Genomic DNA, 142,793 nt, shown 5'->3' on the forward strand with positions numbered 1-142,793 from the left:
AGAAGTGTTTTTATTTAGGAAAGAGGTACACATGCGTAAGCACCACATCAGTCTCGCTGCGAGCCAGTGAATCCAGACTGTTAAACAAGCGATAATATGCAGTCTGCTCTTCTTACCCTACTGGGGTGTTTGTGTTCTTTTTTACCTGCAGTCATGAATGCGCATGCACTCAGCACCTTCATTCTTTATAAATGTAACATGTGTATCCTTCAATCAAAGTAGTTGGAGTACAGCACCCGTCCTGTCAAGTTCTTTCTGTGTCCTCATCTTAAAGTGTAGTGCTGGATTACTTTGCAAGTAAAAAATTACATTGCAGTTATGTCTGAAAAGCTCACCACTTCTCACAGCCAGCAGCAAAACAACTTTATGTGAATTTGCATGTACTTGAGCCAAACAGTGACATTACAAAAAAAAACTGTCATAGCAAGGTACCGTTTGCCAGCCTACAGCACTAGTAAGTTACCATAGTTTAAAAAAGGAAGTTACTTTTATAGCAGGATAAACTTAAAAAACAGCAGTTGGTAACAATGGGTCTGACAGCGTTGCAAGACACTCACGTTCCACTCTTAGAGGCGAAGCTTAACATCTTAGCCACACATCAGTGACACAAGCAGCAACATCGCACTTAAGGCTTTCGCCTCACCGCACTTAAACAAAGCCCCCTCCTCTGAATAAAGCATGCAAGTTAAGTGCACTTACCGGGAATGCGCTTGGACATCTCGAGTGACACTTTAGGCTACGCCGCGATTTACGGGAAAGCAAAGTGCACCCGTAGTAAAAACAAAGTGGCAACACAAGATGAGCAGAACTGCTAAAGACGTCTATGAAAAAGAAACAGGACTCATAATTGACTGCTTAATGTGATAACGCAAATAAAACGATGTTCAACAGTTTTTAACGATGAAAAAAAAATATAAATAGAAGAAAAGTCAAGACCAGCCAAGGCTACCAAGAATTTTGACAACAAACATGATGGCTGCGGGCAGCGATGCTGCATCCGATCTCACATCCTTTTTGTTTTGTTCCTGCGCTTGTAGCTATAACCAAAGAATGTATTCTAAAAACAGTGTTATAGCATGTAAGATTAACTTGTACTTTTTATGCGCTACACATATCATGCCTTTGGAGTTGCTCCTGGCGAGGCTACGCACTCAGCCCTCAAAGTGTGTCCTGTGAACGCACTCCGGCATGAGTGCGCACTTTGGCGAGTGCACTTACGTTACGCCGTTTAGCTGGGCTAGAGTGCACTTTTAGCAAGTGACACTCTTCGTAAGTGCACTTGCTTTATTGTCTTTGTTCTTAAAGTCTGCGCAGCGCTGGGTCTGGTCTTCAGCAAATGCCGAGGTCGGGTCGTTGAAGCCCGTAAACATAGCTAAAAAAACGTTGGTTGCTTCAGGATAATCACTCGAACTGTCGAAGCGAGTCTTGAATGGGCTGGGGTTGGTTTCAGTGTCACATCAACACATTCACCAAAAGTCAAGCACAGCACACGTGGACATAGGAGCAGCAACGGAAACTGACTATCCGATTTCTTGACGTAAAGTGAATTATTTTTACTGACCTGCAGATCATAGTGATGGATGATTGGTCCACCGTGTGTGGGTGCACACAGTGTTTCTTGTAGCAACTCGAAGTATTGAAGCGATAGCGTTAAAGGCCCCATTGTCCAGAAAATCCGTTGTCGGCGTTGTGAGTGAAAAATCACGAGCATGACTCTGGCAGGTGGTGCCCAGAAAGCAACCGAGGAGGCAGGTAGGTCACCTATGGGTCACGTGACTTTGCAGTGTCAACACCTAGCCACCGGATAGTCAGAAAATTGCTCGCCGTGGCAGGTGGCAGTAAAATTAATGATTGGTCGCTCGGGAAGAGCAACCTGGGCCGCACAAGGGCCACCGCTGGGAGCACCTGCCATCTCAGGGCAGTGACTCCTCGCTTAACCGCTGCACCACTGCGCCAGTAGGGGCATGAGGACTCCCAGGTCTCTATGAATGTAAAGAAGAGAATGACCATCTGTATATACGGGAATAATATCCCACCACGCTATCCTGCCCTACCCTGCAGGCAGAACATAAGTGTTTGCTCCAAAATTCAGTTCTGCAGTTCTACCTCCTTTTGATGAGTGAACAGACCCCCAGAGAACAAAGCTAGATAAGCGCTCGTAGCGCACTTATAGGTTGTTGAATGAATGATGGGACAATTGATGCATTCTTTAGATTTAATAAATTAGAACATAATTTACAACTAGATCAAATTCACAAATATCGAAAAAACAATTCATAAATAAAATCGTAACTGCCGCCGCCTCTTCCCGCGGAGGATCAGGAGACGCCGAACCTCCGCAGGACGCCCATAAATACCAGGTTCAGCAGCCTGCATAGGCAAGAAAACAGTGAATGAGGGTGGTGAATCAACCAGGGAGACACAGATAACAGTCGCTAAGAAATCGTGTTAAAGCAGCTAATTGGTCGCAAGTAACCTCTGAGGCTCGCGCAGTGTTATACAAACAGGAGACGCTTTGGTATAGTTCCAGTCAGAGCAAGGCATCCTCAGATGCCGGCTGCTCCTTCAGTAACACTCTACCGTAATGCAACAACGGAAGTGAATCCACAATTCGCAGCCTTGGAGGCAGCACTCTGTGGCGACATGGAACGATAGTCATTGCCGGTATGCGAGCACCGTTGCTCCTTTGCACACTCGTCGTTACTTTATACGGCATTCCCCCCGGCAGTTAAAGAGCTCGCCTGAGATGGGGCGATGCTTGCAGCTGTTTTGGACGTCGTTCAGAAAAACGAGCCACAAAAAGAGGACGCCCCGCAGATAATTGTTTCGTGCCTTTCCTAAATTTCCTTTCCGGTGTAGCCCTGTCGCTGCCGGCTCTCAGCATATGTTAAAGGGACACTGGAGACAACTCCACAAAGCCAATTTTTTTGCTCTTTCTGGCTATGTTGGTCTCTGTCCGACAGCGAAAAAGAAACATTGATTGCCGAGCAAATTTCACCTCAAATCTTTCTTCCCACCCGATTCAAACTCGTGACATAAACACCGAAAATGGCTCTGTTATCACCACTTGGGAGTGAATACCAGCATTGCTTAGCCTCAGAGATCCAAGCAGGGCTGGGGTGGCGAAAAAACAGATGGGGTTGGCGAAACCCCAGTTTCATTTTTATATAAGCTCAGCTTTCTTGGACGTTACTTTTAATTTTGAGACAAATGTGGAATATTGTAAGATACTGTCACGAACATACTGATGGGCATATGGTGTAACCTTACAATGCGTAGTAAAATTCACATCGAGTAGTTTAAGATTGCCATAGAAAAGCACTTGGGTGCATTTTTGACAGTAAACCACAGAAGGCTACAAGCGCCCAGAGTAGTCATGTGGATATTGTGCCGTCTTACGATACGCCACAAAAATTGCATTGATAAACAACATGCCGTTGAAAAAAATGCGTTTATCCAGAACTTTTGGCTACGACTTTTCGAGCCAATAAAATGTCCGTTCTCACTGAATGGAGCCGCCTTTCATTAGAGTTAGTTCATTTGTCGATACTGGTAGACATCAATTAGTCTTCAGTATTTTTAATGCTGAGAGCAGCAACTGGCGCCAAGAGAGGGGTCGCAGTCCCGGCGCCTGTTGCTAGATACACTCATGTAGAACCAACTCGGCCAACAAAATAATTTGTCCTGTTTTTAACGTTACTTGCCTGCTTCCCACGACTGGCGCATGAAACGGGCGCTGATTTCTATTCTAAAGATGGAAATGGGTTTTCACGCAAAACAAAAGACTGCCGCTGTTTGATTGATTGCTCCAGTGAGCCAGAAGTGACAGTTTCAAAAGACTAGTGTCGCTTTTTACACGGTTGTTGTACGGATCAGTGCCTGAGAGGTCATAAAGGAACCTGCCACAGGTGACCGGCAAGCTTATCCTGGATACTTGGTTTATTGGTCTCGTAGCAACTCAGGCTATGAGAGACACTGTAGTGAAGGCCTCCGGAAATTTCGACCACCTGGGGTTCTTTAACGTGCACTGACATCGCACAGCACACGGGCCTCTAGAATTACGCCTTCATCGAAATTCAGCCGCCGCGGCCGGGATCGAACCCGCATCTTTAGGGTCAGCAGCCGAGTGCCGTAACCACTGAGCCACTGCGGCGGGGCTTATCCTGGATATGTCGCGGTATCCACTGCATAACACAGCGCACTCTGAATAAAGCGCAACAGCAAACATCGAGAGATATATTCCGCCACAAGGCGAGGCCTACAATCGCGCGTCCCCTATTCCCTCCCCTATGCAGAGTAGCATGTGAGTACGTCGGCTAAAATCTGTTTTTCATTAAAGAGCTCTCTCTCTCTCTCTCCCAAGAGATTAAAAAAAAATCTAAGGGCCAGGTGACGCCTTGACCATGTTTCTTTGCAGCTTTCACTTCGTTATGTGCTTCATCTGCCTATACACATGCACCTGAGACAGAGAGAGAGAGACTTTAATGAATAAAGGACAGGCATATATCTGGATGACTGTCCGGGTGAACTCAACATAAGGCTCAACGCTAACCGGCTGCTTCTCTTTTAGTCTGGTAAGGTTTTTCTTCAAAAAGCCATGAAAGATACGGCAGTACGGTCTGCGCAGGCGGATTGTTCAAGTATTTATTTTCACTTAACCAAATTTTTCATTAATCTTTTAAGGGCACAGTGCTATATGGCAGAATCAAAGAGATTGAAGATGGCAGTCGAACCGAGCTTTTAGATTTTCTTGATCGGCACTGTGGTTTGAAATATCTAACATGGAATTGTGCGCACAAAACGAGCTCATACCGCAACCAAATCACGAGATTGCACTTCACACCGGAGAAACACACTTAAAAGCCCTCTTCCCTTACTCCTCTTTGGCACTAGCGTTCTTTGGGCGTCGAGCAGACCGAAGCCTTCCGCTCTGCTACACCGGGGACCACCACATTCAGGGACCGTCATACTCTTAGCTCTCTGTTCTACATGCCCTGTGCATGCCTACTTTCCCTTGATCTCATTTAGGGTATCATTAACTCGTGTTCGCTCCCTAACCCACTGCACTTTATTTGCTACCTGATGCCACCCCTATCATTTTACTTTCCATAACTGGCTGTGATGTCATCAGCTGCGCTGTCCACAGCTTTATATCAAGGATTTTTGTAAGCCTCCAGGTTTCCGCAACATAGATGCGCACTGGCAAAATACAGTAGTTGCCTAGGTTCTTGAGGGATACTCTCAAGCTGAAATTCATGACCTGTGAGTACCTTCCAAATGCATCACAGCCATTGTTTACAGCGAAAGTAGTACAAGCTTTGAACAAGGCATTTAGTAGAAGCGATTTAAGGGGTTCAAAGGCAGTCATGCAATGCTTTGCGCGTTACTCATTAGATGAACACCAGTGTCATGTACCTCAGAACGCGACTGAGGTATGCACTGACACAGGGCGCCAATTATGCGCCATTCCTTTGCTCAAAACCAACGCAGTCCAAACCTTCCCTTCGTTTAGCCTAAATTTGCAGATGGGCATCACCGCCACCTCACAGCGCGACTGAGCTGCCCACAGACTCAGTGCCCACGGACTCAGTGCCCAATGATGCGCCTTTCCAAAAAGCCAACGGAAGGTTTAGACTGCGAATGACACAATACTGGGAACTCGACGATTTCCTTCGTGCAAGTGGGCCCTGTAGTCCGTGATGTGTGCTGGGAACGCGATCGAAGCGAAGGCCACAAGCTAGAGAAGGCCAAGTATGCACAGAGCGTATAGACGCCAACACTAAGATGGCCAACCGGGCTGTCGCGTGTGAAACGTCACAATGAGCCTGTCCCTCCAGACCTCTCGGCCGCAAATGCCAATCAGCTTTCACTGATTAATGTGCTAAGCAGGTAAGCTTAGATGTAATTATCTTTTTCTCTCCAATTTCAGTCTCAATCGGGATCTGCCGTCACTACCTGGTCCACAGTTGCACCGTCTGTATACCTGCGCCTAAAGTTTCTACACTGGTCCAGTTGCCACCGTGCTATGCGTTTTAATTAGTTGTCAGTGGATCCCGAATTCTTTGAATGTAAGAAGAGCTCGCTCTCCTCCGTCATTGTTCAACCAGGCGTGCCTGCACGGACAGAGCAGCTGGGTATCATCAACGCTAACGCGAGTTCCTCGTGCAGTGTTTTGCCCGTGACGTTGCGGAACACCGCAATCAGGAGGAGTGCTCAGGCACTTGTGAGACTAGACTATACTTACGGGGCCGGCTGGCAGGGGCAGCTGTAGCACCAGGGCCGGACGCCCTCAGACCTACACGGCTCTCATGAGGACGACGGCGATGGCAGCCTGGACAAAAACACACATACATAAAAAATGGGAAAGCAGACAGATTAAAGCGGGTGTGCACATGAATTTTGTGATTTTTAAAAACTGCTGATTGGTGGGGTGAAATTTATGAACAAGGAAAAGCAAGTGCTGATCAGTAATTAATGAGTTTCGTGCATCTCCAACAGCACTAATTGAGTTATCCCATACGCTCTCACAATGACAACTGCACAATTACAATAAAGTTTAGAGCTGAGCCTTGACTGCTCAAATGGTTCTGCTGCAAGTGCCAATTATTAAGCTAATGGAAACTGCTGTCAGTGCCACCAGCAACTTGTAAGGAACAAATAACACAAAGGAACAAAGGAAGTAAGGAACAGATAGTTTGGCGTATACACGACAGATGGACGTACAGTTGCGAGTAAAAGAAATTACCATAATGAAGTCACCAGAGCGGCGAATGTCACCACGTGGTTGGTGCGGCCCAGCGCCGTGCTTTACGAAAGCACATGGCACTTCTTATAGGCGTGTGCGTAACAGCAGCGCCAAGCGTTGCTACCTGACGCTCCGGTGGAACGCCACTAGCACCGATGTTTTTTTACGCGCGACTGTACACTCTCATTAACGGGTCACCTTTCAAATCCATAGTAAGTAATATGCACGACTCTTGTTCGTCACTAGTTCATCTATCCATGAAAATTTTATTTGCATTCAGAATTATGGAAAATTTAATTTAGAACACACATAGATGGCAGCGGATTTATGATACTAGATCGCTGCCCAGCACTGGACACTTGGTCTGAAGAGGTACTCAGTTAGGGAAAAAATACGCATCTGGCACCACCACGCAACACAAACATTACAGTCCTTTCAGGGTCCTCGGCAGTCTCTTCGCTTGTGCCGCACTCCAAAATCTTTACATTGTGCTGTGGATTCTCAGTGCTTCGACTAAGGCAAACGGATTATAGCGGCTAACCAGCTCATCCTAACAAGACTGAAGAACCACACCGATAACCACGCCGAAGTCATCGCGCTGTGTATACCTGGATTGCAGTATGGGCACCACTACAGCCCTGTAAAGATAAAACCTCCCTTCAGAGAGCCCGACATGGCGAGAGACGGGTGCACATGTGCTACCGGCGTCTCTGCGAAAGGTCCGAACATTTGTGGGCAAAACTTATCCCCTGCTACAGGCAAGTCGCTTTACTGTTTTCAATGCGAAAGCATTGTACGGCTCAGTTCAAGGTCATTTCTCCGCAAACGTGTTCGCAGAAAACGGCACCATGTGGCCCCACGAGTCAACGTGCCAAGTCACGTGACAGAGATCTAATATGACATTCATGCCAACTCACGCGACAATGATGGTATGGAAAGTCATATCATGTCATGTGAAAAAGGTGTAATATAACGCCATGCAAAGTCACGTGACAGCATGCAATGTGACGTCATATGAGGTCACGTGACAACATTGTGATATGAAGTCACACCAAGTCACTTGACAACGATGCAGTATGACATCGTACCAAGTCACGGGACAATGATGTAATGTGCTGTCATACCAAGTCACGAGACAGAAGGTTTGGTTTGGTTTATTGGGGTTTAACGACCCAAAGCAATTCAGGCTATGAGAGATGCCGTAGTGAAGGGCTCCAGAAATTTCGACCGCCTGGGGTTCTTTAACGCACACTAACATCACACAGCACACGGGGCTCTAGAATTTCGCCTTCATTGTAATTTGGCTGCCGTGGCCGGGATCGAACCCGCGTCTTTCGGGTCACCAGCCGAGCGCCGAACCACTGAGCCACCGCGACGGGGCAACACGAGACAGATGATTGCAAAAAGCTCAGGCCACGTGACAAGTAAGCTTCATGCCGGTTTTAAGAACATACCCCAATCCCCACTCCCTAATCCATGAAGGTGTACAAGAAATCCCAGCAATGACATCACTGGCTGAGCAACTGTCCATCATAGAGGGTGGTGCCATAGCATTTGAACTTTGCATATAGCTTAGATGTTTTAGTCAAGTTGGAGGCTAGCTTGCGACAGGGGTTAGGGCCGATGACATATGCACCTTCAGCTGCATGCTTTAAGGCGCGGTTGAGGTGTACACCGAGATCTCGAGATGTGAGAGCTCCTGAGCCCTTTTCTTTCTTCAAAAACTATTTTTCATATTGAAATTGTGAGGCAACCTGATCATGGGCATCCGGAGGGGGGGGCAAGGGGGGGCGGTTGCACCCCCCTGGAAAATCACTCACTCGAACCGTGAGTGATGGCCGCACACCAGGGGCGGTGGTGCGCTCAGTCAAAAGGGTAAAAGCAGCCCCGCATGGTCACATCTGCGAAATGCCGCGTCCGGGCGTGCGTCGTTCCGCCGTTTTCAAACCACGCCATCGTTAGCTCTACTGAAGGGCGACCTGTTCCAGACATACAGCGGCACCGGCGAGCATGTGTTTCGAGTCGCCTTGAGATGGGTGTCTGTTTCTTTGATCTCTAGAGAGATAGCGACACGGAGGCAGACAGTGCACGGGGCATCTTGTTTTCGCCTATGTCGTTACGCCGGTCACCGATGAATTCTTAAGGAGGGAAGGACAAATCAGCCGTGTCCACCCCCGCTTTGTCGGGCTGCTCAGGGGCAAGCGGGCGATGAGTTAGCGCCGCCGCCGCTCGCTGTCTCCTCCGATCCACGTGTAGCGCAGTTCGGTAGAAGCGCCGCTTTCAGAATCTCCGGCAAAGGGGATTAGCTGCTTTTGTTCACGGCGACGCAGTCTCCCGAGGCGCCCCCACACCAGCGTTCTTTGCGTCTTCTGTGAAAACCAGCGCCTTTGGTCAACGCAGCCCGATGGCACCTGCCTGGCTCGCCTGTCATCTCTGGCTGGGCCTCAAATCACAACAGCGCCCATGTACTGTGCGTGTCAGTGCATGGTAAAGAGACCCAGGTGGTCGACATTACCCGGAACTCTGTACTACTCCATCCCTCATAGCCTGAGTCGTTTTGGGGCTCTGAACCCCATAAAAACACAAAAACAAATTTTCCGACCGGAGTGGCGAGTGTCCCTTCCCCTCGGAAGTTGCGCGGCGTTCCTTTCACCCCCAAAGTGCGCATTCGGGGATACTGCGGCAAGTAAGCCCTCGCACGTGTGCGCGCCTCTGTGTTTGTGCTTGGGTGTTTTTAGTGGCCGGTTGTCAGCGAAGCTGAGAACAACCAAGACAGCGGACGAGAAAACGACGAGCGGCGAGCAGTGTGTGTGGGGTTGCTCGACTGTGCGGATGCGCAAGCAAGATGGAGCGAGGTGTATGAAGCTGCGAGCGTGCATTTATCTTGTAAATAAGTTTTCGTTGTATATATAGTCATCTTTTGTTTTCAACGTACGTGTTCAACAGTTTTTCCAATCAATGTGTATGATGAGTGTGCACCGAGAGCGTGTAATGAAGCACAGAAGTGAATTTATCACACGTGTAATTACGCAATTCGCCCAGAAAAATCCGAGGCGCCTACAGTTGCTGTTCAAGGAAGACTGACTGAGTGACTGTAATTGCGTGTTTGCGAACATATTGTGCTGTGTGCTGGTCATCAATCCGGGTGAGTCGAGAACCCGTATGCAGGAAGACTGAGCACTCTTCTCCACGAAGTGATATAGCATCTTTTTGCATTTTTTATTAATTTTAGTTGTTTCTTCGTTGATAAACTCCAATGTACCTCTCCTAGCCGCGCTTTAATTTGCTGTTTGTAATTTTTCTTTCATGTGTGCATTTTGTTTAATTTTTATTTATATATAAATAAATAAATTTACTCCGCAAATAGCGCCTTTTTGCTACGAACATACCCCCCCCCCCCCCCCCCCCCGGGGCACCAACGGGGCCCCCCCCTGCAAAAAATTCTGCGGACGCCCTTGAACCTGATATGACGAAGGGGTGTTGCATGTCGCAACTGTAATGTCGAAGTGGAGTAGTACACCATAACTGGAAAGGACGAAGTGTATTTTGTAATCGGAAATGTTGAAACGTCGTATATCGTAACCCAAAATGTCAAAATGGTGTAGTTCGTCGTAACCGGAAATAACGAACCAGCGTAATATGTCGTAACCGAAAATGACGAAGTTGCCACACTCCACATTATAAGACAAAAAAAAATTGCGATCAAGGACACCCTTTGCCATTCCTCCACATAAGCAGACGTAAGTGCCATCACAATTTTTTACCAAACTTACTCTCTACAAACAAATGTTCACTTTAACCGCTTTATGGGTGAAACATAGCACTACTCTGCGGTTGCTATTTTAGAGCAGCATGAACTAATCAATCAGCTGAAACTCCTGCGCTTCCTGTAACGCCACAGCACCGTAAACCAAGCTTTGACGTCAGTGCAAGGCACCAAGCTGATGGGACAGAATGCTGATTACCGACAGCTATGGTCTCTGTCTCCCTCTGCAGCCTCTTTTTCCCATCTGACGCGGCGAACGCCTGTCTTAGGTAGCAATCCTGCGTGACCGCGCGTGACTTGTAGACGCACCCTTACCCTACGCCCCACACAACTCCGTAACTCCAAATCCACATCCACCGACTGTACTGCACCTGGCTATTCCAACATGCTCGCAAAAAGGCACCCCTTCACAGAATTACAAAATCATTTCTACATTTCCCCTCAGGCCAGCTGTCTCAGGGGTAAACGCCCTGTATTATTTTTTCATTTCAATGCGTTACGGGTGAAGTCCCTCTTTGAAATCCGGGGTGGTCGTAGCCATCAGCAGCTCGCCGTCAGTCCTGACAGCAAGATAACTTTCCCTATTCATGCAAGACATGCTATACGCGTGTCATTACGTCCTGAAAAAGCTTATGAGGAACTGCATGGTCGCCCGTTCCAAGCATGAGGCATGAAAATATAACTGTGTGTTGCCTAACAAAGCTGCTCGAAATGGAATACCATCTGTCTACTTCTGAACTAGAGCTTGTGGGACCTGCATGACGACAGGCTTAGCCTACTCAGCACGCGCCCTGACCGAAGGCACAGGAATACAGGGTTTGGAGAAGCCGCCTAGAGGAAAATCCAGCAAGTGCACCAGAGCCAATCTGCAGAGTAAAAATTTAATGTCGTTCTCATCGAATGACACTGGCTCCTATTGTCATCAATCGGCTGCTACACGGGAACATTTAATGTCCTTAGGTTCGAATGCCATTCGCAATCGAATCTGTTTGGGGACTCGCATTCGATCTCGAACTGAATGCCTACTCTGGAAACCAGATATGCAGCAGAAACAAGTGAAGCGAAAAAATAATGAGTGCACTGCCAAAGTTAGAAATTGTATTTATTTAGTTCTGCTAAAAAAATGTTAATTTTGGTGTGAACCTGTTCACTCTAGAGCAGGGGTTCTCAAACTGGGTTCCGCGGAACACAGGGGTTCCGCGGGCGGCAATTTCCTCGCTGGCGTCCCAGAACCCTCCTCGCAGCGCCGCCCGTCCTCCTCCTCTTTTTCTCCCTTCTCCTCTTTTTTTCTTTCACGGCTGTTGCGCTCTTCGGTCTATATTCCTCCGGCGAGTCTGCCTCCGCGCACCGCCGCCGCGAATCTGCGCGTATTCTGGACCGCGGCCTGGTCAGCGAGCCTCTCAATGTGCTGACGCATGAACACGTAGGTGGAGGTGGAAACGTTTATTGCCAATGATGTAAATCGTAGGGGCGCCTGGTTTGCCGCAAAACTTTGCATGATGACGAGAATTGGTCTGGGTATCGGGCATGCAGCAGTATTGGGTATTGAGCAGTCCGGGTTTGTAGTTGTTGCCAATGTGCAGCCTGCGCTATGGTGAGGGACAAAGCGGGGGGTGCGTATATCCCTTCGTTTGTCTCGGTAATACGAGAGAATGTCACGGAAGGAGACCAGGTAGTGCGCGGGCCGCGGGCGAACGGACCGTCGTGTGAATCGGCCTTTTAAGTACGTGCGCAGTCGCTTTCTTTGCGCGAGGAACGTGCCGGCCACACAAATGGCTCGAAGGGCAACGCGAAAATCGCGAGCCGGCCGCCCTAGAAGCTCGCCAGGAGCAGAACAGCTGTGAAAGAAAATACGAGCAGAATCGCTTTATTAAGGCGAAAGCCTTTAATGCCTCATACTGCCGTGAGAAGGGAATGATAGCAAGTGTGTTCGAGTTCCGGCGAAGAAAAAAAAAACTTTTGAGACTGGGAATCGAACCAGGGCGTTTGGCACTTCAAGGGCAGTCGCTGCCATTCCACCACGAACACGGTTTGAGCAAGAATAAAGGCAGATCTAGTGAACGCGCGGGTTTCGTGAGTGAAATAAAACAAATGAAAAAATTGCGAGTATGAAAAGAAACAAAAATATAAGAAATTAGATCATAAAACACGAAAACTATTACAGAAAAGGCACATCTAGTGAACGCACGGGTTTCGTGAGTTAAATAAAACAAATTAAAAAATGCAAATATGAAAAGAAACAAAATAATAAAGAAATTAAACCATAAAACATGAAAAATATTAAAGAGCACAGACCGCGTGGTCCAGAAGACGCGCAGATTCGCGGCGGCGGTGCGCGGAGGCAGACTCGCCGGAGGAATAAGAGCGCAACAGGCGTGAAAGAAAAAAAAAGAGGAGAAGGGAGAAAAGGAGGACCGGAGGGAGAAGGGCGGCACTGCGAGGAGGTTTCTGGGACGCCAGCGAGGAAATTGCCCCGCGGGCTGTCTTCTTGTGTTCCGCGAGAACCCTCACTGGCCCTGAACCGGCAACTGATATGAGACTGGCTCTGAGTGCTGCTGAGCCACGCTTTGACTTGCTCTCAAAAGGGAAGCAGTACCACCCATCACATTTGTATTTGTATTAATCGGTGCAATAAACATTTAACTTCTGCAACTCTCTCTTTGCAAAAATGCACTCGACAACATTGCTGGTAAGTGAAAGCGGGGTTGGGGGGGGGGGGGGGGGTTCCCTGGAACTTATTGAAGGCTTTTGGGGTTCCTCCAAGCAAAAAAGTTTGAGAACCCCTGCTCTAGAGGCTCTTGTGGTTAGCTATTACTCTCGGTCCCAGCAGCAGCCAACGCAAGCGGCGAGCGTGAAGCAGGGCCTTTCCCGTGAGCGTCGATCATTTTGGGTTGTGCGTTTCTTGCCGGTTGGCGTTCCATGCTCGTTTAGCTCGGAAGTACTTAAAGATGTAGCTGAGCACTGAGCAGTGCACCTTTTGGAAGACATTTCCACGCTCCGCGCTCCTGCGCGCGCCGCCGTATTCATCGAATGTGTGGCTGACTTTGTACTTGGCTTGGCTTCTGATGCCTAGAGTGCTGCAGAACGGCCAGAAATGATATTTTAAACTTATAATACTGCACAGAAATGTTCTCACCCGCTCTTGAAACACTACACAACTATTTCAAACATCTTCATATGCGCTGACTTCTTTCAATTGCACTATTTTTTTTTTTACTGATCACCACTGCCATCATTTTCGAATGACATTACATTAGCACCGAAAGAGACCGAATGATATTCGACGATTCGAATGCCATTCGGTTCGAATGACATCTGCTAGTCTGACAGGGGTATATTCTATAGAAGACTGCTTAGAAGCAAACTCACCCCACCGGGTCCAGGGCTCGGCTGACGGCTGCCACCGGCTGCGTGCATTTCTGTGCAGGCGCTTCTCGGTGTTTAAGCACCAATTCACCTAGGCCGCCGGGGTGAATATAGTCACCAGCAGTTCTTCCTCCGATGGCACTGGAGCTGCGTGGCGCCGAGGTGACTAAGCGCTTGGCGCCCGAATGACATTAAATCTGGACGGCTTAAAAACAAACTCACCCTGCTGGGTGCGGGGGTCGGCTGATGGTCGCCACCGGCTGCGTGCATTTCCGCGCAAGCGGTTCTTGGTGCTTAAGCACCTCTTCGCCTTGATCACGGGGGTGGTGGTAGTCACCAGCGCTTCTTCCCCCGATGGCACCGGAGCTGCGTGGCACCGAGGTGACTAAGCGCTTGGCGGCCGAATGACATTCGACGGTTCGAATGCCATTAAATCTGGTCGGCTTAAAAGCAAACTCACCCTACTGGGTGCGGGGCTCGGCTGACGGCTGCCACCGGCTGCGTGCATTTCTGCGCAGGCGCTTCTCGGTGCTTAGGCACCTCTTCAGCTCCTAGATCGTTCTGCATCCCGAGCTGGAGTTTCGAACCACTGTGATGGAACTGAGCAGTGGACCGGACTGGACGGCCCGGGTGCCTCATGAAGGAATGGTTCTAAAGAAAAGATGGCGTCCGTTATAGGAGGCTATGGTCTCGTGCAGCTCGAGCAGCAGACGATGATGATGATGATGTCCTCAGGCTTAATGGCACATACCCACGGCGGCGGATTGGCCAGGGTCTCGAGCCATTCTTTTTTCTTCTACTTCCAGTTCGTGTTGCGCGTGCTCAAGAGAACATGTCGCAAATATTTCGGAGGCTCTGAGCTCGCGATTAAATCCAGTGTGGGCATGCATTTCACGTCTACACACGCGGAACCTGGGTGTCCGTGACGTCTGTGGGGTTCTGCCTGGCCGCGATGGAAAAAGGCGAAAAAGTTAGAATGTGATTCATGCCAGGCTTAGAAAAGAATGAAGACGGAGATGAGCAAAGAAAAAGTTTGAGAGAATGCAAGGGTTTCAGTGGGAACTTTTTTTTTTAATGCGATGTTGATTGCCTCAGGGCATAAAACTGCACGTAATGATAGATGAGGATGCCTAAATGAGAAAAGGTTCGCTGATATCTAATGAAATTGAGCAGTGAACGATTCCGGTAAGGAAGAGGCGAAAGCAGAGGAAAGACGGGACGCTTGCAATTGCTTACCGTTATGATGAGCTCCGTGGTTTCTTGTGTTAGCACATAATAATTGGTAGAATAGTGGTAGTGGTAGAATAATTTGAGCACGCGGAGTGTCTGTGACTCTGTAGACGCGTCTAGAGAGCAACACAGGGGTAATGAATCCGTCAAAATTATGGCAGAAGAAAAAGAGCTCGAACTTCCGCAAAGCCAGCACTAACTATTCGACCAAATAAATAAGGGTGAGTTGGGAAAGCCGAGTTATAGCACCAGTCACATCAGCTCGGTCCTAGTTTGTCTTCTGGGTTCGTTCCGTATTTGGTTCTTTTACCCTTGGGCACAGCAACAGGAATACGCTCTTCACCATCCACTTTCCTTTAGACATGATACGGTTGCCATCCTAGAATCTTTCAATATTACATCTTCTGGCTACTCATGTTCAAAATTCATCTGTAATAAAAATATCCTGAACAGTGCACATATAGCTGTCGTCCCCACCCCAATTTCTCTCACCCGAACCGCTGCATGATAGTGTGAGTTCAGTTATCACCACCCCTTGTCAGTGGACCGCAGCGGTGGCATAGTGGTTAAGCATCCGGTGTGGGGTGTGCACAGGGGCGCGAGTTGCGGGGTCGACTTATACGTGGCAATGTACCACACAGGTACATTGCACATTTTGACCACTGTATAGTTTTTAAGACACGTTCACAAAACCTCCACATAATTTGTGCACGCCCTTTCTGAAGCATCAATTTTAGGGGGGGGGGGGGGGGGGGAGTGTGCAAATCACGCAAATAAATACGGTATATGGTGTGCAACACCCTATTTTCTATTGCGTAGCGAATCTTAATGCAGCAATGCATAAAATATAACATTTATCTTTGTTGCCCGTGCATTTACTTTAGCATTTGCTCATGCAGCTGTGCTCTGAGGCTGCCAGAAGAGAGAAAAACACAAAAGAAATACACACACACATTCATATTCAGTAGCTCATGCTACATGAATTCAGATTTATTTTTCTTTCTATTCAATTTATTACTTACATTCCCCTAACTGCATGTCTTCTCCAAGGCTACTTTCCTGCGGAAAAAAAAAAAGTAGAGACCTTCAATAAATAATGGCAAAAATCATCAGACGATTAAAAGTGTTTAAATGCATGCAATCAAGTAAAATTTTAGTGTCTGAGGATGTTCTAAATTTGACATTTAAAAGAACCTACACTACATGCGGTAACGACATTAAAAAAATTCACTGAGTTGAGCTAGCTGATATGAAAAAAAAAAAGACGCCAATAGTATGTGAGACAAAACTGGGGCATACAACCACAGTGCTCCGCCCACAAGCCTTTGAGCTGTTACTTAAAAATTTTTACAGCTATGTTGTATTCAAGACAATTGCAGCGTTTTTATGCTGCACACTTATGCACCCAAATACACATTTCCTGGTTGAACCAAATGATAAACTGAATAAAACTTGCATCTGAAAAAACAAAAGAGAAGAAGTACAAGCACTGCTCGAAATACAGCACCCAAGAACTGCTGTAAAATACTAAGTACGAGTCCAGAACTGGGAAAAACCAACTGGTCATTTCTAACAAATAGCTGGAAGTTTTATTCCATGAAATAAGATGCAATTCTAAAAGAAAAAGAAGGATATAAACCAGCCTAGCATTGCAGTTGACTCATTCCACGCCAAACGTCCCAAATATTGCGTTCTGCCATCTCAGATTTGATTAAAAAAATTCATGGAAACTTCTTGCAGCATGTGTAATCTAAACCTAAAATATTTTTTCCCAAAAATTTTATTTGTGAGGCGAGCTCAGTTCGAACGTTTCAAAAAGGCGTGAAACCAGGCACTGCTCAATAATTGATAAAAAAAAAACAAATTTTAGAAAACTCTCCCCAAATTTTTTAATTGCATTTGCACAGATCCTCGCTTTCAATATGACTCAGATCTTGTATTTCTGTATGGCATGAATATTTTCTAGAATTTAAGTAATGTAACAATTATACTATTTTGAGATTTAAAAATAATAGCAGCTTCCTCTTGGAAATTATGAAGTAACAATCTTGCTTCTCTAGAAGTTTATTACCTGTAAAAAATGTTGCAGCTGATGAAATTCAATACGTCGAAGTAAAATAACATACTGAAGTTACAAAAAGTGCATTTTGAATAATAAACACCTGTTTATTTCATCACGAGGTGGTCCAAGTAAAAATATAAACAATGATGGGTTGAGTTGAAAATAGTATTGCCTTTCATATCTGAAGTTTTAAGCAAGCTGATTTTTATCTGACGTGAGAAAAAAATTTTGAAAATGAGCTCTTGCACCGTAAGTTGCGTCGTCTCTTTGTGCTTCTTCATCACAGAGCACAGCACCGTCAACATTGTGGCCAGACGAAATGTACAGTTCTAGTTCCTAAGTGAGCTTTCCATTGCAGGCAGGCATCAGAACATTGTGAAGTCGAACAGATATTCTTGTGAAAAGATTTTCTTAGCACTGCCAAGGCAGTTCATGCACCAGTGAGATTGTTGTTCAGAGTGTTCATGCTGCACTCAGTCATTGCTGTCAGAACCATGACAGACGTGTAGAGGGCGCGAGAAAGAGGTGAAGCAGTGCTCTAGTGCCGTAGTATGTTCGGTCACTCAAGAGCAAGGCATACCTGGGCGAGCAGGCCGTGCTCCCCGCCAGAGTGTCTCACGTTACTCCATAAAGTGGTGAGGACTTCACTCCATCACATGCGCTCCAAGGCACGAACTCTTTGCGAACTCACTCGGACATAAACAACTGGTGCTGCAGTTGCTGTGCTGGCTGGTCGTTAATTCCTTGTGGTCCATGTGGGACAGCACACTGAATATCGTTATTTTTCTGCTCTTGGCTGCCTGGCGCCAAAGCGGGGTTCGAACTTCAAAAGTGAAAACGACCTCGCTTATTACGTACCACCTGCTGAATGTCATCAGATATCTGCTTTAGCTCCAGCCCCAAAGATACACGACTGCGAGTGAATGCAAACTATAGAGGTAATTTGGCCATAAATGTCGTGTCATGCCAGGTGCCGTGCTCTGCGGTGAAGAAGCGTTACGAGACGATGCAACTTATGGAGCAAGAGCTCGACTTCAAAAATTTTTTTCTCCCTTTAAAGGAAAATCATCTCCATTAAAATATCAGAAATGAAAGGCAATACAGTTTAACCTCGTTACAATGAAATGGCTCATAAAGAAGTAATGAATATAATGATGGCATGACGGCTCCCCTTGGAAGAAGCTTGGTCAACACGACCCATAAGAAAACTACAGTTATAACGAAGTAACCGCCGGGTCGCTTCAAATTCATTATAACGAAGTTCAACTGTAATCTGTTCTACTAAGCCTGTCACCATCGTGTTTTTACTTCCACCACCTCATAATGAAATAAATGGGTGTTTATGGTTCAAAATCGACTTTTCTGCAGCTTCAGTATTTTATTTTACTTCGATGTATTCAGTTCCACAAGCTGTAACATTTTTTATAGCTAACAGACATCTAGGGAAGCAAGATGGCTATTTCCTTATTTCCGAGAAGAAGTTTTTTTTTGTCAAAGAGAATAAATTCTACATTTTATTTAAATTCTAAGAAATATTTATACAGTACAAATAAATAACCTGAATCATATCGAAAGCCAGAATCTGTGCAAACGTCTCAAAAAAATTTGGGAAGCGTTCTCTAAAAATTTGGATTTTTTAATAAATTATTGAAGGGTGCCAGGTTTCAAGTCTTTTCGAAACGTTCAAACTGAGCTCATTTCACGAATAAATTTTTTTCAGCAAAAATATTTTAGGCTTAGATTACACATGTCGCGACAAGTTTCCATCAATTTTTTTTAACAAATCGGAGATGGTCCAGCGCAACATCTGGAACATTTGGCATGGAACAACCCAGTTACGTTTTCACAGCACTGCTCTTTACTATGCTTTGTTCGCCTTCCTGCTGGTGCCGTGCTTAGGACAGACGATGTTTGTTGAAGTGCACTAACAGGACATGCACCACACAGAGAATGTCAGCAAGAACAAAAGTGAATTCTGCCAAAATATTACACTCATGAACTGATTTTAACTCGTGTTTGTTGCCTTCAGACTGCCCACAGCATTTTTGTGACAGTTTACATCAGCATGTGCCAGACATAACACTTTCAAATCATTTTACATTAATTTCATTTCATGGGTCCTTGACCCCACCTTCAATAGACGAAAATACCTTGTGCCACTGCGCTCTTTGGCCGCAGATGCCCTTGAGCCATAAAAAATCACAACCATCATGCTTTCATTTCATGAATCATCACTGCCTTCAACCCTTCGCCATTTGTGATAAATAATGATACAGTGTTTGCTATTAGCAATTAAGTTGTGCAGTGCCAATTGCATTGTTTAGAAATTTGTACAACTCACTTTTCGTATACAAATAGCATGCCAATATATGAAGGAGGTTCTTTTTTAGTTATTCAATAACAGAAATGATTAACCCCAGCACTATGCAGAATAAACAATACAGTTATTCCGGCACAAGGTTCCAATTCTTACAAAATCGCATGAAATGCAACAGCAGCTTGACTGCGACAGCTTCCATACGATTTTTTACAAAATTTTCAAGTAATTATATCAATGTCAGTGAAATGCCTCTTTTGAGCATGTCTATTTGCAAACATGCTTACTAATACAGAAGTAGACATGTTCATAAAGAAAGCCTTTTGAAATATTAACCGGTTCCCATGCTTTTTCGAAGCACTGATGAGCAATCCTAATAACTTGAACAGCAAATGCATTTGCTTCCAAATGGAAATAGACAAAACTCCAAAAAGTGGGCATGTCGTAAAGAAAGTTTTCAAAATCAACAAGGCTATCCACGTGTTAAAGGGACCAACAAATAACTTTTAAGGACCCCAATTTTTTTGCCACAACAAAAAAACAAGTTGTCCAAAGTGCCCGATCCTGCTAAAGCTGCATTAAAAATGCCATAAAATAATTTCACAAACTTTTCAATCAGCGCATCCAGATGCTGGAAACAATGATCAGTGAGCACGGTGACAGTACTGGCAAAAGCGACAAAATGAGAACAAATGCACCTTCAGTTCAAACAGCACAACCGCTTACGGAGCAAAGCATTTGTTACCTTTGAACATACCTTCAGGATTGTCGCATCACTTCTACACTGATACATACACATGCCTGAACACACTTTTGTGCATGCATTCATCCACATAAACTGATGCATGCTTCCATGTTACAAAGGCTGACACTGTTCTGAAATTCCACTCATAGCATGGAAGCAACACTGCTTTTACACATCCACTGCCTTTACACTGGAAGATGCACTTTTGAAAGCATAACACTAATGAAACTTAATTCACTTTTTGAAAGAAAAAAACGTGATGTGAAAATGTGATGTAGCAGCTAGTTTATCAGCACCAATATATCAAAGTGGTGGCACACATAAATGACACCAAAGTTTCACAGCAGAATGTTGCTTTATCTAGTGTTATGCCTTACAATGCCTCATTAAAGGGCATCTGCATCATTTTTTTAGAATTCCACAATATTCATGGATTCAAATCTACATAGGCTGTAGGTAAAGCCTGCCATTTTTTTTTTTCTGCACTATCATTTAAAATGGCAACATAATCAACAATTAAATCTCAACCTTGTCCTCAGAGTATCAGAGAGCAGAGAAGCTCAGTGATAACGTCACGGACGGGGAGATTTTAAATTTCCACTGCCCTCACGCACAGCTCGCCGTCCATTGTTAAATGCTGCCAAACAACGCTCTGCAGGCACTTCCTTCGATAGCACTGGTTTTTTAAGAAGTAAGCCTTACTTTCCCCAGGGAGCAAGAACACGTCTGTGTGTGCCAAGGGGAGGGGGGGGGCATGTAATGTGTGTGTGTGTGTGTGTGTGTGTGTGTGTGTGTGTGTGTGTGTGTGTGTGTGTGTGTGTGTGTGTGTGTGTGTGTGTGTGTGTGTGTGTGTGTGTGTGTGTGTGTGTGTGTGTGTGTGTGTGTGTGTGTGTGTGTGTGTGTGTGTGTGTGTGTGTGTGTGTGTGTGTGTGTGTGTGTGTGTGTGTGTGTGTGTGTGTGTGTGTGTGTGTGTGTGTGTGTGTGTGTGTGTGTGTGTGTGTGTGTGTGTGTGTGTGTGTGTGTGTGTGTGTGTGTGTGTGTGTGTGTGTGTGTGTGTGTGTGTGTGTGTGTGTGTGTGTGTGTGTGTGTGTGTGTGTGTGTGTGTGTGTGTGTGTGTGTGTGTGTGTGTGTGTGTGTGTGTGTGTGTGTGTGTGTGTGTGTGTGTGTGTGTGTGTGTGTGTGTGTGTGTGTGTGTGTGTGTGTGTGTGTGTGTGTGTGTGTGTGTGTGTGTGTGTGTGTGTGTGTGTGTGTGTGTGTGTGTGTGTGTGTGTGTGTGTGTGTGTGTGTGTGTGTGTGTGTGTGTGTGTGTGTGTGTGTGTGTGTGTGTGTGTGTGTGTGTGTGTGTGTGTGTGTGTGTGTGTGTGTGTGTGTGTGTGTGTGTGTGTGTGTGTGTGTGTGTGTGTGTGTGTGTGTGTGTGTGTGTGTGTGTGTGTGTGTGACAACACTCAATGGTACCCATAAAAGATGGCATCCTCATACGAGTCCCACCGGTGGCAGCCCCTGCCATACCAGGGCAGTGGCACACTGCACCAAAGCACCACGAATGGTATGAGGACTCCCAGAGATCTATGAACATTAAATAGAGAAAGACCAATTCTGCATATAGGACAGGCACTAACCCATTAGCTATCGCATCATATTCTTAAGGCGGATCAGCATATAGTACAGGCACTAACCCATTAGCTATCGCATCATATTCTTAAGGCGGATCATCGCCCAGATCAGAAGGGGTGCAGCGGCGTCACGGCGGCCACACAGAGCCATGCAGAGGTAGAACTATTAGCTATGCGGCATTGGGTTACATCGTGCAGTGCAAAGACTGCGTTCACAAAGTGAGCAGGCGTCCACCTTCTCACAAGTAGGCAGTCTTAAGTGTCTCTGCAGACTTTTCTTCTTTCAAAGCAAGTGTTTCTGGGTTGTTTGGTTTATGGTTTATGAGGGTTTGATGTCCCAAAGCAACTCAGGCTATGAGGTACGCCACATTGAGGGGCTCTGGAAATTTCAACCACCTGGGGTTATTTAACATGCACTGACATCGCAGAGTACATGGACCTCTAGAATTTCACCTCCATCGAAACTCGACAACCGCGGCCAAGATCGAACCCGCGTCTTTCGAGTCAGCAGCTGAGCGCCATAACCACTGAACCACCATACCAGGACTGCAGATAAGGACATCATGACCCCAACCCGGCACTGTGCACTGTGGAGAAGCCTGAACGCCGCAGCGGTTTTAATTGATGATTACGTCAACATTTCTAACACTAGCCCAAAAAGACTGCACGCTTTACCTTCAAGTTCCAAACACTCGACGCCTTCGAGGCCGTCGAATTCTAAAGCCCCCTCAGTTGCCCTTTGCACCAGTAATATCATGTCTGATAATATCACTACAGGGAAAGATCGTTCATTTCAGTTATAGCCTTATAAATTGTTTGGTCAGCTGTAAGTGCCTGTAACAAATGCTATGCAGATTTCAAGGCATGTTTAAACTCCAATGTTATCGGTGCGTGGGCTAGTCCGGTGGAAATACTGCACCAGGAAAAAGTGACAAATAATTACAATACTCTCCAATGCAAAATTTGAGCACAGCTTGATTTTGCAATATACTGAGGAAGAAAACTTGGATGACGCTTAATACCCCTGTCAAGTGCACAAAATAAAGTGCACTTACCAAGAGTGTCACTCTCTAACAGTGCACTCTAGCACAGCTAAACAGCGTAACATAAGTGCACTCGCCAAAGTGCGCACTCACATCGGAGTGCGTTCACAGAACGCACTTTGAGGGCTCAGTGCATAGCCTTGCCTGCAGCGACTTCAAAGCGACAATATGTATAGTGCATAAAAAGTACTTACAACTTTATTTTACATGCTATAACACTGTTAATGATGGTAAATGATAACACATGCATTTCTAAATATAGCTTGGTGTTCAATCTACTGGTCACCATAATAAAACCTCCTACACAAATGTTTAAAGATGCCACTTGTGGTATAACCCAAGCTAAAGCTTAATTGGGTCATGACACCAAATTTTCGAACATAAACTGCTTATTCCCCACGTAGAAAAGTACATAAGGGCAACAAACATCAATTGCACATGGTATATATGGGGCATAGTAAGTAAAACACCACAAAACCAAATAAAATTTTGCCTCGATTTTGCATAACAAGTCTCAGTGCAATATTCCACTGTTAGGTTCCTTCTATCAAGTACAGATTCTTTTTCAGGGGCAGCCAAACATTTTTCATTACGAGTGCACAAAAGCTCCTCACAAGCTCTCAGGGGGTGCCATCTTGAATCATGCTGCGCAATGTAATAATCATTCAAACCCCCATGAATGCCATAATTTTACAATGTCACTGTTACAGTGTTTACAGTTTACTGCCTGCTGGTCCTGCTTTTGTAGCGCACATAACTCTTACTACACACCCTGCTCTACTGCAAAACTTCCTGGCATAACAAGCCAGGCAGCTTCACAACTGGCCAACAGTGCAGCGGTGCACGTAATTCCCTTCCAGTGAAATAGCTTAGAAATGTAAACACACTTGGGAAATGGAGGACAATTGACAAAAAGAAGTGCACAAGAAATAGTGTGAGACAGGCTCTGTTGTCTTTATTTTTCTCACACACTTGTTATCACTTGTTGGTAAATTCTTTTTCCATGTTTCATTTCATTTGTGCTGTCGTTTGCACTTTGGTGGAGCACAGTGATAGTGAGACTGCGAAGCCGCAAGCCATGCATACTTCACAGTTCAGAGCTGCATCTTGTCAACTTCAAGCATAATTTTCACTCTACTAAAGAAACCCTACACCTCTGTTTTCAGATTCACAAAGTAACTTGCTGTTCATCGGTCAGTCATGTTAGCAACACTGCCACACTAATCGCTCTGAGTAAAGAAGAGAAATCATGTCCACTGACTTCATAGCCCACACTGCAGATGACCCAACAGATGAGCTTGTGAGGAGCTTTTGTGCACTCGTAATGAAAAATGTTTGGCTGCCCCTGAAAAAGAATCTGTACTTGATAGAAGGAACCTAACAGTGGAAAATTGCACTGAGACTTGTTATGCAAAATCGAGGCAAAATTTTATTTGGTTTTGTGGTGTTGGGTCACAAACCCAGCCCAGTTGACTTCATGCAAGTAATATTACAGCAAAGCAGAGTGGCATAGCTTTTATAATGAGTCATAGACCTGTGTTGACATCACACAATTTTTTAATATGGTGGTCCCTGTCGGTGGGAGGAGTTTTTGCAGTCTCAATTTTAATTTTTTTTTTTTCAGAACGTACAGCATATCCAGGGCACTCCACTTTGAGTATTATTTACTCGAACACAAAACTGCAACCTGTTGAATGACCATGCCAAGGTCCGCTGCATGGCAGCCATTTCACACAAACGAGAAGAAACTTTTCAAACAATACACCAAATGTACAGACAGTGTGTTGAAGCAATTTGCAGCATTCTGACAGCAAGTGCCAGTTGCACTCGCTGTCACTGCACTGCTTCTAAACAGAAGCAATCATCAAGTTACTGAAAAAGTGCCTTTGAGAGAGCTCGAAGAACAATAATATGAGCTGTTGAATATGTGACGTGAATCTGTTTCAGCTCAGTTAATCCCAGCCTTTAATTAAAGCCAATCTAGAAAGTCACTTTCCAAACCACACAGCAGACTAGTCAAACTCATTCTGAAAATGCATTATGGCAAGTCTTGATCACCGAAAGGAAACATTTTGAGCAAAAGTACATTTCTGATCATTTACTGCCTTCATAGCAAGACCAGCCAAACAATTCATTCTATGCCATCAAAAAGCTGCTCTCCATGAAGCATTCCAAGGTTAAAAGGAACGTTCAGAATGGTGTACCATCAGCAATAAAGCTGCCTTGGTGGTAAGGTTAAGCATTGCCTTGGTGGCAATGCTTAAAGTGAAAAATGAGTAAAAGGAGTCTTTTATGCAATAAAGCTGCCTTGGTGGCAATGCCTAAAGTGAAAAATGAGTAAAAGGAGTCTTTTATGCAATAAAGCTGCCTTGGTGGCAATGCCTAAAGTGAAAAATGAGTAAAAGGAGTCGTTCAAGCAAAAGCTTGGTTATCATTTCTAACAAACCCAGCCCAGTTGACTTCATGCAAGTAATATTACAGCAAAGCAAAGTGGCATAGCTTTTATAATGAGTCATAGACCTGTGTTGGTGAAATGGCCAAGAAAAAAAAAGGGGGGACAAGTTCTGGAGCCAAAATAAAAGGCACCAAATATAACCTTACTTGGGCTTCAGGCGCATTGCTCCAAAAACTGCACCAGTTGAGCACATGGGCATCTTGGTGTGGATGGCTTCAACCCACTTCACAGTCACTTCACCAAGCATGTGGATTGGCATCTCGAGGATTGTGTGGATCAGGTCGTGCACCTCACGGTATCTCTGAGCCACATAAGCCAACTCAGCGTCATCAACAAACTGCACTGGAAGCCTGGAGTCAGGTGACACATTCTGCAAAACAAAAATCACAAGAAGAAAGGAAAGTATTAGAGTGACACTTGCCAGCAAGGACAGAGTAGTTGTGCACTCAGACTGCTTAGTTTACACAGCACTCACCACAGTAGCGTTCTAAAATGCACAATACACTTTTGAACGTACACAGCTCCAAGAAATTTGATGACAACTGTGCTGCAATATTTATCAATGACAAAAATTAACTAGGCCAGAAAAGTATAAAGCATTTCATGCATAAGCTGAATCCGATTTTTTTCTGCTGTGCCATCATTTCGTTTTATAGAACCGTTACATGCTCCAGTAAAATTAGCTTTTGGGCTAGCTGGTTTGACACTTGACACACAAATGCATGGTTCGTCTGTGTGTGTCTTCATAAAGTGAATTCGGTTCTTCTGACGCAGTTATATGTCAAATGTTATACCTCTTTTGCAAGCACATTCAAGCTTTAACAGATCCATTCACAAAGATGAAAACAGAAACACCAGTGCTAAGATGGAGTGAGCCGCAAGACTGGCTTTACACACTAAGGAGCTGAAACTTCATTGGCATAGCTGCTTAGAACAAAATCCCATGAAGACACTAAAATTCTAGGCGGATAAGTTCCGCCTTCCATGCCATTTGGCCGATAAAATGTCCATATAAAAGTATGAGTAAATCACGGGTGCATTCAGCTCAGGGCTTAAAGTCGGAGCAACTCGGGGCAATTCGGACCAACCACCAATAAAGGGGGGTCTATGACCTCAGCTGCTGACAAGCAAATGAGAGATAATTTTGTCCTTAAATTCTTAATATTCTTTGTCATTCAGTCCATACATAAACATGAGATGGTTTTTATTGTCTGCAAGGTTGTATATTTGATCATCCATCAGTAGGTCCCTGGCTGGCTTTCATGAGAATGTGGTGCACATTTTTTTCTTAATGGTACATATTGTGTTCCACATGTTATACATGTACCCAGTTCCTTTACAATATCACGTATGTTGGACCAGTGGAGGCTGACCTTAAGCCGTTTCTTTTGACCATGAAAATGCACCGTAAGCACTTGAGTAGCACCTGGCAACAACTTCTGCTATGCTGCCCCTGGTCCGCCTTCTGCCGCTATCACATTTTATTACTGCGATCCAACATGTGAACAGCACGCAAAAATGCACATGTAAAGGTTTCCACGCTTGTTCTTACTTTCAGGAGGAACTATCAAAGTCAAGGGCACCGGTACCCACGTTGTCATGCAGGAACTGGTAGTACGTGTAGCCGAAAGTGTAATCGGGAAGGCGGCTAATGTAGTCCATGGCCACTGAGCGAGTGTTGATTCTTGGCCGGTCTCTGCGTCAGATCCGCCAAAACGGTCGCCATGCTATGCCCAGTGCTACCAACCTCTAAAAACAGCATGCCCGCACCTTAATATCTGTCAGCCTTCTTCGTCATTCGACATCATCCTGTGCAAATCCCGAAAAGCGTAAGACCCTGTAACTTCTCCAAAGACAGCCACCATATCTGCAAGGAGTAAACCCAAAATCTGTTCAGTGATGCACAAGTTCTCCTTCACAGCATTTAAAAACAGTTGGTATTACCATCTCTAAAAGGGTCAGTTATAGCATCGAGTGCAGAACCGACCGATATCGGAGCTTTCTGCGCGAAAGTTGTCGGTATGTGGCCGGGATACAGGGACCCCTGCTCAACCAGTGGCTCTGCAAGAAAACATCATTCATCACTACAGAATGCTACAGCGGGCACTGCTTAGGAATCACACCAATCGGAAGCAAAATATAAGCTGCCTACGTGCTGCCACAGGTCACGTTACAACTCACCATTATGTCCCTGCGTTTCCGCATTGCTCGCCTGTGCAAGCGACCGAACGGTCAACAGAAAGGGACTGCACCCAGGCGTTTGTGCCGGAAAATGCGGTAAGCGGTCGACAGTACGTTTAACAGAGCGGCGACGATAGGATATAACGGTTGGCAAACGCAGCATTGCGTAGTTGAACTGGCAAGCCAGCTACGTAACCCTCAAAATCTTCTCCGTCGACCTAAGTAATTTCGTTTCACCGCCAAACACGCTACATGCTGATACCGCTGGGTGGTCTCAAATACAGCGAGCATGTCACCAGTCATCTTTGAGACAATTTTGTAAATATTTATTCTTCAGAAATCGGTATGAAGATGCGAATTTTTTTTTAATTTATATAAATGTGCACTTAATAATTAAGAGAACAAAACAAGAAACTCACCAGCTAAGGGTACAGAAAAAGAGGCCAACTAACAAGAACTAGTGATGAATGAATAAAAAATTAGTTAACACGGCAAAATATGACATGAAATAAATTTTAGTGACTTCGGTTATGGACGCGGGCAAATATCCATTGTCAAGATTATGGATGAGCTATAGAAAACGAAAGTGCAGACAACAGGCACACTTTGAAGGCCCCCGGAATGACAGATAAGATGTGTCGGATTACATTTTTTGATAAGACCGCGACTGCATCCTGGACCCGTACTCAAGCGCAGCTTTTGTGCCACGCACTACCACACGTTTGGGACGTTGAACTGAGTGAACGATCCCGCCCATGGATGATTCAGGCGACTTCAGCTTCACCACGTGCGTCGAGCAAGCGAGAGGTTGTACATGCGCAATGAATCTCGCCGGTACTACGAGGCCACGGCATTGTCAACCGAACCTCTCGCATGCAAAGGCGTAATGCGTCGTGTCCACAGCCACACTATGAGGAACGCGCATAATTTGCTGAGTCATTGTACCATATAGATATATATATATATATATATTGTCACCGACAAACGCAGCAGAAAAGCGGGAAGCTCAGCGTTTCCTAGGACGAGGCTCGCCGAACCGCCGAGCTCATGCAAAACAAAGACAACGTTAGGCCACGCGCTGGGAGCCAAGGTTCGGCCACCAGGTGGCGCTGGCAGCAGTGTGGCAGCGCGTGGCCATATTAACCTCAGTTCTGTAGCCTTCGATCCCAATGTGACTTGTTTATAGATGATATCTTAATGAATTATTTGTGGTATCTACTTTATGCTTTGTTTTTATTTTGCGCACATGTTTGTGAGTGCCGAAACACAAGATGAAGTGCAAAACAATATATTAATTTTTTATATATTTATTTATACATACTGCAGCCCTATTGGGCTATTGCAGGGGTGGGTGTGAACAACACAATGTAGAGAAACATGGAGCACAATGGCAAACATCCGAAACAATATGAATGAAATACAAGAAAAACAGCAAAAATATTCAATAGCCGCTAAAAACAGCTCTAAAGATAGAGAGAATTTAACATTCAATTACACGCGGAAAGAAACTGTATTTAAAAGTGTCCGTGCGGGCAAAATAAGGCATGATGTTTAGGCTGTGGTGACTTCTAGTTTTAGATGGTATAGCAGGGATTAGGTAATCATTAGCAGAGGTCCGGCAGGAAGAGTTAATAATGCAATCCAGAACTTTTAAAGACTCAGTAGGCCCAGTGATGAAAGTGTTGTGGAAGGCGAAAAATACCTACCAAACCTGTGGCATATGAAGCGAACGGCTTTCTTCTGCACTGCCTCGATTTGATTAATTTCGTGTTGTTTGTGCGGGTTCCAGACAGGGGAGGCGTATTCGAGTAGTGGACGGATTAGTGATTTATACTTTAGTAGTTTCGTATCTCTAGGAGCAGCTTTTATTGTGCGACTGAGGTATCCTAACTTTTTAAGTGCCTTTGAGATTATTAAATCTATATGTTTGGACCATGACATATTGGGTGTGAAAATAAGACCAAGGTATTTGTATTGACTCACACTCTGGATGGGGGTATTGCTAATTTTGTATGTAAACACGGAAGGTGCCGTTCTATTAGTGAAAGTCATAACAACGGTTCTATGGCAGCAGGCAGGTGTAAAATGCAGCAGTGTCCTAATGGCTTCAAATCTGGTGAGGTTAAACATATGGAGTTTCACTGTCAGCAGCAGCACGAATAAAACTATGTATGTCGGAGATCAGTGCATTATATAGTTTCAAAAGCGCAGTATATAAGCCCATTTGCATGCGTGTTAACATGAAACAAGAAAACATGCATATGTTACAATGTATAGTGCTGTACATAAGTTACATCATGAATATTAACAATTGGTTGTGCACAAATTCTCTACTCTGTGAACTGGACTTCCTGTGCCTTCTTCCTACCCTTTGAGGCACTTTGTATGCACATTTGCAAATTTGCACCTTTTTCTGAGAGTGCGCTCTCGCTGAATTTCTTTATTTCATGCGAATTTACCACCCTTCAACTTGCACATAGGGAACTTTCAATGCCAGCTTGTGAACGCAGCAAAAAAATGTTTTGCAAAACAATGCGCTTCGAAGCGCGTTCCCTGCCAATTTCTTGCTGACAGATTCTAACAGAAACATGAAGGCTAACAATGAGGGTTCAGCTTAAGTTAAGGACAACGCAGCGAGCTATGGAAAAAAAATTATTGGTGCAACATTAAGAGACCAGAATCGGCGGAGTGGGTGAGGGAACAAATGCGGGTTAGTGACATATTCTAGTCGAAATCAAGAGGAAGAAATGGGCTTGGGTAGGGCGCGTAATGCGAAGGCAAGATAACCACTGGTCTTTAACCTCTTGAGACCCCGCGTGCAACATATTGCACATTCAAATTTCCGCGCTCCGTAAACAAAATGGGCTGAAATCGAAACCGAAACAGACTCTCCAAGCTCAAGTAGAGACTGGCAGTGCCATCCGTTGGTGTTTCATGCAACTATAGACCAGATTTTTGAGCCTCTCCTGGGCGCGGCCATTTTGCACCGACTGGCGCGCTGCGGTGCGGGCGTTTCTTTGGGGACTGCGGGGCTGCGGCAGTTCCGCGGCCGCGCCTGCATATAGCCGCGCTTCGGGCGCTAAAAAAACATTGTCGAGCATACTTCCGCTGCGTGGCTGTGTTGCAGGAAGTATTTACGTTATCAAAGCGATAACACTGACGCGTTTTAATGACATTTAGTTTGACATTCAGGTTAATTGTGCCGGCGCTTAGAACGCGCTCGTGCTTATATCGAATTCCGTCTTGGTGCTCCACCGCAAAGAAACTTTTTGTTCAATATCAAGAATTAGGTGTGCGGCTAGTATGCAGTTCCAATTCCCATGCACTCTTATTCCTTCCTGCCGGCCATAAAGCCACCCCCCCCCCCTTCCACAAACGGCTTTCTTGTCGCCGCGCCAGTTTATCAACAAATTACCGCTGTGAGCTCAACTAAGTCGCAGCGCCAACAGAAAACAAATTTTGTCATGGTTTATGCAACCTGGTGCATAAAAACGTACTTTCGCTTAATTTATAAAAGCTTGAATAGATATGAGCAGCTAATCCAGCTTTCACTAATTCTGAGGTCCGAAGTCGCGTTATGCTATTCAGGAGCTCTCGCCGCGTGTGAGAGCGTTGCGTAGGCGTTTGGCTAAGTGTGGAAAATGTAATGAAATCGCGCATATTTTCCTATGAATAATGTAGATACCGCACCGCTGCGGTGGCTCAGTGGTTACGGCTCTCTGCACTGGCCCAAAAGACGCGGGCTCGATCCCGGCCGCGGCGGCCGAATTTCGAAGGAGGCGAAATTCTAGAGGCCCGTGTACTGTGCGATATCAGTGCACGTTAAAGAACCCCAGGTGGTCGAAATTTCCGGAGCCCTTCACTACGGCGTCCCTCATAGCCTGAGTCACTTTGGAACGTAAAACCTTAATAAACCAAACCAAGCTAAGGTAGATACCAACAGCAGAAAGATACTATAGATAAACCTTTACCCCCCAGATACCTCTGACATGTGTGCGGAAAAAACAGCTGAAATCGGTAGCGGTCGTGCTTACAATCCTGTGCATGAAATGTTCTGAATGGGAACAAGAGCAAGCTCAGCGCAGGGATGCTGAACACGTACTGGTGATCGAAAACACGCGCTCCGTCGGGACAACCTTCAGTCTGCAGCTCGCCTATCCAGTTACTACTCCACTGAGTCAAGTCAATAGATCTACATTCTAATGCATAATATTATCATAGATGATATCGCACGTAAAAGGTGACAACAAACGACACGACAGCGCAGAAATCTGCTTCGAAGTGCCGGTTTCCAGTCCGTACACTACCTGGTCGACTACCCTCTGATGTCACGTTAACGAGTAACTGCGCACAAGATAACCGCAGCACTGTCTGGAAGAGGGCAAATGTGAGTAGTGACGCACAGCACACACCCTCATACGTTAGCTGATGGAGCACAAAACGGCAGAAGCGAACACGTAAACATGCGTTCTATGCGCGGCGCCGGCGCGACCCGCAGTCCCTCGGGCCGCGCGCGCCGACAGATGGCGACTGGCGTCGAGAGTAGGCGCGCGTCCGCAGCCTGCGTGCGAGGGTAAAAAAATCTGGTCTATAGGCGCGAGGTGGCGCTCATGCTAACAAACAAAAATGGCGTTTTTCAGCCCGGAGGTTTTCTATCGACGCCGCCAAGGTAAATCGTTTTCCTACATTTATAAATGCTGTGATGCTCTTGAATATTATTTTACGAGCTCATGAAGGACTAAGGTCTCCTTCACAACCGCTATATCTGCCTTCACTTGTCTGTTTTCTTCATTTCACTCGTAAATTCGATGTGCAACAGGTTGCACGTCAGGACAATGTTGACCCTTTGTGACTGCTTTTGGCAGAACACATTATTTTGATTTTCTCTTTCTCTGTCTTGAAATTAGGGGTCTATTTAATGCAAAAAGTAATGAAAAATCTCTTTAGATGCCGCCGATGCTTCTGCCATCCAAATTCTTGAGAGGATTGCGGCAAATGGAGACAATTCCGACTTGGACTTGTCAGACTCGGAAGATCCCCCGGATGAAGCAGAAGTGAATGTGCAATGCGACCGAATTCGAGGTAAAATGTCGTGGACTTCGTTCGTTTTGAAATTTTACTGCAACCCGCTTCTGTCCTTTTATATCAATTGTTATATTTATTGCAGATGAAGAGGAGCAGGATTGCCATTACGATTCAGACACCGATGTCGATGACAGCGATAAAAGTGTTTCCAGTCAACTCATGCCTTCTCGCGAAAGGTGGCCTCGGAAACAAGACTACGCATCTGTCCTTCCCCATGTACCTGATGTACCGTTGTCTACAGCCGACGAAAGAGATGGCTGGTGTGCGAATCAATACTACTCAAGGTACATGGATGAGCAGGCATTTGAACTTCTCCACGAAATGACAGAAGTTTCGCACCTCCAGCGCGCAGGACGCTCGCTGAACTCATCTCCTGGGGAAATGAAGATATTCCTTGGAGCTTCATTGCTCATGAGTGCCTTGGGTTATCCTCGAGCAAGAATGTATTGGAGCCAAGGAACGCGTGTCGCCGCCGTAGCCAACAAAATAACGAGGGATCGGTTTTTTCTCGTCCGATCTAACCTCAAGGTCGTCAACGACCTCGCTATTTCCGACAAAGATAAAGAAGCCGATCGGCTGTGGAAAGTCCGTCCTCTTCTTGACATCATTAGAAACGCTTGCCTCACTCTGCCGCGCACACCAAACATATGCGTTGACGAGCAAATTATTCCTTTCACCGGTAAGTGCCCGGTGAAGCAGTTCGTTCCTGGAAAGCCCAACCCGACAGGCCTGAAGAACTTTATCTTGGCAAGCCCTGAAGGCCTTGTGTTAGATTTTGAGATCTTTCAGGGGAAAGGAAGCCTCGCACAAAAGAAACTACATGGAATCGGTGCTGCCGTTGTGCTGAAGCTTGCAGCGACTCTACCGTGTGGAAGCTCGCTGTATTTCGACCGATATTTTACCGGAACGCATCTTCTTGAGTCATTGGCTGAAAAGAACATCAGGGGGACAGGCACAATCATGAAATCACGGCTTCCGAAAGGGCTCAAGCTGAAAGGTGACCGGGAAATGCGTACGGAAGGTCGTGGAGCAATGTCTCAGTGTGTCGGCACTGTCTCTAACATATGCATCACCAAGTGGTATGATAACAAACCGATCATGTTGGCCTCCACCCACGTGGGCATGGAGCCTGTGGATGAGTGCACACGATTTTCAAAACAGGAGCGAAAGAAAGTTGCTGTCAAGAGACCAGCAGTTGTCGCAGAGTACAACACTTACATGGGGGGTGTTGATCTCTGTGACAGAATGCTGAGCTACTACCCCACTACCATGCGCACAAAGAAGTGGACGATTCGGACCCTCGTATTCATGATGGATGTTGGAGTTGTGAACTCTTGGCTGCTTTACAAGCAAGACCATCGAGAGCTGGGCACACCGAGAAAAGACATCATGCAACTGCTGGACTTCAAGCTCGAGCTCGCCCATTTTTTGCTTTTTTGCCTCAAGCGAAAGCGATTGCGAAGCCTTGAAACTGCGGAAGCCAGCAATTGTGCCACTTCCGTCACCATCCGTGCGCGCACTGGGTGCGTCACACATGCCGGAGCTCGTGGACCAAAAGTCCGCAAGCAGGTGTCGGAACCCCGGCTGCAGCGAAAGGACAAAGTTCCGATGCTGCAAGTGTAACTTATTCTTGTGTTTGACAGCTGGCCGCAACTGCTTCAAAGAATTTCACAAGAAATGAGGTCAGAGCGATCAATAAAAGCATGTGTCTGTGAAATCATGTTCCATGGTTTTTTTGACAACTTAGTCCCAGTGTGCAATATATTGCACATGTGATAACTTTTTAACGAAGCGTCATAGAAAATAAAGAATAACATCAGAATTATCTGTTTACTCTGATAAACTCAATTATAAAAAAAAATTAACTGGGTTTTACTACGTTATGTCTCGGGTCTCAGGAGGTTAAGAGTAACGGAGTTGATTCCAAGAGAAGGCAAGCGTAGCAGGGGTAGGCAGAAAGTTAGTAGGGCGGATGAGATTAATGAGTTTGCGGGGATACGGTGGCCTCAGCTGCTAAAGGCTGATGATGATGATGACTATTGTTTTTTTTCTGCACTTCTTGCATCATGTGTATCTTCAAAACACAGAATGATACCACAATCCCTGCAGTGTTGGTTTCATGAATCCTGGTGTGTTTCCAATATTTTGACAGTTCGTAAGAAATTTTGTTTATCTCCGTAGAAAAATTAGCCAAAGATGTTTTTTGTTGCAAAACTATTAAATTTACTTTTTTGAGGCCTGCACGTGCTAATTAGGCCGAAAAATATTTGTTTTGAATTGAAATGATAAATGACGCCTGAAATGGTTAAGTGGAGCAAGTAGTTGCAGCACCCCTGCAGAAAAATGGCCAAGGATTGATGGACGATGCGCGATGTGCGTGCATGCATGTTAAGAAATAAAGAAGGCTGACCCTGTCATTTCAGAAGGGCTTCAGGAGGAAGCTGGGCTAGATGTGCTTCGGTTCGAAATCTGTGTACCGTGCCACTCTCTCATGTGACCAAAAATTGCCTTAGAGCCAAGAACATTTTTTGCCCTTTGATTCAACCCAGAGATATTGTGACCCTTTCTTTGGAATCTGCACTCCTCAAGTCATGCCCTCACATGATGGAGGCGAGCTTTCTGGGCAAGTCAGCCAGATTGTGCAGAGCAGGGTTCCCACGTATTGGCAGCCGTGATCGAAGCACTGTTAGAAAAAATCAAGGGCAAAACAAAGAAAACACAAAGACGAGAATGTAACAGTGCCAAACCAGAGGTAATCCCGTACATACACAGAGTGTCCCACACTCTGAAAAGGGTTGGCAACAAGTACAGCATGCCGATGGCTTTTTCTGCGCCAGGTAAACTGGCCAAGATGTGCCCCAAGGTCAGCAGTGGCAGCCCTATATGAGTTCTGGCTGTGGAATGAAACACACAATGCCGTTTGAACGGTGTGCCACGGGTGTGGTCTAAGAGATATCCCTTTCATGTGGCAAAGTATATGTCGGACAAACTGGCAGCTGTGTCAACGAACGTGCCAGGGAACATGAACGATCTCTAGATAATCTTTCAGAACATTCCAGAATCTGCCCACCCATCGCCGCTCTTGTAAAGATGAAAACGATCATAACTGTGGGCCACAACTTCATGGTACCAAAATTATAAGTCAAAGTAAGGACAGATTATCTCGCGAATTGTCAGAAGTGTTTTTATTTAGGAAAGAGGTACACATGCGTAAGCACCACATCAGTCTCGCTGCGAGCCAGTGAATCCAGACTGTTAAACAAGCGATAATATGCAGTCTGCTCTTCTTACCCTACTGGGGTGTTTGTGTTCTTTTTTACCTGCAGTCATGAATGCGCATGCACTCAGCACCTTCATTCTTTATAAATGTAACATGTGTATCCTTCAATCAAAGTAGTTGGAGTACAGCACCCGTCCTGTCAAGTTCTTTCTGTGTCCTCATCTTAAAGTGTAGTGCTGGATTACTTTGCAAGTAAAAAATTACATTGCAGTTATGTCTGAAAAGCTCACCACTTCTCACAGCCAGCAGCAAAACAACTTTATGTGAATTTGCATGTACTTGAGCCAAACAGTGACATTACAAAAAAAAACTGTCATAGCAAGGTACCGTTTGCCAGCCTACAGCACTAGTAAGTTACCATAGTTTAAAAAAGGAAGTTACTTTTATAGCAGGATAAACTTAAAAAACAGCAGTTGGTAACAATGGGTCTGACAGCGTTGCAAGACACTCACGTTCCACTCTTAGAGGCGAAGCTTAACATCTTAGCCACACATCAGTGACACAAGCAGCAACATCGCACTTAAGGCTTTCGCCTCACCGCACTTAAACAAAGCCCCCTCCTCTGAATAAAGCATGCAAGTTAAGTGCACTTACCGGGAATGCGCTTGGACATCTCGAGTGACACTGTAGGTTACGCGGCGATCTACGGGAAAGCAAAGTGCACCCGTAGTAAAAACAAAAAGTGGCGACAGAAGATGAGCAGAACTGCTAAAGACGTCTATGAAAAAGAAACAGGACTCATAATTGACTGCTTAATGTGATAACGCAAATAAAACGATGTTCAACAGTTTTTAACGATGAAAAAAAAGATAAATAGAAGAAAAGTCAAGACCAGCCAAGGCTACCAAGAATTTTGACAACAAACATCATGGCTGCGGGCAGCGATGCTGCATCGATCTCACATCCTTTTTGTTTTGTTCCTGCGCTTGTAGCTATAACCAAAGAATGTATTCTAAAAACAGTGTTATAGCATGTAAGATTAACTTGTACTTTTTATGCGCTACACATCATGCCTTTGGAGTCGCTCCTGGCGAGGCTACGCACTCAGCCCTCAAAGTGTGTCCTGTGAACGCACTCCGGCATGAGTGCGCACTTTGGCGAGTGCACTTACGTTACGCCGTTTAGCTGGGCTAGAGTGCACTTTTAGCAAGTGACACTCTTCGTAAGTGCACTTGCTTTATTGTCTTTGTTCTTAAAGTCTGCGCAGAGCTGGGTCTGGTCTTCAGCAAATGCCGAGGTCGGGTCGTTGAAGCCCGTAAACATAGCTAAAAAAGCGTTGGTTGCTTCAGGATAATCACTCGAACTGTCGAAGCGAGTCTTGAATGGGCTGGGGTTGGTTTCAGTGTCACATCAACACATTCACCAAAAGTCAAGCACAGCACATGTGGACATAGGAGCAGTAACGGAAACTGACTATCCGATTTCTTGACGTAAAGTGAATTATTTTTACTGACCTGCAGATCATAGTGATGGATGATTGGTCCACCGTGTGTGGGTGCACACAGTGTTTCTTGTAGCAACTCGAAGTATTGAAGCGATAGCGTTAAAGGCCCCATTGTCCAGAAAATCCGTTGTCGGCGTTGTGAGTGAAAAATCACGAGCATGACTCTGGCAGGTGGTGCCCAGAAAGCAACCGAGGAGGCAGGTAGGTCACCTATGGGTCACGTGACTTTGCAGTGTCAACACCTAGCCACCGGATAGTCAGAAAATTGCTCGCCGTGGCAGGTGGCAGTAAAATTAATGATTGGTCGCTCGGGAAGAGCAACCTGGGCCGCACAAGGGATAATCACTGGGAGCACCTGCCATCTCAGGGCAGTGACTCATCGCTTAACCGCTGCACCACTGCGCCAGTAGGGGCATGAGGACTCCCAGGTCTCTATGAATGTAAAGAAGAGAATGACCATCTGTATATATGGGAATAATATCCCACCACGCTATCCTGCCCTACCCTGCAGGCGGAACATAAGTGTTTGCTCCAAAATTCAGTTCTGCAGTTCTACCTCCTTTTGATGAGTGAACAGACCCCCAGAGAACAAAGCTAGATAAGCGCTCGTAGCGCACTTATAGGTTGTTGAATGGATGATGGGACAATTGATGCGTTCTTTAGATTTAATAAATTAGAACATAATTTACAACTAGATCAAATTAACAAATATCGAAAAAACAATTCATAAATAAAATCGTAACTGCCGCCGCCTCTTCCCGCGGAGGATCAGGAGACGCCGAACCTCCGCAGGACGCCCATAAATACCAGGTTCAGCAGCCTGCGTAGGCAAGAAAACAGTGAATGAGGGTGGTGAATCAACCAGGGAGACACAGATAACAGTCGCTAAGAAATCGTGTTAAAGCAGCTAATTGGTCGCAAGTAACCTCTGAGGCTCGCGCAGTGTTATACAAACAGGAGACGCTTTGGTATAGTTCCAGTCAGAGCAAGGCATCCTCAGATGCCGGCTGCTCCTTCAGTAACACTCTACCGTAATGCAACAACGGAAGTGAATCCACAATTCGCAGCCTTGGAGGCAGCACTCTGTGGCCACATGGAACGATAGTCATTGCCGGTATGCGAGCACCATTGCTCCTTTGCACACTCGTCGTTACTTTATACGGCATTCCCCCCGGCAGTTAAAGAGCTCGCCTGAGATGGGGCGATGCTTGCAGCTGTTTTGGACGTCGTTCAGAAAAACGAGCCACAAAAAGAGGACGCCCCGCAGATAATTGTTTCGTGCCTTTCCTAAATTTCCTTTCCGGTGTAGCCCTGTCGCTGCCGGCTCTCAGCATATGTTAAAGGGACACTGGAGACAACTCCACAAAGCCAATTTTTTTGCTCTTTCTGGCTATGTTGGTCTCTGTCCGACAGCGAAAAAGAAACATTGATTGCCGAGAAAATTTCACCTCAAATCTTTCTTCCCACCCGATTCAAACTCGTGACATAAACACCGAAAATGGCTCTGTTATCACCACTTGGGAGTGAATACCAGCGTTGCTTAGCCTCAGAGATCCGAGCAGGGCTGGGGTGGCGAAAAAACGGATGGGGCTGGCGAAACCCCAGTTTCATTTTTATATAAGCTCAGCTTTCTTGGACGTTACTTTTAATTTTGAGACAAATGTGGAATATTGTAAGATACTGTCACGAACATACTGATGGGTATATGGTGTAACCTTACAATGCGTAGTAAAATTGCCACAAAAATTGCGTTGATAAACAACATCCCGTTGAAAAAAATGCGTTTATCCAGAACTTTTGGCTATGACTTTTCGAGCCAATAAAATGTCCGTTCTCACTGAATGGAGCCGCCTTTCATTAGAGTTAATTCATTTGTCGATACTCGTAGACGTCAATTAGTCTTCAGTAATTTTAATGCTGAGAAGAGCAACTGGCTCAAAGAGAGGGGTCGCAGTCTCGGCGCCTGTTGTTAGATACACTCATGTAGAACCAACTCGGCCAACAAAATAATCTGTCCTGTTTTTAACGTTACTTGCCTGCTTCCCACGACTGGCGCATGAAACGGGCGCTGATTGCTATTCTAAAGATGGGAATGGGTTTTCACGCAAAACAAAAGACTGCCGCCGTTTGATTGATTGCTCCAGTGAGCCAGAAGTGACAGTTTCAAAAGACTAGAGTGTCACTTTTTACACGGTTGTTGTATGGATCAGTGCCTGAGAGGTCATAAAGGAACCTGCCACAGGTGACCGGCAAGCTTATCCTGGATACTTGGTTTATTGGTCTCGTAGCAACTCAGGCTATGAGAGACACCGTAGTGAAGGCCTCCGGAAATTTCGACCACCTGGGGTTCTTTAACGTGCACTGACATCGCACAGCACACGGGCCTCTAGAATTTCGCCTTCATCAAAATTCAGCCGCCGTGGCCGGGATCGAACCCGCGTCTTTAGGGTCAGCAGCCGAGTGCCGTAACCACTGAGCCACTGCGGCGGGGCTTATCCTGGATATGTCGCGGTATCCACTGCATAACACAGCGCACTCTGAATAAAGCGCAACAGCAAACATCGAGAGATATATTCCGCCACAAGGCGAGGCCTACAATCGCGCGTCCCCTATTCCCTCCCCTATGCAGAGTAGCATGTCAGTACGTCGGCTAAAATCTGTTTTTCATTAAAGAGCTCTCTCTCTCCCATGAGATTAAAAAAAAATCTAAGGGCCAGGTGACGCCTTGACCATGTTTCTTTGCAGCTTTCACTTCGTTATGTGCTTCATCTGCCTATACACATGCATCTGAGACAGAGCGAGAGAGACTTTAATGAATAAAGGACAGGCATATATCTGGATGACTGTCCGGGTGAACTCAACATAAGGCTCAACACTAACCGGCTGCTTCTCTTTTAGTCTGGTAAGGTTTTTCTTCAAAAAGCCATGAAAGATACGGCAGTACGGTCTGCGCAGGCGTATTGTTCAAGTATTTATTTTCACTTGACCAAATTTTTCATTAATCTTTTAAGGGCACAGTGCTATATGGCAGAATCAGAGAGATTGAAGATGGCAGTCGAACCGAGCTTTTAGATTTTCTTGATCGGCACTGTGGTTTGAAATATCTAACATGGAATTGTGCGCACAAAACGAGCTCATACCGCAACCAAATCACGAGATTGCACTTCACACCGGAGAAACACACTTAAAAGCCCTCTTCCCCCACTCCTCTTCGGCACTAGCGTTCTTTGGGCGTCGAGCAGACCGAAGCCTTCCGCTCTGCTACACCGGGGACCACCACATTCAGGGACCGTCATACTCTTAGCTCTCTGTTCTACATGCCCTGTGCATGCCTACTTTCCCTTGATCTCATTTAGGGTATCATTAACTCGTGTTCGCTCCCTAACCCATTGCACTTTATTTGCTACCTGATGCCACCCCTATCATTTTACTTTCCATAACTGGCTGTGATGTCATCAGCTGCGCTGTCCACAGCTTTATATCAAGGATTTTCGTAAGCCTCCAGGTTTCCGCAACATAGATGCGCACTGGCAAAATACAGTAGTTGCTTAGGTTCTTGAGGGATACTCTCAAGCTGAAATTCATGACCTGTGAGTACCTTCCAAATGCATCACAGCCATTGTTTACAGCGAAAGTAGTACAAGCTTTGAACAAGGCATTTAGTAGAAGCGATTTAAGGGGTTCAAAGGCAGTCATGCAATGCTTTGCGCGTTACTCATTAGATGAACACCAGTGTCATGTACCTCAGAACGCGACTGAGGTATGCACTGACACAGGGCGCCAATTATGCGCCATTCCTTTGCTCAAAACCAACGCAGTCCAAACCTTCCCTTCGTTTAGCCTAAATTTGCAGATGGGCATCACCGCCACCTCACAGCGCGACTGAGCTGCCCACAGACTCAGTGCCCACGGACTCAGTGCCCAATGATGCGCCTTTCCAAAAAGCCAACGGAAGGTTTAGACTGCGAATGACACAATACTGGGAACTCGACGATTTCCTTCGTGCAAGTGGGCCCTGTAGTCCGTGATGTGTGCTGGGAACGCGATCGAAGCGAAGGCCACAAGCTAGAGAAGGCCAAGTATGCACAGAGCGTATAGACGCCAACACTAAGATGGCCAACCGGGCTGTCGCGTGTGAAACGTCACAATGAGCCTGTCCCTCTAGACCTCTCGGCCGCAAATGCCAATCAGCTTTCACTGATTAATGTGCTAAGCAGGTAAGCTTAGATGTAATTATCTTTTTCTCTCCAATTTCAGTCTCAATCGGGATCTGCCGTCACTACCTGGTCCACAGTTGCACCGTCTGTATACCTGCGCCTAAAGTTTCTACACTGGTCCAGTTGCCACCGTGCTATGCGTTTTAATTAGTTGTCAGTGGATCCCGAATTCTTTGAATGTAAGAAGAGCTCGCTCTCCTCCGTCATTGTTCAACCAGGCGTGCCTGCACGGACAGAGCAGCTGGGTATCATCAACGCTAACGCGAGTTCCTCGTGCCGTGTTTTGCCCGTGACGTTGCGGAACACCGCAATCAGGAGGAGTGCTCAGGCACTTGTGAGACTAGACTATACTTACGGGGCCGGCTGGCAGGGGCAGCTGTAGCACCAGGGCCGGACGCCCTCAGACCTACACGGCTCTCATGAGGACGACGGCGATGGCAGCCTGGACAAAAACACACATACATAAAAAATGGGAAAGCAGACAGATTAAAGCGGGTGTGCACATGAATTTTGTGATTTTTAAAAACTGCTGATTGGTGGGGTGAAATTTATGAACAAGGAAAAGCAAGTGCTGATCAGTAATTAATGAGTTTCGTGCATCTCCAACAGCACTAATTGAGTTATCCCATACGCTCTCACAATGACAACTGCACAATTACAATAAAGTTTAGAGCTGAGCCTTGACTGCTCAAATGGTTCTGCTGCAAGTGCCAATTATTAAGCTAATGGAAACTGCTGTCAGTGCCACCAGCAACTTGTAAGGAACAAATAACACAAAGGAACAAAGGAAGTAAGGAACAGATAGTTTGGCGTATACACGACAGATGGACGTACAGTTGCGAGTAAAAGAAATTACCATAATGAAGTCACCAGAGCGGCGAATGTCACCACGTGGTTGGTGCGGCCCAGCGCCGTGCTTTACGAAAGCACATGGCACTTCTTATAGGCGTGTGCGTAACAGCAGCGCCAAGCGTTGCTACCTGACGCTCCGGTGGAACGCCACTAGCACCGATGTTTTTTTACGCGCGACTGTACACTCATTAACGGGTCACCTTTCAAATCCATAGTAAGTAATATGCACGACTCTTGTTCGTCACTAGTTCATCTATCCATGAAAATTTTATTTGCATTCAGAATTATGGAAAATTTAATTTAGAACACACATAGATGGCAGCGGATTTATGATACTAGATCGCTGCCCAGCACTGGACACTTGGTCTGAAGAGGTACTCAGTTAGGGAAAAAATACGCATCTGGCACCACCACGCAACACAAACATTACAGTCCTTTCAGGGTCCTCGGCAGTCTCTTCGCTTGTGCCGCACTCCAAAATCTTTACATTGTGCTGTGGATTCTCAGTGCTTCGACTAAGGCAAACGGATTATAGCGGCTAACCAGCTCATCCTAACAAGACTGAAGAACCACACCGATAACCACGCCGAAGTCATCGCGCTGTGCATACCTGGATTGCAGTATGGGCACCACTACAGCCCTGTAAAGATAAAACCTCCCTTCAGAGAGCCCGACATGGCGAGAGACGGGTGCACATGTGCTACCGGCGTCTCTGCGAAAGGTCCGAACATTTGTGGGCAAAACTTATCCCCTGCTACAGGCAAGTCGCTTTACTGTTTTCAATGCGAAAGCATTGTATGGCTCAGTTCAAGGTCATTTCTCCGCAAACGTGTTCGCAGAAAACAGCACCATGTGGCCCCACGAGTCAACGTGCCAAGTCACGTGACAGAGATCTAATATGACGTCATGCCAACTCACGCGACAATGATGTTATGGAAAGTCATATGTCATGTGAAAAAGGTGTAATATAACGCCATGCAAAGTCACGTGACAGCATGCAATGTGACGTCATATGAGGTCACGTGACAACATTGTGATATGAAGTCACACCAAGTCACTTGACAACGATGCAGTATGACATCGTACCAAGTCACGGGACAATGATGTAATGTGCTGTCATACCAAGTCACGAGACAGAAGGTTTGGTTTGGTTTATTGGGGTTTAACGACCCAAAGCAATTCAGGCTATGAGAGATGCCGTAGTGAAGGGCTCCAGAAATTTCGACCGCCTGGGGTTCTTTAACGCACACTAACATCACATAGCACACGGGCCTCTAGAATTTTGCCTTCATCGTAATTTGGCTGCCGTGGCCGGGATCGAACCCGCGTCTTTCGGGTCACCAGCCGAGCGCCGAACCACTGAGCCACCGCGACGGGGCAACACGAGACAGATAATTGCAAAAAGCTCAGGCCACGTGACAAGTAAGCTTCATGCCGGTTTTAAGAACATACCCCAATCCCCACTCCCTAATCCATGAAGGTGTACAAGAAATCCCAGCAATGGCATCACTGGCTGAGCAACTGTCCATCATAGAGGGTGGTGCCATAGCATTTCGCTTTGCATATAGCTTAGATCTTTTAGTCAAGTTTGAGGCTAGCTTGCGACAGGGGTTAGGGCCGATGACATATGCACCTTCAGCTGCATGCTTTAAGGCGCGGTTGAGGTGTACACCGAGATGTCGAGATGTGAGAGCTCCTGAGCCCTTTTCTTTCTTCAAAAACTATTTTTCATATTGAAATTGTGAGGCAACCTGATATGACGAAGGGGTGTTGCATGTCGCAACTGTAATGCCGAAGTGGAGTAGTACACCATAACTGGAAAGGACGAAGTGTATTTTGTAATCGGAAATGTTGAAACGTCGTATATCGTAACCTGAAATGTCAAAATGGTGTAGTTCGTCGTAACCGGAAATAACGAACCAGCGTAATATGTCGTAACCGAAAATGACGAAGTTGCCACACTCCACATTATAAGACAAAAAAAAATTGCGATCAAGGACACCCTTTGCCATTCCTCCACATAAGCAGACGTAAGTGCCATCAAATTTTTTACCAAACTTACTCTCTACAAACAAATGTTCACTTTAACCGCTTTATGGGTGAAACATAGCACTACTCTGCGGTTGCCATTTTAGAGCAGCATGAACTGATCAATTAGCTGAAACTGCTGCGCTTCCTGTAACGCCACAGCAGCGTAAACCAAGCTTTGACGTCAGTGCAAGGCACCAAGCTGATGGGACAGAATGCTGATTACCGACAGCTATGGTCTCTGTCTCCCTTTGCAGCCTCTTTTTCCCATCTGACGCGGCGAACGCCTGTCTTAGGTAGCAATCCTGCGTGACCGCGCGTGACTTGTAGACGCACCCTTACCCTACGCCCCACACAACTCCGTAACTCCAAATCCACATCCACCGACTGTTGACTGCACCTGGCTACTCCAACATGCTCGCAAAAAGGCACCCCTTCACAGAATTACAAAATCATTTCTACATTTCCCCTCAGGCCAGCTGTCTCAGTGGTAAACACCCTGTATTTTTTTTTATTTCAATGCGTTACGGGTGAAGTCCCTCTTTGAAATCCGGGGTGGTCGTAGCCATCAGCAGCTCGCCGTCAGTCCTGACAGCTAGATAACTTTCCCTATTCATGCAAGACATGCTATACGCGTGTCATTACGTCCTGAAAAAGCTTATTGGAACTGCATGGTCGCCCGTTCCAAGCATGAGGCATGAAAATATAACTGTGTGTTGCCTAACAAAGCTGCTCGCAATGGAATACCATCTGTCTACTTCTGAACTAGAGCTTGTGGGACCTGCATGACGACAGGCTTAGCCTACTCAGCACGCGCCCTGACCGAAGGCACAGGAATACAGGGTTTGGAGAAGCCGCCTAGAGGAAAATCCAGCAAGTGCACCAGAGCCAATCTGCAGAGTAAAAATTTAATGTCGTTCTCATCGAATGACACTGGCTCCTATTGTCATCAATCGGCTGCTACACGGGAACATTTAATGTCCTTAGGTTCGAATGTCATTCGTAATCGAATCTGTGTGGGGACTCGCATTCGATCTCGAACTGAATGCCTACTCTGGAAACCAGATATGCAGCAGAAACAAGTGAAGCAAAAAAATAATGAGTGCACTGCCAAAGTTAGAAATTGTATTTATTTAGTTCTGCTAAAAAAATGTTAATTTTGGTGTGAACCTGTTCACTCTAGAGCAGGGGTTCTCAAACTGGGTTCCGCGGAACACAGGGGTTCCGCGGGCGGCAATTTCCTCGCTGGCGTCCCAGAACCCTCCTCGCAGCGCCGCCCGTCCTCCTCCTCTTTTTCTCCCTTCTCCTCTTTTTTTCTTTCACGGCTGTTGCGCTCTTCGGTCTATATTCCTCCGGCGAGTCTGCCTCCGCGCACCGCCGCTGCGAATCTGCGCGTCTTCTGGACCGCGGCCTGGTCAGCGAGCCTCTCAATGTGGTGACGCATGAACACGTAGGTGGAGGTGGAAACGTTTATTGCCAATGATGTAAATCGTAGGGGCGCCTGGTTTGCCGCAAAAGTTTGCATGATGACGAGAATTGGTCTGGGTATCGGAGTCCGGGTTTGTAGTTGTTGCCAATGTGCAGCCTGCGCTATGGTGAGGGACAAAGCGGGGGGTGCGTATATCCCTTCGTTTGTCTCGGTAATACGAGAGAATATCACGGAAGGAGACCAGGTAGTGCGCGGGCCGCGGGCGAACGGACCGTCGTGTGAATCGGCCTTTTAAGTACGTGCGCAGTCGCTTTCTTTGCGCAAGGAACGTGCCGGCCACACAAATGGCTCGAAGGGCAACGCGAAAATCGCGAGCCGGCCGCCCTAGAAGCTCGCCAGGAGCAGAACAGCTGTGAAAGAAAATACGAGCAGAATCGCTTTATTAAGGCGAAAGCCTTTAATGCCTCATACTGCCGTGAGCAGGGAATGCTAGCAAGTGTGTTCGAGTTCCGGCGAAGAAAAAAAAAACTATTGAGACTGGGAATCGAATCAGGGCGTTTGGCACTTCAAGGGTAGTCGCTGCCATTCCACCACGAACACGGTTTGAGCAAGAATAAAGGCAGATCTAGTGAACGCGCGGGTTTCGTGAGTGAAATAAATCATCATCAGCCTGACTACACCCACTGCAGGGCAAAGGCCTCTCTCATGTCTCTCCAATTAACCCTGTCCTTTGTCAGTTGCCGCCACTGTATCCCTGCAAACTTCTTAATCTCATCCGCCCACCTAACTTTCTGCCGTCCCCTGCTACGTTTGCTTTCTCTTGGAATCCACTCCGTTACCCTTAAGGACCAGCGGTTATCTTGCCTTCGCATTACATGCCCTGCCCAAGCCCATTTCTTCCTCTTGATTTCAACTAAGATGTCATTAACCCGCGTTTGTTCCCTCACCCACTCCGCCCTCTTCCGATCTCTTAACGTTACACCTATCATTTTCCTTTCCATAGCTCGCTGCGTTGTTCTTAACTTAAGCTGAACCCTCTTTGTTAGCCTCCACGTTTCTGCCCCATAGGTGAGTACCGGTAGGATACAGCTGTTGTATACTTTTCTCTTCAGGGATATTGGTAAGCTACCATTCATGATCTGAGAGAACCTACCATATGAGCTCCACCCCATTCGTATTCTTCTAGTTATTTCCCTCTCATGATCCGGATCTGCGGTCACTACCTGCCCTAAGTAGACATATTCTCTTACTACTTCCAGCACCTCGCTACCAATTGCGAACTGCTGTTCCCTTGCTAGGCTGTTGAACATTACTTTGGTTTTCTGCATGTTAATTCTTAGCCCCACCGTTCTGCTCTGCCTGTCTAACTGATTGATCATGCTTTGCAGTTCTTGTCCTGAGTGGCTTAGCAAGGCAATGTCATCAGCGAATCGCAAATTACTCAGGTATTCTTCATTAACTCTTATCCCCAACTGTTCCCATTCCAGTCCCCGGAATACCTCCTGTAAGCAGGCAGTGAAGAGCATTGGCGAGATCGTGTCTCCCTGCCTGACCCCTTTCCGTATTGGAATTTTATTGCTGACTTTATGGAGAACTATAGTAGCTGTGCAGTTGTTATAAATATCTTCTAATATTTTCACATAACACTCTTCTACACCCTGATTCCGCAATGCCTGCATGACAGCTGAGGTTTCCACCGAGTCAAATGCTTTCTCGTAATCAATGAAGGCTATATATAAGGGTTGGTTATATTCTGAGCATTTCTCTATCACCTGATTGATAGTGTGAATGTGGTCTATTGTCGAGTATCCTTTACGAAAGCCTGCCTGATCATTTGGTTGACTAAAGTCCAAGGTTGTCCTGACTCTATTAGCGATTACCTTAGTAAATACCTTGTAGGCAACGGACAATAAGCTGATTGGTCTGTAATTCTTCAAGTCCTTCACATCTCCTTTCTTATCAATTAAGATAATGTTAGCGTTCTTCCAAGCTTCTGGTACTCTCGAGGTCACAAGGCATTGCGTATAGAGGGTGGCTAGTTTTTGTGAAATAAAACAAATGAAAAAATTGCGAGTATGAAAAGAAACAAAAATATAAGAAATTAGATCATAAAACACGAAAAATATTAGAGAAAAGGCACATCTAGTGAACGCACGGGTTTCGTGAGTTAAATAAAACAAATTAAAAAATGCAAATATGAAAAGAAACAAAATAATAAAGAAATTAAACCATAAAACATGAAAAATATTAAAGAGCACAGACCGCGTGGTCCAGAAGACGCGCAGATTCGCGGCGGCGGTGCGCGGAGGCAGACTCGCCGGAGGAATAAGAGCGCAACAGGCGCGAAAGAAAAAAAAGAGGAGAAGGAAGAAAAGGAGGACCGGAGGGAGAGGGGCGGCACTGCGAGGAGGTTTCAATGACGCCAGCGAGGAAATTGCCCCGCGGGCTGTCTTCTTGTGTTCCGCGAGAACCCTCACTGGCCCTGACCCGGCAACTGATATGAGACTGGCTCTGAGTGCTGCTGAGCCACGCTTTGATTTGCTCTCAAAAGGGAAGCAGTACCACCCATGACATTTGTATTTGTATTAATCGGTGCAATAAACATTTAACTTCTGCAACTCTCTCTTTGCAAAAATGCACTCGACAACATTGCTGGTAAGTGAAAGCGGGGTTGTGGGGGGGGGGGGGGGGGGGGGGTCCCTGGAACTTATTGAAGGCTTTTGGGGTTCCTCCAAGCAAAAAATTTTGAGAACCCCTGCTCTAGAGGCTCTTGTGGTTAGCTATTACTCTCGGTCCCAGCAGCAGCCAACGCAAGCGGCGAGCGTGAAGCAGGGCCTTTCCCGTGAGCGTCGATCATTTTGGGTTGTGCGTTTCTTGCCGGTTGGCGTTCCATGCTCGTTTAGCTCGGAAGTACTTAAAGATGTAGCTGAGCACTGAGCAGTGCACCTTTTGGAAGACATTTCCACGCTCCGCGCTCCTGCGCGCGCCGCCGTATTCATCGAATGTGTGGCTGACTTTGTACTTGGCTTGGCTTCTGATGCCTAGAGTGCTGCAGAACGGCCAGAAATGATATTTTAAACTTATAATACTGCACAGAAATGTTCTCACCCGCTCTTGAAACACTACACAACTATTTCAAACATCTTCATATGCGCTGACTTCTTTCAATTGCACTATTTTTTTTTTTACTGATCACCACTGCCATCATTTTCGAATGACATTACATTAGCACCGAAAGAGACCGAATGATATTCGACGATTCGAATGCCATTCGGTTCGAATGACATCTGCTAGTCTGACAGGGGTATATTCTATAGAAGACTGCTTAGAAGCAAACTCACCCCACCGGGTCCAGGGCTCGGCTGACGGCTGCCACCGGCTGCGTGCATTTCTGTGCAGGCGCTTCTCGGTGTTTAAGCACCAATTCACCTAGGCCGCCGGGGTGAATATAGTCACCAGCAGTTCTTCCTCCGATGGCACTGGAGCTGCGTGGCGCCGAGGTGACTAAGCGCTTGGCGCCCGAATGACATTAAATCTGGACGGCTTAAAAACAAACTCACCCTGCTGGGTGCGGGGGTCGGCTGATGGTCGCCACCGGCTGCGTGCATTTCCGCGCAAGCGGTTCTTGGTGCTTAAGCACCTCTTCGCCTTGATCACGGGGGTGGTGGTAGTCACCAGCGCTTCTTCCCCCGATGGCACCGGAGCTGCGTGGCACCGAGGTGACTAAGCGCTTGGCGGCCGAATGACATTCGACGGTTCGAATGCCATTAAATCTGGTCGGCTTAAAAGCAAACTCACCCTACTGGGTGCGGGGCTCGGCTGACGGCTGCCACCGGCTGCGTGCATTTCTGCGCAGGCGCTTCTCGGTGCTTAGGCACCTCTTCAGCTCCTAGATCGTTCTGCATCCCGAGCTGGAGTTTCGAACCACTGTGATGGAACTGAGCAGTGGACCGGACTGGACGGCCCGGGTGCCTCATGAAGGAATGGTTCTAAAGAAAAGATGGCGTCCGTTATAGGAGGCTATGGTCTCGTGCAGCTCGAGCAGCAGACGATGATGATGATGATGTCCTCAGGCTTAATGGCACATACCCACGGCGGCGGATTGGCCAGGGTCTCGAGCCATTCTTTTTTCTTCTACTTCCAGTTCGTGTTGCGCGTGCTCAAGAGAACATGTCGCAAATATTTCGGAGGCTCTGAGCTCGCGATTAAATCCAGTGTGGGCATGCATTTCACGTCTACACACGCGGAACCTGGGTGTCCGTGACGTCTGTGGGGTTCTGCCTGGCCGCGATGGAAAAAGGCGAAAAAGTTAGAATGTGATTCATGCCAGGCTTAGAAAAGAATGAAGACGGAGATGAGCAAAGAAAAAGTTCGAAAGAATGCAAGGGTTTCAGTGGGAACTTTTTTTTTTAATGCGATGTTGATTGCCTCAGGGCATAAAACTGCACGTAATGATAGATGAGGATGCCTAAATGAGAAAAGGTTCGCTGATATCTAATGAAATTGAGCAGTGAACGATTCCAGTAAGGAAGAGGCGAAAGCAGAGGAAAGACGGGACGCTTGCAATTGCTTACCGTTATGATGAGCTCCGTGGTTTCTTGTGTTAGCACATAATAATTGGTAGAATAGTGGTAGTGGTAGAATAATTTGAGCACGCGGAGTGTCTGTGACTCTGTAGACGCGTCTAGAGAGCAACACAGGGGTAATGAATCCGTCAAAATTATGGCAGAAGAAAAAGAGCTCGAACTTCCGCAAAGCCAGCACTAACTATTCGACCAAATAAATAAGGGTGAGTTGGGAAAGCCGAGTTATAGCACCCGTCACATCAGCTCGGTCCTAGTGTGTCTTCTGGGTTCGTTCCGTATTTGGTTCTTTTACCCTTGGGCACAGCAACAGGAATGCGCTCTTCGCCATCCACTTTCCTTTAGACATGATACGGTTGCCATCCTAGAATCTTTCAATATTACATCTTCTGGCTACTCATGTTCAAAATTCATCTGTAATAAAAATATCCTGAACAGTGCACATATAGCTGTCGTCCCCACCCCAATTTCTCTCACCCGAACCGCTGCATGATAGTGTGAGTTCAGTTATCACCACCCCTTGTCAGTGGACCGCAGCGGTGGCATAGTGGTTAAGCATCCGGTGTGGGGTGTGCACAGGGGCGCGAGTTGCGGGGTCGACTTATACGTGGCAATGTACCATACAGGTACATTGCACATTTTGACCACTGTATAGTTTTTAAGACACGTTCACAAAACCTCCACATAATTTGTGCACGCCCTTTCTGAAGCATCAATTTTAGGGGGGGGGGGGGGAAGTGTGCAAATCACGCAAATAAATACGGTATATGGTGTGCAACACCCTATTTTCTATTGTGTAGCGATTCGTAATGCAGCAATGCATAAAATATAACATTTATCTTTGTTGCCCGTGCATTTACTTTAGCATTTGCTCATGCAGCTGTGCTCTGAGGCTGCCAGAAGAGAGAAAAACACAAAAGAAATACACACACACATTCATATTCAGTAGCTCATGCTACATGAATTCAGATTTATTTTTCTTTCTATTCAATTTATTACTTACATTCCCCTAACTGCATGTCTTCTCCAAGGCTACTTTCCTGCGGAAAAAAAAAAAGTAGAGACCTTCAATAAATAATGGCAAAAATCATCAGACGATTAAAAGTGTTTAAATGCATGCAATCAAGTAAAATTTTAGTGTCTGAGGATGTTCTGAATTTGACATTTAAAAGAACCTACACTACATGCGGTAACGACATTAAAAAAAATTCTCACTGAGTTGAGCTAGCTGATATGAAAAAAAAAAAAAAAGACGCCAATAGTACGTGAGACAAAACTGGGGCATACAACCACAGTGCTCCGCCCACAAGCCTTTGAGCTGTTACTTAAAAATTTTTACAGCTATATTGTATTCAAGACAATTGCGGCGTTTTTATGCTGCACACTTATGCACCCCAACACACATTTCCTGGTTGAACCAAATGAAAAACTGAATAAAACTTGCATCTGAAAAAACAAAAGAGAAGAAGTACAAGCACTGCTCGAAATACAGCACCCAAGAAATGCTGTAAAATACTAAGTACGAGTCCAGAACTGGGAAAAACCAACTGGTCATTTCTATCACATAGCTGGCAGTCCTATTCCATGAAATGAGATGCAATTCTAAAAGAAAGAGAAGATTATAAACCAGCCTAGCATTGCAGTTGAGTCATTCCACACCAAACGTCCCAAATATTGCGTTCTGCCATCTCAGATTTGATTTAAAAAATTCATGGAAACTTCTTGCAGCATGTGTAATCTAAACCTAAAATATTTTTTCCCAAAAATTTTATTTGTGAGGCGAGCTCAGTTCGAACGTTTCAAAAAGGCGTGAAACCAGGCACTGCTCAATAATTGATAAAAAAAAACAAATTTTAGAAAACTCTCCCCAAATTTTTTAATTGCATTTGCACAGATCCTCGCTTTCAATATGACTCAGATCTTGTATTTCTGTATGGCATGAATATTTTCTAGAATTTAAGTAATGTAACAATTATACTATTTTGAGATTTAAAAATAATAGCAGCTTCCTCTTGGAAATTATGAAGTAACCATCTTGCTTCTCTAGAAGTTTATTACCTGTAAAAAATGTTACAGCTGATGAAATTCAATACGTCGAAGTAAAATAAAATACTGAAGTTACAAAAAGTGCATTTTGAATAATAAACACCTGTTTATTTCATCACGAGGTTGTCCAAGTAAAAATATAAACAATGATGGGTTGAGTGGAAAATAGTATTGCCTTTCATATCTGAAGTTTTAAGCAAGCTGATTTTCATCTGACGTGAGAAAAAAATTTTTGAAAATGAGCTCTTGCACCGTAAGTTGCGTCGTCTCTTTGTGCTTCTTCATCACAGAGCACAGCACCATCAACACTGTGGCCAGACGAAATGTACAGTTCTAGTTCCTAAGTGAGCTTTCCATTGCAGGCAGGCATCAGAACATTGTGAAGTCGAACAGATATTCTTGTGAAAAGATTTTCTTAGCACTGCCAAGGCAGTTCATGCACCAGTGAGATTGTTGTTCAGAGTGTTCATGCTGCACTCAGTCATTGCTGTCAGAACCATGACAGACGTGTAGAGGGCGCGAGAAAGAGGCGACGCAGTGCTCTAGTGCCGTAGTATGTTCGGTCACTCAAGAGCAAGGCATACCTGGGCGAGCAGGCCGTGCTCCCCGCCAGTGTTTCACGTTACTCCATAAAGTGGTGAGGACTTCACTCCATCAAATGCACTCCAAGGCACGAACTCTTTGCGAACTCACTCGGACATAAACAACTGGTGCTGCAGTTGCTGTGCTGGCTGGTCGTTAATTCCTTGTGGTCCATGTGGGACAGCACACTGAATATCGTTATTTTTCTGCTCTTGGCTGCCTGGCGCCAAAGCGGGGTTCGAACTTCAAAAGTGAAAACGACCTCGCTTATTACGTACCACCTGCTGAATGTCATCAGATATCTGCTTTAGCTCCAGCCCCAAAGATACACGACTGCGAGTGAATGCAAACTATAGAGGTAATTTGGCCATAAATGTCGTGTCATGCCAGGTGCCGTGCTCTGCGGTGAAGAAGCGTTACGAGACGATGCAACTTGTGGAGCAAGAGCTCAACTTCAAAAATTTTTTTCTCCCTTTAAAGGAAAATCATCTCCATTAAAATATCAGAAATGAAAGGCAATACAGTTTAACCTCGTTACAATGAAATGGCTCATAAAGAAGTAATGAATATAATGATGGCATGACGGCTCCCCTTGGAAGAAGCTTGGTCAACACGACCCATAAGAAAACTACAGTTATAACGAAGTAACCGCCGGGTCGCTTCAAATTCATTATAACGAAGTTCAACTGTAATCTGTTCTACTAAGCCTGTCACCATCGTGTTTTTACTTCCACCACCTCATAATGAAATAAATGGGTGTTTATGGTTCAAAATCGACTTTTCTGCAGCTTCAGTATTTTATTTTACTTCGATGTATTCAGTTCCACAAGCTGTAACATTTTTTATAGCTAACAGACATCTAGGGAAGCAAGATGGCTATTTCCTTATTTCCGAGAAGAAGTTTTTTTTTGTCAAAGAGTATAAATTCTACATTTTATTTAAATTCTAAGAAACATTTATACAGTACAAATAAATAACCTGAATCATATCGAAAGCCAGAATCTGTGCAAACGTCTTAAAAAAATTTGGGAAGCGTTCTCTAAAAATTTGGATTTTTTAATAAATTATTGAACGGTGCCAGGTTTCAAGTCTTTTCGAAACGTTCAAACTGAGCTCATTTCACGAATAAATTTTTTTCAGCAGAAATATTTTAGGCTTAGATTACACATGTCGCGACAAGTTTCCATCAATTTTTTTTAACAAATCGGAGATGGTCCAGCGCAACATCTGGAACATTTGGCATGGAGCAACCCAGTTACGTTTTCACAGCACTGCTCTTTACTATGCTTTGTTCGCCTTCCTGCTGGTGCCGTGCTTAGGACAGACGATGTTTGTTGAAGTGCACTAACAGGACATGCACCACACAGAGAATGTCAGCAAGAACAAAAGTGAATTTTGCCGAAATATTTCACTCATGAACTGATTTTAACTCGTGTTTGTTGCCTTCAGACTGCCCACAGCATTTTTGTGACAGTTTACATCAGCATGTGCCAGACATAACACTTTCAAATCATTTTACATTAATTTCATTACATGGGTCCTTGACCCCACCTTGAGTAGACGAAAATACCTTGTGCCACTGCGCTCTTTGCCCGCAGATGCCCTTGCGCCATAAAAAATCACAACCATCATGCTTTCATTTCATGAATGATCACTGCCTTCAACCCTTCACCATTTGTGATAAATAATGATACAGTGTTTGCTATTAGCAATTAAGTTGTGCAGTGCCAATTGCATTGTTTAGAAATTTGTACAACTCACTTTTCGTATACAAATAGCATGCCAATATATGAAGGAGGTTCTTTTTTAGTTATTCAATAACAGAAATGATTAACCCCAGCACTATGCAGAATAAACAATACAGTTATTCCGGCACAAGGTTCCAATTCTTACAAAATCGCATGAAATGCAACAGCAGCTTGACTGCGACAGCTTCCATACGATTTTTTACAAAATTTTCAAGTAATTATATCAATGTCAGTGAAATGCCTCTTTTGAGCATGTCTATTTGCAAACATGCTTACTAATACAGAAGTAGACATGTTCATAAAGAAAGCCTTTTGAAATATTAACCGGTTCCCATGCTTTTTCGAAGCACTGATGAGCAATCCTAATAACTTGAACAGCAAATGCATTTGCTTCCAAATGGAAATAGACAAAACTCCAAAAAGTGGGCATGTCGTAAAGAAAGTTTTCAAAATCAACAAGGCTATCCACGTGTTAAAGGGACCAACAAATAACTTTTAAGGACCCCAATTTTTTCGCCACAACAAAAAAACAAGTTGTCCAAAGTGCCCGATCCTGCTAAAGCTGCATTAAAAATGCCATAAAATAATTTCAGAAACTTTTCAATCAGCGCATCCAGATGCTGGAAACAATGATCAGTGAGCATGGTGACAGCAACATACTGGCAAAAGTGACAAAATGAGAACAAATGCAGCTTCAGTTCAAACACCACAACCGCTTACGGAGCAAAGCATTTGTTACCTTTGAACATACCTTCAGGACTGTCGCATCACTTCTACACTGATACATACACATGCCTGAACACACTTTTGTGCATGCATTCATCCACATAAACTGATGCACGCTTCCATGTTACAAAGGCTGACACTGTTCTGAAATTCCACTCATAACATAAAAGCAACATTGCTTTTACACATCCACTGCCTTTGCACTGGAAGAGGCAGTTTTGAAAGCATACCACCAATGAAACTTCATTCACTTTTTGAAAGAAAAAATTGCGATGCGAAAATGTGATGCAACAGCTAGTTTATGTGTACCAATATATAAAAGTGGTGGGACACATGAATGGAACCAAAGTTTCATAGCACAATGTTGCTATATGTAGTGTTATGCAATTCTCAGTGCCAAATAACGATTACAATTCCTCATTAAAGGGCATCTCCATCACTTACTTAGAATTCCACGATATTCATGGATTCAAATCTACATAGGCTGTAGGTAAAGCATGCCAATTTTTTATTTTTTTTTGCAGTATAACTTAAAATGGCAACATAATCAACAATTAAATCTCAGCCTTGTTCTCACAGCATCAGAGAGGCTCAGTGATAACCTTACGGACAGAGAGATTTTAAATTTCCACTGCCTTCACGCACAGCTAGGCGTGCATCGTCTGATGCTGCCAAACAATGCTCCGCAGGCATTGCCTTCGATAGCATTGGTTTTTTAAGAAGCCTTACTTTCCCCAATGAGCAAAAACCAGTCTGTGCGTGCATGTGTGTGTGTGCATGTATGTGTGTGACAACACTCAATGGTATCCACAAAAGATGGCATCCTCATACGAGTCCCACCGGTGGCAGCCCCTGCCATACCAGGGCAGTGGCACACTGCTTAACCACTGCACCAAAGCACCACGAATGGTATGAGGACTCCCAGAGATCTATTAGTTAGTTAGTTATATGGGGTTTTATGGCGCATAAGCAACTATGGCTATCATGTGCCAAACACAAGTTTAGATGATGTTATGTTAAGTGTATAGAGGTTACATTATAATACGTTTAAAACATTGGATTTCTTTAGAAACTTACAAACAAGTGAAAACTCGACAAGTGTTTGCTCGCCTAAAAGCAATGCGGGATGAAATGGAATGTGTTCATTGTAAAATACCGTAAAAAATTTTTTTCTATGTTCTTCGAGATGCGAACAAGAAATTAAAATGTGATTTACCGTGAGCTCCTCACCACACATTTCACACACAGGTTTGTCTTTTTTTGCTAATAAGAAGCTATGTGTGATGTGTGTGTGACCTATGCGTAAACGACATAAAATTACTTCGATAAAACGCTCTTTATGGCGGCTTGATTTCCATTCTTTTAAAATGGGCTTTACAGTATGCAACTTGTTGTTTCCTTCATTTTCCCAGGAAGCTTGCCATTTGGCTATTAGTTTGCTACATACTAACTTCATGTAATCCCTAGGAGGCAAATTCACATGTTTTATTTCCATGCTTCTGGCTTGTGCAGCACACATGTCGGCTCTCTCATTGTCCCTAATACCAACGTGACTGGGAACCCAGCAGAATTTTATAACATGTTTTTGTGCTGTGACCTTTACTATATTGTGTATGATGCTCCCTATCAGTGGCTCCGTGGCATTTTTGGAGTTTAATGCTGTAAGGACGCTCAGTTAATCTGTATAAATGATGCTGTTTTTGATGTTTTCATTTGTTATTTTCTGTACCGCAACACAAATGGCATAACACTCAGCGGTGAACACTGTAGCACATCAGGGCAGTCGTACTGCATTTTTATTTTTTCCTTGTATTAATGCGCTTCCTACATGAGCATGAGTTTTTAACCCATCAGTATAAAATGCAGTATAATTTCTGTAATAAATTCTGTAAGAGTGTACCACGGTGGTAGCGCTTCGTGTCTTGGGGCAATGTTTTTTATTTCATTTAGTATGTTCAGAGCTTGACATTTTTCTTCGAAGCGCAAGAGCAACGGCTTAATCGCATGGGGCTTGTTGTTGAAGAGTATTCGGGATGGGCATTTCGTGACAATTGGGTAACAGAGATGTTTGGGCTGAGAAAGGATTTTGAGGATATATGTAAAAGTTAGTGCAGTTCTTCGATCTTCTAAGGAAGGTTCATTAGTTTCCACATACAGACTTGCTATTGTGGGAAGTTCTGTAAGCACCGGAAGACAACCTTAAACCAAGATTGTAGACAGGATCCAGTCGTTTTATGTAGGACGGTCTTGCTGAGCCATATACTATGGACCCATAGTCTAACTTAGAGCGAACCAGAGAACGATATATATATATATAACAGGGAAGCCCTATCAGACCCCCAGCGTTTTCTTGATAGTATTTTCAGCACATTGAGGGCCTGGGAAGCTTTTTTCTTTAAGCTGTTTATATGTGGCAAGAAAGTGAGCTTTTTATCGAAAGTTATCCCTAGGAATTTATGCTCTTGTTTGACAGGTAGTGGGGATTGGTTTAAATATAGTGTGGGGTCGGCCTGTAGGCCTCGTCTCAAAGAGAACAGAACCGCTACTGTTTTCTGAGGGGAAAATCTAAATCCGTTTCTATCTGCCCAGGTAGCCAGTTTATTTATTGTTATTTGTATTTGCCGCTCACAGGTAGGTATGCTGGAAGACGTGCATGCTATTTGGAGGTCGTCTACGTAAACTGAGTACATTATGGATTTTGGGATTACTTTTGCTATGGAGTTCATTTTGATGACAAATAAGATCGTGCTGAGGATGCACCCTTGGGGTACACCAGTTTCTTGGATAAAAGTCTTGGAGAAGGTTGCGCCTAGGCGGACTCTGAATGTGCGGTTGCTTAGGAAGTCGCTCAAACAGCCCAGCATCCTGCCGCGGATACCTAGGTCCGCTGTGTTTAGTTCCTGCATTGTAATAAGCTGATTGTAGTCTTCATGTATGCATGTCCCGAAGGGAAGTTTTTGTTTTTCTACTATTGTTTTGTGCTTTTGAAATGTGTGTGTGTAGTTGGATGAGCTAGAAACTGTAGAGAAATGCTCACCCAATATGTTGGCCTGCTCTTCTAATGTTGTTTGAGTATCGGGTGTTGTTAGCATTGGAAATGTAAAAGGAGTAAAATTTCCTGTGAATTTCCGCACCTGCTCCCACATTTTCTTTGATAATATTGAGCTGTTTATCGAGGATATGTACTGTTGCCATGATGCCCTTTCTGCCACTTCGTCGCCACTTTCATGGCGCCGGATTTACGCGGAGACACCGCGGATGTATGAGTTTTAGATGTCGGCGGACTTTCGCTGACATCCATATCCTCCACGGTGGACGTGGAGGATGCTTCTTGGTTGCGATGGCCCGTGGCTTTCGCATTCGTCTTTTTTGCTGCCACCGCTGAACCAGGCCCTGCTCCAGCAGCAGAGTCTCTTGGGCCAGCAGTTGCCTTCTTAGAGGGGTGGGGCGACAGGTCCAGTTCAGCAGAGCTGTTCTGCTGTTCTGGGTGTCTGTCGCCGAGGATGCCGCTGCTGAAAGTGGGGCCTGAGGGCCTCCGGCGAGGATCGCGTGGTCTTCCCGTGAAATTTTCAGCCCTGTGAACTGTACCACCGACTTCTTTGGTGGGGACTTGGTTGTCGACCCCAGGTCCTTCGGATCGACCTGTGTGCCAACAGAAACCGAAGGTGGCGGCGGTCCCCGTGTCACCGCTTCAGAGTATGTTCCTTTCTGTTGGAAAGAGACGCGTTTTTTTGCCTCAAGGTAGGACAGGTTTTCTGTGGTCTTCAAAGTTATGATTTGTTTTTCTGTTTTCCAGACTGGGCACGACCTAGAGTATGCTCCATGTGCGCCATTGCAGCTGATGCATTTTGGTGTACGTTCGCATCTTTCCTCTGTATGTGCGTCTTCTGCGCATGTGACACAAGTGGGTTTACCTCGGCAAGCCAACATGCTGTGTCCAAAGCGCTGGCACTTGAAACATCGTCTCGGATTCGGTATGTATGGGCGGACTTTACAATGGAGGTATGCGGCGTGGATGGAATCAGGCAGAGTTGTGCTATTGAAAGTTAGAACAATGCGTTTTGTCTTCATTTCAGCATTGTTTCTCCGGATGGTTGTTCGTCGGGCTGCTATTACTCCTTGTTCAGCTAGTTCTTCTTCCATTTCAGCATCGGTACTCTGCAGGAGTTCATGTTCGGATATGACGCCCTTTGAGTGGTTGAGGGTGCGGTGCGGGGTTACCTGTACACTCATTTCTCCAAGATTCTGTAATGACATCAGTTTGGTGCTCTGTTCTTTTGTGTTTATTTCTACAAGTCCGATTCGCTGCTTTTTTGCTTTGTAGTTTCTGCCTACACAGTTCTTTAGAGTGTTGGCGATCACAAATGCAAACAAGTTTGCTACAGGTTCATCTGTATTTGAGTGAACCATGAAAAACTTTGGAAACGTTTCTGGTTTCTGTGGCATCAATTTTTTCGCATCGGTGCGACCCCTTTTTGGGGGCCAATCAAATTTTTTTGCAAATTTTTCCATACGGCATGTACTGGCTAAGGGTTCCTAATACTCTGTCGCCTCTGATTCACCCTTATACAGAGAGGAAGATCCCGGGACTCCCCGCCTGGCAGACAGACGAGGAGCCCATCGGCCGAGGATTGACCACTTCCTCGACCGCCACCGTTCATGGTTTCTTCCCTCCACCTTCCAACCTATCGCCACGGTACGGATGACAGCTTCGGTATGGGGGCTAAGGGTCCATGGTGGCGCCAAGCACCAACACCTCGTTTCAAAAGGTGCCCCTGCGGGGTCCCAGAGATCTATGAACATTAAGTAGAGAAAGACCAATTCTGCAAATACTACAGGCATTAACCCATTAGCTACCACATCACATTCTTAAGGCGGATCAGCGCCCAGATCAGAAGGGGTGCAGCGGCGTCACGACGGCCACACAGAGCCAAGCAGAGGTAGAACTATTAGCTGCGTGGCATTGGGTTACATCACACAGTGCAAAGACTGCGTTCACAAAGTGAGCAGGCTTACACCTTCTCACAAGTAGGCAGTCTTAAGTGTCTCTGCAGACTTTTCTTCTTTCAAAGCAAGTGTTTCTGGGTTGTTTGGTTTATGGTTTATGAGGGTTTGACGTCCCAAAGCAACTCAGGCCATGAGGTACGCCACATTGAAGGGCTCTGGAAATTTCAACCACCTGGGGTTATTTAACATGAACTGATATCGCAGAGTGCATGGGCCTCTAGAATTTCGCCTCCATCGAAATTCGACCACCGCAGCCAGGACTGAACCCACGTCTTTCGAGTCAGCAGCCAAGCACCATAAGTACTGAACCACCGTACCGGGACTGTAGATAAGGACATCATGAGCCCCCATCCGGCACTGTGAGCTGTGGAGAAGCCTGAACGCCACAGCGGTTTTAATTGGTGATTACATCACTATTTCTAACGCTAGCCCAAAAAGAGTTTGCACGCTTTACCTGCAACTTCCAAACAATCGACGCCTTCAAGGCCGTCTAATTCTAAAGCTTCCTCAGTTGCCCTTTGCACCAGTAATATCATGTCTGATAATATCACTGCAGAGCAAGATCGTTCATTTCAGTTGTAGCCTTATAAATTGTTTGGTCAGCTGCAAGTCCCTGTAACAAACGCTACGCAGATTTCAAGGCATGTTTAAGCTCCAATGTTCTCGGCACGTGAACTAGTCCGGTAGCAATACTGCACCAGGAAAAAGTGACCAATGATTACAATACTCCCCAATGCAAAATTTGAGCACAGCTTGATTTTGCAATACACTGATGCAGAAAACTTGGATGACGCTTAAACTACCCTTAAAAGTACAATGGGAAGCATTGCTGCTTTGTTGCACAAGGCCTCTAAACTATCACGCCGAACGAAAGCTCTTCAGTGATGTAGAGTACCGTGGTGCAACCCCTGCCTGGCTGCAACGCCCTCTCCTGCGTTTGCTGCTGCCTGCGATAATGAGCTGCAACCTGCTAGTCTCATTGCTTCAAAGAGGTCCACTGAACTCACAAAGGGCGCGCCTTCATTTGTAGTGGGCCACAAAGCATGTGGCCTGCACATTCACAGTAGAGCATGCCCGCAGTAGAGCATAGCCATGGTAAACGGCATGGAATCCACAAACGGCCTCCACAGATGCCCATGCACGTGCTGGTTGCAAATTCATGGTTGACTCAAGTTGCAACGAGCAGTTTTATTGGAGATCTTAGGCTGAATCGGACATAATCAGATGTGACAATTAAGAGGACTACAATTTGCGCAAGGAATCGCCTCACTTGGGCAAGGCAGTTTATCACTAACTTTCTAATATGAGACACTGCTGCATGAAACACAGGGGTTGCTGGGATATTTGCCTGCTACCATATGCATCGCAGTCGCTTATGCACAGGTGGTTGCAGTGCATGTTCTAAGGATAACGGTAATGTGTAAACACGTATAGGAAGTCATTACGCTGTGGAAAACCCGTTCCCTCCATTTCGACACAGCCGACCATCTTCAGCATCGTGCGTCAGGACAGCACCAGCTGGGCAAGGAGGGAAGTCTCCCTCGTGAGGAAAACGGAAGCAGCGATAGGAGCGCACCTTGAAAGTTACACGGAACTCCGCACGCCGGTGAGAGTCTCTTCGGGATCCGGCCAATGTCGCAAGCGGTTGCAGCCGCACGCTCTCGTCACCTTCCGCAGCAGGCACATAGAGGATCCATCGTGCCTTGCCACTGGATTTCTGGTTCAGGCAGCGAAGCGAGCACAGCAAACGCGTGCTCTTGTAACCTCCCCCAGCAAATGCTCGGGGATGGCTTTGCCCCAAGAGTGCGGCGCGAACGCGAAGACCCAGCAGGCGTTGTCGACACATACAAACATTTGCCGCCAATACCTCCGAAGTCGTGCCCCTGCCCCAGGCAGTAAGTTGGAAGCCCTTAGCCTTATATTTCCGAGGAATGCCTCATCAATATTCTGTACCTAGCTCACCTGCTCTGTGCATTAATTGCAAGTGTACTGAATAGCATGAGTGTTCACGCTTTGTCGTCCCTCCCTTTGTTCCCTCGAGCACGAACCCCTCCGTGGTTAGCAAGCGGAAGCGCTCCATCCACGGAGTGGGAAAGACTGGACCCCCAATATTTCCACAACGCAACAACCAGCGCAAACTGAGTGCGACACCTCTCCCCTGCCCCTGCCAAGCCCTCCTCCTCCACTTTACACCTTGCGCTTCTGCCTTTCTCTCTTCTGCCGCCTTTTCATTCTTGCCCTCCCTTCCTTAACACCTTACTTTCATGCCTCGAGTGCTCTTCGCTTTGCTATATCTCTGCCGGTTACGCCAACAACAACGAGGATGCACAAGCCAAGAATGGATGCCTAGTGCCTAAGAGCTGCTCTCTAAAATTCTGCCTCCTACACCCTAACTGCTTTGACAATACACCACACTATAAGACTGGAGAAGCACATAGTACACAGAATGTGTGGTACACCACCTGCCATGAAATTCACAAGACCGCAAGCCAATGATTAGAGGGGGTGCGCGATGCATTCTAGGCAGACTGGTCTGCCACAAACAGCGTGCCCAGTGTGGACAAGCTCTGTGTTGACACTGACGTGGCCAGGGCATGCCTGAACCGGCTAAACATATAGAAAGTCAAACACCATCAGAGCGTAGAGGGTCCCTCACAGCCAGTGTGACGTTTTATGCACATGTGTGTGTACTAAGCTGGAGTATAAACATGGCTTAAAAAATGAAGTCACACAGTAACAGCAGACATTCACTGACAGCAAGCTCTCTTCAAGCTTATATTTACTGTGCTAGCTTACCTCTGTCAGGTTGACGAGGCGCCTGCCTCGGAAAGGGTTCAATGCCCAATTTTTGCTGCAACTCTGAAAGAGGCTCCTCCCAGTGCTTTTCATAATAGACACACATGAGATTCTTGGCGTTAAATCCCACTCTTAAGGCCCAGGGCAGGTGGATGTTGACGTAATCTCGTCGTTGTCTAAAAAAAAAGAAAATAGTTTTGTTAAATTTACATGACACCCCAGTACCCATGCATGGCATGCTGCCTACAGCAATGCAATTATGAAACAATAAGGACTCCCAGACATCACAGTTCAAGAACGGAAAGAAGTTTCAGCTGCTCAAATCATTCGCAAAACCACAAGAATAAATGAAAACAAACAGTAATTATTCAAACAGTTCAATGTGACAACTATGAGATCTAATGCTTTCCTGAACACTTGTGAGTGGAATCGAACCATATGGGAATGCTTTATCATTTGAACTGCAATGCATAAGGTAATGATAGCAGTGATACTAATGTCAAGTAAGCATGGTAGAGAATATATGGCCACAGGTACATCGAGATGTATTCACCAAAATTCCACAAACTGCCACTTAGTACTCTTCACTGCAGCAAACATGGTGCCATTAATTAGACCCTCTTGTTTCCACTGCAATAACATTTCAGTGCCTATCTCGTGAATTACATCTGTAAGTAATCAATTTACTGCGATACCTTCATGACATGCAAACAAAAAGGAGAGTAAAAGAGTGGTAAGCAGCCAAACAGACATGTCTGGCAAGCCTAAAAGCTAAGTTTTTGAGTATCATAAATACCATGAGCCCAAAGTGTCACAAAAATAAAATTACCATTACAATGTTAATCAACTTTACCTCCACACCACACAGCACTGCACTCAAGAAAAGCCCTCAAATGTGTCACTAAAGGACGTTGAAACCCCACAATTTCCAAATTTTTTATTCAGCTGCATTTGATATTATACATTTGTTGCTTAAAAATGATAACACATGCATTTCTAAATATAGCTTGGTGTTCAATCTACCGGTCACCATAATAAAACCTCCTACACAAATGTTTAAAGATGCCGCTTGTGGTATAACCCAAGCTAAAGCTTAAACGGGTCATGACACCAAATTTTCTAACATAAACTGCTTATTCCCCACATAGAAAAGTACATATGGGCAACAAACATCAATTATACATGGTATATATGAGGCATAGTAAGTAAAACACCACAGAACCAGTTAAAATTTTGCCTCAATTTTGCATAACAAGTCTCAAATTTTCCACTGTTAGGTTCCTTCTATCAAGTACAGATTCTTTTTCAGGGGCAGCCAAACATTTTTCATTACGAGTGCACAAAAGCTCCTCACAAGCTCTCGGGGGGTGCCATCTTGAATCATGCTGCGCAATGTAATAATCATTCAAACCCCCATGAATGCCATAATTTTACAATGTCACTGTTACAGTGTTTACAGTTTACTGCCTGCTGGTCCTGCTTTTGTAGCGCACATAACTCTTACTACACACCCTGCTCTACTGCAAAACTTCCTGGCATAACAAACCAGGCAGCTTCACAACGGTGCAGCAGTGCACGTAATTCCCTTCCAGTGAAATAGCTTAGAAATGTAAACACACTTGGGAAATGGAGGACAACTGACAGGAAGAATTGCAGAAGAAATCGTGTGAGACAGGCTCTGTTGTCTTTTTATTTTTCTCACACACTTGTTATCATTTGTTGGTAATTTCTTTTTCCATGTTTCATTTCATTTCTGCTGTCGTTTGCACTTTGGTGGTGCACAATGACAGTGAGACTGCGAAGCAGCAAGCCATGCATACTTCACAGTTCAGAGCTGCATCTTGTCAACTTCAAGCATAAATTTCACTCTACGAAAGAAACCCTACACCTCTGTTTTCACATTCACAAAGTAACTTGCTGTTCATTGGTCAGTCACGTTAGCAACACTGCCACACTAATCGCTCCGAGTAAAGAACAGAAATCATGTCCACTGACTTCATAGCCCACACTGCAGATGACCCAACAGTATACATCTGACATCACACAATTTTTTAATATGGTGGTCCCTGCCGGTGGGAGGAGTTCTTGCAGTCTCAATTTTAATTTTTTTTTTCAGAACGTACAGCGCATCCAGGGCACTCCACTTAGGAGATAGAATAACATGCTCCAGTATTATTTACTGGAACACAAAACTGCAACCTGTTGAATGACCATGCCAAGGTCCGCTGCATGGCAGCCATTTCATACAAACGAGAAGAAACTTTTCAAACAATACACCAAATGTACAGACAGTGTGTTAAAGCAATTTAGAGCATTCTGACAGCAAGTGCCAGTTGCACTTGCTGTCACTGCACTGCTTCTAAACAGAAGCAATTATCAAGTTACTGAAAAAGTGCCTTTGAGAGAGCTCGAAGAACAGTAATATGAGCTGTTGAATATGTGATGTGAATCTGTTTCAGCTCAGTTAATCCCAGCCTTAAAGCCAATCTAGAAAGACATTTTCCAAACCACACAGCAGACTAGTCAAACTCATTCTGAAAATGCATTATGGCAAGTCTTGATCACCCAAAGGAAACATTTTGAGCAAAAGTACATTTCTGATCATTCACTGCCTTCATAGCAAAACCAGCCAAACAATTCATTCTATGCCATCCAAAAGCTGCTCTCCATGAAGCATTCCAAGGTTAAAAGGAACGTTTAGAATGGTGTGCCATCAGCAATAAAGCTGCCTTGGTGGTAAGGTTAAGCATTGCCTTGGTGGCAATGCTTAAAGTGAAAAATGAGTAAAAGGAGTCTTTTATGCAATAAAGCTGCCTTGGTGGCAATGCCTAAAGTGAAAAATGAGTAAAAGGAGTCTTTTATGCAATAAAGCTGCCTTGGTGGCAATGCCTAAAGTGAAAAATGAGTAAAAGGAGTCTTTTATGCAATAAAGCTGCCTTGGTGGCAATGCCTAAAGTGAAAAATGAGTAAAAGGAGTCGTTCAAGCAAAAGCTTGGTTATTATTTCTAACAAACGCAGCCCAGTTGACTTCATGCAAGTAATATTACAGCAAAGCAAAGTGGCATAGCTTTTATAATGAGTCATAGACCTGTGTTGGTGAAATGGCCAAGAAAAAAAAAGGGGGGACAAGTTCTGGAGCCAAAATAAAAGGCACCAAATATAACCTTACTTGGGCTTCAGGCGCATTGCTCCAAAAACTGCACCAGTTGAGCACATGGGCATCTTGGTGTGGATGGCTTCAACCCACTTCACAGTCACTTCACCAAGCATGTGGATTGGCATCTCGAGGATTGTGTGGATCAGGTCGTGCACCTCACGGTATCTCTGAGCCACATAAGCCAACTCAGCGTCATCAACAAACTGCACTGGAAGCCTGGAGTCAGGTGACACATTCTGCAAAACAAAAATCACAAGAAGAAAGGAAAGTATTAGAGTGACACTTGCCAGCAAGGACAGAGTAGTTGTGCACTCAGACTGCTTAGTTTACACAGCACTCACCACAGTAGCGTTCTAAAATGCACAATACACTTTTGAACGTACACAGCTCCAAGAAATTTGATGACAACTGTGCTGCAATATTTATCAATGACAAAAATTAACTAGGCCAGAAAAGTATAAAGCATTTCATGCATAAGCTGAATCCGATTTTTTTCTGCTGTGCCATCATTTCGTTTTATAGAACCGTTACATGCTCCAGTAAAATTAGCTTTTGGGCTAGCTGGTTTGACACTTGACACACAAATGCATGGTTCGTCTGTGTGTGTCTTCATAAAGTGAATTCGGTTCTTCTGACGCAGTTATATGTCAAATGTTATACCTCTTTTGCAAGCACATTCAAGCTTTAACAGATCCATTCACAAAGATGAAAACAGAAACACCAGTGCTAAGATGGAGTGAGCCGCAAGACTGGCTTTACACACTAAGGAGCTGAAACTTCATTGGCATAGCTGCTTAGAACAAAATCCCATGAAGACACTAAAATTCTAGGCGGATAAGTTCCGCCTTCCATGCCATTTGGCCGATAAAATGTCCATATAAAAGTATGAGTAAATCACGGGTGCATTCAGCTCAGGGCTTAAAGTCGGAGCAACTCGGGGCAATTCGGACCAACCACCAATAAAGGGGGGTCTATGACCTCAGCTGCTGACAAGCAAATGAGAGAGAATTTTGTCCTTAAATTCTTAATATTCTTTGTCATTCAGTCCATACATAAACATGAGATGGTTTTTATTGTCTGCAAGGTTGTATATTTGATCATCCATCAGTAGGTCCCTGGCTGGCTTTCATGAGAATGTGGTGCACATTTTTTTCTTAATGGTACATATTGTGTTCCACATGTTATACATGTACCCAGTTCCTTTACAATATCACGTATGTTGGACCAGTGGAGGCTGACCTTAAGCCGTTTCTTTTGACCATGAAAATGCACCGTAAGCACTTGAGTAGCACCTGGCAACAACTTCTGCTATGCTGCCCCTGGTCCGGCTTCTGCCGCTATCACATTTTATTACTGCGATCCAACATGTGAACAGCACGCAAAAATGCACATGTAAAGGTTTCCACGCTTGTTCTTTCTTTCAGAAGGAACTATCAAAGTCAAGGGCACCAGTACCCACGTTGTCATGCAGGAACCGGTAGTACGTGTAGCCGAAAGTGTAATCGGGAAGGCGGCTAAGGTAGTCCAAGTCCACTGTGCGAGTGTTGATTCTTGGCCGGTCTCTGCGTCAGATCCGCCAGAACGGTCGCCATGCTATGGCCAGTGCTACCAACCTCTAAAAACAGCATGCACGCACCTTAATATCTGTCGGCCTTCTTCGTCATTCGACATTATCCTGTGCAAATCCCGAAAAGCGTAAGACCCTGTAACTTCTCCAAACACAGCCACCATATCTGCAAGGAGTAAAGCCAAAATCTGTTCAGTGATGCACAAGTGTTCCTTCACAGCATTTAAAAACAGCTGGTATTACCATCTCTAAAAGGGTCAGTTATAGCAGCGAGTGCAGAACCGACCGATATCAGAGCTTTCTGCGCGAAAGTTGTCGGTATGTGGCCGGGATACAGGGGCCCCTGCTCAACCAGTGGCTCTGCAAGAAAACATCATTCATCACTACAGAATGCTACAGCGGACACTGCTTAGGAATCACACCAATCGGAAGCAACATATAAGCTGGCTACGTGCTGCCACAGGTCACGTTACAACTCACCATTATGTCCCTGCGTTTCCGCATTGCTCGCCTGTGCAAGCGGACGAGCGGTCAACAGAAAGGGACTGCACCGAGGCGTTTGTGCCACAAAACGTGGCAAGCGGTCGACAGTACGTTTAACAGAGCGGCAACCATAAGATATACCGGTTGGCAAACGCAGCATTTCGTAGTTAAACTGGCAAGGCAGCAACGTAACCCGCAAAATCTTCTCCGTCGACCTAAGTAAAGTATTCTAGTTCACTATAACCTAAGTAATTTCGTTTCACCGCAAAACACGCTAGATGGTGATACCGCTGGGTCGTCTCAAATACAGCGAGCATGTCACCAGTCATCTTTGAGACAATTTTTAAATATTTATGCTTCAGAAAACGGTATAGAGATGCAAAGTTTTTTTAATTTATACAAATGTCAACTTAATAATTAACAGAACAAAGCAAGAAACTCACCAGCTAAGGGTACAGAAAAAGAGGCCCGCTAGCAAGAACTAGCGATGAACGAATAAAAAATTAGCTTAACACGGCAAAATATGGCATGAAATAAATTTTAAAGGTTTCGGTTATGGTTGCGGACAAATATCCATTGTCAAGATTATGGAGGGGTCGTAGAAAACGAAAGTGCAGACGACAGGCACTCTTTGAAGGCCCCTGGAATGACAGATAAGATGTGTCGGATTACATTTTTTGATAAGACCGCGACTGCATCCTGGACCCGTACTCAAGCGCAGGTTTTGTGCCACGCACTGCCACACATCTGGGACACTGAATTGATTGAACGGTCCCGCCCATGGATGATTCAGGCGACTTCAGCTTCACCACGTGCGTCGAGCAAGTGAGTGGTCGAGCATGCGCAATGAATCTCGCCGCTACTACGAGGTCATGCCATTGTGAACCGAACCTTTCGCATGCAAAGGCGTAATGCGTCGTGTCCACCGCCACATTATGAGGAACGCGCGTAGTTTGCCGAGTCATTGTATCAATATATATTACCCCAGTTCTGTTGAGTAAAGTTAGCCTTCGATCCCCACGTGACTTGTTTACCGATGATATTTTAATGAATTATTTGTTGTATCTGCCTTGTTTTTATTTTTGCGCACATGTTTGTGAGTGCCGAAGAAGTGCAAAACAATATGGCAGCAGACAGGTGCAAAATGCAGCAGTGTCCTAATGGCTTGTGAGTAGGGGTGTGCGAATATTCGAAATTTTCGAATATATTTCGAATATTATAATTTTAGTATTCGAATTCGATTCGAAATCCAAGTATTCGTGTTGTTTCGAATATTCGACCCCACGCGAATATTCGTATCTAGCCGAATATTGAGCACCGGCGTTCATTTCGGGAAGGAAAATTCTTTCTTCCTCCAAGGGCCATGCTATGCGCTGGTGAGCTTTTTTGTGGCTATACCTGCGAAGCTGGTATAGTCAGAGGTGTGCACGAAGTACCTCGCAATACGTGCCAGGTCAGCATGGTGCCAAGTGAGAGGGCATTTTCTGTGGCTGGAGGAGTCGTTTCAGTTAGAAGGGAACTACTTCTGCCTGACCATGTGGTGCAGCTGGTTTTCCTTCACGACAACCTTTTACGTCATCCCAGCAACGCGCTTTTGTGCTGATGGCAAGCTAGCCTTAATCAATGGTGTGTACTAGCCATCTTCTCTGATATTTCCACTCTTCTAAGAATAATGTTCCAGACTTTGATACTTTTTGTGCAGCCACACACACCTTTCGTGCTCATTTATTCATCGATAGTTGAACTGTGATGTTCTTGGGTGGCCAAATAAATGTTTTGTAGTGATTAAATGCGTCTGTCCTTGATTATTCGATATTCGATTCGATATTCGGAGCTAAGTATTCGTATTCGATTCGTATTCGAAAAATTTGATATTCGCACACCCCTACTTGTGAGGTTAAACATGTGGAGTTTCACTGTCAGCAGCAGCACGAATAAAAATATGTATGTTGGAGATCAGTGCATTATGTAGTTTCAAAAGCCCATTTGCATGCGTGTTAACATGAAACAATGAAGCATGCATAGGTTTTATTGTGGCTGCACACAAATGGCTGCGCACAAATGGCTGCACACAAATTTACCTTAATCTAGCCATACTAACTCTGTAACCCTCTTCTCTACTCTGTGAACTGGACTTGCTGTGCCTTTTTCCTACCCTTTGAGGCACTTTGTATGTACAGTCTTTGCAAAAAGTAACCAGTCCGCACGGTTTGCTTCGGAGTCGTATTACAGCTATTATGCCAGCCCAAGCTTGAGCTCTAAATCTCTGTATGCTAAGCAGAACCCTTGCCCTCACATTCAAAGAACTTTTTATGCGTAGCATATTGCAATCACTCAGTTCAGTCCTTGGGCGCGGCCGGGCAGCCACCAAACCACGTGACGTCACGTCACGTGGGACGTCACGTGGTGACGTGGCCAAACAACTTTAAAAATAAAACAAATAAAAAAACAAACAAAAAACGGCTGAGCATGGTGACGGTTGCCACCGCTCCGTTTCAAAGGGGGCGCTCCTATCCATCCATCCATACGTCATGGAGGAAAAGCTGCTGAGAAATCGAGTGCCGCCAAGCAATACTAGCAAAACCTCGCGCAAAAAGAATATGCAATGCATTCTTGGCTTAACCAAGCTAAGCCTGGGCATCTTTTTTATCTTTAGGGAAGCTATGAGCGCTATACTACAAATGAGAAGCAAACCATGCAGCCTGGTTACTTTTGGCAAAGACTGTAAATTTGAAAATTTGCACCTTTTTTTGAGAGTATGCTCTAGCTAGTGTGAATTTCTTCATTTCGTGCGTGGTTGAGGGAACAAACGCGGGTTAGTGACATCCTAGTCGAAATCAAGAGGAAGAAATGGGTTTGGGCATGTAATGCGAAGGCGAGATAACCGCTGGTCCTTAAGGGTGACAGAGTGGATTCCAAGAGAAGGCAAGCGTAGCAGGGGGAGGCAGAAGCTTGTTACGTGGGCGGATGAGATTAATAAGTTTGCGGGGATACGGTGGCCGCAGCTGGCAAAGGACAGGGTTAATTGGAGATACATGGGAGAGGCCTTTGCCTTGCAGTGGTTGTAATCAGGCTGATGATGATGATGACTAGTTTTTTTTTTTACTTCTTGCATCATGTGCATCTTCAAATCGCAGAATGATTCCACAATCCCTGCGGTCGGTGTTGGTTTCATGAATCCTGGTGTGTTAATATTACAGTTGCCGCCTATTTTGACAGTTCGTAAGAAATTTTGTTTATCCGTGTAAAAAACTGGCCAATGGTGTTTTTTGTTTTGGTGTTTTTGTTGGAAAACTATTAAATTTACTTTTTTGAGGCCTAGCTACATGTGCTAATTAGGCCAAAAAGTATTTGTTTTGAATTGAAATGATAAATGACACCTGAAAGGTTTAAGTGGAGCAAGTAGTTGCAGCACCACTGCAGAAAAGTGGCCATGGATTGATGGACGAGTGGATATATATTTATCCATACATGTGTACGTGCACGATGTGCATGCATGCATGTTAAGAAATAAAGATGGCTGACCCTGTCATTTCGGATGGGGTTCAGGAGGAAGCTGGGCTAGATGCTTCGGATTGAAATCTGTGTACCATGCCACTCTCTCATGTGCCCAAAAATTGCCTAAGAGCCAAGAACATTTTTTGTCCTTTGATTCAGCCCAGAGATATTGTGACCCTTTCTTTGAAATCTGCACTCCTCAAGTCATGCTCTCACATGATGGAGGCGAGCTTTCTGGGTGAGGTAGCCAGATTGTGCAGAGCAGGGTTCCCACATCTTGGTAGCCGTGGTCGAGGCACTCTTACAAAAAATCAAGGGGAGACCAAAGAAAACACAGGGACGAGAATGTAGCAGCGTCAAACCAGAGGTAATCTCGTACATCCACAGAGTGTCCCACACTCTAAAAAGGGTTGGCAACAAGTATGGCGTGCCGATGGCTTTTTCTGCGCCAGGTAAACTGACCAAGATGTGCACCAAGGTCAGCAGTGGCAGCCCTGCGAGTTCTGGCTGTGGAATGAAACACACAATGCTGTATGCACGGTCTGCCATGGGTGTAGTTTATGAGATCTCCCTTTCATGTGGCAAAGTATATGTCGGACAAACTGGCTGCTGTGTCAATGAACATGCCAGGGAACATGAACGATCTCTAGATAATGTTTCAGAATTGTTCCAGAATCTACCACCCATTGCTGCTCTTGTAAAGATCAAAACGATCATAACTGTGGGCCACAACTTGATGGAATCAAAATTATAAGTCAAAGTAAGGACAGATTATCTCGCGAATTGTCATAAGTGTTTTTTATTTAGGAAAGAGGTGACACATGCGTAAGCACCACATCAGTCTCGCTGCGAGCCAGTGAATCCAGACTGTTAAACAGGCGATAATATGCAGTCTGCTCTTTTTAACCTACTCAGATTTTTTGTGTTCTTTTTTACCTGCAGTCATGAATGCGCATACGCTCAGCACCTTCATTCTTTATAAATTTAACATGTGTCTGCTTCAATAAAAGTAGTTGGAGTACAGCGCCTGTCCTGTCAAGTTCTTTCTGTGTCCTCGTTTTGAAATGTAGCGCTGGATTACTTTTCATGCAAAATATTACATTACAGTTATGTCTGAAAAGCTCACCACTTCTCACAGCAAGCAGCAAAACAACTTTATGTGAATTTGCATGTACTTGAACCAAACAGTGCCATTACAAAAAAAACTGTCATAGCAAGGTACCGTTTGCCAGCCTACAGCACTAGCAAGTAAGCATAGTTTAAAAAAAGAAGTTACTTTTATGGTAGGATATAACTTAAAAAACAGCAGTTGGTAACAATGGGTCATGATCCGCAGTGTCCTGTATACTCCGCTGACCAATCACAGGAGTAAATGAAGCAAGCTTTTTAACATTTGGCTATATCAAAACTCTTGAGCTTATTTTTTCGTTCCGTAAGTAGCTTCTTTTTTAGGTAACAAAAAAAACTTTAACAACAAAGTACTGTTTTGTGGCGGAGGCATTCTGTGTGGCGGTCAAAAATGTTGGCAGAGCTTCACTGCAGAGTTAAGTTGTATTCGTCTACGGTCACTAGAAATCAGTGGCATCATTTACTCTGTAGATGTAGATAGCACCTCACTCAGTAGTGTCTCAAAGGGAACAAATTTATAACTAAAGTGCCAGACCTCATGGTTTCTTGTTGCAAATAAACAGCTATAGTTGGGCATAGCTCAAGCATGTTGCTGTGAATTCCCCTCAAGAGAGGCCCTCCAACCAACAGTGTCAACCTACTGTTCTGACATCACAGTCAGTTGCATCATACCTGCCAGCTACGTGCGATGCCACACTAGCAGGTGCAAGGCAGTTGATCACGAAGTCATGATAATAGGTTGACACCTGTGGTTGGAGGGCCCCCTTTGAGAGACACCTGCTGCTTAATTCTTGAATTGTATCTGAATGCAGCATCAGCCTGACATAAAGTACAAGATGAAATGGTATCACGAGTGGGTGTGAGCCTCTTTGCCTTTTCAAGCTCCAACGCTCTATGCTGACACTGTATAAAGGTCAGATCATCTGGGTACCGGGGCACACGGGGGTGTCAGGAAACGAAAAGGCGGACAGGATAGCTCGAGGATATACTAACTACCAAGCATCCAACATCAACGACCTTGAGGAATCCCTGCCAGTACCTCAGGAATACTGGGCCATACTCAACAACTACAAAGGCAGCAGGATGCGGTACCCACCACCGCACAAATCTTTAAACAAAGAAGAGGCTGTCACATGGAGACAACTTCAAATGGGGTCATATCCAAATCTAAACACACTAAGTACCCCACACTTTACGCACACAATTGTCCGTGGTGCCATGAAAAACCTACACTGTATCACATAGCATGGGCATGTCAAAAAGTCGACGTCGTCCCAGTTATACAAAACCCAAGTGTGGAGCAATGGGAGGGTCTGCTCTCCAGCGACTGCCGCGATGACCATATCGGTTTGATACGGCGAGCTCAGCTGACGGCAGCATCCAGCGGAGCCCCGGAATAGGGGCAACCGACCGTTGCGGATGGACTCTTCTGACCACATAAAAAACACTTGTGCTAGAGCCAAATAAAGTTATCCTATCCTATCCTACCCTATACAATCATCAGTAAAGCAGACTTCACACCAACACGGCAGTGCAGTTCTGGGGTACATTTGATACTTTTCTGCCAGTGCCCAAAGCATCTTCCCTAATAGCCTGGCTGGAGAAGCTGGACAACAATTTGTTGGTGAAGAGAAAACTGGTGCCGCATCTATTCCGCAGATGTTTTACTTGCAGTACTTCCAGTTCAGAGTTTGCATATCACAGGGCACCATTGTCTAGCCATTGTTTGCTTACACAGTGCTCTGATGTCTTGAACAAAGTTGTTTCTTTAGAGTGTCTCAAGGCTGCTTTTGCAGCATGCGCACTCATGCACTTCTTCTGGACAAAACCAAGAGACTGCTGAGACGTCAACACAGGAAGAACACACTTTGCTCACTGCCTTTCCCAGTAAAAAAAAAAAAAAAAAAAAAAACACCACCTAGCAGTTTCCATCTGGTGTCCAGTAGGTGTCCAATTGATACTAAGTTATGTTTCTGAACCTTCAATTTTTTTCCTTCTATTTCTGATCACAACCTATTGTACAGCTTGTTTATCCTTGATGGAGTGGAGTGACTATGAGTGGTTTGCCTCAAGGTTCTGCTAAAGCATAAAGTCATTATGCAGTCTGCTCTAATTTTGTAGCACTGCTGCTATTCTTTTGCTGAGATATGTTGCGAAATCAAAGGACACTGAGATGAGGCAGCTCGATTACCGGGCTAAAGCCCTTTATACAAAATGCAGTTGGCCTTGTATAAAAGGTATGACTTCCTCTCCACCCAACGCACCTCCACAGTAGCAAACAAACCTCAGCCTCCCTGAAAAAATAAATGAATAAATAAATAAACGAATTGAGCTGCTCTGCACATTCAACTATGACACACCAACTGAAGTTCATGATACAAATTTCGTTGCACCATTATAAACGGTTAAGGAACCAAGGGTGTAGTGGCATTTCATGGGTAGTATTGCACAGGAGCATTTTTTATGTAGCAAATGCATCACATTACAAGGATATCACATTAATGAGAGGCAGCTGTGTGTTTGAAAATCACCGTACTATTAATTTAGCTTATGATATCATTAGTGCACACCATTGTGCTGCTTTGTTCATATATACACCGAGTCACACAACCTAATTATTCATCCCATAATTTATATTCTAGTTTCACAAGAATGGCCTCATATCAATACCTGACTTCCTGTCCGAACAAGATGTCGAGCTGCTGAAGCAAGAGTGTGAAAGAATAGTAGACAGCATTGAGGACAGCAAGGATCAAATAACTGTCTTCAGTACAAAAAATCATGAGGTAATGTAAACACTGTTCAAATGCCAGGGGGTTTATGCTAAAGCACTTGATGAATAACTGCTACGCATAAATACTTTTTATTTCAAGGGGAGAAACAGGTACTTTCTGGAGTCTGGTGACAAGATTCGGGCCTTTTATGAAGAGGATGCATTTGATGAACACGGTAATAACACTAATAACTACTGCTTTGTTTTTATTGTTTATGCTGGCTAAAGACAGTTATTTTTTTTCTGTACAGGAAACCTAGTTGTTAGCAAATCAAGAAGCATAAACAAGATTGGGCATGGTAAGTTACAACTGTTTTGCATAGACAGGCATGCGTTACAAGAATTATTGGCATGAAATTTCCACTGTAAGCACCGTCATACTTTGACCTGCACAACAGTGACGCTTGATGTTTATTTAAGCTATACTTTGATGAGAATCTGATGCATAGTGAATGGATAGGATCAATGCAATGTTTCTGGCAGTCCTCTTGCATTACTAGGAGTAGTTGTTGCCTTCTTATTAACCAATTCATGTCCTGACATTAAGCATGAACTCATTAGTCTCTACAGGAAATGAAAATTTTCAGCTTGATGGTCGTACAGCATTCAGAAAGGCTGGACACAACATCTGCTGCTAAAAATGCTACAGGGAAGCTTTTCCCTAGTTCTGCTGCTAAGAGCCAAGTTAAGACATTTTGAAGCAGGAATGTGTGCTCAAAATGTTGAGTTCTTCAGCACGCCTGCCATCTATTACCTTATAGTGGCCCTACTGCATGGTCATTTACCATTACATGCTCAACTCATTTTGAATAATAACAGAAAAAGAATGTTAGCTCTTACTTCTGCAAAGTGGCTGCTAACAACAGCCTATTAGTTTTGTCCTCATACTATGTGCTTTTTTTTTTAAAAATAAGCCTGTTGTTTTCAATAAAGTCTGATGCCTTGTGGCCTGTGATGTGACATCATTCTTGTTCTCGGTTATAATAACACATGCATGCAAGTCAGCAAATTACGATGACTGCTATCATAAGCACTGAATTTTAAATCCTGAACATCATTTTCCAGCACTGCACTGGCTAAATCCGGTTTTCAGACGGGTCTCATTTAGCTCCAAAGTGAAGGTATAGACTTGTGCATGAGAGCAAAATGGAGGCACAAAAACCTGAAATACTTTGTTACGTTTCAGGCACTGGTAAAAGAAATTGGATTCAAGGATCCACGCCTTGTTCAGAGCATGTACATATTCAAGGTATACTTCGTGTTCCAGCACCACATTTTTTGTTTGTGCTGGATAACTGAACCAACTTTTTCTTGTTCTGGGCTTGTTTTTTCCTTTCAGAACCCTGAAATTGGAGGTGAAGGTAAGGGTAAAATGAACTAGAATATTTTTGTAAGGGTGAATGAGTGCAAGGTACCTGCCAAGAAATTATGCACTGTCATCATTATTTCCCAGTGACAGCTCACCAGGATGCAACATTCTTGTACACTGAGCCCAGCAAGCTGATTGGTCTTTGGTTTCCACTGGAAGATGCCACAATGGAGAATGGTTGCCTCTGGTATATCCCTGGATCCCATAATTCTAGTAAGAGAAAAAGCTTAATCATTATTTTAAAGAAGCATGCGCTCAGCATATATCACAACTGTACAGTTTGTCCGACTTTCATGTTCATGTTAATGTGAATCATTTGAAATGGAACAAGGTTTGTTGTGTTGCATTCGGTTTTATGGCGCATAAGCAACTAAGGCTATCATGCTCCAGACACTGAAATGGAGTTGAGTACACCACACAGGATAGCGTAATCATTGCACATGAAGATTTCTGCATCATTTGAGGCACACATGTACTGGCTTGTGACTGGTGGGCTGTTGAAAGGAAAAATCACTTGACACTAAAAGAATGAGTTTGAGGTATTAGCTGATGAGGTTGACTTCAGTAATCATTTAATCACGCTATTGCAAAGTACTTAGAGCCAGTGTCCTAACTGAAACGAAATGTAAATCAAGCATTTGCACGGAAAATAAATTTTTTGAGGTACAAGCCAGTCAGGTTATCTAAACTATTGACTCAGCTTATCTATACCACTTTATGCAATAGTACATTTGAATTACTGCAAATTTGAGCCTTCACTTGCAGCTTATCTGTACCGTTTTAAACAATAGTACATTTGAACTACTGCAAATTTGAGCCTTCACTTGAAGTTCCAAGAGAAAAACAAAATATCCTCAGCTCAGCCCTTTGCACTGGTTTATGTTTCAGCTTACTATGCTTTGTACATTATTCCAGTCTAGGTCCCATGGTTTGATGTCAAATTGTACTGAAGGTCAGGAAAGCCACAAACTATAATGGCTCCATTATAAAATGGGTACTGCTTAAAGCTGGAGTCAGTTTTTCATTTTTATTCATTTATATATTTAAAATATAAATGAATTTTGAAATAAGAACTTTAAAGATAAATAACGGCAATTTTTTATTATGCAGTTTTAACATTTTTTTATCAATTTCATACCTCCGAAGTTTTCAAGAGTAAGGTGTGCTTGCTTATAGTGCAGGCTGGGAGGGCAGTGTGCTGTAGTACATTCCGACAGTATGATGTGGGAAAACTTCCTGCAAACAGCGCATCTAGTTGCTCAACGTTTACATTGGTTCGTATGCTCACCATTCCAACACACCGCACTGTTCCTTTCAGTGAGCCTGTCAAGAAGATTTGTTCGCAACAATGACCCAGACGGACCACTTTTAAAAATGGTTGATATATCCGTTCATGATTACAGCAATGAAACTTTTGTGCCTGTCCCAGTGTGTAAAGGTACGTAGCTGCATCAGACTGATCAAGGTGCAATTGTATAAAACGCTGCTCTTTCCGAGATTCTTTAAGGCGTTCAAAGTAAATAAGCATGAACAACAGAACTCGTGGAATCGTTAGTATGCCATGTTTTCTGAACACCAGCTTTTGCCCCACATTAGACTAAGGAACAAATTCAAATGGGGACCAGAATACTGTGTTCTTATGTATTTGTTCTTGTGTCTTGCATATATGTTGCGTATGTTAAGAAATGCTGTTCAAAAAACAAGGTGAATAATTTTGGCCTTGATTCATCATTAATATGAAATAGCTCAAATTGAATGGTGATCTTTAGGTTTTTACCAAATCATATAGTGTCCTGAAAAAAAAAAAAAAAAACTAATAATGCTCACAGAGTTAATATTACCTTTTAAAGTGCTTGAAATCAGTTAATCCTTGCATCACTGATGATGGATTGCTTTTGCCAGCTTCGAAGCTTTAAAATGAGTTGCAAGCGGCAGATTCACGGGAAGCAAAATACACCTGCAGGTGATATCAGCGGTATTCACACAGGTGGTTGCACATCTCCATCTTCACTGGTTTGCGACATGCTGCCACTTAGATATTTTTGTCTGATTAGGTACCATTGCATACAAGTGCAAAGGCTAGTCACAATATCTTTATTAACTATCGCCTCATTCTCTATTGTAATTGGCTTCAATAACTGAGGTGGCAAGGTATCAACTGATTTTAAGTATGAAGATGCGTGGACAGCTTTATGCATTTGGTCCCATATCCCTAACATGCGACCTTGTGGTCCAAATAGAAAGGCCGTTTTACGTATGACAAAGCATTCAGGCGTTGTGTGAATGTAGTTAACAGCTCTTTGAGACATGCTTATCTTGGAAAAATAAAATATGTTTTTATAAGCGCTACATAAGAACATACTTTTCTGTACAGGTTCCTGTGTAGTCATCCACGGCAGTGTTGTGCACAAGAGCGAGAAAAACTGCTCTTTTTTCCCTCGGCCAGCTTACACATTTCATATCATCGACAGGGATGGATCAGAATACAGCCCACAAAACTGGTATGCATGTCTTCTTTCAAGGACTTGACATATTATGTAATAATGCAACAAATTTGCAACAAACAATGCAACAAATTTTTTTTCTTGAACAGCTCCCCTACATTCCTCTTTCCAATGCTCATCTGTTTCTGAGCAAAAAGCAGTTCATTTTGCATATGGGCACCTCACTTTATCTTTCAAAGTTTTTGTAGCTTGTTTAGTTTCAAAGGACATTGTAGATTAAATAAATGTACAGCAGTGGTTTGAGGGTTCGCAGGCTTACATGTCTAGCTTTCACAGATTGTGTGAAGGTAGAAATGTGGCAAGCAGGCTATATTCGTACTCACAGCAACAGTGCAATTAGAAAAAGGTTAAAAAATGCAAGGAAGTGCTTAATATTTTTGCATCAGCGCTTGGTGCGTTCTCATGATAGAGACCATATGTTTTAAAGATTATTTTGGAGCAAATTCTGTGGTAATCCGTGGCCATTTATTTTCGCAAATAATTGGAAGTTTTCCACAGTATCTACACATATAGTATGCTGAAATTTTTTTTATTCGTCTGAGGCACTAACTTTTGACAAGAAAGTGGAATATTTGACATGGATGTATCTGTTATGCTGCCAGTACTTATACACACAGTGTGGTTTATCCCTGTTTGGAGATTATTTAGTATATTGAATATATTTCCCCAACAATGTGGCGTGTGGTAGGAGTAGCTCTTTTCAACTGACCATACAAAACGTTGAAATGCCTTTTCAACACTCACAGTGCATATAACACACCACAGCACATACTGCATACAAAACAAAATCATGAGCCTGTTACAAGTGTGTATCCTCCTGACTCGTAGCAGTCCGGCAGTTTTCTTGATAACACAGACATTACCTAAAGACTGTTACTGCAGTTTATATCAGTATACCCCTTGTAATTCAAGAGGAAAAAACTGCTTGAAAAACACCAAAGGCTTCAGAAGTTCTCCTTTGGAACTTCTGATTTGTTGTGCAGGTCAGTGATCTGCATGTGGTACCAAACAACTCACTCATGAACTGCTGGTCTTTCATGGCGTTTTGTCAGAGTTTGTGCTCAGTTCTCAGGAACAACATTGTAGTGCCCATGGAAGTTCCAAATGATGTTAGAATGCCTTTTCATGTAGATTATGTCAAGCACACCGTTAATGTCTGCATCATAAAGCTGAGTGGAATTTTTTTGCAACTTCTCTTGGCAAGAGCGCTTGCAACAGCGTTGGAAAAACACTAAAGCACTTAGCATCAATGGCAAGCCTTCAAAGGCCTTATGAAGGTCACATCATGACACCCCGTCAGCTGTTCACTTGGCTAGAAATTAACATAAAGGGTAGTATGTCCACTGCATACCGGAAAGCGCTCATCAAGAAAAGGGTGCCCAACTTAATTGGAAGTATGGGACGGCTATGCCTGTGAAAGGCACACGAGCATTACACTATTTCAAACCCTCACCCCTCACTACTATTCTTGCTGAAGCCACATCCTGCTCAGCTACAGAGGTGTTTTTAGTAACAAAGCAAGTGTAAGCACCACAGTTCTCATCCCATCATCAAGTCAATATTACCCACTTTGAGCACCGCAAAAGCCCTGGCACAGTGGCTCTTAAGGCCTTGCTTCCCTTTCAATCAGATTAGAGCATGAAGCATCGAGGGGGGAAGGAGCGGCGACAATATTGAACTTTATTGTTTTGTACAAAACAAGAACGCTCAGAATAAACATTCTGGAATGTATTCCATCGACTCATATGATTCAAAGCATTGCATGCTCCACATTTACTGGGGCAGCACTAGAACAACACATGTGACTTAAGAAAAACCAGCCAAAAAGACGGGGACAAAGGAGAGACGAGGCACACACAACGACTGGACTATCAACTGTGCTTTATTGAAAAAACAGCCTGCTCAAGCTTGCTCAAGCTCCCTTTCTTTTACCTTTGAACTACCCGCTAACCAGTCGATTCGTTTTTTAGAACTTCAACTTACTTTTTGTGACGATGGCCATGTATGCTGGTGTTTTTTACCTAGGAGTAAGAAGGCTTTATTACCGTACTCGTCTGCACACTCAAAAGTCGTCAAGAGAGGGATTGCCATGAGCTGTTTTCGCAATGCTCTGCAGAAGAGTTGCCACCATAGCATGAAGTCAACTTTCGACAACCAGGTTAAGTGTTTGCAAGAGGCCGGTTTCCCAAAACCGCTTTTGAATGCTGTGGCAGAGTCGTTGCTGCAAAGAATTAAGAGCCGTGACGAAAATGTGGCTGACCCTACTAGGGCTGAAAGAAGAAAATTTGAGGTGATGCCTTATGTGCATGGGGCTTCCCACAATATCAAAAAAGTTGCTGCAAGACAAGGTGTCAATGTTGTCTTTTCTGCTCCTTGCAAACTTTCAAGCCTTTGTTCACGTGTCGCGCGTGGCAGAACTAGACCACCTGTTTGTTCGACGCGGCATCAAAACTGCTATGTTCCTTGTGCGACACGGGTGGTTTATAAGATTCCGCTGACATGCGAAAAAGTTTACATCGGTCAAACTGGCCGGTGTATAAATGAAAGGCTACGAGAGCACCATAACTCTCTGACTCCGGCTGACGGAGCAAACTTGCCTCGCCATTGCCGCGATTGCGGGTGCTACCCGTTGTTTTCCAATGTCACTTTTCTCGGTAGAGGCAAGGGTAAGGTTGAGCGGGAAATCCTCGAAGCATTTCACATTAGCAATCATGGAGATAACTGTGTTAGCACGGCTTCTATCACGTTGATACAGAAAGAATTAGGTTACTTGTCCCGTTGACATCGCAGTTTGACTATCTTACGAGATCGCTGTTGTTGTTTTTTGTGCTGGTTTTGCGGTGTCGTTGAGTTGCGCATGCTCTGTTGGGTTTTGTTGGAGACTGGCTGTTTTTTCAATAAAGCACAGTTGATAGTCCAGTCGTTGTGTGTGCCTCGTCTCTCCTTTGTCCCCGTCTTTTTGGCTGGTTTTTCTTAAGTATAATGTACCAACTAACCCAGATTTCAACTCTTCTGCAACACATGTGACTGCGCTGAATGCCCCTGTATTGCGTCTTCTTCATTAGGCGAATAACTGCTGCTACAGAACTTGGGAGCTCAGCGAATTGCATCAGCGCCAGCTGAAAAGTGGGTGGGAGCAGGAGAAACCAGAGTGCAGAGGTGGCTATAGCTGAGGAGTGTTGTGTAGTGGTTTTTAAAAATAGCAAAAATGGTGCATTTTGGGCCAAAATAATGAACTAAAGCAACGCAAAAAACTTTGTACTAAAACTTTCTCACTGAGCATTACAAAACCACAAAGCATATGCATTACCTATAAAAAGTTTCGCACGTGGTAGTGAAATATTTGATTTTTGTAAACTTTTTAATGAGACCTACTTTTGCACTCATCTGAAAAATTCAAAGGGCTGTCACATGACCGGGAAGTTCCCCCCCCCCCCCCCCCCCCCCCAAAGTTGAGTAATTGCTTTTTACAGTTAGTTCAATAAAGAATCACAAATTTTACGGAAGAAATTGAGGGGGAGCGCTGGCATGGAATGATCCTTGCACGACATTGTTTCCCTATTCTGCGAGTGTTCACTAAGTGCACATTATCCACTTCAGTCTGCACCGATTCATTGGAGCTGCAAATGCGGAGGTGACAGCTACATGACAAGAGCTGACCCATCGTGCCATTGCATCAAAAATGGTAGAGCAAAAGGAAATATTGCAAAACTATGATTGCCACAAGTGCCACAAATGCTTGCGATATACATCAAAGCATTCAAAAGGAAAAACAAGCAGCTGTGCTTGAATTAAAGATGTTGAGAACTTCTACGCAACTAATGTGATCCTAGACGGGTGGCAGCATTTCCAGTTTTCTGGAGCAAGAGAATGTGTCCAGTTTACGCCACACCCATTTGGACATGTTCACTTAGTGGACACTTGCAGAATATGGGCCCAGTACTGCACCTTTTGTAGCACTGAAAATGTTGCTTGACCTTTCCTCCTTGTTTATTCAAGATGTTTTGTGCTTCTTACTCTCAAATGAATGTCAATGGATCCAAAACTAAGAAGCATTGTTTGGTGCTTCTCACTGAAATGAGACCAGTGATACAGAAACGGCCACGGTTATTTCAGAGCTAAATAAACGACACACTTGACTTATTTCAGGCTGCAGCCAAGCGAAGAGCTCCCTTTTCCATCACTCTACGAAAACTCGTAGGTTCTAAGCCTGGACCAAGCCCATGCCAAGCTCTTGTAAATCTCTTCTACACCCTGCGCTGTAATGGGAAATATTCAGGCCCATCTGAATACATATTGCAAGAGTTTTACTGCCTTTATTTTTTAACACCTGTACACTTCTCAGGGTGAGTGCGTTAGCATTGCGCATGAAGAAATACCAGCAAGTTTTCATCTTCGGCTTTTTGCTGTCACACAGAGTCTCTGAAAAACAAGTCTCCCTATTAGATGATAGCCCACTTGTTATGCCGAGAAGCAGCTTTTTGGCGAACAATGTTTTATATGTACCAAAGATACCATACATCCGGCACAAATTAACTGTTCTACTTTTGCACATTGTGCCAACAAGCCCAATGGTCCTGCAATGGTTAGTCTGATCTGCTTATTGTTTTGCTTCATGGCAACAAGCACCTGGCTGCACTATAATGGAGGTAGTGGCTGCATCCAAAGGTAAATAGTAAAAGTACAAATAGGTGCACAAATAAGTACTGGTAGCTATAGCTGTGGTAACAGGTATAAAGAAGTGACTTGATTGCTTCCGGTTTTTATCATACGGGGCTTTCATGCTTTACCATGTTATGTTGACTGTGAATTCATGGCAACTATTGTTTTAATAAAAACTGTGAACCTTGGCTGTTGGGCACAATTCTTCGTTATCCCCCCAGACAGTTATCAGCTGCTGATTAAGAGATGCTTGCTAGGATATCATTACCTGCAAATAAAATGGAAATGCCAAACTTGATCTTGGACAGTAAGTAAAACTGAAATTATCTGTGCTCTGCGATGATGTGTACTCAGGAGCGCAATCTATAGTTTTTACACAATAGTGTTCAGCACAAGTGTTGTGGATAGCTGCGCGGCAGTACCACTAACTCTAAAGCAACTTTTCTTCTGTACTGCTTTTTATGTACTTGTTTTCTACACCCAGTAAAAAATATGTGTTCTGCACATGCCCGTCATGCTGCTGCTTCTGATCTAACTGTTTTCACTCTTGCGGAAAAACAAGTAAGTTATGCTACTGAGGACAGCCTGTCATCTTTCAATGCTTGTAAACGAGTTGCTTTTTGTGGGCATGGCCTTGAAAAAGTGTGTACTTTTCCATTTTTGCAGTATGGGCTTCACAAAGCACAAGTAATTAAGTGCTAATTCGCTAAGGTTCCTTAGAATTATCTTTCACAATTCAGGAACCCTTAATGTAAAGGTATGTTTCATAAGCAAGTAGAAGTTGAACAATCCCAAATTGCATATCTTTCTCTCTGCACGCACACACGTGTGTACATGAGCGCATTGTGGGTTTTACAATGCAAAATCAACTAAGGCTATTATGCACCAAAAACAGGGTTAAAAAAATGACTGCTGTCCTGACAAACCACTACTTTTCTTTCTTTAGTTGCTCGATGCAATGATCAAGATATTCAAAAAATGTAGAACACCAGGCCAGCAACAGTAAGTGGTGTGTTAACAAGGAAAATAAGAGAAAAATTATGGAACTGCTACAACAGTTCCAGAAGTTTCAAAGGAGTCATTAAAATTCCAGGAAACAAAATCAGCAGCACCACTGCCTAACTAGAACATTCTTGCACAGATGGAGTAACTGCAATTGTATTATTACATTGCCAGCTTTTAAACAACACTTGTTTTTAACGCAATCTAAAACTGCATTTAAAGCTTTTATTCAAAGGAAAATTGCTGAAGAACTTTTTTTTACCACTGACATACATCACAACCTCACATCTGAACGTATCACTGCAATATAGACTTTTAAAATGGGGGACCATATTGGTTATTGAGATAGAGGAATAATGGAGCGCAGGCGCACGACATTAATGCGCTCAGGTTATTGTTCTGCGCATCCCCCTAACTGATAGGGTCCCCTGTTCTAAAGGTCTTTATTAATGTTTGCTTCACTTACAGACCCACAGGCACAGAGCCAAGAAATGGACAAACCACACAGTGCTGTCAAACATATTAGCAAAAATAATGCACGCTATGCAGTCCTTGCAAGGTGCAACCTCTTAATTTCTAACCATGCAATACACATCACTGTAGATGGCATTGTGATCATGGCCTGTAAGTAACAAAATTAAAACATGAAAAGTCTGACTCCCACCCTCTTCCAGGCCCACCTGGACTGCACTGCTGAAAAATCACGCTGCAGTACTTCCACAAGACTTGGGCTAAAACTGAAATTGATGCGGTAATCAAAAAGAAATCACTAGATTGTAATGTGATGACTAAAGCAGGAAGGATGCTCCTGGGCATTTTTGTTTTAAACCAACACAGTCTTCATATTACCAGACCGAGCCCTCGGAGCTAGGCCATCACTAAAGAGCGATTTATAAAGGCACTGAAATAGGTGCTGGTGTGAGCAGATTTACTGCAGAAGTATTGTACTGCAATTAACTGCAACAAAAACAAAGAAGTCAGACAATATACGAAGCCAATTCCACAAGAGAGCAGCTTCAATGTAGGAAAGGTGAGAGGTTGGTCCGCTACTCCCCGCATGAGGAAGAGAAACAACAGAGACAGAGGACATTAGGTGTGTGACAGTAGCAATGATGTGAAAAAGAATACCAAAGGCAACATGACCTCTGTGGTGTTTAATGCGAACAGCTGTTTATGCAACATGTACTAAGACCATGCTCGGGAGGTCTCAAGTCAGTTCCAGACTACAGGACCTCCTCCTGAATACTTGTTTCATGTAGCACATCTATACTCTAAATAAAAACGATTGTTAAATGCACATCACAAGAAACTGGCGATGCTTCCAAATATGCCTGGTGTTAGTACAAAATAAATAAATAAATAAACTGCCTAAGAGGCAGTTTTCATGACACTAAATACCAACTATCATTTGTGTAATTTCAAACAGCTAAATATTTACTGAACAAGCTATGAAATTCTGCACATATCTCCATTGTGAAACAGTGATGTTATAAGGATATGCACGCAACTTCGACAAAGAAAACGCCTCAGTCCTTGAGATGCTTTCTCTACAGAACTGTTAAAGGTAAATGATGTTCTCGAGTTACAGTTGACCACAGCTCAAAAATTAAACACAGGTTTAATGAACAACACAGTATAGAAAGCAGCCATCTCTCATCTTATTATGAGCGTTTTTGTTCTGAGCAAGTCCCCCCGCCCCTTCATTTTAAGCTAACAATATTCCTACAGCAATGTTGGCCATTGCTTTACATTATAAAGTAGTTCACAAAAAACTAATGCCTGCACACTAATCTACAACAAGAAATGTACTATCTGCTTTTAGGCCAAGGGTTGGACAAAGCATCCCATCAATTTCTAAAAAGTATATATTTATTTGCTCTTTCACAAACACATTCACACACCTAAATGACTACTTCTCTCCCAGCAGGTCCTGCTGTTTGGCTTTTGTCATAGCATCCGCTTTGTTGATTGTGTTTTCTACTTCCATTTTTACCTACACCAGGGAAAAAAAAAATTAACATTCAATAAAAATACCAAGTACCATTGAGCCTCCCATGTTTTTTAAAAAGTCACAAATGAAAAAAAAATACAAAAATAATAAATTGAGACAAATGTTTTATATACTGAGAACATCGCAACCTTCCCTGTTCACATATTAACGTGGGTGAACGTAATTCCGGCACTGACAGAAGAGCCACTCGCAATGAGGAGCACACCTGCTGCTGCAGGATAACCTCGCCACCGCGTGAGCTCCAACAGCTGCAATTTGATAGCAGCGTCCTTAGTGTGCTAGGACTGACGATTTTAAACACACACACACACAAAAATAGCTTCAGGGGATTTTCCGTCATGCCAAAACGCTTCCTTTAGTCTTTTTTTGAAAGCACATCATTTCACTACTTGGTCAGTACAGCTCATTGCAAAGCTATGTCACCCTTCTAGTTCCAGGTGAATATATCTTAAGTGATCAAATTGGTTTAAGGAAGTTTTTCCAGCTAGTGTCAACTGGTCTCACTAGCTGGAATCACTTGGGATCTTTTCACCTGAGCCAGATATTAATAATTAATTACTCTCTTTATTCACTGCTGTCTTCCTTACTAGCACCAACCACCGATAGCTTTCAATACCGTTTTTTACCAGCAGAAATGCCCCAATCTCGTGCTCGGCTGATTCATGGCCAAACTTAACATTCTAAGTGCACAGCATGACAGCTGCACCATGCTCACATTTTTTTGTTTGTCGCACTACAGACACAGGAAATGGTGTCGGCAGCGTAAATACGTTAACTACGGTACCTATACGACAACACGGAAAATGCAAGCATGGCGTAATGGTAGCAACGGCCACATGGCTGTGCTAAAACAATCTACAATCTAAAAGCAGCAATATCTATAGGCACGCAAAATAAAAGTGTCTATTATGAGGAAGTACAGCGGCGCATTTTATCATCGGTGGCACGCATTTCACTGGCCGCTAAACAAACCCAGCATGGTTGAGACACCAGCTTCCTCATTTCTTGTTTACAATCAGGCTAGGGCACACCAAATGTGACTGCCCGTTCCAAAAGAAAAAGCCATACCATCTTCATCGTGGCAGCTCTTAGTGAATTTCTGTTGCCTATAGCCGGCAACAACACTATATGTACCTGTACATTACATGTATTTTTTTCTGGCGGACAGTGGTGGTCCTAATGGGGGGGGAAGCTCCGGAGGGGGATCATCCCTTTTGTTGGCTTGACAAGGAGCGCCGACCAGCCGCCTTGTCGGAGGGGACCGAGGGCGGAACAAAGCCCCTTCCCAGAACTGAGCAATGAAGGCCACTAACTCAAGCCTGCTAGGAGGCTTTGGGCTAACCCCGCTCATGAAATGCCCAGGCAGGGGCTTCGACCTTCCTGGACACGCGTGGTGGGATATCTCAGCCAACAACCTGTCTTCCCCTGGCATCCAAATGAATATTGCTCATGTAAACGTTAACATTCCAAGCATGAGTTACAGTATAACATCTATATCGTTCGCTATTTATTTTTCAGCAAAAAAGCGCACAAAAATTGTACAAATAAAATGTAAATAAAAAATCGTTTCTATTTTTTTTTCTTTTTTGGTCCCCCCCCCCCCTTCCCTAGAACCAATCTCTGGGACCGCCACTGGTCCCGGATAAGAAGAGTATGCAGTGTTCTCACACATGACAGAGGATGCTTGAGGCTCAAAAAAGCAGTCAATTTAAGGTGTTCAAAAGAATTTTTGTGTTGAAGCATCCAAAGGACAGCCAAGACATGAATGTGTTTAGTTTGTAACAGAGTACACACTGTAACAGCCCTCCAATAACTCCATAAAAGATGTAGTTTTCAATTTGTACAAGTAGGAGCAACCAAAAAATGAGCAAATGTGATCCAGTGCAGAGGCTAAACAGGCATGCATAAAAAAAAACACTCCTTTCCGGTGACAAGACACGTGGTAACATTGAATGTAGTGGTTCAAACCACAAAGCTCCTTCACTGCCTTGGAAGAGTGGAGTCTGAGGATGCACTACTCTGGCATTGCTCATTCACATAATGTGAGCTCACAGGAGACATCTCTCATTCACACAAAATAGATTTAGGCTTTGTATTAAGCTGCCTAGGGGCTAACATCCACTAAACATCCTGTATATGGCCACTCTTTCCCAGTGTTCCCTTTAAACAGTCGCCAGAAACCAAGCCAGTCAACCAATCATGGTCAGCAGAAAAGTGCTTTAAGTGTGGGCGACCGCAGTGGGTTACAAGAAAACAGTGTCATTTGTTAACTGAATGAAACAGCCTTTCATTTCTTAGCCCTCTGAACTAAAGCAAAATAAAACAGTAATTTACAAAAATTACCACAGTGCAATTCTGCGATGCCCAAAGATGAGTACAGACAAAGCCTGCTAACACTTTTCTGTATAGCAGAGCTGCTCCACCCCTTTTTGCTGCTCAAGCCTGTCAGAGCACATCAAGACTGATACTATGTATCCAAAATGAAATTACAAGCTCGGATATAGGCCCACTGGAAATGTAATCCACAGCAACAATGAATTAGTATTTTTTTTTTTTTTTAATTAAGCATGACCTCACAGCTTTTAATGAAAAAAGTCTGCCCATTTCCCCCCACCCACTATACCCAGTGCAACATGCTGTGAGGAAACCAATAAAGAAATTGTGAATGCTTTACAAAATTAGGAAACACAGGGCATAAAATCCTACGACAAGGCATAAAGAGCCTATTCCAAGCCACTGCACTGAGCTGTGTTGTTGCTATGTGGCACACTATACCAACAAAGAACAACACAGTACTGTACTCCACATTGTAACAGCTAATGGTGCCATTCACTCATCCCTGATAAGCACTGGGAAGACATGTCACCACAGTATGCTATACAGAAAGCATCACATCCCTGGAAATAATCTAAGCAAGCACAGGTGCAGTTTTTATGGGTCAAGTAACAAAAACACCACACTATTTATTAGCACGAAGCCAGGTAATTAACTATGACCTGTCGCACTCCTAGTTGGAAGCGAATTCACTGTTTGAAAAATCAAGCATGCACACAAGATTGCGGGGCCAAAAACTAAAACTTTTTACTTACACAAGCCAAATATTCATTACTGACCTGTAAGGAGGCATTGTACGAAAGGTCTTCCGAGACATTCTGCTTGTTCTTCTGGATTTCTTTGACATACTTTCGTTCAATGCTGAGCAAATCCTCTTTGGCTTTCGCAAACAAGGTCTTGGCATTTTTAGCTAATGACTCTCTGTGCTCCTTTGTAATCCTGTAAAATATTAAGAAATATTACATTAGCCTCAGTGCTACTGCGTGTCACGATATACTGTGTGTCACAAATAAATGTGCCTAAAATTTGAGAAATAACGGGATCATAAGCAAGAATGAATGAAGTTCAAGTCATTATCAGCATGTGTCAATGTAGTTGATATTTTACGCTGCATCAGTAAATAAAGTAATTAAATTAGTTAAAATGGCTACAATTCTAGAGCCAAGTTGGAAATTACAAATCAGCAGGGAGCATTAACACTCATGTTTGGTGTTCACTACATTCTAAGCACTAGAAAGCACTGCTTATTTTTTTTTGAACCAAAAAGATCACCAATCAATTTTTAAATTATGATGCATCAAGCACCTGCAGTGCACATTCAGCCATCACAAATGGCACTAAAACAATGCCATCGATGTTATTTCGAGAGGCTTCACAGACTGGGTTTGCACTGGCACGAACAACAAAATGGTTTCAGGCAGCCACCGACACATTTTGGACAAAGCTTGGGTACCCCTCACTGCTATGATAAGTTGCGCGTGAAAGCCAGCAAAAGAAACTCATGACTTATTTCCTGCAAAAATACAGCTAAAGGAGAATGGATTTCTGGAAGAAGCACTACCACAGAAGAAATCCAGTAGGCATGCCATGGTACCAAAACTTCACAATTTTTTTCAGGCACCTCATCCTTTGTCTCCACCTTATCAGTAGCATGAACCTTTGATTATCAGAATGAAATACGAAGCAGCTTCAATGTAAAAGTGCTGGCTTGATTTGCATTACACAACAGGCCTGACTAACATGAGCACCACAGTTCTTGATATGGACAGCTTCCAGTACACTACTGTGAGTGTGTTGATCCATCTCTTCATGGGAACGCATGAAAGGGCAAAATCAGATCCCCAACTACAAATGTAAAAATGAAGTAAGAGAATTGGGAGCGCCCTCTAAAAGAAATTAAATGTTCTTTTAAATGAACATCAACAAAGCATCCCATTTGGCCAACAGCCCACTCTGTCTGTGCAGAGGATGCAGACCAAAAATAGTCTGCATCCTCTAGTGCTTCTAAAAGCAGGAAGTGTTCCAGTCACTGTAAAAATATTTTATAAAGAGAGCACGAACCTGAAAATGATTTCCAAACTAAAGAATATGTTACAACCATCTGCCATTTATAACTATGCAGCAGCAAATCTGTTCCGGATATCAATGCACATACAAACATTATATTTTTAATATTCTGTGGCCTACCTATTTCAGTTGCAAATTTTTAAACAAAGCAATGTGTAACAATGTGAAAATAACAGGAAAGTCCAGGCAGACGAGCAAACGGTATTCACTTTCTGCTGACTTAGGAATTTCAACAATTTTGTTTGGTACAAAATTACAGAACAATTTAAGAGAAATTTTGAAAGAGTTCCTTGCATCTTGCATCTCTTATAGTGATATCTAGATGCTGACCAGTGGCAAATACATACGAGCACCCACATGCTGATGTCATTTCATAGGTGTCCACAAATGCACAAGGCTGTGAGTTGATTACATCACGCAGATGGAAAAAAACAAGAAAGGTGACCACTAGAAGAAATGAAATAGCAGCCCATCTGACATACTTTCCCCTCTAAATACGTTCTGTTACCACACCTAAAGGGCCACTGAGGACAACAACCCCATCCAATTAGTTTTCCCAGTAAAAACTGATTCTCTTGCTCTTTCTGGCAGTGCTGACATTTGTCCAGCTGCATAAGATGCATTTATTGCTGAGCAGATTAGATTTAGAAATTTTCCTGCCAGTCAATTCAAACTTGGGATGCCCTTACCGAAAAGGTCAGGCTGCCACTGTTCTGAAGTGAATGGCAGTGTAGCGTAGACTCTGCGATCCACAGAAAAAAAAACGGTGTTGACTCATGCATCTTCCTTGCAAAATCAGCCAGTGACAGCGACACCTGTAGTTTTTTGGTCTTTTCTAGCTTAAAAAAGCTCTGTTTTTGGTGAGAGTGATCCCTTTGTCATTAGAATGCGGTAGTCTATCGATAAAGACAAACTTCTATTTGTCCTCAGTGTCCCTTTAAAGTGTAGCTTGGTGCTTCTTAAGCATCCATGACAACTCTGCGTGCACACAGCTGCTCTTTTGTTTGCACACATCTTCCAATCCCCTAACTTCCCAGCTGAAAAAGGCACACAAGAGGGCAAAACACCCTAACATGGCAGCCCGATGTGCAGCTCCAACCAAGTTCAGACAAAGGGCCCCCTGTTTGCTCCCGCTGAGCAGCTGTTGCAGGAAAGGCAGGTGCGTTACTTAAGCGGCAACAAAAAAGCGCCGACACATTACCTGCCCTCATTCCCCTGTTGCTTTGCCCATGTCGCTTTGGGACATTAAACCGCATACACCATAACTTCCCTGTGCTACTATAAAAGTTGACACATGCTGCTGTAGGGTAAATTTCTTTTAAATGCAGAACACAACTAGACGATAATCGTCAACTACATGCTGCCAAATTTCAAAAAGGGTCAATGAAAAAAATCATTCTTGCCTTACTGTGCTGGCTAACGTGCCCACAGTAAAAGTTAATACATCTGTTACCACTGCTCTAATTTTGGAAATTGGTATATGTCACAAATTTGCAGCAGTTGGCACTTAGTTCTTTCTTCTTAAATAACATGAATTCTAACAACCAGCTTGAAGAGTCCCATATTAGTTGAAAATCACAAGAACAATTGTTTTTGGTTGAAAAAAAAAAAATGTGCACTGCAATTGGAGCAACAGAAAACTGCTCGGCCATTGCAGTTTAGCAGTGCCTTGCCACAGTGGCAATGCGATGTTCTCCGCAGCTGTCCAATCTTGTCCGCTTGATACATTCTTCTCCATTGCTGAAAAGCCTAAGCTTGGACTGTCACTGGTTTTCTAACTGTTCTCTTCGACCTGAGTGCTGCTACTGCTGCTCATATCTGAACAAATAAGCACTTTGAAGAGAAAACATGCAGCCTTGACTGCCATCATTACTGTCACTCATGCAACTCTCATCCCCTTGGCTTCAAGCAAAACACATGCCTTAAGCTCATTCCTCAGTGCAGCTATTACTAACTTATTACTAACTCCATGATCAGGCAACGCATGGCATGTGAAGCAGGCACGACACTAAGATCTGGCCATTAAGATCTTTGCGCAACGGTCGCCTCATTTAGATTAAAATGTGTCTGCTGCAATGCCATGCCAGTTGAATAGTCAATCCTCATCTATTCTCCAAACATTTACGCTCAAAGTCCACAAGCAGGTGCATCCCATGCCTATGTGCCTTTTCACCTGCCGGAAAAAAAGCACAGCAAGTGATGTGCACACGCCACACAAAGACCTGGCCATGTCAGATATCTGTGTTGCGTGCTCATTGCACTTGTCTGCTTTGCGCTCATTCCAGGCAGGCACAAAAGCACCAGTAAGTGCTCTATGGTGAATACAAGGGGGGGTACTGCGCACAAAAAGACAAGGACAAGAAGATAACACAACAAGCGCAGACTCGCGACTAACTTTATTTGAAAACACGACACTCCTTTTATAGTTGCAAACTGTCACATCACACACATGTGGAAACCAAAAACCTGTCTTCATTGTGATACAGTGTGATAGAAGGGTCACTTACGCAATCTTTATCCTTCTGTTTGATGCAAAACGCCTCCGCCAACTCACGCGCCACCTGGTCACGGCTCCTCCTCAAAACTTTTTTATCTGTCAGCAACGGCAGGCAAGGGTTATTGCGCGTAGCATCCGGGCATGCGCCACAATGCAGGGGTAAATTCGACCCTGTCCCTGATTTCATGGAAAGCTGGTGTTCCCTTAAGCGCTCATTCAGACATCGGCCTGTCTGACCGATGTATACCCTGCCACAGGTGAGGAGAATCTGGTAAACGACACCCGTCTGGCACCTGACAAAACGAGTGGCATGACGCTTCTCGCAGTCCGCTTTCCTCTTCCCTCCGGACATGACCTGAGAGCACAATGAGGCCAACTTGCATGGGGCGGTAAAAACTACCGGCACGCCGTACCGTTCCGCAAGTTGGCCTCATTGTGCCCTCAGGTCATGTCCGGAGGGAAGAGGAAAGCGGACTGCGAGAAGCGTCATGCCACTCGTTTTGTCAGGTGCCAGACGGGTGTCGCTTACCAGATTCCCCTCACCTGTGGCAGGGTATACATCGGTCAGACAGGCCGATGTCTGAATGAGCGCTCAAGGGAACACCAGCTTTCCATGAAATCAGGGACAGGGTCGAATTTACCCCTGCATTGTGGCGCATGCCCGGATGCTACGCGCAATAACCCTTGCCTGCCGTTGCTGACAGATAAAAAAGTTTTGAGGAGGAGCCGTGACCAGGTGGCGCGTGAGTTGGCGGAGGCGTTTTGCATCAAACAGAAGGATAAAGATTGCGTAAGTGACCCTTCTATCACACTGTATCACAATGAAGACAGGTTTTTGGTTTCCACATGTGTGTGATGTGACAGTTTGCAACTATAAAAGGAGTGTCGTGTTTTCAAATAAAGTTAGTCGCGAGTCTGCGCTTGTTGTGTTATCTTCTTGTCCTTGTCTTTTTGTGCGCAGTACCCCCCCTTGTATTCACCATGATTGACCGACTAGCCCAACAACGTACGCTCTTAAAGTGCTCTATTGTTGTGGCGTTTTTTTTCTTGCCTGCTTGAAGGGTGCCATGTGGATTTGCTAGTACTGCAGTTTGTGATCACTGCAAAGGGTTATCTTAACCTAAAAAAAATGCGAAACGAAACAGTTTGTATTGCATGATTTTTTTTTCACAAATCAACTCTTTGGAGACTTGACCAAATGTTCTTACACTGTTTACTATAGCTGAGAATAAGTCTTAATCAAGTTTGTCTTAACGAGGGTCTACTAGTTTAATAATGCTCTGTCCATCTCTGCATCGATTTGACACACTGCCATCAACTTGCTACTGTGCTTTCAATACGCCCAAATCGTGTAACACAAATGCTCAAACATATAAACTTACTTAGGAAGATGACAGAACACAGTTGTTCCATCCTGTTGGGTAGAGATGTTCAAGCCAGATGCCTGGATGGCCTGAAGGGTTGGCTTGATGGCCTGTTCAAATGTGACAATTTGTTATTTTCCTTCCCGCACAAAAATATCCGGAGACTTTGCTACAATCAATGGGCATTAATGTAGATATGTACAGGTGTTCAGCGAATTAGTGCTGCCAACTGGTTGATTTTCAAGCAATGGTTCTAGGTTCTACCTTTTAGCACATGATGCGAGTTAATTGTCCCACTTTCAAGCTTTTTTTTTACAGTTCCTAGGTGAGCATCTAACAAGCTGAAGCATCACAAGAGTGCTGTTAGAAGAAGAGTCATTTGCAGGGGCGTGTTGCACCGTTCGTTCGCTTGTTATATCAAAATGTCTGCAGTTTGCAGTAAGTGGACTGGTCATAATATAGACAAAAACCATAAAGTGGACTTTCGTGGAGCACTTTCTAAGCGGTAGCCGCGAGTCATTATCGGACTGGCTAAGCTTTGAATCCATTTGGCATGTTCTCGCATATCGCGCTCAACGGAGCAATCGGCACTGTGCGTTTAGGCCTAGTGCGACATGTGATGAAAGGCCGCTTTTAAGGAGACCCTGAAATGATTTCGATGGGCATATTCTACAGCAACACATCTGTAGAGATGGTCTTTGTGGCTATTCGAATCAAATTTGGAAGCTCTACGTGGAGCCTATAATTTAGAAATAATTTTTAAAAATCGCGGCCAGCAGACCCTCGCAACCGATTAGGGCAATGCCTCACCGCCACGCATCCCTTTCCCCAATGACGTCAGTGGGCAGACGGGGCGAGCTTGAAGGCTGGCTATTCTGCCCACTGACGTCATCAGGGTAGGGGACGCAAAGTGAGGTGCGTCGCCCTAATCCGTTGCGAGCTACTGCGAGCAGTGATTCTTAAAAAATATTTCTAAATAACAGGGTCCATGTAGAGCTTTCAAATTTGACTCAAATACCCACGAAGACCCCTCTACAGATATGTTGCATTAAAATATGCCCATCGAAATCATTTCAGGGTCCCTTTAATCATGGAGTATATATCAATCAGATGCGACATGTACACCCGCAAATATCGTCATTTCTGCGTCTACAGCGTTTAGGTTTTGTGATAACCCCATCTTTGCTGAGCGCAAACTGGCGACAGACTTCCACAGAAGATCGGGCCAATGCGTGCGGGTGCAACGGCGGCAGCAACGGCGGGAGCAATGGCAGCTGGGTTTTCGCGCACAGTCCCACACCATCCAAGCTTTAGTCTTAGGTACAGTCTATTTTTGGGCAAAATAAAGTGCATATGCACTTGGTGACCCCAGCACAGACGCAGTGTAAATGGAAGGGCCATTCTGATAAGCTCGAACGCAGCACTGAGGTCCCCAAGGTGCAACCTATCTGCTCTTGGCTCAGTGGTATACAAGCACGCATATCTGACAAAGAGGCGCCCCAGCTGTTTCAGCTTGTAAAGTCTCAACCAGCTTCTAAGAAATCGGTGATCAGATCATGCGGAACAGACGATAACTGACGCAAATGACGATCGCAAGATGAGATCGCTTCTCTTCCCACAGTTCTGCTCAGGCGCGATAAGATTTATTTTTTATGACCCGCCATAAGAAGATTCGCAGGGTCCTGCATTTGAAGGGAAAGACAGGTACTGTTGACAACCCGTCAGTGCGCCGCTCTGCCACGACATCATTTCCCAAAGCGGGCAAGCCCCACAGTTAAGTGCACGGAAGTCAAGGTGCGGACTTTCTTTTGTCTTTTGTTCGTGTAACCCATGCCCTTTTCATGGCCTTCGCACGAAAACCGAAAGCAGAATCGATGCTCTTGTAGCACTACTCTGCATGCCTCGGCACTCAAGTTTCCGGTACTCGCATGTTCGCTGTAACCGAATTTTGTCACCGCAGTTGTTCATTCTATCTGAAATTCGGCGCCATAGCCATACAATAAATTGCGACAATCACACCATCTTTGTTCGTACTATGCGAGTGTTCATTACAAGTGGGCTTGACGTATCAAACATTCTGGTGAACATGAACAGTGCCATAGTTCTGCATGAGATTTTCAAAGGGATGTCCTGTATAAACAATAATTTGATATATCTAAGATCAACTACAACAAACACCTTTGAAAGAGAAAAAATGCTATGAATTTAAAATCGCTAAAGTATCAATCATATTTTAGTGAGATGTGGTCACATGGTGCAATACACTGGAATACATGTGGTGGGATGAAAAAAAAGTTTTACCTTAGCACATACTTCAGCCTATTTTGTGCATTTTTCAATGCCAAATAGAAATTATAGATCCTTGCTTCACGGGTATTAGTATGCCTGATTATGTTAACATGAGGCAAAGAATTTTTTTTCCATCATAAATCATACAGTTTGGTCACCTGTCAGTCCCTTTTTGGGACAACAAAAAGGTTCATTCAAGGTTTGGTTTTTATCTCTGTAATTGGCAAGGCCTTTTGCAAAGTTGTAAATTGTAAGTTTCTTTGTCTTACTCTTCAGCCTCAGTGCGCAGTGGCTTAGCACAGCCTAGTAAAATGACATTTTAGAGCAAGGTGGTGGCAGTGGCTCATTTAGTATAATTTGGCACTAAAAGCATAGCACTTTCATTAATATTTTACATATAGTATTTCATATGATGTGAAACACAAAGTAATGTGCTTAACCAGCTGACACAGTCACGGTTTGCCTGAAACAGTGAGCTATGAACGCTATGGCTACCTAACTAAAGATATAGAGAAATGAGCCACAAGAGAAAAGGGGAAATGTTGAACCAAAGGGCTGCCTGTTTAGCACTGCGGGCATTCAGCAAGGCTTGTGTGAGAACTTACATCAGGAAAGCTGGCCATATTAAGCACAATAAGCTGAGGGTTCTTCTTGGCTATTTGGGCTACCTCAGCCAAGCTGTACTCCTGGCCATCAACATGCACTGGTATGGTGTCAATGCTTCCTGCAAGTCAGTGAGAAGGAACACCGAGTGAGTTGCACTAGGCAGAGAAATGTACTAAATAGGATAAATGCAAGACATCCACTAATAGCTTTAGGCACATGAAGCAAAGGCAATTATAGGGAGGGTAAGCAAAAAAAAATGAAACCGCCTTTCTGATTCCAAACCTTGCCCACTGCAGCTTGCCTACCATCCTATTTCTTCATGAGTAATTTTCTGCCCTTAACCCTTTAAGGAGCATTGTACACAACTGTGTACACAGCAAACTCACAACTTTTTCTGTGAGTGTGCTGCACATAATACTGATTTCACCGTTTAAGTTGAATTTAGCATCCTTCTTGTCACAAATAAGTGCCATATGGAAAGAACAGTAAATAATATTTCACAAAACAGTGAGCTAGGTAGCATGTCATCTGCCATTTTCATGCAAACAGATTTTGGCGCTAATAGCATGAATTGGTTTTGCTCAATTTAGAGGGTAATGTGCATCTTCGAAAGACAAAGTGATTCCATGATTTCTCGGGTGCTTACTTGACAAATCCTGGCATTTCAATGTCACGACTTCTAACTAATCTGGCACTTTGTACGGCATTTTGCACATACTTGTAAAAACTTACCAGAGCGTCTTTCACTCTGGAAAACTAACAAACTGCCTTTCTCGAAACCTGAATATAATATTTAGGCAGAAAAATACTTGTCTTGGATCAAAACAAAAAAATGGCACCTAGAAGGGTTAAAGTCCTACTTGACCGAAAGTTTACTTCAGCTAATTTTGCACTCAATATAGTGTGCATGTTATGAACAAAATTTATATTTAATATTAGGGCTGTGAAGCATCTAATATTTTAGTCAGTAGCGTTCAAAAACCTCTGTAGCAAATGACACAGTCCCCTAGCAGTGTGTTGGACAGCTAACAAGCTGGAACGGAAATGACGCACAATTAAGGCACCGGCATCCCCGGCTCCAGACGTTTTCAAGTGAGTGAGTGCCCTTTGTAGGCTTTTTTCTGGCATGTTTCTGGGTGCTTTCACCGCAAAGCTCGATGGTCTCCGAGAAAAAATTAACTGCTGGCATCATGGCAACACAGTGTGCGGCAGCGGAAATAAATGCGAGGAATGCAGAAAGCACTATTGTACCCTTTCGGTTACTGCCCTCGAAAGCTGGTGATAACTGTCTGCTGTTCAGGTTTTAACATGATTTCCCCTCTCTTTTTCAAGAAAAGAGAACAATGGTGGGCAACTGATGCTTCTCCTTCGCACTAACCCCTTTTGTGGGCAGGCCTTTGTCAATAGACCTCTCCCGGTTTACTTCAAAAGAGCACGTACGTGTTTCTGGTCCGATCGGCAAAGCATGCCACGTACCGAGCAGGCTATAATTGGGAAAAGAAGGGCTAAGAGACGTTTCTAATCGGGAGAATAAAAACAACGGGGGAGTGCTGCTCACAATCTCGCTTAGCCGGTTCAGAAGCTAAAGTAGATGGCTTTGCTCATTGAGCAACGCCCTTTCAATGTCACGTTGTTTACACCAGGCAGAGGTCTAGGAGAGGTCTGCCTCGTCTGAAAAGGAATCCCTATGAATGCGTTTATTGCAAGTGTAGCTCTGCCCGATGCGCAATAATGCCATCGTGCACCAAGTGTATCTGCGGCTGCAAAGACTCACAGGCCAGGCTGAGAAAACTGGAAGGCCACACGTGCGTTACTGAAAACGCCGAATTTCTTACTGCCTCACACCGTTCATACTTAAGGTCAAATACAGGAAGCTTCAGCATTACCATCCGGTGCGTTTCCACGACCTCAGAGGCCTGAACGCGTAACTTATTTGAATGATAATATTTTCAAAGGATGACAAAACATAATTTTGATTATATGTTCTGCATTATTACTCAGTCGATAGAGATACACTGCCTACCAACAATCTGCGTGGTGGGCATATGCTCGACTGGGGTCCAGCAACGACATTGTTCTGCCAGCTGTGTGCTTAAAAAGATTAGAAAAACATTTCCGTTCCTGCACTATGTGGGCTCTAAGGGGTTCTAGGTAAATACAGTAGTGAATGCATCGCATAAGTCTTTTTCATTTGTAACGCGCAGCGGCTTGCCCAGCCAATGTGCACAAAGATGAACCAGCCCACTGTCGGCACCGCATTGATGCCACAGTACTCGAAGAGAAAAATATATATTTATTTTGTAACATAAATTTTGCTTCTGGTATATTTTTTTGCTTTACACTGCGCTTAATTCTCTAGAGCTCCCTTTTCTGAGCTGTTTTTATTGATTTACCTCGCGTTCACTGCACCTGCTCCTAATTCCTATGCACAGGCAGGACAAATTCCTATGCACACCGAGAAATACCTTTCCACGCGGGAGAAAAATGAGAAGGAAAAGAAGAAAGCAGGCGATTTTTTTTATCAAGACAATAACCATATTGCATGCACAGCGCAGCGTACATGTGCTGTTGGAATGCGTGCCCGCTCAAAAACGCCGACTTGATAATACAAGCACTCGCCTCCATTTGAATAATGCCTCCTTCCTTCGCGATGTCCGAATTTTGCACAAGCTGTAATCAAATACTGCCAGGCAAACAATGCTCACTAGCACTGTGGCGCGATCATCTTCACTGAGGTTGCGCGAGAAGTTTTCTAGTTTACCACAGCAAATACAGCATGCACCTTTAAAACTTTTTCTGGAGCATTTCATCCCCCTTAAGATGCATATTATGTGATATACTATAAGTTTCTCGCATATAACTAGCATTTATTGAGCAAAATGCTGCACGCACCAGCACTTTGCACGAGCCGCATCGAGCAGACGCTCTGAACCTGTCCGGATCCCCATCTTAAACATGCGTTACTTCCGGCAGGCAGTAATGACGCCCGTTTTTCCAGTTTCGGTATTGCAAACTCTGATTTTTGCGCACCGTTCGTGTCTTAACTGCTTGAAACTGGAACGTAATGTTTTGTGGGTAACATAATCTGGGGCCGTCCTATAAAAAAACAACCTTTTTACAATTTGGAAAATTTCGGTTAAGTAGGCCTTTAACGCAGTCAAAAAGTGCCCTCAAAGCATAAAGCCACTGCCTTTTTGCATAATATACAAAACTGAAGAAAAAACTCTATCCAGGAATAAAATCAAGAAGCAAAGGCTGCCCATGGCAACATACTTGGTAAATGAACCAATGGTACTAATGGTTGACCTAAGCTGAATGTGCACTGCGAGTTCAAACTTTGTGATTGCCATTAACACAACACAGTGATCTATACCAATGAAATATATTATAAATAAGCCCACTACACAACTTCCCGATGAGCCTATGAATGAGAAGCATCACCTTTGTAAGCGATACGTGTCCATTTATAAAGGTGAGGCATCACCCAAGAACTTTTAATAATTATCTCTGTCTCCAGCTGAAAACACAGCCCATTATTAGCCATTTCTGTTGAGGAATCCTGTGCCAGCTGTTCTGAAACTCTCACATTGCCATGACGTAATGCTAAATAACATTAATATTCTTTTTATTATTATTATTTGTATCCCTTAATCACTACAGACAATTTCTCTTGGATCCACCCCTAACCACCACAATGAATCTAAAGTCCCAGTCAAAAAAAAAAAACTATTGAAACCAATTAGATTTTCAACTGGCTCCAATTGGAATAGTGTTTCACCAATGGAGTTTCCAACTGGTAAGCCCAATTGGTCTTACCAATTGCGTCCAATTGGTCTGTCCAACTGCACCCAATGTATCCATGTGAACGGTTTTACATTTGACAAACAAGGCAGAACTAATATGGTTCTAATAATAATAAGAGCTATCAGCAGCTTAACCTACTGAATTGCATTCATCATCCACACTACCACTGCGGTTGAAATTAAACAACTGCGCTCAGTGGGAACGTGCCACTGGCACCAGCATCAGGGCCTCATAAATGGGATACATGAGTTAGAGAAGAAGTGTGTTCTCTGGATGTACAGGTGCCATCAGAAGTAAATGGAAGGCAATATTAAAGAAAACATTTATTAATTGCACCCCCATTTCATGCATCCTTGAATACATATGTGCAGCCTAATTGTGATTGTGCGAATTGCACTGTGCACCAACAAACATGGACCATTATGCTTTAGATTTAAAGAAATTATTTTTTTTTTTACAAAGTCGCATTCCATTTACTTTTGACGGCGAGTGTACATACTGATCTAATATATGCTACTGGTATTTGGTGTGCAGTGTTTCTAGTTTGTGATGTATGCGTGTCTGTTAGCCTTTATTTCCATAAAAGCATGTGAACGTCAATTCAATAGTAAAAATTTTGATCAACACCAGGCACAGTGTCTTCCTGCAGTCCTCACAAATCAGGCTTCCTTTTGCATATTAAAAATATGTTAGGTTGTAGAAATATTTCTCACATTACATATTCTGTGCAACTTAATTGTGAAGTGTATTTTGTGGATATTTTGTGGATGCAATGACTGCCTAGGGCTTATTGGGTCCAATTGGTCGGGCGGCTAAAGACGTAACTGGAACCAATTGGAAAATCCAATTCGAATATCCCATCGGTTCCAATTGAAATTTCCAATGTGTATTTTTTTTTTTTTTTTCTGACTGGGGCCCCTTTCATAGCCAAATGTCCTACTGCAGTTGGAAGTACATGCAATACATCTCTGCAGGCTTAATGTAGAGAGTTGGGTGACCTGGTAGATGTACCTTGAGCCAACAACAGTGCAACACACAGTGAGAAGAGATGCACAGACAAACACTGCTCACATGTGATCTGAGCGTTCATGCTGTTGGTAACATGATCAACTCCTGCCTCAATTTATAAATTCAATTTATAACTTGCATAGCTTTTGTCCTTCACAGCAATTCTAATTAATGCATTAATACTAATGCATACCCTGCCACATCAATTGCATTGATCATCCATAGTTTTTCTTGACTGCCTCACACTTTTAAAAACACACCATTGAGTAATGCGATTAACACACACCAAAATCACATCTGAAGAGCAGGCAGGAAAGGAGCTAAGTTTGGTTGCAGTCTTTACACAACCTCACTTTCCCGTTCCTTCTTTTTGTGGCAGAAAGCAACTAGAGAAAGATACAAAGAATGCCTGATCATGCAGGGTGCGCATAAGTCTTCTCTCAGTTAAATAAAACTGCTATCACAAGAATGGCAGAAACATAGAAGTTGACATTTGACACTAAAAAATGGACAGCTATTTACTTGACAAGAGAGAGGGTATAATCTTAAGATGCACTATCAAATCCATGAGGTCTATATGGGTGCATACTGAAAAAATTGCGCAGAAAAAACGATGACGAAGCAAAGACAAGACCAGGACGAGCGCTAACTCACAACTGAAGATTTATTCTGAAACGCATGTACATATACACATGCACATTGCCGCACTTGTAATGCCGGTGATAAGAAGCGGCAGTGTAAACCACTCTTTGAAAAAACAACAATTCTGTTTAGGCATAGAGACCAACTTGTGCGGGAACTCATGGAAGCATTTCATATGCGTATCAGCGGAGATACATGCATCAGCCAGACTTCCGTCCACTTCTCTGATAGGGAGTTCTGTTTTTTGGCCAAATCACTCGGGTACGCAGGGGGGTGACATGTGATGTTCTTGATGTCAGATTGGTATGATTAGTTTTGTTTTTGTTTTTTTCCTGTTTATATGTGCATGTGTTTTGGAATAAATCTTCAGTTGTGAGTTAGCGCTCGTCCTGGTCTTGTCTTTGCTTCGTCCTCGTTTTTTCTGCGCAATTTTTTCAGTATGCATATCAACCAACTTGCCCAACTTTCTGCTCTTATACATGGGTGCACCAGTCTCTAGCATCAGCGATACTCAAAAGTGGCTGCAACTCATTAACTACACAACCACGAGGCTACTAACATGCCTTGTGTTTCAAAAAGTAACATACTGGCTGGTCAAAGTTTTCAGTCTACTGGTTGCCATGCCGCCTACGAACAGATACATTTTACTCAGAATCTGTGAGCTGCCCTGGTTGGCCAACACTGAGGTCCATTTCCTAACTTCGATCCCTTGAAGTATTTATCCCTTAAGAGACCTGAAGTGCTCACCATTTGGCTAAAGCAGATGAAGAAGCTGTGGCTTTCAACCCCAAAAAGTGCAGTGGTGCTGTTGCACTGTACCTGTGAGACAGAAATCCTGAATCTTGCTGTAACTCCATACATCGCTTTTCGACACGAAAAGCATAGCACATTCAAGAACATAATTATGTGTACTAATAACGTCATTACACTCTTGATAAATAAGTATGGAAAGATAATTTTGTTCACTACCAAAAAAATGCAAACTTTTCGTTCCCACATTGGAATGCAGATGCTACACAACTGCAGTGGCATTCTGGTTGCTTTAGCACCACAAGCAATTAAAAGGGACACCCATGATACTTAGCAATAGTGTAGACGCATATGCAGTGTATGAGGCCATACAGCAAGAAAGAGAGCCACCAAACCGAGTGCATTTCGGTACAGATGTGCACCTATCTTCATTTCTTTTCCAACAATATTTTGTACTGAAGCTAGTGCCACATCTGCTTCAGCTGCCTCAACTAAATGGTGAACTCTTGGAGGGATCGAAGTCATAACACAGAGGCCTGGGCCCACATATTTCAGGCCCCCTGCTGCGATGAGGAGCACACGTGTCTAAAGTACCACCATGAGCAGTGAGCCAAAACTGAACTTCTAACGAGAGTTTCACAGTTGGTAAAACGGAAGAACTCTGGAGATAGAATGGAAAAGTGCGGCATGAGCACTGAGAATGTTCATGCAGTATATGTAGCATGAGGAGTATGTGCAGGCAGCTCACCCGCAGCGGAGTGCAATGTAAGGTGCTTGATGAAGCTTTCCTGCAGTCGCTGCACCACTTTTTGCATCTCTGACCGAAAGTTGTGAACACGAACCACCTCTACAAGTTCATCATCACTTAGGGCAATTTTTGGCTTGTTTTCCTTTGCTGTAATGGAAAAGAAGCTATCAAAACACAGCCCAGAAACAAAATTTTCAGTTTTGTGGCTCTTTGTACTTGGAATCCCAAAAAACTAAGGACGATAATGTTTTATCTTCTGTCAGCACAAATTGACACTTTTTTTTTTTTTTAAGGGTAGCTCTGAGTTCCTTTTTAACATTCTGAGATGATAACCATGCAAAGTTCCTAAAAGTCCCCTCTCTTCAATTCAGAAAGTGTTTTTCAATATACCATGTAAAACAATTCCTAAAGAACAAAAATGACAAACTAAAATCGAAAATCAGCTAGGCACCCGCAGGGAGTAATTTGTCAACAATTTTTCTGACGTAGCAATGATGTCGCATGTATTGCTGGCAAAACCTTCACATGCACGTTAGACTAGGGTTGAAATAGCAACTGCAAACAATGACTCTGTTCATGAGATGTCTCAAATGACACAACACAAGCCTAAAAATTTTGGTTCATGAAGTGGTTATCAACCTTCAGGTAATATTTGTGACATAGCAAATGCGGTGTTGCCCATAGAAATCAGCTGAGCTGAAGTCACAAAAATGGCGAACTTTAAACTAGACTTCTACAAAAAATGAAATGGCATATGATTACCAAACTTAACAGAAATAATCAGGACAGGGCAGATAACCTATGATAAATGTTTCACTGAAATATGTGCATCTCATAAACCCTCCCACCTAATTCCACTTTACAGCATTTTACATTCAATTCAATAAGACATGACACAATGTATAGGAATTAAAGCAACTGCTAAGCTTCAATACCACAGGCCTTTTGCCACTCATACATGTCATCACGCATATGTTTTCAACACTTTCTCACAGAACAATGTTTAAGGTTTATCAGCATTCTCATAAGCATACAAAGGCTACCTACCAACAAATGTTAGAGCAAATCTGTGAAAAGCAATTGAGCTCTTAGACACCCCGAAAAAAAAACACCTTTAGCTGAAGTATGTCGACAGTGAATTCAAGATGCTTGTTTTGCTTCTTAAAGACTGCTGGGGACAAATCGAGTATCGCTCATCAATACCAGCTGCTTTTTGGAAGCAACGTATGGCAAAATAAAAAAACCTGCCAGGAGCTAACATCCTTCGTGTCCATCAGTGAAGCAGCAGCTCACTCAATAAACCACACAGTTAAAAGAAAAAATGAACTTCTGCATGTTTTCTGAACAATCATTAATTTTAAAAGACAGCATGCTCCATTAGCAGCAACTTAGAATTAGCAAAAAAGTAGTGTGCTTCAGAATAAAACAAAACTGTTGCTTATTTTGTGTTGTGTCTCGAGCACTTGTGTCTCGTCCTCATTCCTTTCTTGTGGTATGCATGGTTTGGCGCTATTGTTTCCTCTAATTCACATATTTTGTTAAGCTAGTAGAATACGCTCGAGCAAAATTGTATACCTGACATGTTCAGTAACAAAAGGTTGGTTGGTTGGTTGGTTGGTTGGTTGGTTTATGGGGTTTAACGTCCCAAAGCGACTAAGGCTATGAGAGACGCCGTAGTGGAGGGCTCCGGAAATTCCGACCACCAGTAACAAAAGGAAATAAAGCAATAGCCACCAGAGGAATATTTTTGCACCAAATATTGATATGGAAATTTTATGTCCATGCATAAGATAGTTACCCCAGATATGCCAAAACTTCAGAAATTCGAAAAAATTAAAATACTTTTCGATATAAAATGTTTATTTCCCTTCACAATTCAGAATCATCATTTTATTGGGGGGAATATTTTCCTCAACACCGACTTTTGAGCCGTCCTACAATGTAGGATGCTACAGTCAGATACAACTGCAGTGAATCTCGGCCCACATTAAGGACCACTGCACAGAATTCCTCCACAACAAAGAAGTCGTCCATTGGTAAAACTTTTCTTGTTGCCAGAACAAAAATCTAATCACCAGGAAAAAAAATATAAGATCTAGAATTTTGATGCCTGGCTCGTTTGATACAACCAAACATTAAATGCTGATTTCGATTACTGTTGTGATGGCCAGCGAAGAAATAAAGGATGTCGCAGACAGTGGCCCAGTGCTACCAACTGCTGTACTGAAGTTTGCCGTGTCAATTGCAGCGCCATACCGCAAAGCCTAGTGAGAGGAGCAAGTTGGCGCATTCATAGTGCTTTCCACGCCACCTTCATGCTCTTATTGGCATGAGCTTCCGCGCTCTGTTGAAGCCACACGTGGCGTGCATCAGCTATCTGGGCTACACCAAGAGAAGCTAGGCAATGAATGCTATCAGTCAAACGCAGGCCTCTAATCATTTAGAATGTGCTTTCGTGTTCGTAGTGGCTGATGGCAACAGTTTTTAGTCACCAAATGGAACAACTGCAGTGCCGCCTGGGCGGTGCATGCTCCATATAGGCAAATGCGCTTCCTCTTATGTGTGGTACAGCTTCAAACACTTGGGATAGATTTTAAAATCACATTTCTTATCAAGTCCAGTGGCTTCCTTACGACAAAGTGCAAAAATTGTAGTCAATGGGGTTTAATAATTAAAAAATTGCATGTAGAGAAGACTGGTTGATTTTGCTGAAAGCACACAACACACAAAACTGAATGCACACAACACAACCCTTGCAAAGGAAAAGTTTCCGCCCTCTTGAACCTCTGCTAGTGGGCACAAGCTTTTACACAATACACTTTGAGTTACTGAGCAATGAAAGCAGTGTCCTACATGTAGGATGCTAGGCACATATATGGGTTAATAAGGTGTGCACACACTGCCGTTCCCTAAAAGATTAATGCAACTGCCAAGAAAAGAACGATCCATTTATTTGGCCCCCTTCAGGAGCAGCCTTTACACTTACTACACGGCACACAGCTAATAACCATTGTGTTTTATAATTTACACTGGAAACCATAGACAGAGTTGCAGGTATCATGAATAAATACAATGCCAAGAAACAGCTTGCCTGCTCCAAAACCACTGCATGGTGTGTGCATATAAGGAGCACTAGTGTCAGCCAAGCTATATTTTACTACACAACAGCGTCACGTTATGCCTGTTCTCTGCAAAGGCATGAGGGAGCAAAACAATGGCCTCCTCAAAAATAAATGCAACAAGGTTTCAGAATGAAAACGAAAGGGCAAATTACACCCACGGCAGCAAGTGTGAAGGAAACGCAAACGTCAGAGAGGCTAAAGAGAGAGGCAGGCGAGAGATTTGTGTGTGCCAGGGCTGAGAAACCAGCATTCACTGGGTGCATGCATAAAAAGCTCGGACATTCCGACAGTCATAAGTATTGCTATCTTAAAGATAGGAACCTACGCATTGTTTAACAGAACACGCAAACGTACTGCAAATGCATAACATGCAGGCAGAGCGCAATATGACCATACTCGAGTGCTTCGGCCGGTTCGCTCCTTTTGCGTAATGGCAGCAGCTGATAAGAGATGGTGGTTGCTTTCGTGCATGAAGTAGTACCGGCTGGTGCGTATGCTGACTCAGCATTGTCCCAACAACGCTGCACGCTGGCACAATGCTCCGAAGCCGGCCGAGAAGTTGTAGTTGGTATCTCAATGCCATGCTGCAACCACCGTACCAGAAAGAAAAAAAAAATGTCACGATTTGTTCAGTCAGCTCCTCAAATCTACAAATTTATAGCACTTTTGTCATTTGTTCCAACGCGGTGTCATTTTGACAGCGGTTCCTTATTTGCTTTCGAGGAGCAAAAATGCCCGCACGAGCAATTCGAAACACGCTTCGAGTCGCAAGTGACAATGACCTGCAAACTGATGTTCATGCCATGGTCAGGCGCAACTAATTAATAGGCAAACCAAGCTTCTGAGAACAATGACAATGCAATCGCGAACGGGGCTCAAAAGAAACTATGTGCTTCACGCAAACATCACGCACGTGCTTCGATCACGGAGGTCACAAGCACACAGCCCTCTCAAGCTCCCTTTTCTTCGTTACACACACGCACAGAACACAGAGCGCAGAAACGTTCACGACATAAGTGGTTGACTGGCGTAGCTGACGTTATTAAGCGACAACAAAATGACACAACAACGACAGGTTTGCAGACCTATCGTCGAAAATGCTTACCTGCAGCTTCCTGCAGTTGATCGGAAAACAACACAGTTCGCCAAAAATAGAACGATTGCGAAGGAGACGCCGTTGACGCCGTCTCGCGGCGTTCGCGGACGTGCGTTCATGAGAATGTTCGACGGCGTCGACGCTTCGAACGCCGAGGCATCCGAGGCATGGGGAGACTAGAGCAATTGTCCAGTCCTGTTCTATTCTGATGCATCTCAACCAAGTGCCACAAATCACCGAGTAGTGGAGACGTAAGAAGAGCGGGAGAGAAGATCCATGCATGTAAGTTGCGACCTTAACCTCGACGAGATGTTTTTGTAAGCCAACTGCGTGATGAGAAGGCGCATCCGTTCGCTCTCGGACGCGTATAGTTGCTGGTGGCTAAAGTACTTTGCATATTTAGTAGAAATCGTATTTGGTCGCTTTTTAATCTGCCTTGCATGACAGACGTAGTGCTTCTGTTCTGACACTGACGTATCGGGCTTTAGTCTGTTTCGTGGCCGTTTACAGACAGCTAAGGGCACAATCGAACACTGTGCATTGTTTCGTTTCTTTGTGTTGCGCAGGGTGAGCACACGGTGAAAAGAGCTCTGCAAGTTCCCTGCTCAACTCTGGACATGTGGGATTCACTGCCATACCCGTTGCTCCTGCGCGTCCTGTCACATCTGTCGGCGAGGGACATCTGCCGTTGCGGCTGCGTGTGTTCATCGTGGTCGCTTGCAGCTGACGATGAATTGCTGTGGCGGAAGAAGTTTCAGGATGATTGGAAAGTAGACCCGAGCATTCCTGTTCTTGACGGGGCCCGCTGGAAGTTGGAGTACCGCCGCTTGTACTTTGAAGCGCCCGTTGTGGAGACCGAAGTACTTGGTGATCATGACCACCAAGTCCTCCACGTGAGCTTTTCGCACGATGGTACGAGGTTCGCCAGTTGTTCCAAAGACGGCCACGTGAAGCTGTGGAACGCTGCCCACCCGGCAAGGGTGGCCTATACAAGGAACATGCGCGACCTGTGCTGGAACTACACCCAATTCTCGCAGTTCAATGAGTCGGACACGCTGCTGCTCGTGTCTGGTGTACACTTTGGAACGAACACAGCGTCCGGGGAGATCGCAGTCTTCAATCTGCAAGAAGGGTTTATCCTGCAGTGCAGAGTTCTCAACAAACCATATGATATTTTTGGAACCTGGTACACTGACCATTACCTACTCTCTGGGAAATTGCACTTCCTTGGACAAATGTTGTCTTGCTCAGCTGTGTGGCTGAACAAGGCCTGGCAGGAGAGTGAATCTGAAAAGAAACCCATTGTGAAGCAGTTGTTCAAGTTTTTCAACAAGAATGCCAGCTCAGTGCGCACAATCCTTGTTGCAAACTGTGAGCAGCCCCAAGTTGACGGTACTCCGGCGTCTGAACCAAGCTCATCACTTGAAGACGAGGACACAGATGAAGACAGCGCAGATGTTGATGATCCTTTGGATCCACGCGAAAAATTGCTCATTTTCACCACTGGATCACTAACATATGCCCCACATCAAGTGGGCTTCAAGCGTATCAAGCCTTTCCGATTTGCAGAGCCAGAAAAAGAGCCTCCTACACTGCTCCAACGCCTCGCCCAACAGCAGGAAGCAAGGCGTGAACCACCTGACCCACTCGAGCAAGCGTTCGATGATGTTGACCACCTTGTGGATATGCATGGGCACATTATTGGCATGGGGCTGTCACCTGACCATCGATATCTATACATCAACAGTAGGCCTTGGCCACAAAACTATGTCATTGAACACGCTCTGTCACCACCCCCTATTGCACAGGAGATTGACATTCATGTCATAGACCTGAGCACAATGAAAGAAGTCGGAAACCTCTTGCGTTCCCATCGTGCATACACACCCAACGACGAGTGCTTTTTCATCTTCCTTGATGTGAGTGAAAAGTATGTGGCTAGTGGCGCTGAAGATAAAAAGGGCTACTTGTGGGACAGGCACTACGCCGTATGCCTCGCCAAGCTCCCCCATGATGATGTAGTGAATGCTGTGGCTTTCAATCCAAAAGACCCTGAGATGCTTGTGACTGCAAGTGATGACTTCTGTCTGAAAGTCTGGAGGTCCCGGGCAAAGGCTCGGGCACTCGGCCTGACCCCCCAAGTCAGTATGGAAAAGACTGTTGGCTCTTTGTCGGTGGATGCAAGCAAGTCAGGTTTCAGACCAGGTCCCAGTGGCACTTCAAAGGGGTGGGAAAGTGTGTGAAAAAACACATAATAAATTGTGTGCGTAGCCATTTCTTCCTCATTTGTTGTCAAGTGCCCTACTGCGTACACAGTGCTGTATTTTCACTTCCTTAGTCTACTCCTATAGCATTTACTGGCTAAATTATGTTTATGCATACGCTGTAGTTTTGAGTGCTAACAGCTGTTTTGTGCAAATGTGCCCAAGCATTGGTTCAGCTTTCACCAGTGCTTTGCTTTAAGCAGTGGCTGTACACCTACAAGTGCATGGCTGTTGCATGCTGTTGGCATTAGTTGCAGTGAGCATGATACTATGTTGTGCACTAGTTAAAGTGAAGTATTAATTTTAAAAAAAGGCTCTGCTGAGTTCTCAAAGCTTAATGGTGCATGCAGCCCCTAAAATTCTGCACCTGTGAAAATCTAGTTGCAAGGAGTAACAGATAACATGGCCTCGGGCAGCTTAAAGCCCTGTCGCATTTTGTCAAAGCTTATCAAGGGACTCTAGGGCAGCTTTACCAGTAAAGCAATGAAAGCTATGATGCTAGTGTTTCCACAGCGATACTTTGCCAAGCAAAAGTCAAGTTCTTGACTACATTTGCAAATGCAACCTTGATAACATGCCATTTTATATTGGTACTGTAACAGAGAAAGAAAGTACCTTTATTGGACATTAGAGGATCTGTAATCTGGGTGTAGTTCTGTTATTCATTTGTGTACGTGACCGAGGTTAACTGGTCTTTAGTCATGGCTCTAGTCATATGCACAGGTTCAAAGGTAAAGACACATTTGCTGTTGATTAAAAAAAAAAAAAAAAACTTATTAGGCTGTGCCATAGATTATGTGAGAAGAATGGGTCACTGAAGAATTTGTATATTAGGGGAGGCGGCTGGTTATGTGCAAAGCCACAAACGTTGTGCCTGAGTGGTATGTGTATGACTTTTGTTCCTATCTGATATAGTAGTGACTCAGTAAAGAGAGAAAAAATCATCGGGACATTGCAGACCGTTGTTCCCAGATAGTGCCTGGTTATCTGAGCATCACTGCAGGGCATCTGGGCAGTCCTAGGGCATATGGCATTTTGAGGAATACCCATCATATTGGGAGCAGTTTGTTTATCCTAGAATGTTCAGAGCTCATTAAGGAGAGAGAGAGTGTACTTATTCAGTGAAAGGTGCTTCCATTTTTGGCTGGGTTGATGACAGGGAAGGAAGGAAAAAGGAGGCCCTATTCCTGCCCTTGATTTTGTTTTCCACATTTATGTGCGGCACTCCAGTTTGGATTAACCATGTAATGGTCAGGCAGTAAAATTTTGAAGCGAGGGTTCTGACCTTCAGATATTTTTTTGTTACTGGCCACTGCACTGCAGAAGAAACTGGTAAATTTAATGACAAAAACTTTATTGCTGTACAGTTAGCAAGTTAGGCTAATTTATGAATGTATAAAAATAAAACCACATATCATCATCATCAGTCTAACTGCACCAACTGCAGGGCAAAGGCCTCTCCCATGTCTCTCCAATTAACACTGTCCTTTGCCACCTGTGGCCAACGCATCCCCGCAAACTTCTTAATCTCGTTCACACACCCAACTTTCTGCCGCCCCCTGCTATGCTTGCCTTCTCTTTGAATCCATTCCGTTACCCTTAAGGACCAGCGGTTATCTTGCCTTCGCATTACATGCCCTGCCCAAGCCCATTTCTTCCTCTTGATTTCGACCAGGATGTCATTAATCCGCGTTAGTTCCCTCACCCACTCTGCCCGCTTGCGGTCTCTTAATGTTACACCTATCGTTTTTCTTTCCATAGTTCGCTGCGTTGTTGTTAACTTAAGCTGAACCCTTTTCGTTAGCCTCCACGTTTCTGCCCTGTAGGTGAAAACGGGTAAGATACAGCTGTTGTACACTTTTCTCTTGAGGGATGTTGGTAAAGTGCCATTCATGATCTGAGAGAACCTACCATATGTGCTCCAACCCATTCTTATTCTTTTAGTATTTCTCTCTCATTATCCGGATCAGCGGCCACTACATGCCCTAAGAAGACTTATTCCCTTACCACTTCCAGCACTTCGCTACCAATTGTGAACTGCTGTTCCCTTATGAAACTGTTGAACATTAGTTTGGTTTTCTGCATGTTAATTTCAACACCTACCGTTCTGCTCTGCCTGTCTAACTTATTGGTCATGCTTTGCAGCTCATCTCCTGAGTGACTTAGCAAGGCAATGTCGTCAGCGAATCGCAAATTACTTAGGTATTCTTCATTAACTCTAATCTCCAACTGTTTCCAATCCAGGCCTCAGAACACCTCCTGTAAACAGGCGGTGAATAGCATTGGCGAGATCGTGTCTCCCTGCCTAACACCCTTCCTTATTGGAATTTTATTGCTGACTTTATGAAGTGCTATGGTAGCTGTACAGTCGTTATAGATATCTTCTAATTTTCACATAAGGCTCTTCTACACCCTGATTCTGCAATGCCTGCATGACTACAGAGGTTTCCACTGAGTCAAATGCTTTCTCGTAATCAATGAATGCTACATTTAGGAGTTGGTTATATTCTGCACATTTCTCTATCACCTGATTGATAGTGTGAATACAGTCTATTGTCGAGTATCCTTTACAAGAGCCTGCCTGATCATTTGGCTGATTGAAGTCTAAGGTTGTCCAGATTGTATTTGCGATTACCTTAGTAAATACCTTGTAGGAAACAGTCAGTAAGCTGATAAGTCTGTAATTTTTCAAGTCTTTAACTTCTCCTTTTTTATGAATTAAGATAATGTTAGCGTTCTTCCAAGCTTCTGGTACGTTCGAGGTCATAAGGCATTGCGTATACAGGGTGGCTAGTTTTTGTAGATCAATGTTCCTACCGTCCTTCAAGAGATCTGCCGTTATCTGATCCTCACCAGCTGCTTTGCCTCTTTGCATTGCTCCTAAGGCTTTCGTAACTGGCGAGATGTCCCATTGTTGTGCTCTGCTGCCTCTCTGTAATGTTCTGATTACATTGGCTGCTGTATAGATTTGTGTAGAACTCTTTAGCTACTTTAACTATCTTATCCATATTGCTAAAGACATTGCCCTCTTTGTCTCTTAGCGCATGCATCTAGTTTTTAAGTATGCCTGGTTTTCTCTTCACTGCTTTTAGGCTGCCTCCGTTCTTTAAAGCACGCTCGATTTTTTCCATTTTAAACTTCTTTATGTCGTCTACCTTGCACTTATTTATTAACTTTAATAGCTCTGCCAGTTCTGTTCTATCTGTAGGGTGAGACGCTTTCATGCTTTGGTGTTTCTTAATCAGATTTTTCGTCACCCGAGATAGCTTGCCAGTATCCTGTCGAACCATTCTACCCCCTACTTCTACTGCACATTCCGTAATGATAGCTGTGAGATTATTGTTCATTCTTTCAACATTAAGATTGTCTTCCTCAGTTAGAGCCCAAACCACACATACTGAAGCATAAACAGCAAATCGCTTGCAAAATTCAGAATCATTCAGTTATCTGCTGATGGAGCCTATGCCTGTCAAAATTTAGCTCACTTTGCCAAAAGGATTAGCTGTAGCACCGAGTGATTTGGCAGTATACTATCGCAGCAGTGGCCTAGTCATTTGAGCATTCGCCTCATATGCGGGGTTCGGCCCCCGTGCCACCGGGTAGCCCACAGGTGATACAATGGGTAAAAGCTTTCCCCTGGCCTGGTGCTCAACTTCTCTGGAGTGAAATGCTTGCTTAACACTTAATATTACAAAGGAAAATAAAGTGATTTCCTCTCTTTCTCTCTGTCTTGGAAAATGGGTGTATGACTGCACCTTGTGTAGACAAAAAAATACCATGTGCGATGGTGCCCTCAGGCCAAAGATGTCCCTGTGCCATTAAAACTCACCATTACGATATCTAGCAGTATGCTTTCTGCATACCTGGTCGCTGAAACTGTTGCACTTCATTGATGAATGTATTGCAAACTGTGGCTTGAGCAGTAAGAAATCTACTAACATTTGAACAATATGTATCAAGGGCCATTACAAGGTTAATACTTGTACCTGGCAAGCCAGAAGAAGGGTTGCAGATTCAATTTTAGGGCAAACTCAAGCTATTCCCTCTTGGCTTCTGCTGTCCTGGACTCTATGTATTTTGATTTTCAGGTGATGATGGGTTTTTTACGTACTGTGTGGCTGTGCATGTGTCGGGAAATGGTAAGTGACTGTAGGCGGGGCCCTTGCAAACAGCTTAACTGTTCACTGTGAATGATGGCATTCTGCATTTGGTAAGCCCCGTTATGGCTGCTCTTACAGCTATCATATCAGAGTACATGAGGCTCGCAGTTAGTACTTGACACTTTTATGTGAGCATGCAGTGAAATACCGCTCGAATAGCCATATGCCCATCAAAATTTAGCTCATTTTGCCAAAAGGATTAGCTTTAGCACCAAGTGATTTTGCAATATACTCCCATTATAATGCCATCATATCCATTGCGAATGAGCAAACATATTGGAAATCACCGAAGCCCTGCTTCCAGGTCGGACTGCATTATTTTGGCAGATATGCTGTAATTTCCCCCAAGCAAGAAATTTTACTTTAAAAAGCCATGCTGAACCACATTTTTGGGCAAAGTAAGTCCAAGAAATACATGGTTCAAATGGGACTGTCGCCCTCAAACGCCTCCTCCAAGTGGCTCATAAATCCGCCCCTGAACTTTCATCTGTGGAGCTGTGGGCAGTGCAACTGCAAAGCTGCATCTTGGGTTTGAACATTTCAGAAGCACAATGGATTCTGTGGGCCGTAATTGATGGTGGTATTGTGACTTTTGAAGAAGATACGTGGTTCTAGCGATGAGACATCATGTGGAAGACTTTCTACCAGAGATAACTTCACAATCTCACGAAGAAGAGCAGGAAGGACCTGTTTCAGAGCTAAACGAGAATTTCAGCAAGCGAGACAATGTGTTTGGAGAAGCTCTAAACATTTGCCGTCTTAGAGGCATTTGTACCAGAAAAGGTACATAACAGCATAAGCGGTCTCAATCAGTTTATGGTGACAATACTGAATGGCAAAGTTAGCAGAAAATTTCTGCACTTTATCGAAAGTGCTTGTATACACGTATATGTGTAAATTTTCAGTATGTGAAAGAAATTCCATTAGGAACCATTTGAATGCTTAATATTTGCTTTGCTCCAGCAAAATGCGCCACAGCATAATCGTTTCAGATCAGTGAACTTTCAGTGAAGATTTCCTCACAGCTCCTTCAGTTTGTTCATGTGATATATACCACTGCCAGTGTGCTTTACTGTCATTAAAGCTGCATCCCTGTATGGTATAATTTTGTGCCGTGTTTGAAATGTTTTTTGTATATCTGCTCTTTAATCTGTACCTTAATTACCTAAGCCATACTTTTATGCATTAGGTCAACATTGCCTCTACATGGAGAGCATCCACAGGAGGTGTCCGCAGGAATGGGAAGGGTTACAACCCAATTGTTTTCGCATTTTTATTTCCTCTCTACGATGATAGTATCAGCCGCACAGCAAGGCAGGCAAAACTAAGGGAAAAAAAACCTACTGAGCCCACACAGACAGCATCAGCACATAAGTACAGCGAGCTCTTGCAGATGCCTGAGGGGGCAAGGGAAATTAATAGGGCTGAAAGATACATAGTTGGTTTTTCTTAAGCTCGATTACGGGACAAGCGCCACATAACAGCAGCCATTTGCTATAACAAGCACGATAGCATGGAGCTCCTGGCCGAGCTACTAACTCTAGAATGTCATTTACGCTGAAGGTGCGCGCACGCCGCTCTTTCCACTTCTCTCTGCCTCTTCACTCTTTATCCCGATCTTCTCTTACCCACTGCCGGCAATATACCGGTACCAACGTGCCACTGAACTAGTGCGGTCGGTATGGTTTTCTTTAGATTTTCCGTTGCCAGAGTTTTATTTTCCGGAGGGGGGGTTAATAAACCGCTTTCATACAATGAAGGTTCGAATTTGGAGCAACACGCCAGTGTACAGGAAAACTGCGTTGCGAAAGAAAACAAAAGGGGGAGCGAAACAGACGATGTTCGCGTGCGCTGCAATGGTACTACTACACTGCGTAGCATGAGCAGCAGAAGTTTCATCTCTATCAAGGATTTGCACCATGATTCCTGTGGAAAACGTGCAGCTTAACAGGCATTCTGCACGAAGGCCCCAGTTCATTTGCTCAACTAAAGCCTGCGACACCGAGGCATCAGCCGGCTCCATGGGAACGGAAAGCCAGCACATCGCTACAGTACCACCGAAGAACACGCAATACGCTTCGCTACTGCATGTGCTTGTACCCAAGTTCGGAAGCAGAGCTGCAAACGTTTATTTATTCCCTTACCTTTCGTACTCGGTGAAGAGCGCGATGGATAATCAGTTTTCCGAAACATACGCTATTACCAATTTTCTTAGCACCGATATCAGTCATACTGGTAGCGCGGCCACACAGCGTCAGTCTAGGTCTCCCCTTAAAGATGCATGCATGAGTTTAAAAACATCAGCGCCTAAACTGTTCGATTGGCTGTAAAATATAGCTTTACAACGCAATCCCCATGTTTATTTTGTATACTCGCAGGTGAGATCATCGAAAGCATTAAAAAAATGCGCGCCTAATCAGACACTTCGACCGCAAACTTCACCCATGTACCTGCCGTGGCGGGCAACAGCGATTCGGTCGCACATTCGGCAGAATATACTGTAGCACCTGCAAATATTCTTTGCATTCGCAATGGTATTATTACATACGTGAAATATCACTGGACGCGCGCAAGTCAACCTGCAGCTTTGAGCAGAGAGCGGCAAGTTACATGCGGCTACCGTCATGCGAAGCACTCTTAGCGGCACAGCCGAATACTCGAAACGTACTAACGCGCTCTATTGGACTTACCTGCACTACTTATCTGCAGCGGTATCTGATGGCCCCGCTGCCAATGGGCCAGTTTTATGCACAGCGCAGAACTCACCATGTGTCATGCAACCCTACCAACTGTCAGAAAACAATGCTGCAAGGCCAACCATGGAAGTACAGCCTTTGTCAAAAATATACAGCCCAAGGGGTTTGCTTCCAAGCTGTGTATAGAGGCTCTCTATCACCGATGAAAGTCCAAGGCATGGTACAGATGAGTACAAGAATTGGCCTCACCTCCAGGAGATTTGGAACACCAGCGATGCACAAAGAGCTACACAGCACAGCCCAGAAGCAAAATTCTTGGGCCTTATACTCTTGACAGAATGTAGAAACATTGGCTCGCCTTCCTCCAAAATCCCTTTTAAACTGCACAGGAAGCAGTGTTGATGGCCCACTAAGACTCCAACAACTGTACTGCACAATACACTGTACCAGATGGAAGGAAAGAAATCTGGGTATGGAGGCATGCTTAACACAAAGTAACTATTCAGCACAACTTGTTGAAAATGAAGGGATGCAGCATCAAAAGGCAACACTTTGAAGACCCTGGAATTCATCCACAAACTTTAATCTGTGTTGTCTCATTTTTACAAAGTTCCACATCAAAGGGGAAACAGGAAGGGAAGGAAGGTAAAGTAAAAAGGCATTACAAAAACTGCCGTAAAAAAGTATAAAGCTGCGGGCATGTACAATATAATGCGACGATGCACACACGGACACAGTGAAAAAATGGGAAGAAAAAAAAAAAGACATACGAAGAAGGTTGATCAGGCTGAAAATTTGTTCACACAAATGGTCGAGCAAAAACGCCGTAAAAACTTTGTTTTAGCTGTAAACACTGTCACATGAGATCTACAGTATGCTATATGAATACAGCAACAGCACGTATGCAAAAAGGTGGCGAGACAACTTTCAAAACTTTCCTTGAGCAATTCCGCAACTAGACCTCAAGATGAACTCAGGTGGCTGAAGGAACAAAAACAGATCTCTACAACAGAAACGAGCATATAGTTACATGTGTACACAGCTTAAAAAAAAAAAGAATGTACGACAGATGAAAAATACACTGAGAGCAAATTTACAACTTTGATATAATATAATATGCATTGCTTTGAGTATGTAGTGGATCATGAGTATAAGATGTCTTCAGCTCCTCCATCTGACCAGCCCTCCAAACAAAACATGCACGGAAGTTGGCCACCCATGCAAAAGAAGAGGAACAAAATTTCATAAAATGCACTGCTGCCCCTCCTGACTTGCTCTGTAAAAACGCTTAATGCCCTGCGCAACGAGCTCTCTTCACAACTTTGTAGCTCTGTGCGCAATGCTAAACACCACGCATGGTATCAACTCCATGGAACCTCCCTTCCAAAACTCCCTGAAAAATTAAGAACGGTTCGCCATCAAAAAAGCGCAAACATGCGACCGACCACTTCGCTGCACAATGAGATGAAAACGACCCTCCCACAGGCTGCATTAAGAACGGAACTAGTACACCCCCCAACCCCATGGAACGGAAAAATGACTAAAGCCTTTTTCTCCAGAGTGCAAACTGCTCACTCCTTGACCTCTGTGACGACCTTAGTAACAACCTCCTCGACAACTTCCTTCTTGATGACCTCTTCCTTCTTGACTTCCTCGACAGTAGCTTCAGATTTCTTGACAGCATCTTCAGCAGCGGGGGCCTTTTCATCAGCAACTGGCGCAGACTCCGCAGCCTTCTTGGGCTCCTCCTCTGGCACCTTCTTGGGCAGGTGCGTGTTCAGCTCCAGCGTCTTGCAGATTTCATCCCAGTCAGCCCAGTAGCGCTCCTTCATGCGCTCCACGAAGGCAAGCAGGTTGGCACACTCTTGCTCCATGTACTCCAGCAGGTTGCCGAAGGGGACGTACACAAACTGGCAGAGGTGGGCAAAGGCCACGCAGTCCAGCTGCACGCAAACAAAGCAGGCTGAATTAGCATTTTCCGTGCAGGCAAGCCTTTCCCTCAACCACATGCATTAGCAAATGGGCAAAGAGAAACACCCCAGCACAAAAGCCACAAGTCCTTCCAGCAAGGTATTTCATGCACTAGACTAGTGTGCACTAAGTACAGGGTACCAATCAATGAGAGACAGCAGGAGTGAAAGCCCCTCACATACTGCTACAACTATACTGAAATAAGAACTGCAAGAATAGCGTAGTTCATAATAAACCAATTTATACTTTTGCAAAAAATGATCACCAGGAAGATGCAAGTTCGCAACTTTGCATTTTCACTTCAGCGCGTTCTTCAGTGCCAATGACATGGCAAATGACAAATGCTGCCAATGGTCAGCCACAATTTTTGATTAACAAAAAACCATAAATGACTGCTAGGTGGCAGCTATGGATAGCCAGCAAAGACCGTGGCCACACAGACTTACCAGGTGTGGCTCTGTACCAAAGAAGAATGGCTTGGTTCCCAAGAACTGCGAGAGGTGCTTGAGGTCCTCCTTCCCAAACTCCAAGATCTCTTCTGTTGTGTGACGGCCAAGGCCATGGCCAATGGTCTGCTGCACATTCTGTAGAGAATAAGATGACCAAAACCAGAATGAGTTCACTTCTAAGAAAAGCCAAGCTAAGGGGCCTGCCATGTATACTGGGATGCAGTATTAAAATGGCATTGTAGGGAAGATATGCAACAAATGCAAAGAAAAAGGCAGAAAGCTGGGAAATTATGACAACACAATTAACGGATACATTTCTTCAAATAAGCTCTTAGGCTACCTGCAGGTGACAGCAGGTTGCACGATTTCAAGGCACAGAAGCAAACAGTTCATTCTTGCTGCTGTTGCCTCCGTTGTACAAGGCAGGTTACGTATTTAGGAGTGACTGACTAAACACTACAGTAAACCTCGAGGGAAGTATGCATGTGGCAAAACAGACAAATGCCAACGTTAGTGCTGTAAAGTGCAAAATGTGTAAACTAATTCTAAATGCATCCTACTAAGCCAATAAAAGCTGCAGATATGCAACAAAGCAAACAGGTGCATAACGGACAACCTTCAAACTTGAAAGGCCAAGTAAGGTACACCTGTGCCAGCTTTTGGTAGAGTATCCAGACGGAGATATTCTGGAGCTTGAGTGGCAGCACAGGCATTGCTAATGTCTGCCACAATTTGCAACCAGTGTCCTAACTTGCCCAGTTGTTAAAGAGCTTAGGCCACACCCACCTCACACAAAGCTGCACTGAAGAATTATTTCAACAGATTCACCGTAAGAAACTCACACTTTTGAATGCGAGCTTGAAAAAGAACTGCAGGACCCCCTTGGGCAACTTTGAGTTCAGCATGCGCTTCACGTCCATCTGGGCAGCCTTAAGAAACTGGCCCGGGTGACGGTAGCGCCAGCAGCGGGACACCCATCCGGTGTGGTTGTTGAGCATGGACGAGAAGGCATGAGAGATGTTGCGCTCCTCAGTGGTCAGGCCAGCATCCAAATCCTTGCCAAAGATTTGGGTCAGCTGCTTGATGATGATGTCCGAGTCTGCAATCTCCTCGCCATTGAGCTCGACAAAGGGCAGTTGGCCTTTCTTGGACTTAAACTTGAGCTTGTGGTCCACATTCTGGAAAAAAACAAAAGCACATAAAGCAATGAGATGGCTTATTCAGGGGGAAAAAAAACAGCTCGCTGCTCTGCTCACAAGCTGGAAACAGGTAATGCACTCCGCACGAGACTATCAGGCTTGCAAAGCTTACCCAATGCTTTCAAGCAACAGTGCACACAGGGCAAACCTGATGGTCTGGTCAAGCTTGCACAGTATGCTCTGAAGCGCACACCCGGTAGGAAGAAAAAAAAAAGCTCACAAAACGATGCCAATACCCGGTCACCTACAGTGTCATAGGCATGAGAACACAGAACAAAAACTTCACCTAAATGCGCTGCAGTTACTGAAGCGGCCTGTCATCGTAATTAAGCGCTAGGAGAAACGCCCTTTCCGCGCGGTTCAACAACCCTCAGACTGCGGCGAAGATTTTCACCGAAATTTCGCACGCATGCGAACTCATCATTTTTTTTTTATGAATAGGATGTGCACGCGCGCTGCGCAGATGAGAGGACCGCTGAGAATTCACAGTATTCGCTTTCGCACTAGTATTAAAGGCACGCTACGAATGAGTCATGCACTGAACGCAAATTGCCTACCACCGAGCATCCTACGGAAACGAGCAATGCTGTGCTAATTTTAACATTCGTTTTCGAATGCTGCGGCGGTTAAAGGCGCAGCGCACTATGGCGTGAAGGCAGTGATACTATAATAGCAGATTTTTATATGAATAGTGGAGATAAACGAGTGCCGCAGGGCATTTGCTACGCTCCAATATGCCATTTTACTCTGCCTTCCTGTGCACTTGAATAACCAGTATAACAAAGAGAACGGCTTCCACCTTGTAAAACACAAAGGAACGGATATTTCATCGACCGGCTTCGTTGATTCAGATTAGCTAACCGGTGAAGGCGGGGCTGCACTCAAGACAACCAGCCTCTTTCGCCCGTTTGCATGCAGTATTATTTACCCATCGGGAGTCCTTTTTTTCATCCTGCTACAAAATAAGACCGAAAATGAACAACGTGCGGCGCGAGAACGATCGCCGTACGTTGTTCCGAATCATGCATCGGCCATGACAACACGCACTGACAGTTCTTAAGCCTAACGTCGCGTCACACCAAGCCGGCCGACGCAATCCCGGCAGTGCCAAGATTTGAAACGAACGGCGCGCTGCGAAAGACGACCTCACCTCGTACTTGACTTGTGTCATGCGCAGCCAGGTCTCAACCTTCAAGCAGAAAGGCGAGATTCCGGGCAAAGTCGGACAGCGAGTAAACTGGTAGAGATAGACTACATCTTTTTCGTAATCCGTCTTGTGAACGCTGGGCTTTGCCGGCGCCGACGCGGCGGTAGTGGTGGCGTCGGACGTTGGGCTGGCCGCGGTCTCCTGTGTGGCTGGAGCTTCGGCCGGCTTTTCGGCCTTCGCTGGGGGTGCGGTGCCAGCGGAGTTCTCGGTCTCGCTTGGGCTCGTCATGGCGGGAAGGAGCTCGCGGCTGCAGATGAGCGACGACGGCAGACCGGCGCAAAATGGCGCAGAGCAGCAACCCAAGCTTCACGCACTGTCGACAGGCGGTCGATGATTGGCCAACGCCTGGACGGCCTGGGTGGGGGCGCTTTATACGCGGCTTGAAGCATGACGTCATGGGGACTGCGATGGATGAGTTCGATAGCGGATGTGACGTTCTCACTGCTGCCGTTTTTGAGTTTTTGACAGCTCTCCCAGCTCGACGAAACCGACGCTGCCGGCGCAGGCGCGTTATCCAATGTGCGCTTACGATAAAGGCGTCACTGCGCATGATGTCACGGCGCCTTGTCTCGGAAGCACGATAAACGCTGAGTCACCCTCGAATTCCACGATTTTGTGAGTGCGTATAACACATCTCTCTGCATGGAGGTGAAGATTATGAAAGAACGTAAAACTGCGAGTCCCCTTCATTTTTCGCTGACGGTGATGACCTCATTGCGTAAGACATACCTCAAAACGGTAACAAAGTTTCGGGCCAGAAAAAAAAAAAAAGCTCATGAGTGGCAGTTTTCTTCAAGCGTGGCAGTGGCCTGATGAATAGATATGTGGAAAAAAAATGTTATTAACGTGGCCAACAAAACTACCAAACTGGCATAATTAAAACATTTGAGGTTAATTAGGGCAGTAATGCAAGACTGTCGCAACACAGAGAAGGTCCAAATTGGCCGTATCACAACGATTGCCCTCGTAAACCAATAAATGTTTAGCCGTTCCTTCGGGATATTTGCGCAGTGATTGCAGTCACTACTCAGATACTGTCTAGGCAGTTTCTCAAATATAGCTTGTTAAGACACAGCAGAGTGTTCAGATCTGACATGGTAAAGCAGCAAGCAGAACACCCTTCCACTGCTCCAGCCGCAGTAGGCTTGAATGAGCAGTTTATTTCCAGCAGCGCGCTATGAAGAATAGTTTAACATGGCATAAGTTACTTTCGACTTGCGGACTGTTTGCTGAAACGGGCGCTTGAATACAAAAAATCAAGATACATATAAATTCAATGAGTCGAGCGTACGGAGATCGACTGGCTTTTAATTCAGAAAACCTGCGAAAAGAACCTTTGATGATACTGCGTTTGTCAGGTCACGCAAAGCGTATCAGATTCGAAGAATACCCTCACTGAAAAGCGCATAATTAGATTATTACAAATGCGCAGTGAGATGGGGACACAAGACGACAGATTCTTCCTTGTCTCTCTTCTCCTTATATCTTATATATCCGCCTACCTGTGCATTTTTCGTCCAATTATGGGTCACCATTCGGCACAAACAGCACATTAAAGCCATGGGGGCGGGAAGGGGGGGGGGGGGGGTCACGTTACGTTGGTAAGGGTTGATTAATGGGGGTTTAACGTCCCAAAGCGACTCACGCTATGAGAGATGCCGTAGTGAAGGGCTCCGGAAATTTCTGCCACCTGGGATTCTTTAACTGGAATTCTTCGCCTCCATCGAAATTCGACCTCCGCGGCCGGGATGAACCCGCGTCTTTCGGTCAGCAGCCGATCGAGCACCATAACCACTGAGCCACCGCGGCGGCTTGTTGGTAAGGGCCACCGGTCCAGCCAGCATTTTGTGCTGCTAAGATTATGGTGGGACACGCGTCAATTACGTCCCCGTGAGGAAACGAAGATCATATCTCTGCTCATGCTGCAAGGATCTTCTAAATCATACGAGCAGCTAACTATACCTGATACAAATATGCGGGAGAGCACATTTTCAGCCGCCGCGGTGGCTCAGTGGTTATGGTGCTCGGCTGCTGACCCGAAAGACGCGGGATCGATCGCGGCCGCGGCGGTTGAATTTCTTTGGAGGAGAAATTCCAGAGGCCCGTGTGCTGTCCCAGGTGGTCGAAATTTCCGGAGCCCTTCACTACGGCGTCTCTCATAGCCTCAGTCGCTTTGGGACGTTAAACCCCATAAACCAACCAACCAGCACATTTTCAAATAATTCTTACGTTACATTTAATTTGTTTGATTCTTCCTGTGCCAGTTTGGTTATATATGGGTTCAGAATGCTCTGTCAGCGTCGAATGAAACGCGGACAAGACACCTGAAGCGGAAATAGAAAAACTACCAAGATTTTGATTGAGCCAGACTGCACACCAGAACACTTGATTTTCTCTTCGATTGCACGAAGACGCTGTGTGAATGTGTCAGTGGACTCCCGCCTGTATATCTTATTAAGCAGCCGATATTTTTGTAATTTTTTGCTCGCGTTACAGCTATGCTGTACGGGTTTCATTTCACGCTGATAATAGTCCATCGACAACTCCCGTGCGGATGCTCAATTAACACGGAAATGTGCGCTGGCGCCCACGATGATGCAGCTGGCACGCTTGCTCGGATATATAATTATGCTTATCTGTTGCGAGAATCGAGGGCCGCGGTGAGTAATATATTGTGCAGATATCGCCGCCCGAATTATGGCGTCATCATGATTACCTCCTGGTTGTTAGTGAATCGCAAACTGAAACAACATCTCGGATGTTACTGTACGCGTTGAACATCTTTAATTAAGCTATGTATACATGTGAGCGTAGTACGTCGCTGACATGCTCACTTGACTTTACCGCCCTTTCTACGGACCGAATCTTTTGTGCAATACTATTTGGGACTTACGGAACATGGATGAGGTAGAACGCAAAGTTACCAGGCAAGGAAATTCCACAATGGTAACTACAACTTTTGTCGCCCCTTCGAGTGACCATGCATTCCCGCGATAAACTAAGCGAACGTTGAGTACAGTCAGTCTACGCAAACAAAACGCAACCATGCGCCAGCGCCAGAAGCTCATGTACAGAATGGCTTGCCTTCTGTGCGCCTGAACAAGACCCATGCTTACGGATTCCATACTTCTTTTGTTCCCAGTAAAAACCGATTTTATGACTATCTCTGGCTACGTTTACGTTTGTCTCGAAAATAAAGCCGCATTTATTGCTTTGGATTTAAAAATTTCCCGCCACTAGATTCAAACTTCTGACGTATCAACTGAAAGGACTCCGTGATCACCGTTTTAAAGTGAATGGCGGTATAGCCTAGCCTCTGGGATCGGCGAAGAATAAATCTAATCAGGCAGTGTACTTGCGAAATCAGTCGGTGGTGGTGACACCAAGCACTGCATTTTTTTTCCCTTTTCTAGCCTACAAAAGCTCCACTTTCACTTAAAGTAGCGTCTTTATCTTTAGAATGCAGTAATCTATCGATACAGACCAATTTTAATTTGTCTTTAGCGCCGTTTAAGTCTCCATGGCAGTAGAGAGGAAGATAGACTGCTGTATGAAGATGAAATGTCAAAGGCCCGTACACAAAAGAGAGACGGCAGGACCTGCGCTTCACGTGAACTTCACGCAGTAATGCGCCAGCTAGCACCACAACGTGTTTTCCTATAAACGAAGTCGGTTTCGAAGCACAAACTGCTCAGGGAAGGGAATGAAAAAAGCCTCAGCCCGCTGATCAACGCTGCGACAAGACGCGCTGTCTTGACTAGCGTGGTGAAAATAAACAGGTTGTTTCACACAAGGTGAATTTAACTTCATGTATATATTCTGGCTGATATATCTAGAGTACAAAAATCAAGTAGTAGTCTTGGCAGCTGCCCAGCGCACCCAAGATTATCTTTAATTTCTTAATACGGTACTTAGTTAACGTCGATTAGTTAGCTTTTAGCTAACTGAAGCATCAATCATCAAGAAAACAAAGCATCAAGAATATATCACACGCAATTGATGAAGAGGTGATGCTTTTGTTTGTTTGTTTGTTTGTTTGTTTGTGCGCGAACGCGCATGCGCCACGGCAACGGCCAGGAAACGTGCGCCGCCTGGGCGCCGGATTTGCAAAGCAGCCACGAGTGATGCAGGCATAGTGACTTTCGTGTGCATTATTGTTCCGAACCTTTCTTTCGCACTGTCGTGATGGCATGGGGGTGATCGGGTGACGCACATGCAAATTCCTGCTTGAAACTTTTCACTGCCCGACGATTAAAAAGAACTAGTCACCGCTAATTAAATATAGAGTAAGTGCGGATTTAAACGAGCGACAGGCAATAATACTGCTCCAGAAATACGGCAATATGTGGCACACTCTTTCTTTTTTTGTCAGAAGCGTATACGTCTGGTCGCATCACTGTGCACGTTCTTATGGCGAGGCGGGCGCACGCGGGCGGCGACGAGCCATCATAATCCGCGTCGCGCCTTTTGTCCTTTGTGCCTGTGCTTAAAGCCAAGGAGGATATATATATATCCTCCTTGGCTCAAAGCGTAGGTTGTCATAGCGGCGCTCGTTGATGGCCTAAGGTGCTGTCAACAAGACATTGTCTCGCTAGCAGCTGCAGAAATAAAGCATGAGCCAACCTCAGCTCACATGCACAGGGAAGGGACACACGAGAGACGCGATTTGCACCAGCGTCCGTCCGTCTGCTGCGCATGTTGACAGTGTGTGTGAGGGACGGCGCCGAACAGATGGGCCTTGAAGATTGACTTTTCTCGAATGTGGGTCTACCAGAGGTTGAAAGAACCCGTTCCCGTGGGAAAGCGAGAATGTTCGCGAAGCTCGCGAGAGGATGAGAGAGTTCTCTGAAATCTTCACGGTGGAAAGTGTACATATTTGTACAATGTTGGTCGAGATGAGTTATCTTCTTTCCCCAGTCATTGACTGGCTGTGTTTTCTTTTCTCAATCGTTGATTGGGGATGTTTTCCTTTCCGCAATGATTTATTAGGTGGATGTTTGTGGAGTTACTTAATTTGTTACTGTCCTCACCGAGGGCGGGGACATGGGGATTAAAACCAGCAGTTTCGGCGGGGCTGAGGGCTAGTTCCGTCAGGTAAAGCTACGAGTCAGTCAAATGTAAATACTTTTCTCCTTGCTTGTATCTTTTTTCGTTTTATTAATTGCTAATAAAAAGTTCACCTCTCCAGAAGCGTCTTCGAGCAACGTGATTGAGCAACATCGAATTTATGAAAAACAACATGGTTTCAGAACAGGGCTTTCAACAGTAACGCAGCTTGCTGAAATTACTCACGACATCGCTAACACAATTAATGAAGGCTACCAGATAGATGCTATATCCTTAGACTTCTCTAAAGCATTTGATGTTGTTCCTCACGATGACCTTGCAACAAAATTACTATCTTTTGGCATTGATCGCAACATTGTGTCATGGATTTCCTGCTATTTGCAGAACAGAAAACAATGTGTTAAAATAGGTGAATACGTTTCGCAAAACCTGGACGTGTATTCGGGTGTACCCCAGGGATCAGTACTTGCGCCTCTTTTGTTCCTCATTTATATAAATGATATTCATTCCTGTGTTAGTTCATCGATCCAGCTTCGCCTTTTTGCAGACGATTGTGTCGTATATATAGCTGTAAAAAAATCTGACGATCAAATTCTCCTTAACAATTCCCTAGACTCAATCCACGCTTGGTGTATGACCTGGGGAATGAAACTTAACGCAGATAAGACCAAAAGTATCACATTCACTAATAAGAAGCATCCTCTAAGTTTTACATACACACTTGGTGACACACAGGTTAAAAAATATGATCAGGTGAAGTATCTGGGGCTCATCCTAACATCTAACCTGCGTTGGGAGCCCTACATCAAATCCATTTGTTCTAAAGCTGAAGGTAAATTACGTTATTTAAGGAGAAAGCTCCGTAACACGCCGGCCCATATTAAACTCAGTGCCTATAAAACTCTTATAAGAACTACCCTAGAATATGCGGATATAGTCTGGAGCCCCCATCAAAAAAGTTTAATCAACAAATTAGAGCGCATCCAAAAACTAGCAGTGAGGTTTGTCTATTCAAAGTATTCACGTCAAACTAGCGCCACCAGTCTAATAGTTCAGTAAAATTTACAAAGCCTGTCACAGAGAAGAATCATTTCAAGATTAAAGTTTTTGTTCCAACTTCTTCACGGTCACTTCAAAATAGCCAATTCACAATACTTACACCCGCCATTCAAACACTCGTCTAGAACAAACCATAGTAAAACACTTCGTCAACCAGTCAGCCGTGTAAATATCCACAAGTACTCCCTGTTTCCAGATGCTATATCCTATTGGAATAAATTGCCTGAAGATGCGGTGAAGTGTACGTCTGTGGAACTATTTCTTAATTATATCGAAAAAATTGACTTTTCTGTTTAATTCTCTCCTAATCTTTTTGTGTTTGGGTCAGAGAACATCTCTGTATTTTTGAATTTTTGTTTTTACTCTGTTTGATCAATGATGCATTGTAAGCACTCCTGCATGGGCCCGAAAAGAGCCTGCAGTATGTTCAAATAAATAAAATAAAATAAATAAATCTGCAAGATGTCAATCATCCCTTTTAATCATCATTACCCTATTTCTCTTTATTAGGTCGAGAGGAAAAAATCAACTGCGATGAATGGCATGGCAACTGCCATGTAGATTGCAGTATGAATCATAGTGTCTGCCATTATGATATTGTTTCAGTGGCAATTGCCGATTAAAACGGTTGAAAGTGCAATGCCCGTGCTATATGGGTGTCAAAGCTTCGTGTAAATACCAGAAAAATATGCTTTGAACTTTTATCGAGGCTTAATTAGCACGTGTCGTGTCAAAAAGTGACGACAAAAGAGCCGGAGGTTCTCACAGTGAAAAAGCTCAGCAAATATTTCTGAAGCATCTGCCGCCTGTTTCGAATCACTCTGCGCGCTTTTGAAAAGTCTCGCTTTTTGTTTGAATGCAGGAATCGGCAGACACTTTTGGACATCCATGGCTAAAGCAGGCTGCAAGTGGCTACAGCGATGCTTCCGCCACTCCATTGGCTATTTGGTAGATGTACCGGGAGGCCAGATATGTGCTCAGGTAGCTGGACACCTTTTCGGCAGCATCTTGATGCCCACTCTACATCTTAGGATGGAGAGAAGAGCCTGCGCGGTTGCACCCTGCGTTGAACTTGCATTGATAAAATATGCTTGGCAGTGATCTTTTAGTGCCGGTGTAAGCTCGGCTGCTGTCGCTGTGGTCAATCATTCTGCCCAACTCCTCTCATTTTCTGGGGTTCAGCAGGGCCAACTCAGACGCCTTGTTATCCTCGCCCCGTTTTCAGTGATTGACGCCCTTCTGGCACCGGATATTGATTGGAATCGATATTTCGAAACTCAGTCCAGTGACGACGCTTACGATAACGCTGACAGCAATGAACGCTCTTACGAACGGGTGAATGGATGAGCTGCCGCCTTGCCTCTCCCGAACGCGCGACATGTGGATGTAGGGGGTTTGTATACTCCGCCAGCGGCACGATATGGTTGTCCTTTCTTCAGTTTTCTTGTACAATTATCTCCTATCTAGAATTACTGCGCGACTAATTTTTCATTTTGGAGGAGAAATTCAAGAGGCCCGTGTGCTGTGCGATGTCAGTGCACGTTAAAGAACCCAGGTGGTCGAAATTTCCGGAGCCCTCCACTACGGCGTCTCTCATAGCCTTAGCCGCTTTGGGACGTTAAACCCCATAAAACCAAACCAATTTCTCATTTTAACCAGCACTTCCGAGAAAAAGAGAGAGATAAAATACGCCCCTGTTCATCCCTCGGTTTCAATGACTGGTATAACTTCTTAGGCGAGGCGCTGTGGACGACTGCCGGTCGAGCTTGGAGCCACTCGGTTGCCAAGGGCCGCCGTTGGGGCCGCATAATCAGAAGGAACCGCGCAGACGACGAAAAGGGGGCGACTACCTGCCTCCGAGATAAGTACACCGGAGGCTGTGTTTTCTGTCGCCCACTGCCACGTGCTCGCTCGGCGCGCCGCCCTCCCCCTCTATTCGGCCGACATGAAAACAACGGCGCCCAAGCCCCGTGCGCAGCGCGTTGCTGGCGCGTATCTCTGGCGCCGGAGAACAATGCGGTCTCCGACGCACTTCTTCCACCTCCCTGATTTCCGGCCTGGAACGTGACGCCAGAAGCGCGTTGTTTGCGAAGAGTTCGCCTTTGATGACGACGACGACTTCTATAGCAGCTGGCAGTGATGCGTGCGCGCTTCGTTATGCTCGAGGCCTCGCGGCGCTCCTTGCCTCAGCAGTGGCTCTTGATTTCTAAATGTTTTTTTTTTTTTGACGTATTTAAGAGAAAAAACTTTATTTTGCAGAGGAGTTTCGGGCCTCCTAGGACCCCTGTGTCCCCGCACGACCCCACCGGCATACCGCGAAAGCAAACTAAGAATCACTGCTAACAAGCAGGCTGCCGTGTTTCGTGTTTATTCATTTGTAATAACCCCAGGGTACCGTAATAACCCCAGTGTAATAACCCCAGGGTACCAGGCTACAGTGCAGTGTAGAGAGAGGAGACAAAAATAAAATTAGTAATAAAGGAACAGGCAATACGTATACAAATTTGCACGCTCCATGCGAAATATATAGAAACATGCGTCAAGAAAAAAAATTGACTTTTACAGTGTTAACAATTTTTACAATTTTTTACAAAATTATTTACAAATTGTTTTTACACGCGCACGCGCACGCACACACACACACACACACACACACACACACACACACACACACACACACACACACACACACACACACACACACACACACACACACACACACACGCACGCGCACGCACGCACGCACGCGCACACACACACACACATACACACAATTCGGGCGTCATATGTGGGTCAGCAATTACGCGATGATAAGGGGGTGTATGCACATAGAATTTGTGAGTTACAAAAGCCATGCTAGTCGATGCGGTGAAATTTACAACCTGCTAAAATCAAGCGCTGATGGATGATTCTCGAATTAAGGACATCTCTAAGTGCCCCTAATTTTATTATCCCGTTACTAATGCAATAATGACTCCGGACTCAATATTTTTAACTTGGTCGAGACGGTCCAGCCTCCATCGTCAGGTTTCTAGCGCTTAGCTTGTATCGTGGTTAAAGGATCAGCTCCGCTCGGCAACCTCATCTTTTGCTGAGTCATTTTAAGGCACTTTTAATTTTGCTGAGTCATTCTTAGCCATTTTCATTTTTGTGTATCTTTCTTATACCGGCCTTTCCCTCTTGTCCCCTCAAAGAGTAAAATATGGCCGAGAAGAAGAAATAAAAATTAAAATAGGAGGATATAGGATGCGGTCCTTGGGAGCCCTCACAGCCCTCCGGGCGCAGTGGTGCAGCTGTCTAGCGATGCGTCACTGCCCGGCGATGGCAGGTGCTCCCAGTGGTGGGCCTTGTGCAGCACAGGCTACGCTTCCCGAGCGACCAGTCATTAATTTAAGAGCCACCTGCCAAGGTGGTCAGTTAACACACAATCCGGTGGGCAGGTTACGCCGCAAGGTCGCATGACCTGGGTGGCCGGCCCGCCTGCCTCCTAGATTGCTGCTACGCCGACAACGCCAACACCGGATCTTCTGGTGAACGGCTCCATTATGCTATCGCGTTAAAATTGGTCAGCCTGCCCCGCCAGAGCCACTACGGGCTTCCTCTCCCCTGCATAAATTAGTGTGGGCAGTTAAAAAAGAAGCACAAGTAATATTGCCCAACAGGTGGAGAGGGAGATTTTCCTCTCTTCAACCTGCCAACCGGGGCAGGCGGAGAGAGGAAAATGAGTTATACCTAATGCGTAGATGCTGGAAGGCTGTTCCATTTTTTGTAGGGGTTGGCTTTTCACTTTGAACCGAAAAACACCGACAACGATACGCCGAATTCAGTTTTCGAAGTTTGGGTTGAACCGAAAAAGCTTGCTGGCAATCGAGTAGGCGTTACACTAAGTCAAAGCAAGAAATAACAAGGTGCAGAAGCCAGGGAGTGGGGTAAGACGGTGTTACCATCGGATTAAGTATGTTTTTAAGCATTGCACTGCTACGTACCCTATACACACCTCTGCATATATACGGGAGTATATACCAGGAGTACATCGTCATTTACATGGGGTAAAGAAAGTAGAACAAAAGTCAACCGTATACGTGGAACCCGAACCCACGACCTATGCATGTCGCGCCTCTTCCAACTAAGCTAATTTCTTTAATATTTCCCCCCTCTCCCCTCCCCGTGTAAATAAATAAACAAACAAACAAACAAATAAATAAATAAATAAATAAATAAATAAATAAATAAATAAATAAATAAATAACTGCACTCTTTCCGTTTCACCTTTCCTCCCTTGCGATTTCTGATCCCGACAAACTAAAAGTTGCACGTGTTACCGTGTTGTTCAGAGAGCGTAGCAAAAATGACCCGCGACCCGCTGTTTTCCAAAACAGTTGAGCACGTGCTTTTTAGGCGGTTAAGTTACTTCTTGGAAGCTAAAAATTTGATTTGTATGGCTTTCAGACTGCACATGTAGCGCAGTAGTTAAATGTGGGCTCCACAGAGGTTGTTGTGTGTGATACTTTCTTCGTGTCATTTGTTCTCGCGGTATGCCAGGAATGCTTGGATTATACGCCCTGACAATGTTTGGAATCTAAGCAGTGAACCGAGCAGACCTCACACTTGACAGATATAGGTTCAAGAAGTCGCTCTACACGCCGATTAGATAGATATATATGCAGTAATGAAGCTTTTAGCAATGCAGAAAGTACGTTTTTTTCCACTTTTTTATTTTTTACGCAGTGGACTTGGGTGTCTGCTAAACCAAGACCCGAGCGTTGCTCTTATGACGTATGCATTTTGAAAGGAAGGAATGCTGATGCTCCTGCATTGCCTCGGGACGTTTGCACGCGGTACAAGTGGCGGGGCCGCCCATGGCTCGCCACACCGCTTCGAAAGCGAGCCCCGACTCCCAGAATGAGGCCGATATCTGTACTCTCTATCACAGCTTGTTTGCAGTGCGATGGAAGCCGCTGTTGGCGCTGGAAGATTAGCAGGATGGGGGCCTTGTACTACCCCTACGCGACAGAGCGTCCTCGGGCAAACAGACCAATCATCTTGATTAACGTGAGATAGGGAGACGCGTTCGCATATAAATGGCTGGGCGACGAAAAACGTAGGTTATGAGTCATTTAATTTTTCGAGGCAGTTTTTATCGTGCTCAGTTTATAAGACGACTGACTCTGCTTCAGGAAAAGGTGAAATGGAGTACACTGTGTCTTGTTCGGTCTCAACCCACCACTTAGCGCAGAACAAAACGCGTATATTCCGTAACGTGCAGAGAGATTAAACACCCTTGTTAGCGCTATTTAGTTAGAGCTCTAGAAGGACTGAAGTTTTTCTCTACGCAGTCTTGAATGAGACACCTCGGTAAAGAATGTCGTCCCTCAAAAGACAGCTTCAAGAACGAAAAAAAAAACAACCTTCAATCCTCTCAGCAGCTCGAGTATATGGCCTCTGTTACGAAGTTAACCGAACACTTATCTAGTTATCTAAAGCAGCCATATTACATTTCGGAGAGACTAGACAACACGAAAAAGATTAAGAGTTATCAATGCCGCATTAATGTATTTAAGTATTCGTTTTTCCCTAACACAATTCTGGACTGGGATAAGCTTCCGAATGATGTGGTTTGTGCGCCTGATTTTCAAGGTGCTGTTGAAATGATAATCTGATGTATTTGTTCCAGTTCTCGTGCGTTTACCAGCGCTTTGCCGATGTGTTATCATTCATACTACTTGTAAACTCATTTAGTCTTCTTTTAGTATGTTGTGTTATCCTTGCTGACATGTTTCCCAATATCTTCTTTGCATGTGTTATTGTATGTAGTAATGTCCCCTCTACAATAATGCCTCATGGGCGCTGTAGGTACTTGCAATAAATAAATAAATAAATAAATAAATAAATAAATAAATGCACTCTTTCCGTTTCACCTTTCCTTCCTTGCGATTTACCACGAAAAACAAAGAAATCGTGCTCTGCTTGGCAGGATTATGCGTGTTGAAAGCTTTTAAAATGTCTTGAGATTTTGTTTTGCTTGCTCTTTCACGCTACAGAGGGGCTTTCCTCTTTTCGTTTTCACTAGCGAGTTGTGGGGTTGCTTTGAGTGAGAACAGAGCCCGGCGCACGAGGCCACTTCTAACGATTCCAGCATTTCGGATGCTCAGAAAAGAAAGAAAGAAAGAAAGAAAGAAAGAAGGAAAGAAAGAAAGAAAGAAAGAAAGAAAGAAAGAAAGAAAGAAAGAAAGAAAGAAAGAAAGAAAGAAAGAAAGAAAGAAAGAGAAAAGGAGAAAGTGATGCAGGTGCAGCGTCTGCCTCATTTGTGACTCGTGCCACGTTGTCACACTGAGAAGCTGGAAAATGTGACAGGCCGAGGACGCGCATAACCGCTACATAGCCGCTGGAAACGAGGCTGCGATAGGAGCGGTTTGCTCCGAGGGTTCACCGCCTCAGGGAGATTCGAGAAAACCACGCCCGAATGCTCAGTGGTTATGGTGCTCGGCTGCTGACCCGAAAGACGCGGGTTCGATCCCGGCCGCGGCGGCTGAATTTCTTTGGAGGAGAAATTCTAGAGGCCCGTGCACTGTGCGATGTCAGTGCACGTTAAAGAACCCCAGGTGGTCGAAATTTCCGGAGCCCTCCACTACGGCGTCTCTCATAGCCTTAGTCGCTTTGGGACGTTAAACCCCATAAACCAAACCAAACCAATGCTCGCCTTTCGTTTCCTTTCTTTTTCGCTCGTTCTAGCGCCTTGGCGGGAAACGCACAAAGGCAGGGCGAAAGCTCGATTTCGTGCGCAACTCGGGAGAGTCGATGGCGTCAGAGATCATTTGAAAGAACCGGGTAGTGTTTGCTACCTATGGTTGCGCCAAACACACCTATGCAGGAATAGCACTGTACAGGTGCCGACAAAAGTAAATGGAAGGCAATATTAACGAAAAAATTTAATCATTGCCCGCTCAATTCATGCATCCTTGAATACATATGTGCAGACTAATTGTGATTGTGCGGATTGCTCTGTGCACCAACAAACATGGACCATTATGCTTTAGATTTAAAGAAATCAAATTTTTTTTACAAAGTCGCCTTCCATTTACTTTTGACGGCGAGTGTACACAAGAAAGTGAAGGCATACTGAACGTCACGAGAAAGTATCTTGGCATACTTCGCGGCAAGGCAAGTTTGAGAAGCTGTGGGCGCTCAGACTTGCGCATCGCAAGTCATGTACCTCGTAGAGGCAATAACTTTATCCCCTTGCGAGCAGTGTTGCGTGCAATGCGTCAGACACAAGTAACGCGCAGCTCCATACTAGAGGAGTCGGTGGTCTGCAGTCTCGGGTGAAGCAAGCCGATGCCGACGGGAAATGCATTACGGCATCCGCTAAGGGGCGCGGGGCTGTTTTGAAATGCTGGGAAAACAAAAGAACAGAGCAAAATACTGCGAAAAATAAGATCCTGCGCACTGTATAAAAATGAAGAAACTGCCCTGTCTGTGGATGCCTTTGTACAGCACTTCGCTGGTAGCAGGCGGATTGATAATGTTCGAACAGATGCCGATACGGCCGGGTTTCTGTGCACGCGCCACTCTATGACGCGCGTCGTATTGCATCGTCCCTAGTCATAACCTACATATTTTCTTGTAATCACGCGCAGACTCATCAGGCTAGCATCTATGAATGTGCAGTTCGTTGATAGCGCATATTGTTTTTATCTTATTCTGGCTTGAATTAAATAGAAAACCAAGGCAGAGCAGACAAATGGTGCCAAGAAACGCTCCTATCTAAGGCCTTCTTCCAAAAAAGCAACTCAAAGCACTTGGCACCGGCTGATTGTAGCAGATATTTGAAAAACAATTTTATTGGGGGATATAAGCAGCAAAGACAGAAAGCGTTTTGTAAGATATATATCGCACAGTGCACACAGAACGGTGAACCAGTATCAGAGTGTATCGCGCGAGTAACATAACAAGCCCATGGTTCGCTTTTGCCACCTCTTTTTTCCGATGGCATGTAAAGTATTTGGGGGTAAGCGTCTATAGAATTCGCGACATCACAATGATCAACTTGTGGCAGCCAAGACGATGTTTCAAAACATGGAAATTAGCGGTTTGAAATCTGTAAACTCTAGGGGTGTCTAGAGAATAGTTTTATTAAGTGTGTTAATTGCGCTTAATAAGGTCCTTCGTTCACGTTACCAATATGGTCTCTAGATGGAATGCACCATCGCAAAAATGCCTCTGCAGTAAATTATACTACAATGAGGAGACTTGCATGAAGCAGTGCTTCTGAAAATCAAAAATCTATCTGCCGTGACACACGCAGAGATAGCATATCTGGTGTCGATGAATGCCGGAGTAACAACAACAACAACCTCAAGGAAAAAAAAAAGCTAACATTGAAAAGCACAAAGCGCATCGAAGGGAAAACAAATGCCTCTGATAGAGAATCACGCAAAGGCTCATAGCTATAGCCGAGCTTCGCGCGTTGTGTTGTGCCGACCTGAGCTGGATATCTCTGACACTCGGGAATTCCATTTAGCAGTGGCGGGGCCGGATGTGCGCCCGTTCAATTAAGGCACGGCGATTACAACGCGCGTCGGAATTCGCGCCGGAGGCGAGCAAAAAAAGTGATCAGATGTGAACTGCGCGTGTCGAGCTGTCCGCCGGCCGCGTCGTGCTCGCTGAGTACTCGGCGGAATGAGGCTCGAGTTATGTGCTTGATCTACAGAACATGCACACGCACTCTTTCGAGATTTAAGCGTTCGGCCCTGCGGGCAACCAGGGAAGCCAACCCCATGTAAACCATATGTGTCGACATAAAAACATCCCCCTTTGCTCTCGAGGTTGCGAGATCATTCAGCCTAACACGTCAGCGTTGTTAGGAAACTGAACACTGCGTCCCTGTACGCGATAGGCAGGTCTGATCTCATTTCCTGAGCGACAGACGGCATCGCATGTTACTTGCAGCGCTCTGAAACGACTGAAGAGCACAATTCAGGGCTTATTATTTGTCCTCAATGTGGGGTGCATTCTCACTCCAGGGGACTCCAAGCGCGGTAACCACAGCTTTAATCGGCGTGTGCACACAGTGGCCCCAACGTTAGGCTGATGACGGACGTGGTCGACTACGACGTAACAGCAGAACTAATAGCCTATTTGCTCATCGACAACGGATAGGCAATTAGTCTAATAACAAAAAAAAAAGCATCAGATAGAAAGTCTGGTGATGTTATTAGATTTCCTGACGCTGGGCAGTAGCATTGGCAAAGTTCTGCATTTAGAGCAGACGTATTAGACTAATGTCTTTGGCAACTGAACGACATGACAAGGACCACGCAGAGCATAACACTTCTACATTTACCGTGTTTAAATAGGTAGCCTTCACTAGGCTTTTATAGCCAGTCTGAATGGCTCATCCATACGTACTGCGGGCGAGTTGTAGATGAGCGAAGCTGTCTCATTAAATATGGCTATTATATATTCGTTAAGGATCGTGAAAAAAGTTAGCAGGTTTGCATGTGACATTGTTTGTTGAAAGCCACAATAACATGGTGAAGTTAAAGAAGGTAGCGCTATGCTTGTTTCGAATCTGAGGTGTTGCTTCTTCTTAGGCTTATTTGAACCCATACCAGACTTATAGGGGACCTACGCAGCAAATGTAGAAATGTATTAGGCCCATACAAAATTGTATTAGAATTTTCGTTAGGGTGGTGCCTCATTGGATGCCGCAAGCCGAGCTGCTGACCTGTCTACATAGAGGGAGTGCCGTATTCACCGCTCTTCTAGAGCGCACCGATGAATTATTCCCGTTTCTTTTGCTCCTTGCTTCCGCTATAAATACGCGAGTTTTCTAAATTTTTGTTTATCGATCGGCAGTCTGTCTGCTTCTGCTGCACTCCCACGCTTCCGACGAATATGTCCTCCGGGCACGCAATGTTCCCCGAGTTAACGAGCTCGGTAATCTTGGAGGAGCAACGTTTTTCTGTTTCCTTGACCTCCCCAGGCGCGCGAGGCGAGGCATACGTGCACTCGGCGCGGTTCGAGTGCTTCCCGAACTGGACATCGCGCCTCCCAGGGTGTGATAAAAGGGAGGGGGTGGCACGTATCGCCGCGTCCAAACTATTCCCAAGTGGGCATAGCCTCTGGCCGCTCAGCTTGGAGATAAGCGCGTGCCTGGCAAGGCCGACAGCTCGCCGCCCTGACGCTATCACATGTGTGTATAGTGACCTTCCTTCCTGCATGCTTGCCCAGCGCATTGCCCTACTATATATGGGCCGGCCGGAGACTAGCTGCACGCTCTGCAGAGTGGCGTGCTGACGAAATGGACTAATCACATTCCCAGACACTCGAGAACTGAAAGTGTACGGAGCACCCAGCCAAGAAACGCCCCGTAGCACATCACGCGCCGTCTGCCTCTCATGGCCCGCAACGCAGAAGCGCGCAGCAGAGCTTGAGGAAAACCGGGGCGGAAACGCGGAACCGGGGAACGTAGTATTCCGCAGCCGCGCTATGCGGGCCGGAGTCGGCAAGGACCGCAGATGTCCCGCCCTCTCCTCTGCGCTGCTGTGCGGCCGCTGTGTCGCATGCAAATTGGGCTAGGGAGGAACTCTGCGCTTGTGGCGCTGGCCCCGCGGGGCTGCCCGGCCTCGTCTCCAGACGTGCGGCCCGAATAGCTCCGGAAGGGGTGCTTCGAAACGTCTGCAGTGTCGCTTTGAGTTCAGACTCTAAGGTGCATGTGTGCTCCAAGAAAGAAATGAAAGACGCGTCAAGCCGAGATGCGAAGTGACGGTATTATTTGAGTATATACCGGGTGTTTCAGGGAAGCCGGCCACTAATTTTTAAAAACAGGGTTTTTCACGTAAAGAGGAGCTTTTTGTGACAAAGTAATACCAGTGTTGGCGGAGGTAAAAAAAAAAAAACCGGCCAATCATTTTGACTAGTAAAGTGATTAACTAAATTGTAATGCTGAACTTTTTAACTATTACCGGTAGGCTCCTGATTGCAATTCGAGATTTGTAGCCGGCCGTTAATAATAGCCGTACCAGTTTTTAGAATTCTGTAAACGCTATTACCCTCGCCGTTGTGGCTGGACTGATTTGGACCATTTCTCGCGCTGTTCGAAAACCGCGCGCTTACGGGAGACGCACGCACAACGCCCGCATGCGACGCCTGCGCTGGAGCCGCAAAGTGGCGAGAAGCGGGTAGCACTGCAGCACGGGCGTGGCTGAGATAGCCGCCAGGTGGAATATTTCCGCCCAATAAACTAAAAGCGCCACAGAAATTATTTAACAGTAGCGGCGTTTGAAACGCCACCTCGCAAGACCGCAACCGACATGTGTGTTGTGGTCGAAGTCCAAGCGTGAGTAGCCCCTTCCGTTTAATTTTTACGCTCCCTTTCTCAGTCTCATTTTTCCGCCCTAAACAAGCTGAGCAGGTTTCTCCAGTCATAACTGCAGTGCGCCGGTCGACTCAGACCTCGTACTTTTCACGCATTTAAGGACATATTGACGACCCCTTTCCACGATCACTGCGGACTGCGGAGCTTCAGCTGGATGTCAATTTGGTCGGCATTTTGATTCTCTTCGGGAACAAATGCACATCATACGTCTTTTCCTGTTACTGCCGAGTGCTTCCCCGCAAGCCTCCTAATCGGTCGCGCATGAAAAGTACTCATGCACTCGTTTTTTTTTTTCTTATTCATAAAGAAATCGCGACGCCCCATTACACACCCTGTACACATTTGTCGTTCCTACATGAAGTTTGCTTAGAAGCTTTGATATTTATGTGTTATTAGTGGTTACAGTGACTTTACCCGCTTTGTGATCAAAATGCCATCTGGCGCCACCGTGACGAAGCTGTGTGAAGGAAAAGAAAAATGCATTGAAACTCATCCCGCTGGAGAATTTTTGCGCCTCTATAGTGACACACAATGGCTGCAGCAGAGTCCTGCAGGACGCGTGTTTCGTCAGAAAATATCGTGACAACTGCTGCACGAAGCGCAAACTTGCACGAAGAGAGGGAGGGGGACATCTCGATACACTGCCTTTTGAAAAAGCTTTTCAAGACGACGTACGTCACACTCCTACTCCCCACCACACCCTCCCTGCTTCTTCATCCCATTCCGACCTTTCTTCCTTGCTCGTTGCTGACGATCACCGCATTTATCTGGAGTCCCGAACGAAGCCAGATCCTTTTGTCGAAACCTTGGTGAGCATACTGATGCTTCCCGTGTTGAAGTTCGTGCTTCAAGGAGCATCTTCCTCGCCCCCTTCTACCGTGCTGCACGAGTGACAGTGAAGACCATGCAGGATTTTGAAAAGGATCAGCCGTTGAACTCGTTAAGCAGCAGCTATCACGGGGAGGAAAGTAGCTGAAGTCAACGACAGCCAGAGTTTGTTCTTCGCAAGAGTAGAAAAGAACACATGCGAAACAGCTAACCAGCACAAGGGTGAGAGAAGGGCAGACAAGAAACAGCGCTGTGTCCCGTCTTTTCGCTCGTCTCTGTGCTGCTGGCGCGCTGTTTCACCTAGATATGTCGAAGCAATTTACCCATCAGTTTGTGTTGAGAGTGTCCCTGAAACGCCCCATTAAATCCATGTAACAGGGATGATGCGACTGACTGCCTTGCTATGTCCAGATCTAGTCTTGTACATAACGCGTTACAAGTAACTGATTATTTGTAATAGATTACATTTTCACTAAAATTTTTAATGCATTGATTGATTTTTGTAAGGTGTAACGTTCTCGGTAATCCAAATATTTCTTCCCAGTAAACGATTACTAGTAATCTGTTACATTTTTTTTTTTCAAATTTCAAAAAAAAAAAAGAAATGTCATGTTTAGTGACCTTGAGATTTGTCCACCCTAAGAGCGCGAGCAACATCGCAACGGGGCCCCGCTTTGTAACTTGCA

The 142,793-nt window shown here is 44.6% G+C and overlaps 6 protein-coding genes, 1 long non-coding RNA gene and 1 pseudogene across 19 annotated transcripts; 3 read left to right on the forward strand and 5 right to left on the reverse strand.

Moving 5' to 3' along the window:
• Positions 1-2,201: 2,201 nt before the first annotated feature.
• Positions 2,202-14,587, reverse strand: LOC149353607 (uncharacterized). Of its 3 annotated transcripts, XM_089582688.1 has the most exons (6): positions 14,495-14,577; positions 14,338-14,450; positions 14,100-14,243; positions 13,881-14,024; positions 6,245-6,331; positions 2,202-2,370 (listed from the first exon to the last, which is right to left on the reverse strand). In XM_089582688.1, the coding sequence occupies exons 2-5, from the start codon at positions 14,442-14,444 to the stop codon at positions 6,307-6,309; spliced, it is 420 nt and encodes a 139-aa protein (XP_089438814.1). In that variant the 5' UTR covers positions 14,445-14,450; positions 14,495-14,577; the 3' UTR covers positions 2,202-2,370; positions 6,245-6,306. The 3 variants fall into 3 exon arrangements, with proteins under 3 accessions (XP_089438814.1, XP_089438813.1, XP_089438815.1); XM_089582687.1 differs by having other exon boundaries at positions 14,338-14,586; XM_089582689.1 differs by lacking the exon at positions 13,881-14,024 and having other exon boundaries at positions 14,338-14,587.
• Positions 14,588-21,652: 7,065 nt separating this feature from the next.
• LOC149353608 (ubiquinone biosynthesis protein COQ4 homolog 2, mitochondrial-like) lies at positions 21,653-28,431 on the reverse strand (annotated as a pseudogene). Its single transcript, XR_016291017.1, has 6 exons — positions 27,524-28,431; positions 27,287-27,403; positions 27,113-27,209; positions 26,936-27,038; positions 25,489-25,712; positions 21,653-21,797 (listed from the first exon to the last, which is right to left on the reverse strand). The product of XR_016291017.1 is annotated as a ubiquinone biosynthesis protein COQ4 homolog 2, mitochondrial-like (transcript).
• LOC149353609 (phytanoyl-CoA dioxygenase domain-containing protein 1-like) lies at positions 28,155-84,675 on the forward strand. Of its 5 annotated transcripts, none has more exons than XM_089582683.1 (11): positions 28,155-28,323; positions 75,822-75,965; positions 76,053-76,128; positions 76,204-76,251; positions 77,018-77,073; positions 77,139-77,201; positions 77,292-77,313; positions 77,406-77,534; positions 78,640-78,759; positions 79,696-79,822; positions 83,975-84,675. In XM_089582683.1, exons 1-11 carry the CDS (start codon positions 28,279-28,281, stop codon positions 84,024-84,026), a joined length of 882 nt encoding a protein of 293 aa, XP_089438809.1. In that variant the 5' UTR covers positions 28,155-28,278; the 3' UTR covers positions 84,027-84,675. The 5 variants fall into 5 exon arrangements, with proteins under 5 accessions (XP_089438809.1, XP_089438810.1, XP_089438811.1 ...); XM_089582684.1 differs by lacking the exons at positions 28,155-28,323; positions 83,975-84,675 and adding exons at positions 69,157-69,378; positions 83,426-83,638; XM_089582685.1 differs by lacking the exon at positions 28,155-28,323 and adding an exon at positions 69,158-69,378 and having other exon boundaries at positions 84,452-84,675.
• On the forward strand, positions 32,152-32,763 carry LOC149353610 (uncharacterized). Its single transcript, XR_016289593.1, has 3 exons — positions 32,152-32,192; positions 32,471-32,605; positions 32,691-32,763. It is a non-coding gene; the product is annotated as an uncharacterized LOC149353610 (long non-coding RNA).
• Positions 41,926-68,791, reverse strand: LOC149353611 (ubiquinone biosynthesis protein COQ4 homolog, mitochondrial-like). Of its 4 annotated transcripts, XR_016291015.1 has the most exons (8): positions 68,551-68,791; positions 68,314-68,430; positions 68,140-68,236; positions 67,963-68,065; positions 66,516-66,739; positions 63,347-63,522; positions 62,127-62,267; positions 51,448-51,481 (listed from the first exon to the last, which is right to left on the reverse strand). XR_016291015.1 is itself a non-coding variant. In XM_089582680.1 (7 exons), the coding sequence occupies exons 1-6, from the start codon at positions 68,711-68,713 to the stop codon at positions 51,451-51,453; spliced, it is 735 nt and encodes a 244-aa protein (XP_089438806.1). In that variant the 5' UTR covers positions 68,714-68,791; the 3' UTR covers positions 41,926-41,991; positions 51,445-51,450. The 4 variants fall into 4 exon arrangements, 3 of the variants coding, with proteins under 3 accessions (XP_089438806.1, XP_089438805.1, XP_089438804.1); XM_089582680.1 differs by lacking the exons at positions 62,127-62,267; positions 63,347-63,522 and adding an exon at positions 41,926-41,991 and having other exon boundaries at positions 51,445-51,481; XM_089582679.1 differs by lacking the exon at positions 62,127-62,267 and having other exon boundaries at positions 51,439-51,481.
• Positions 83,269-110,118, reverse strand: mRRF1 (mitochondrial ribosome recycling factor 1). Of its 3 annotated transcripts, none has more exons than XM_089582673.1 (7): positions 109,128-109,315; positions 105,610-105,756; positions 98,657-98,775; positions 95,781-95,872; positions 90,614-90,773; positions 87,391-87,482; positions 83,269-83,897 (listed from the first exon to the last, which is right to left on the reverse strand). In XM_089582673.1, the coding sequence occupies exons 1-6, from the start codon at positions 109,312-109,314 to the stop codon at positions 87,399-87,401; spliced, it is 789 nt and encodes a 262-aa protein (XP_089438799.1). In that variant the 5' UTR covers position 109,315; the 3' UTR covers positions 83,269-83,897; positions 87,391-87,398. The 3 variants fall into 3 exon arrangements, with proteins under 3 accessions (XP_089438799.1, XP_089438800.1, XP_089438801.1); XM_089582674.1 differs by lacking the exon at positions 83,269-83,897 and adding an exon at positions 109,837-110,106 and having other exon boundaries at positions 87,341-87,482; XM_089582675.1 differs by lacking the exons at positions 83,269-83,897; positions 105,610-105,756 and adding an exon at positions 109,837-110,118 and having other exon boundaries at positions 87,341-87,482.
• Positions 109,761-112,101, forward strand: Fbw5 (F-box and WD repeat domain containing 5). Its single transcript, XM_089582671.1, has 2 exons — positions 109,761-110,109; positions 110,394-112,101. The coding sequence occupies exons 1-2, from the start codon at positions 110,104-110,106 to the stop codon at positions 112,068-112,070; spliced, it is 1,683 nt and encodes a 560-aa protein (XP_089438797.1). The 5' UTR covers positions 109,761-110,103; the 3' UTR covers positions 112,071-112,101.
• A 7,410-nt stretch (positions 112,102-119,511) lies between these two features.
• fax (failed axon connections) lies at positions 119,512-124,129 on the reverse strand. The gene is made up of 4 exons (XM_089582672.1): positions 123,717-124,129; positions 122,210-122,545; positions 121,365-121,502; positions 119,512-120,890 (listed from the first exon to the last, which is right to left on the reverse strand). The coding sequence occupies exons 1-4, from the start codon at positions 123,999-124,001 to the stop codon at positions 120,519-120,521; spliced, it is 1,131 nt and encodes a 376-aa protein (XP_089438798.1). The 5' UTR covers positions 124,002-124,129; the 3' UTR covers positions 119,512-120,518.
• Between the last annotated feature and the right edge of the window lie 18,664 nt (positions 124,130-142,793).

This window comes from Amblyomma mixtum, chromosome 3, assembly GCF_055824585.1.
Source record: "Amblyomma mixtum isolate Tamu chromosome 3, ASM5582458v1, whole genome shotgun sequence".
In the NCBI taxonomy this organism is placed as follows: domain Eukaryota; kingdom Metazoa; phylum Arthropoda; class Arachnida; order Ixodida; family Ixodidae; genus Amblyomma; species Amblyomma mixtum.

Bases quoted from the DNA above. Each gene is read 5' to 3' on its own strand.
- LOC149353607 (XM_089582687.1), bottom strand. From the start codon at position 14,516: ATGAGGCACCCGGGCCGTCCAGTCCGGTCCACTGCTCAGTTCCATCAC. The intron at 14,025-14,099 runs GTGAGTTTGTTT...GGCGCCACGCAG, and splicing joins CGACCCCCGCACCCAGCAGG to CTCCAGTGCCATCGGAGGAA. The intron at 6,332-13,880 runs GTGAGTTTGCTT...GTTTTTGTCCAG, and splicing joins CGAGCCCTGGACCCGGTGGG to GCTGCCATCGCCGTCGTCCT.
- LOC149353611 (XM_089582678.1), bottom strand. From the start codon at position 68,713: ATGCTGCGTTTGCCAACCGGTATATCTTATGGTTGCCGCTCTGTTAAA. The intron at 68,431-68,550 runs GTGAGTTGTAAC...GTTTTCTTGCAG, and splicing joins GGAAACGCAGGGACATAATG to AGCCACTGGTTGAGCAGGGG. The intron at 68,066-68,139 runs GTGCGTGCATGC...GATCTGACGCAG, and splicing joins GAAGGCCGACAGATATTAAG to AGACCGGCCAAGAATCAACA.
- LOC149353609 (XM_089582686.1), top strand. From the start codon at position 73,986: ATGCAGCATCAGCCTGACATAAAGTACAAGATGAAATGGTATCACGAG. The intron at 74,037-75,821 runs GTGTGAGCCTCT...TTTATATTCTAG, and splicing joins TGAAATGGTATCACGAGTGG to TTTCACAAGAATGGCCTCAT. The intron at 76,129-76,203 runs GTAATAACACTA...TTTTCTGTACAG, and splicing joins GGATGCATTTGATGAACACG to GAAACCTAGTTGTTAGCAAA.
- mRRF1 (XM_089582674.1), bottom strand. From the start codon at position 109,946: ATGAACGCACGTCCGCGAACGCCGCGAGACGGCGTCAACGGCGTCTCC. The intron at 109,316-109,836 runs GTAAGCATTTTC...CGGTGGTTGCAG, and splicing joins TCAACTGCAGGAAGCTGCAG to CATGGCATTGAGATACCAAC. The intron at 90,774-95,780 runs GTAAGTTTATAT...AATATTTTACAG, and splicing joins GTGTTCTGTCATCTTCCTAA to GATTACAAAGGAGCACAGAG.
- fax (XM_089582672.1), bottom strand. From the start codon at position 124,001: ATGACGAGCCCAAGCGAGACCGAGAACTCCGCTGGCACCGCACCCCCA. The intron at 122,546-123,716 runs GTGAGGTCGTCT...GTTTTTTTCCAG, and splicing joins TGACACAAGTCAAGTACGAG to AATGTGGACCACAAGCTCAA. The intron at 120,891-121,364 runs GTAAGTCTGTGT...GTTTGCGTGCAG, and splicing joins TTGGTACAGAGCCACACCTG to CTGGACTGCGTGGCCTTTGC.